The 141,867-nt window shown below is 48.8% G+C and overlaps 3 protein-coding genes, 1 long non-coding RNA gene and 1 other non-coding gene across 16 annotated transcripts; 3 read left to right on the top strand and 2 right to left on the bottom strand.

Annotated features, from left to right (window-relative positions):
* Positions 1-39,289: 39,289 nt before the first annotated feature.
* Positions 39,290-49,071, top strand: CE2H19orf12 (chromosome E2 C19orf12 homolog). Of its 7 annotated transcripts, none has more exons than XM_027044573.2 (4): positions 39,290-39,385; positions 41,027-41,283; positions 44,464-44,633; positions 48,008-49,071. In XM_027044573.2, the coding sequence occupies exons 3-4, from the start codon at positions 44,474-44,476 to the stop codon at positions 48,271-48,273; spliced, it is 426 nt and encodes a 141-aa protein (XP_026900374.1). In that variant the 5' UTR covers positions 39,290-39,385; positions 41,027-41,283; positions 44,464-44,473; the 3' UTR covers positions 48,274-49,071. The 7 variants fall into 7 exon arrangements, with proteins under 7 accessions (XP_026900374.1, XP_026900370.2, XP_026900375.1 ...); XM_027044574.2 differs by lacking the exon at positions 39,290-39,385 and adding an exon at positions 39,435-39,711 and having other exon boundaries at positions 41,027-41,173; XM_027044572.2 differs by lacking the exon at positions 39,290-39,385 and adding an exon at positions 39,435-39,711.
* A 1,268-nt stretch (positions 49,072-50,339) lies between these two features.
* PLEKHF1 (pleckstrin homology and FYVE domain containing 1) lies at positions 50,340-88,773 on the bottom strand. 5 transcript variants are annotated; one of them, XR_003415771.2, is made up of 3 exons: positions 76,120-76,273; positions 67,737-68,807; positions 50,340-53,743 (listed from the first exon to the last, which is right to left on the bottom strand). XR_003415771.2 is itself a non-coding variant. In XM_027044536.2 (2 exons), exon 2 carries the CDS (start codon positions 68,788-68,790, stop codon positions 67,951-67,953), a length of 840 nt encoding a protein of 279 aa, XP_026900337.1. In that variant the 5' UTR covers positions 68,791-68,807; positions 88,536-88,773; the 3' UTR covers positions 67,164-67,950. The 5 variants fall into 5 exon arrangements, 4 of the variants coding, with proteins under 4 accessions (XP_026900337.1, XP_026900339.1, XP_026900338.1 ...); XM_027044536.2 differs by lacking the exons at positions 50,340-53,743; positions 76,120-76,273 and adding an exon at positions 88,536-88,773 and having other exon boundaries at positions 67,164-68,807; XM_027044538.2 differs by lacking the exons at positions 50,340-53,743; positions 76,120-76,273 and adding an exon at positions 76,784-77,010 and having other exon boundaries at positions 67,164-68,807.
* A 20,930-nt stretch (positions 88,774-109,703) lies between these two features.
* POP4 (POP4 homolog, ribonuclease P/MRP subunit) lies at positions 109,704-119,168 on the bottom strand. 2 transcript variants are annotated; one of them, XM_015073100.3, is made up of 7 exons: positions 118,937-119,168; positions 116,893-116,945; positions 114,832-115,055; positions 113,330-113,407; positions 113,102-113,163; positions 111,395-111,496; positions 109,704-110,231 (listed from the first exon to the last, which is right to left on the bottom strand). In XM_015073100.3, exons 1-7 carry the CDS (start codon positions 118,941-118,943, stop codon positions 110,095-110,097), a joined length of 663 nt encoding a protein of 220 aa, XP_014928586.3. In that variant the 5' UTR covers positions 118,944-119,168; the 3' UTR covers positions 109,704-110,094. The 2 variants fall into 2 exon arrangements, with proteins under 2 accessions (XP_014928586.3, XP_026900402.2); XM_027044601.2 differs by lacking the exon at positions 116,893-116,945 and having other exon boundaries at positions 118,937-119,130.
* A 15-nt stretch (positions 119,169-119,183) lies between these two features.
* LOC128313193 (uncharacterized) lies at positions 119,184-123,621 on the top strand. Its single transcript, XR_008293511.1, has 2 exons — positions 119,184-119,446; positions 123,303-123,621. It is a non-coding gene; the product is annotated as an uncharacterized LOC128313193 (long non-coding RNA).
* TRNAQ-UUG (transfer RNA glutamine (anticodon UUG)) lies at positions 120,477-120,561 on the top strand. The gene is given in 2 exon segments: positions 120,477-120,513; positions 120,525-120,561. It is a non-coding gene; the product is annotated as a tRNA-Gln (tRNA).
* Positions 123,622-141,867: the final 18,246 nt, after the last annotated feature.

The following is a 141,867-nucleotide window of genomic DNA, read 5'->3' as shown; positions in this document are numbered from 1 at the left end:
GCTGTGTGCCTGAAGCAGAGCAGAATGAGGCCGAGAGCACAGAGAAGCAGCAGGCCTAGTCCTTACCCCCATTTCCCTCACCCCAGGTCGGCCACCCCTGGGGAGGCAGGGTGGGAGCCCCTGCCCTGTCTGCCTTCACCTCCCTTGAAGCTTCAACTGCCTGTTTCCAGGTTGGAATCTGGCTTCGGGTTGCCAGAGTTTCTGAATGCGATTATCAAGACAACAAACACTCTGGATCTTTAAGTGAAAACTCTGGTTTTTATACATGGCCTCAAAACTTTTTTAAAACACCAGATAAACGATCGTGGACCAGCTCTGTCTCCATGGCCAGTTTGCCCTCTCTGTTCTTGATGGACCATTACATGGCAGTCCTTGCCCACTGGCTCCGGGCGGGCTCACCCCACACCGTGCCACGTTGAGAACTTTCTCCTCATCTCAGTTAGACCTCAACTCCTGTGGGAAGTTCTTATTCTCCTCTGAGACTAAGCAGTGAATGCTTAGAGGTGAGGTCACCTGTCCAAGGTCAGATTGGGTGGAGCTGGAATTTGAACTCTGGCTGCTTGCTTCCTGAGCTGGTGGGTTTAAGAGCAAACATCACAAGGCAGTTGAGAATTCCTTAGAACTTCCTTGCTGGATTATGGGCTCCGTCTGCAACCCTGATCCATTTCCTGGAGGCATTTTGATCTTGGCGGTCTGGTCTCCGTATCTGAACCTCAGTTCTCTCATCTGCCATGTGGAGCTAATGCTCCCCACCCTGATTACCTCATAGGACTCCTTGGGGGCGCCCGGCGAAACCGGGCCTGAGAAAGCACCTTGAGAAACAACCAGCGCTGTGCACAGGGAGGGAGGCACCATTAACTATAGGGTAATTCTGTTCCCGAGTCTCCTGTTGCTAATCCAGACCTCTGAGGGCCACAGCGCTGATCTTTTCTCATCCTCCTTGGCTAATTTTCCCAAACATCAGGCAGCTAGGCGAAAAGCTGCATTTTCAGATATAAATTTTTCTCTGAACCACGGAAGCTTTAAAACCACCAGATGAAGTATAGAAAGTGCCTGACAATTTCTTGAAGCATCTCTCGTTCTCTGGGTTAGAATATCACGCATGAGTATATGTGTGTGTTGTGTGTTTTTTTTAATCCCGCTATCATGAGCAGCAGGTAGCAAAATGTTGATCTTTAATGTGTTAGTAAAACAGCATACATTTGAATATTGGCTTTTTCTGCCATCTGTACCAGTTGACACTGTTTCTCATACCAGCTTATTACATTTCTTGTACAAACATAACTTTTGGGTGTCTCTGTTGATTTATGCTATAGTTGCTCTGGTATTTGTGTTAAAATAGCATTTTAAAACTTATAAAATATTGCTATTTATTCCGTCCTTGATTCTTTGCCATTTGACAAGCTCTGGAACAGCGTATGCTTCCCGAGGACTACATTTTCGGCTGTGGTTGTGTTGGAGGGGCAGCGGGCGGGGTGGGGGGGGGGGGGCAGGCAAGCCCATGGCTATGCAGGTTCAGGGTCCAGCTGGGCCCTCCTATGGTGCTGAGCTCACAAACGCCCCTAGGCAGATTCTCCAGGGTTATTTTTAACTCCAAATGAGACAAATAAAAACACCAAAGGGGGGGGGGGTGGTGAGGGGAGGGAGTCTTCATAAAGCTGGATTTGCTCAGTTTGAAGAACTTTTTATTCTTTAATTCTGTCCTCTTTCCCTTCCTCATGTCAAAATGTCCTTTCTTAGGTGAATCGAAGAAGATTTTGGATGACAGCTTTTGGGTTGTTGTTGTTTTTTTTCCCTCTCCAATAGCTTTCCTTGGCAAAATCATGAGTTCTCTAGTTGGTTTGGGGGAGTAGCTTTAGCGGTCTGCCAAGTCGACAACTCTGGGGTCCACTTGTGCAAAGCTGGGTGGGGGCTGAGCCCTCTGCCAGATTCTATCGCCGCAGAGGCGGTGGATGGGGCTGGGGCTGGGGCTGGGCTAGGCTGGGTGTCCTCACCTTCCAGGGGGGAGGCTCTGTCGCAGCGGAGGGAGCCTGCAGCCGGCTGGCGCATAGATGAGGCATTCTGCCACTCTAAAAAAAAAAATCTGTGCAAACTGCCACAGATGGAGGAAGAGCCAGTATCCAAATTGGAGGCTGTTTCGCTAACACGTTAAAGATTAACGTGTTTTTACTGGCTGCCGCATGCTATAGCAAGATGAGTTTTCTTTTTAAAAAGGAAGGAGAAGAAAAAGAAATAGGAAGAAAAGAAGAAGCAGGAGGAGCAGCAGCCTGTTTAGAACCAGTGCTGGGGTGGGGGTGCGGGGCAGCCCCTCCTGCCTTCTTTGGTGCCCTCTGCCTGAGGGAGCCCAGGGTTTGGAACACAGCCCCCATCTCCAGCTTGAATGCCCTTGCCCCTTTGTGCAGAGATATTCAGCCCACCTCTGTGCCCCTTATATAGGCTGTGCATCCTTCCTTCTGGCTGGCAGATTCCAGTTCCCTTTTGTTAAGGCTCAAGTTTTGAAGGCATGTTGAACCCAGTTTGGGGTGGTATAATGATATACCACCCAAGTATAATGACAACTAAAGTTTCTTGCGGTCTTGACATCCGTGCTCAGCACTCCCCTATGATGTCCTGCGGGATACCCGTGAGAGGCACTCCAATTGCCCTCATTTTATACAACGGGAAATTGAGGCATAGACAGGTTAAGTGACTTGCCCAGGGCCACACAGCTGAAAAGTGAGGTTTGAGTCCAGGCAGAGGGGTCCAGAGTCAGTCTCTGACTCTTGCAGCAAAGGTTAGCTGCTCCCTCCTACCTCTCGCTCCTGGCCAACCAGACCGCCCTCTTCCCTGGGCTTCACACCCAGTTCACATTCTTATCCCAGGGGCAGAAGGGTGCAACTCTTATTTCTTCCTTAATTCCCAGCCTGGCCTTAAGGACAGAGCAGAGGTTCTGTGGGTCTTCATGGGTTGAAGTGGGGCTTAATTTTAACTTTTGCAACAAGGGACACAAGGTGGGGAACTGGTCAGGGAGATCTAACATGTAATAGGTGTAATGGCAGAAAGCCTGATAAACAGAACTGACAGCTCCCATCAGGCCAGTGTGTGTGTGTGTGTGTGTGTGTGTGTGTGTGCGTGTAGGTGGAGGCTGTCCAGAGGCCTGGGGTCCAGTCCCAGTTGTTTTCTTCTTACAGATGCTTTGGGCTGACTCCCCAGCATAAGGACACTCCTGAGCCATCTCCTGATAGGTGCCCTCCGTAGGAGCCTCTGGGCCTGGCACCTTCCCATGATCAGTGGTAGTAATTCAGCTGACTTTACCCTGGGGCAGAAGGGTCCAGGAAAACTGGGATCCGGGGCTTGCAACGGCAAAGAAGTGCCTTCCAGTTGGGAGAGGAAGGTGGGGTGGCGAGGTGGGGGACACCTCCTTACTCATCGTCACCCTGGGGATGCCACTGAGGAGTAAGGCCCTTGACAAGCTCATCTCTGTGGGTTAGGGCCATCAATGGATGGGGGACAGTGGTGGCTCATCACACAGGCCAGGCTAGGACAGGGGGGAACACTAATGGTTGCTCTTTAGTCTAGTGAAACAGAGTCAGGATCAGCCCTCAAAGATTCAAGAACACTGGTATTTGTGAAAGCTCTCTCCACCCAACCCCCAGGGGCAGCCCGGGTGGGAAGATTTCTGACAGGCGGCCCCAAGACAGGCAGCAAGAATGCTATGGAAACTGGCTAATCTGGCTAAGCCAGGCCCTTGCCACTCCCTCTGTGCATGGCCTTGTACAACCTGGAGCCTTGGTTTCTTTATCTCTTTAATGGGCACACTGGTGATCCCAGAGATTACTGCTTCATGTGTCTGGACTCAGATTCCACTGAACACTTCTCCCTAGAGTGGTCCTGGCAGTGCCCAAGGATGGTTTGAAAAGGAGACACTCCAGCTATGGACACAAGAGGGTCATAGGAGGTAAGGACTCAGCAGGAGGAGCGTGGAAGCCCACTGTGCAGTTGCCCTAGAGCCTGGGCTCTCCAAGTGCCCCACTGTCTCCTTCACATACCCCATGATGAACATGGCCTCTTTATGAACATTGGCCTCTTGTCCTAGACTATAATCATCCCCTGCACCCAGCAGGTTTCCTGCACACAGCTGAGGTTGAATAAGTGCTTGCTGAATGAGCAATGGCTCTCAAGAGTCATGCCAACTGAGCCCCTGCACACAGGATCCCTGGGACCCCCATACAGTCCACACCTCACTTGTCCCCAAGTCCCTGACCAAAAGGAGTCTGTGAACAAATACTTCCTGGGCCTGACCAGGAGCAAGAGAACAAGCAGAGGTTACATACCATGTGCCTAAGTGTTTGGTTTAGACCAAGCTTAGAATATACCATCATAAAGACCTGGAAAGCTAGGTTCCATTGCTGAAATCTCATACTCTTTGGAGCTCTGTGCTGGATCATGGCAGCTGGGGGACCCACTCTGGCCCTACCTCCCACCCACACTCCTCCTCTTCCTACCCTGTGCTCTGTGTTGTGCTTGTCCCACTATGCACAGGGACACCGCAGCCCGCACTGTCCCAGTGCTGACTCTCTTTCCCACAAACACTGCCCCTCAGCTGTCCCCCGGGGGCCTAGGGCAGACCTTCTCAATCTGGACACTATCGACACTTTGCGCCCAATAATTCTCTGTTGTGGGGCCACCCCGTGCATTGCACAATGTAAACAGCCTACACCCTCAGCCTTTACCCACCAGATGCCAGGAGCACCCCTCCTCCAGTTGTGAAAACCAAAAGGTCTCTAGACATTGCTAAATGTCCCCCAGGAAACAAAGTCACTCTCAGCATCCCCTTAAGAACTACTGGCCTAGAGGTACACAGTCCTGAGTGCTGCTCAGGCCCCAGAAATAGGCCTAGGGCTGTTTGGGCAGGGCATTCCAGGTTGCTAGGCACCCAGAGTGTGGTCAGGAAGGGGGCCCAGTCTTGGTGTGGGTGCATTCCCTTGGCCAGGTGGAATTCTCACCTGGTGTGGAGGGACTGGCCAGATGTAGGCTGTCTAAGGGCAGTGCCATCTGCTTGCACACCCCCAGTGACATGGAGCCCACGGAGGCAGCTGGTTCTCTCGTGCCCAGCTCTGACTGGTTCAACATGCCTTCAAAATAAAGCCGAAACCCTTCCCCTTTCCCCCAGCCCCCAGCAGCCAGCCCTGATCCTGGAGGATAAGTGGCTCTCTCCTCCCTGACTGCCTGTAGTCTTTGGGGCTCTGTGGCCCCTAGGTGACCCCTCGAGTAGGCTCCTTGTCCTCACTGAAGGCCCTGATTCCTTCAGTGTGCAGCCACTCCAGGTGCCCAGAATAAGTCTTGGCAGTGCATCGGTGAATGATACTTATTTGAATAGTTCCAAGCGCCTTACATTATGTACTTAGAAAAAATAGCACATCAGGCCTAGGATGTCACTGGTGTCTTAAGGAAGGGTGGGAGTTTAGGGGCGCCTGGGTGGCTCAATCAGTTAAGCATTTAACTCTTGATTTTGGCTTAGGTCATGATCTCAGCATTGTGGGACTGAGCCCCACATCAGGCTCTGCACTGCTTGGGATTCTCTCTCTCTCTCTCTCTCTCTCTCTCTCTCTCTCTCTCTCTGCCTCTCCCCCACCCCCAATAAATAAATAAACATTTTTTAAAGAAAGGAAGGATGGGAACTTAGAAGCGTTGCCTTCCTACTGGCCAAAGATAGCACAATTTGAGTATCAGGAATGATGGCTGCAGTGGATAGAAATGAATGAACAATGCTTAAATCTGTGACTTTATAATGACACTTAAAACAAAAGGAAACCTCACAGGTCCCCTTTGGAGAGGACGAGTGTGCATTAGGTTTGCCTTGAGTGTCCTAGTTTATGCCTGTTGCCCTTTCACTCAAAGAACTGTTCTACTTTTCATGATATGTTCACAATGAATTATATCCTCACCCGTGCCTCTGCAGGATGCAGGCTAACTAAATTGTTATTTTGAAAACTGGTAAATAAAGCAAATGAATGCAGCATTATCCTACCTTTATTCTCCAAACTAGACCTCAGGGGGACCAAATAATTTTTGACGTAACAGGAGCAAGTCCAGCTTCACAGAGCAGATAAGCTCATGAGGAGAGAACCCAGTGGTGAGGACACATCAGGGGGCTGGCCCCACATGGGGGTTGCTGGGGTTGAACAAGAGACCCTTGCTGAGACGGCAGATGCCAACCACGTTGTCAGAGACATGAGCTCAGGGCCTCCTAGTACCCATCACCCTATGCTGGAGCTTACAGCTGTGTTCACTCTTGAATGTAAGATCCCATGAACAGGCATAAAAAGGACAGATGTAAAGCCCAACATCTGGGCCCCATCCAGTGTATGATGCAGAGGGGGAACTTGCTCAATAAGGAGTTATGTGTAAAACTGAGTGCTGGGTTTTCAGCCACAGGCAGCCAACGTGGGTCTACAGAACAAGAACTGACAAGAGAGCCAGTGCTCAATTTGGTTGCATGAACAGAAGCACGGTGTCTGAGACAAGGGAGGTGAAAGCTTTCTTCCTGCTGGCTCCCCAAAGCACAGCTGAAGTCCTGGCCCTGTCTATGGAAGGATGCACAAAAGGTATCAAGGTTCTGATAGTGTTCAAATGACTTCAGGGACAAGGACTGAGGAAGCTAGAAGCCCACCCTGTCCACTGCCCAGAGGGGAGCAGAGTAAGTCAGATATGAGAAGCTTCTTCGCTGTTAGCTGAAACAGCCTGGGGCCCCTCACAGGGGGCACTCTGGCCTTGCTGCCAGGGACTGGGGGGAGGGGTGGGCAAGAGAAGGGAAGTGGGTGGGGAGGGACTGCATCCCTCCAGGCCTCCTTGGTGATATGAGTCTCTCTGAATTCATTTTCTAGGGCTGACATGATGAAGCGCCACAGGCTGGGTGACTTACACAACAGAAATTTATTTGCTCACGCTTCGGCAGGAGAAAAGTCCAAGACTGGGTGTTGGCAGCCTTGGTTTCTACTAAGGTCTCTCTCCTTGGCGTGGAGATGACTAGTGTCTTCATACAGTCATCCCCTTGTCTGTGCCTGTGTCCTGATCTCTTCTCGTAAGGATGCTGGTCATACTGCATTCTGGCCCCGCAATGACCCCATTTACATGTAATTAGCTCTTACAAGACTCTATCCCCCGATGCAGTCACGTTCTGAGGTCCTGGGGGCTAGGACTCCAGCACATGAATTTTGGAGGGGGTGCAACTCAGCCCATAGCGCTCCCTAAGCCGGTCCAGGGTATGGACTTGTCCAGAGAGGGTGGTCCCTGCCACCAGGAACGCCCAGCCTGTGCGGTTAGTGTTCTTGTACAACCTCAGCCCGCTCTCAGCCATGTTACCCCATGCAGCTGCTCCCTCAACGTGTCCTCGTCAGTTGGAGGGACTGGGTCCTCTCCTAGTGAATCTGCAGTGCTCGTGTTTCTGTCCCCAGAGCACCAGGCAGCATCCTTGACTCCACCCTCTTCCCCACTCCCAGTCAGCCTCTGTGTCTGTGACGCTGCCTTCTCTGTCCCATCAGGATCTGTCCTGGGCCCCTGACAGGCACCGCTCACTGCCAGCCCCGCCCTCTCTGCTGTTCAGTCCAGCACTGGGCACCCGGACTCGGGCTTCTACCGGGCATTGTCTTCTCCCCTGACTGTCTCCTCCTCTGCCTGCCAGCCCAGGATGCCCTGCTTCCAGGACCCCTGTGAGCCAGGACCCCCTGTCAGGACCACAGCCCCAGGTCCACCTGGGGCGGGTGAGGGCCAGGTATCGGATCCCCAGGACAAAGGCCCCCACAGTCCCCACCAGTGACCGAGGGAGTCCCCACACTGAGCACTGTGGAAGGAGGGCTCTGCTTTGATGCAACATTTGTTGGCTTTTTAATTTTTTTTTTTTTTTTTTTTTTTAGTGTTCAAGCTGTCAAAAAAGTATGTTTGCCGAGTCTGCATGTTTGTTTTGGATTGTTGTTCCCTAGAGCAACATGGAAGGGGGTGGAAGTGCCTGTTCTGCACAAGCAGGAGGGTGGGCAGGGACGACTGCCCTGGCTGTGTTCCTGGAGGCAAGCACCTGGGCTTGAGGGACCGGGCAGCCCAAAGCTCGCCCCCCCAGCCCTGCTGTCTGGGCCTCACGACCAGGGTGTGATGCGTGGGGGCAGAGTGGAGCCTGGCAGTGTCCCCCCTGAAACCCACCGAGCCTCCCGCAGGCAGAGCTGGGTCTTGGTGGTGGCGCCTTCCCACTGCTCTTGCTTTCTGGCTGTTCTGCTTGCACCTACTCCCCTACTCTCTGTGGCAGCTGCGCTTAAGTGACACATTGCGTCATCAGTTGTAAAACAGACCATTGCCGATACCAGATTTGAGAGAATAAAAGAAAGAAAACCAGGTGCACGTTGATCCTAAGATGCACTGTGATTCCGGCATGTTTGAGGGTGGGAGAAAGAAATCTGGTAACCATCTCTTTGCTCAACACACACGGGCTGCCGAGGGTCTTGTGGTCTCACCCACCCCCAGAAGCCCAGGAGGGGAACGAGAGGCAGACGGATAGTCCCAAACTGGGGAAACGGCCAGACCTGCAGAGGCCACAGCCCCCAGGCCCTGTGCCCATGCTGGAGGGGACTGAGCTGCTGGGAGGAGGGCAGGCCTTCTGGGATAGTGGCTCCACGCTGGGTCCTTCAGCTCCTGTGAGGTGCAGCAGCCCCAGGGTCCATGAGGTCCCTGCCTTCCGTTCCTGATCCTTTTGAATGGGAGGGGATTTTAACGTCGGGTTCCTGCAGCAGGACAGCTACGCTAGTGGGTGTGAGGATGGCCAGGCAAACAGAGGAAAGCCAGGACATGTGGGAAACATGGTGACAGGGTGGAGCTCTTGCCCCAGGCCTGCCTGAAGCCAGTACTTCCCCCTGAGCTTTTTATTAACAGGAGCTAATATGTTTCTTTTATTGCTTTAATGTCAGTTTCACTTGGGCTTTCTAACTTGTAACAGAAAGCAATCCCACCCATGTACTGGAGTTGGATTCCCTTCTACCTTCCAGATGCCCTTCCTGAGTTTTACTGCAATCTTCTGCCTCAGTTTCCCCATCTGCGAAATGGGGATGACGGCAGTGCGTCTGCCATAAGGTTGTTGTGGTAATTTCATGAGTTAATACTTGGGAAGGGTCTGGAAGAGTGCCAGGGCATAGTAATTGCTGCATAAATGGGTGTGATTACTGCTGCTGGTATGATCATTTCAGTGCCTCCAGGCTGCCTGTGACTCAGCCCCAGACAGCCTACGTCTGCTGACGTCTGCCGCGGGCCACACCTCCGGAACCACGATATAGAGAAACCTCTGAACTAGTGCTGGTTTAAATTCCCAATAACTTATCAAGAATCGAGAGCCAGATTTCCTCTGGGAAATATTGGTTCTTAGGTTTACAAAGTGTCTTGGTTGTAAATACCCATAAAAATGACACTTTGTTGGGCCATATTTATTCCTAAGCTGGTCAAAAGATATTAGCACATCTGACTGTGTAAATCTGCCAGCCCCTGAATTCCTGCATGGCTCTCAGCATGCCCTCCAATCTGGGCACGAGAGAGCAGGACGTCCCAGCCAGGGCTGAGGACCCTGTGTAATGGGGGGGAGGGGCACTTACCTGGTGGCTGAGTCACGCAGGCAGAAATAGGGTAAGCTATGGCCTGGTCAGGCAGACCTTTGCATGGAGTGGTTCCTGGGGCCAGGAGAGCCACAGTGAGAGAGGCCAGCTGGGTCTGACTGCCTGAGGGGGACTGGAATCGGCTGGAAGGAGCCAGGCTTCTGATTGTAGCTGAGAATGAGCCCATGCGAACAGTTATAGGAGCACCTTTTGAGAAGCAGCCCAGAAGGTCCTAGTGTTCTGACCGTGACTGCCTTTCATTCCCCCACATGTTTTACCTCTAAAGACACTCTTTCTGTCTCTCAGATGCTGCCTCCATGGACAGTGCCCCTCCAGGCCTTTGCCTAGGCTGTGCCCAGTGCCTCGAATGCCCCCTCTCCCCACCTATCCTGACTGTATTTACAGGTGGGATTCAACCCACGCCCTCCTCTCTGATCTGCTGTAGCAATAGTGATGCCACCCAGCGATTTCTTCTTTCTTGTACACAAGAACAAACACAGTCTCCTCCGAGGCAGAGCCTGGGCTGGAAATCTCTTGGCCCTCTGAGCACCTAGGACAGAGCTGGCACACAGCCTGTCACCTGGTCAGCGTGTCCCTGATGGTGAAAACCAACACGACAGTAATTGTCACTATTTTCTGCCTGCCCCACATTGAACTGTTGCTGGCTACGGGGTGGTTATACTCATTTTGGAGATGCAGAAACTGAGGCTCAGAGAGACTAAGTGGCCAGCTAGCGACTAGCAGAGCTGGGACTGAAATGTGGGCCACAGTCCCGTCCAGCTGGTATCTTCCTCTGTGGCTGTGTGCAAAGAGAGAAAACAGAGGAAATCGTTCCCGAAGTGACTCGGGTAATTCAGAGAGGGAGGGCTGCTGTTTAGGAAAACGGGGTTCGGCTGCTAACTTCAATCCTCTGTTTGAGTGTAGACATGGCTCCTGACATTGTGGCCAATTTCTAGATATTGATTTCTGCCTTGGGAAATACTGCGTTGTATGAAATGCAGAAATCTTAAAGGCATCTGTAAGCAGCAACTGACACAGGTGAATGTACACAGTTGGCATTCAATAAAGACTTGTACATGGTATCGATTAGCGAATGACACCAAGGCCCACCACTCCACGTGGCCTGCGTGAAAACAATTCTCAGCCTCATATAAAGTGCCCTATAAGGGCATCCGTCTCTGGGAGGGCAGCAGGGTTTTTAAGTGCAAGAAAGAGATCAAAACAAGAACGGTGTTAAAGGCAGCGTTTGGGTGGCCTGGGGATAGGGCAGGGCTACTTGGACACCAGGTTTCATAGATAAGGAGCCCAGCGGGAGCCATCGGAAGAGCCTGGCCCTGCCCATTTCTGTGAAAGCCTCACCTTCCCAGGTAAGCACTGCCCACTCTCGTTTGCCAGATTGCTGATAAATCATGAGTTCTTCCTCACACATAGACACTCTCTGCGTTTTTATTCCAAACATTTAACTTGCAGAGTTGACAGAAAGGCTATAGATTTCCCCCCAAATATCCATTTGCCTTGCCATTTATCTACTTCGATCTGAAATACAGAACATGATGGGTGCCCTAGGTAAATCAAGCATTTCCTGTCTTCCGAAATGGGTTTGCAAACGCTTATTTCATGCCATTACCATTTTTCTGTTTCTAACAGTAAATCAAAAAAGTATCGCCCATTCATCCACTTTAAAAGTAATGCCTTTCTTATGCGTGATTACACATACCCAGTGGAGAGCTGTGTGTGTGCACTGTAAATCTACTCCTTTAAAAGGTTTCCCTGTAAGTACACTAGTGACATAAATTGGTGTAGAGCAAATTTATTTATTTAATGGGTTTATTCTTTTAACTGGTCTGATAACCATTACTGTTCACTGTTTGGTTTGGGGGGAGGAGGGAGTTCTTATTAATGTATCTGATTTATTTCCATGGCGGGTATTTATGGAAAAGGGCTCCCCTGGAAATGAGGGTGAGTGTAATTTATTGGTTTAGGAGGGTTATTCTTAACTGGCCCTCAGGCAACCCACATGGTGTTCATAGAAATCAGGAGAGTCTCTTAAAGTAATTGAAGAAGGAGATGCTGCAGACCACTGGGAGAGAATTTCGGAAGGCTGTTTTCGGACAAAAGTTTTCCTAAATGCTAAAATAAAGGAGCACAAGTCATAAAACCTGAGATGATTAAAAAAAAAGAAAAAGGAAGGAAGAAAAGAAGAGGAGAGAGAAAAACAGAGAGAGAGAGAGAAAAGAGAAGTGTCTCAATAATAACATCCCCAAAATGTTTTGGCAAATTGAAGAGAAAAGAGAATCTGCTAATCAGGCCCGTGTAAACTTGCTCGCTTTTGTAAATCTTGTTTGTAGCTCCTGATGGTGTTGGAGTGAAAGCAGACAGGCCCAGCTGGTGGAGGCGAGGGAGAGAAAAGCTGAATTTTTAGCAGATCAGGTTTATTTTTAGGCATTTAAGAGTATCTTTAGCTTCCCAATAAATGAGTCCATCAGAAGGCCGTATATGAAATAATCAAAATGTAAAAGTATGGAACAAAAATCTGAGGGCCCCCTGACTACGGTGTGTACTGCAGGACCTCTCCGGCCCGGCAGGGATGAGGACAGCCAGCTTCCTGCCCCTAGCCAGGCTGCCCAACCTTGCCTGCAGGTGGCTTCAGGGGCTCACGGGCCCTAGGCATGCTGTCCTCTAACACCTGCTCTTTCTTGCGTCCTTGCTCAAGGGCCAGTGAGCCTGGACAGAAGGCCGGAGAGCAGTGACCTTCTAGGAACCGAGAGCCTGGTTCGTGGGGGACGGGGCTGTGAGCTGCATGAGTGACCGTGGTCTAGAGCTTGCCTGGGAGGGAGCGGACAAGGCTGGGCCATCAGGAATGAGCCTTTCTGGATAGGGAAGAGGGGCGAGTCTCAGAGAATCTTTGGAATCCGAAAAGAATCTGAGGTCCTGAGGTCCTGCCCAGCAGAGGCCCTGAGGCTGATGATCAGAGGTAACCCATTTGCTGGGCCCACATATTGAGTCAGCCCATCTGTTCATGCAGAACTGGGAGGCATATCAGAGCCTCCATTTCTTCTGGAACCTCCTAGGAACACAGCACGGTGCCAGACGCTGGGCAAAGCAAGCTGGCCTGGTCCTCACAGCTTTTTATTTGGTAACACTGACAATCCTTTATACGAGAAATCAATATGTAAGCACATGATGGGCCCTGTGCTGGCTTTGGCAGCAACACCTTTTTCAAACCACGCTTCGCTCCTGCCCCCAAAGTGGGCTCCATGTCTGGGGTAGACGAACAGCCCGACGGTGGCAAGGTGGGAACGTCTGTGACACAAGCCAGCCTCTGTCAAGTGCTGGGGAGGCCAGAACACTTCTTGGCAACATTCATCCAAACTTTTCTCTGTGACCTTGGGGCCGGGCACATGGTAGGTGTTTTTGTGACAGGCAGACCCAGTGAGGCGGGCAGGGCGCCGGGTGCCGAGGGTCATCCCTGCCCCACAGATGTGCAAAAAGGGACATGCTGAGAGCTATGTGTGTCCTCCTGCAGAGCGGCCTCGGCCCAGCCGTCCAGCCTCGCCCCGGGGACCACAGCCACTGCTGGTGAGGCCAGGCTTCCAGGTGGCCCTGGAGGAGACGTGGTGCCCTCATCCATGCAGTTTGGGCCCTGGGTGTGCACTGCTGCTGAGCGAGTTACGTTCCATAAATGTGTGCATCAAAACACCAGATGGGTTACAATTACCAGTAATAAAAAGGGAGACATTGTTAGGGTCCCCGTTCCTTCCCAGGGCCTGACCAGAAACTGCTTTCAAGCCTGCCGGCAAGCCCGGGATGGTCAGATTCTTTCCTAAAGTCAGAGACTTAACGAGATTCCCAGGGTCCTGCCCTGTCCTGCTGAGGATTTAAAGGGGATGTTCTGGGTAAGAAGTAACAAACTACCAACTGGATGACTCTGCAGTGGTTTATTGTTTGTTTGCTTTAAATTATCTACTTTCTTGTATGAGCAACAATGTTGAAAATGAGTGGTATTTGCTCTTTGGACAGTCTCAGAGGCGCCCTGCCCAGCTTCTGCCTCTGGTTCCCCACGGGTGACAGGTCTGGGCGCCCTGTCTGCTCCAGGAGCCCTCGTCAGGGGATCAGCAGAGGACCAGAGAGCCCTGCAAGAGAGACCCAGCGGAGGTCCCAGGCCGCCCCAGAATGCCCCAGAAGCTCCTCCATGCTCTGTGCCTTTACTCTGGATGTTCCCTCTGCCCAGCCCTCTTCCCCAGTCCTTGCATGTCTCCTTGTCACAGATGTCACCTCTTCAGGGAGGTCTTGGACCACCTGCTCCAAAGTGCCCTGCTTTCCAACCTCTCACCTTGCTTTATTTTTCTTCTGCCTGTGTTGTTATCTGAATTGTCCTCTTTGTCATCCACCTCTGTCAATGCGAACGTGGGCTCTGTGACAGCAGTGACCTCTCTCTGTGTCTACTGCTCAGATCAATGGCGAGAACAGGGCCCGACGCCCACAGCAGGAGCCCTGGTAGGTGTCTGCAGAACGAGAAGAATGAAGGAAAGACTTGCTGCAGACATCGGCCTTGCCGAGCACATGGGTGAGACAGGGAGCTGGGGCTCCTGGCCGCAGGACCCTGGACAGTTATGCAGCTGACCGCCCATATCTTGTCCTCACCCCTGCAGATGCTGATCTAGTTCACTGAGGTATAAGTGTTGGCTGGAGCGTGAGTTTTAAAACTTAGTGTTTTCATTGTGCTTGGCTTCATTCTCCAGTTTTCTGGGTCTCAGAGGCCAGGCCAGAGCTGTGCAGATCTCTCTCCTGCTCCGAGTCTTGGCGGTGGCTGCCAGCCCCTGCTTTCCTGGCCAGCCGCTGCTCGTCTTTCTTCTCTATCCCTTCCCCTAAGGGAGCGTGTTCCCTGCCCGGCACGGCTCGTTCGAGTACCCCAGTTTTCCTTTCCATCTTTCTCCACTCTCAGCCCCTGCCTCTTGTGTGCAGCCCACCCCCGGCCACAGTGGAGGCTTGGAGGGGGCAGGGGTCCCATCCACGAGAGGGGAGGACCCCATGATTTGAGCCGCAGCTGAGGCACCACGAGAACAGCTTCAGGGCAGAAGTGAGGCCCTGGATCAGGCTGGCCCTGCAACAAGCCTCCGCCATGGGCTGGCTTTTTGATTATCCTGGACGGGAATTTCCTTCCACGCTGACGGACGTGTGCCTCCCCGCAGCCTGTGTTCTGTGCAGACATCTTTACCTGTGGACACAGAGCTCGGGTGGTCTTTGGCCATTCCTCAGGGAAGAGGAGCCCCTCCTCCACAGACGTGTGGAGTCATTCAGTGACCGAGAATTCTGGTGGCCTTGGTCACCCACTTTGGCCGATGGCCTTGATCACATACCCTCGGGGCCTCGCCACACTGTGTGCATGGCAGTAATGATGTCCATGAGAACCATGTGGGCAGCCAAGGAAAGAGGGTCCAGGGACCCCATGACAACAGAAGGGTGTGTGTGGGCCGGTGTGAGGAGGAGTTAGGGCCCACTGAGCCCTCTGGTCTGGGAGCCTTCCCGTGCTGCACCCCACTGCATTTGTCAGCCGGGTTATCAAAGTGGCCCTGGGGGAGGCAAATGTGACAGAGATGCCAACAATTAGGTTTGTAAGCTCCCTGTGTCAATTTGCTCTGAAAGCAGTGAGTACATCTTTGTCAGGGTAGGCCTCATCTTCACACTCCGAAGCTGTGGAGGGTAAGCATTTTAAGCCGCAAATATCGTTATTCATAATAGGTTGGCAAATATTTTCAGATTAAGCTAAGTGCCAAACTCTGGAATTATGACAGTGAATCCTTCAGCTTTCCGTGATCATTCTTCTTGCCCTGGTCTTAGGCTGGGAGGCCCCCAGAGCAGGCGCTGTCCTTAGGGGCTGTGTAGTCTGACCTCCCCACCCCCGTAGCAGGAATCTCCTCACCCTCTTCCTCCCCCAGACGGCGTCTGTGTGTGCTCTTGGACACCTCTCGGGAAGGGCCATTCATACCTTCAAAGGCAGAATGCATTCCACAGCTGGCCTGTTCTAACTCTCAGAAGATGCTTCAGGTTACGTAACCCAACCTACAGATCTTGTGTTTAACTATACCGATGGCATGCGTCTGTGTGTCACCAAAACCCCTCCTCACGTGTTTGCCAGGATTCAGAAGAGAAGAAAGGGTGACCCCTGCTCATGAGAAGCTCATCTCCATTGTTGTGGAAGTAGACAGAGCACACACGGCTCTCGGGTCACACAAAAGCGGGGAACAGAAGGGCTGAGCGAGTTCGGGGGAAAGAAGCGGGGACGCTGAGGCTGGCCACGAAGGATGGACACAGCATGAATCTGCAGAGTCGGGGGGATGGGGGGTGGCTTGCAACCACAGGACCCTCCCCACAGAGGAGGACAGCCAGGGCGGAATGTGCTTGCGCGGCAACATACGTTGTGGGGAGACGGTTGGGGTAAACGTATTGAACTAAGAGCCCGTGAAGGCAAGGCCTTACCACAGTAATCCACTGCTGCTCTCTTCTGGGGGTGCCTCTGCGCAGCTCCCCGCCGTCCCGCTGCCTTCCACCTCTTGGGCCTCTCCCTGACCAGACCCTAGGGCATGCTCCAGGGCGGGAGCCTCCACAACAGAAGGCCACCCCCACCTGCTACCCTCCATGGACCCCCAGCCCAGAGCAGACTCTGTCTTCCCTAGGGCTCCAGCTGAGACCTGGGAGACATTCCTGATGCCCCTTCTCTTCTGTCCCCGCATGCAAACTGTCATCAAGTGGGTCCATCGGTACAGCATGTGCCCCATACCCTGTCTGCCCCCCTCCCCACCTGGCTGTCACTCTGTTCCATCGTTCATGGAGTTGGAACCCCAGTTAGCTTCCTGTCTTAGCTCAGGCTGCCATGCAAACAGACCACAGAGTGGCCGGCTTAAGCAACAGGCATGTATTTTCTCACAGTTCTGGAGGCTGGAAGCTGCAGACGAGGGTGCTAGCATGGTTGGGTTCTGGTGAGAGCTCTCTTCCTGGCTCACACTCTGCCTTCTCCCTGTCCTCAGATGGCAGAGGGAGGCAGAGGGAGGCAGAGGGAGGGCCAGCACAGTGGCGTCTCTTCTGATAAGGGCACTAATCCCATCATGAGGGGCCCAACCTTGTGACCTCATCGAATCCCAATCACCTCCCAAGGGTCCCACCTCCTAATACCATCACATTGGGCATTAGGGCTTCAACATATGAATTGGGGTGAGGGGAGGTACAATCATTCAGGCCCTGACACCTCCCCCCAGCCTCCTTTACTCCCCTAGTCCCTGCTCCTCACATGGGGCCCTGTTTCAAAGTCAATCTGATCAGCTTTCTTGCAGGCCCCAACCTGCACCCACAACCCGCCTAGTGGCCTGCTGTAGCATCTAGAACAAAGCCCCATGACCTAGTGGGCCCAGAAGGCCCTGCAGGCCCAGCCTGCCCCCTGCCCCACCCCAGCTGTTCCCGTCTCCCCTTTACCCTGAGGACATGGAGGCACAGAGTGTTTAAGGGACTTGCCATAGTCATGCAGCTGCAGTAACAGAAATGCTGAAAACATGAATGTTGGGGCCCTGATTTTTCCTGCCCTCCCTTGTTCCCCAGTCCCTGACTCCCAAGCCATGACAGCCAGCCCTTGACCCCATTACTCACGCATGGCCTCTGCAGGCTTACTGCCCTGCCTCCCCAGCCAGCTTCTACTTCTTCTGGGCACTTCCCCTACCTCTTTCCCCACCATCGAAAGCTCTCTCCTGTGTCCACTTCCTTTAGGACCATATGACACAGGCACCTAATCAAATAAATAAACACTCTGGGCTAATGGGCTGTTAGGAGCGAGTGGGTGACTGGGCTACCCCACCAGGTCACTCTTGTCTTTAACTGGGACTGTGGGGGTTACTTGGTCTCAGTGAAGGACTAGAACAATGGTGGGGTTTGGGGTAATTCATCAGACCCAACTGAGTGGTGGTATGTGATCAAAGGGTATTCCGCTGGCAAACCCTTGTAGTCTAAAGTCGATCTTGGTTACTTAAAGCAAAATAATGAAAGGAGACCTTCTTTGCCCTTAAATGAAAGTATATACTAGGAAAGATGGTCTAATGAGAGGGCTGGGCTTTGTCTCAATACACCCAAGTCCCCAGTGAGGCTCTGAGAGGCAGGGCCGAGCAGCAGAGCAGCCCCTCTGGCGGGACACCTTGAAGTCTAGACCTGGAGGGAATTGACTGCGTTGCAGGCAGGCACCTGTCGGGAGGGAACGGGTGGGGAAAACCAGGCAGGTGGGGGTAAAACTGGCCTAGTTAATGACTCAGCGCAACAACTAGCTGTGTGACTGTGGGAAGTCGTCTCCCCATCTCAGCTTCATTTTCACCTCTGACAAAGAGTGAGGGGTGGCTGGCAGAGGAGACTTCCTGTCCATGCTCAAGGACTCCCGAAGAGCGATCCCCCAGATCTTACAAACTAGCTAAGTAAGCCTGCCCTTGAGGGTGTTCTGTAACAGGTGCACAGTGGAACAGGAACTGCAGGGCTCTGGGTGAAAGGACTTTTCAGCCACCTGTTTGGCAGCACAGCATAAAAATGAAAGGGGAGGCCAGTTGGGAGGGGCATGGCTAGCCCTGGGGCACAGAGGAGGGCAGCCCAGAGCCCATGTGGCTCTGTAAAGTCTGCAGTCGCCTTAGCTCTCATGCCCAGGACTATTTCCAGTATCAGTGATGCCCATGGATGTGCATCAGAAGCAGTTAAACGTCCTGTTACCTGGAAGTCTCCTTGCTCGAAAAGCAAGGACAAAGGTCTGGCTTCTCAGGCAAGTCTGTGTCCAGAAGAAAGGATACTGGCCACACAGAGGAGAGGATCCTAGTTTGTGAGATGGTTATTTTCTTGCTACCCAAGGGGAACTTAACCCTGTGCAAACAAACCCTGGGCTCACGTGTGGGGTGCTGAGTATGAGGGGGCTAGTCACATGGAATGACTGGGGTGCCTGCAGGAGGAGGAGCAAGCACCCCAATCCCACCTAGGTGCGCTGAGCTCAGAACCTGCAGGCGCAGCAGAGGAAGCCACCCGGGGAGGAGCCAAGAGGACACAGCCATGGGTGCAATCTTGGGTCAAAAGGTGGAAGACACCAGAGTGTCCTGAGCACAGAAGCTGGCAGGGACTGCCATGGAGTGTGTGTGGGAAGAAAGATGGGGGCCTGTGACTACCTCAGTTCCCCGCAGTCCTCTCAGAGTGACGACCTTAGCAGGTGGCTAGGCTCCAGGAAAAGGAACATGGAGGATGGGGAGGGGCAGGGGGCCTGGGATGGAGGTGTAGATAAGAAGGCAGCCATTGGTGGGGCTGAAGGGACCCTGGATTGCCCCGCAGAGGGGGTCTGTAGGTCCCCTACAGTGGGCCAAGGTGATGCCAACATACTATCCCCTATAAAGAACCCCCAGCAGGTGGGAAAGGGAAGTTCAGCATCAAGGGGCTGAAGGCCGTACTTGGTAAAATGCAGTCATTTTACTTCTTCCATCAGTGAAATGCAGTGCCACAGAGAAGTGCCCATAGACATAAAGCTCACAGCCCAGAGCTGGCAAAATCACAGGAAATGGTGGCCATGATTACCGTCTCCAATTTCAAGTACTAATTCAGCTTAAAAAGAAATATTCCATTTTCTTAAGACTTATTTTTTTTTTAAGTTTACTTATTTTGAGACAGAGAGAGTGCACATGTGCAGGCACACACAAACAAGGGAGGGGCAGAGAGAGGGGAAGAGAGAGAATCCCAAGCAGGCTCCATGCTGTCAGCACAGAGCCAGACACGGGGCTCAAACTCACAAGCAGTAGATCATGACCTGAGCCGAGATCGAGAGTCAGACGCTCAACCGACTGAGCCACCGAAGCGCCCTGAGACTTATTTGTTTAGAGCAGTTTTAGGTTTACGACAAAAGTGAATGAAGGTGCAGAGGTTTCCCATTTACCCCACCCCCACCCCCCCATCCCAACACTTGCACAGCCTCCCTCCTTATCAACACCCCCCACCAGAGTGGTGCATTTGTTACTAATAATGAACCTGCACTGACACATCATCATAGTTTCTGGCTCACTCTGGGTGCTGCACACTCAGTAGGTTCTGACAAGTGTATAAGGACCTGCCTCTATTATTATGGTGTCACACAAGGCATGTCTACTGTCCTCAAAATCCCCTGTGCTCCATGTAGTAATCCCTCCTTTACCTCCCTTTTAAAAATCACTTTTTGAAAGACCCCAACCTTCACTTAACACTCATGTTTTTAAATGTTTAATTACTTGAGAGACAGAGAAGAGAGAGAGGGAGAGAGAAAATGAGTGGGGGAGGGGCAGAGAGAGAGAGAGAGAGAAAGAGAGAGGGAGAGAGAGAATCACAAGCAGAATCACGTGGGGCTCAAACTCATGACCTGTGAGATCATAACCAGAGCCGAGATCAAGAGTAGGACGCTTAACCAACTGAGACACCCAGGTGCTCCTTAACATGCATTGTTTTGACTGTTAAGGATTGAGGAACTACCAGGAACCAGGTAGGAGGATTTTGAGTACATGGTTAGAACCATTTAATCAGAGAAGCTGCTGGTCTTTCACAAATGTCTCTCTCTCCCTCTCTCTCTCCTCCAGCAGACCTCACAGGGTCCCTGATTGCATAGAACTAGGAAACCTGGTGAATGGCAAGCTTCGTAGAAATTCCTCAGAAGAAAAGTCTCTGCTGCTCCACAACCCCGTGGCTCAGGCAGCTCGGAGAGTGTGCAGGGGCCTCCTTAGCCCCGTAGCCACAGTGACACAGTGCAAGGGAAGCAGAAACCCTCGGAGTCCACATACACACAAATCACTCAAACTTCGTTTTCTTGCCGACACCAGAATTTCTCCCTGCCCAGCGTGGCAGCATCTTGGTCTGACTCTAGCATGTTTTAAACTTCCATCAATAAAACGGAGATGGGATGCAAATTGTCTATGAAATGGGGTTGAAAATCCTGACAGAGACCAAGGATTTCATGAAATTGATGAAAATAGTGTTGGAGAGTTTCTGGGATCATGTGGAAAGCCCTGCGCCTCTGGCCAAGTTAGATCAGATAAGGATCAAAAGAAAGAAAATCGACAAAAATGTTGACGTGATAGGAGTTCAAAGGAGGATGATTCGAATATCAAATACTTGGAGCCTCACATGGTTTTAGAAGAATGATATTTTTGTGATCACCCTGTGGAAGTTGTAAGTAAAGGATGCCAGAGCATGTCATGTACTTTTGGCAGAAAACCACTCTCTCCCTAAAAATAAGACAGTCATAAATAATATAAAAGTTATAAATGAAATGTTATGAAATAAATAAAATATAATATAAAAGCTATAAATAAAAAAATAGTCGATCCATCCTTTGTCCTAAGATTTAGAGCATAGTGGTCATAATAACCTAGAATTTAGTTTAGTAAAATATTGAAAACAAACTTCTTGTCAATAGTTGATAGGTTCAATTTTGTAGACAATAACCAAATCATATTTGTACCCATTTTAAGTGGATTCTGTTTGGGGCTTTTTGTTCTAAGAGCACAAAGATGTCCTAAGGAGTCGAATGTATTGTTTGTTTTAGTTTTTGATTTTAATGAAACTGATAATTCATGACTGATAAGATTGGTAATTATAATTATTAATGTATTTATTTCTAACTTTTATTTTGAGATGATCTCAACCTTACATAAAAGTTGCAGAAATAGAAAGAAGATTCCTGTATATCTATCCCTCAGATTCTCCAAATGTTTCATGTTACTATACTTTGTCTTATCATTTTCTTAATTGACAGGTAGAAATATAGATGTATAATTTCTTTCCTGAAACACTTGGGAATAAGTTGCAGATGCACTTCCCTTTTTTTCTTAAGTATTTCTGTGTATATTTTCTAAAAACAAAAACATTGTTTTATATAACCACAGTTCAATTATCAAAATCAGGAAATAACCACTGATATAATAGTGTTGTCTAATCTACAGATATTGTTCAAATTTCACCATAAGTTGCTCTTTTGACCCTGTGAGAACCTACTTCACACAGGCAACTTGGCTGATGTCTTGGGAGAAGTTCCAAGGAGATGGAAATCCATTCATTTATTCTCCCATCCAACCAACCAACCAACCAACCAACCAACCAACATTTACTGACCCCTTGCCATGTGCCAGGGACTATGCAGGGGCTGGAAACCAGAAAGAAATCCTACATAGATGCTTAAAAATGACTTTATTAAACTAAGAATCTAAATGTCATGAATAAGATAGCACCTCAGTACCCTCTGTCACAATACAGTCTGAAAAGTACAATGGTGCTCCGTTATAACATTAGGCCAAATGCACCTGGTAAACAGCAAGTGGCAAGCATTGGATGCCCTAGTAAGAAAACACTTGCATGCCAAGGGTAGAAAGGGAACCCTAGAAATAATCAGGGTATGCCATGTTGATGAGGTTTTTAGAGGTCTCACTGGCCTGGGACATGGCAGGATTGTTGTATCATCTCCTACTAAGAAAGAAGCACAGTACTTGGTTTACCCCTGGGACTCTAGGAACAGCACACTTGGTAATATTTCTCCAGATTCATTACTCAGATGACTTGGAAGACTACCAGTTTTGAGGGAGTCCAGAGCAAGAGAGGGCTCTACAGCAATCTGCTCTTCTGCTCAGGTTGTATGACTGGAGGAACCAATGGTGATAGACTCAGCATCCTCTATGATGGAGAAGGGTTCCATGTTGAGTCTCTGGCAAGCCCCAGTGGGAGAGTGACAGTGTAGACCTTCAGCATTCTGGAGTAAGACCATTCCTTCTGCTGCAGAGAACTACTCATACTTTAAGAACCAGCTCCTGTTGTGCAACTGGGTCTGGTAGAGACTTAGTGCCTACTAATCAGAGAGCAGTGACTGTGCTGTTGGACTAACCATAATGAGTTGGGCATTGTCAGACTCAACAAGTCATTGATTGGAAGGGCACAATAGTGATCCATCATGCAATGAAAATTGTGTATTCAGGATCAGGTCCACTCAAGGAAGTCCAATAGAAACATGTAAATTATGTGAACAGGTGGCTTAGACCCTTAGATCATCTGTCTCTGATGCAATGACACTTCTCCTTTAGCTCACACTTAGAGCCAGTTATGGTCTGAATGCTTGTGTTCCCCCCAAGTTCATACACTGAATTCCTAACACTAAACGTGGTGGTATTAGTAATGGGGACTTTGGGAGGCCATGAGGATACAGCCCTCATAAGTGGGACTAGTCCTCTTATAAAAGAGACCCCAGAGAGCTCCCTAGCCCTTTCTACCACATAAGGACACAGGGAGAAGTTGGCACTCTGCAACCCAGAAGAAGACGGTCACAGGACACCGAACCTGCTGGTGCCATGATCTTGGACTTCCCAGACTCCAGAACTGTGAGAAATAGATGTTTATTGTTTATAAGCTACCTGGTTCCTTATGTTCTGTTATAGCAGCCCAAAAGGACTAAGATATGACCTTCTGGGCTTATGGTGGGGTGGTAAGAAGCCTTACGAATGACATATATAGTCGATTAACACATAATTTGTATGTTATATATATTATATACTATGTTCTTACAATAAAGTAAGAACATATGTGCCTATGTCCCCCTGACTCAGGAGGAGAAAACTTGGATCTGGCTTACAGACAGACTGGTTCAACATGTGGATGTTAAGTAAAAAATTATTGCCCTCAGGCTGGGACAAGGATAGCCCTCACTTTGTGTGAAAAATGTATTGATAGTGAAGAAAAATGTTAACTATAATATTTAAAGGGTCAAAATTAATGTAAAAAAATCCATGATGAGTAAAATACCAAAAACCTTTTTTTTTTGGGGGGGGGGGAGACAGAGGGAGAGAAAGAGCACATACGCTTGAGCGAGCACAGGAGGAACAGAGGGAGAGGATGAGAGAGAAAATCTTAAGCAAGATCCATACCCAGGGCAGAGCCCAATGAGGGGCTCGATCTCATGACTATAAGATCATGACCTGAGCTGAAACTGAGAGTGGGACACTTAACTGACTGAGCCACCTAGGCGCCTCCCAAAATACCAAAATTTGAAATAAACAGAGGATCAGTAACAGTACTGTGCTGGGCTATATTGGAGCTTGAGGCAAAAGGAAAAATCAGCGATACTAATCTATGGAAATGGGCACCAGTGTACCAATCTTTGGCCTTATTTTAAGGCTCCACCCATCCCAGAGAGCATCTTGTACAGAGGAAGCACTCAGCATCTAGGTAGATAAGGTGATTCACTCTATGGATCCATTATCAGCCAACCCACTGTTTGGACAATAAATAATTTCATGAATGGCATGGCAATGGTGGCAAAGATCAGGCTATATGTGGGCCCAACATCATGTGTTTCCTTTTATTAAGGGTGATCTGGCTACTGCCACTGCTGACTCTTACCTGTCAGCAACATAAACCAATACTGGGTGCTCAATATGACACGATTTGTTAAGGAGACCAGGACACTGGTAAGAAGTTAATTATGTCAGATTCTTTCTGCCCTAGGGGAGACAGTGATTAGTCCTTGCCAGAGTCAACACTTATTCTAGATATGGGTTTCCTTCCCTGCCATAGTGCCTTCACCAGCATAACCATCCAAGGACTTACAGATGCCTGGTTTATTGGCATGGGATTCAAACATTGCCTCAAGCCTAGGGATCTGTTTTACAGTAAAGGGAGTAGACAATGGACTCATGACCAAAAGATTCATCCAGAAACAGTTGGCCTAATAGAAAGTCAGAATGGCCTATTGCAAGGCTGTGAAGGGGAAAACCTGGGACAGCACCCTGTGTAGGTGGGGTGCTATCCTTTAGCATATGTGCTAAACTCCATGTTGGTCCTATGTTCCCAATAGCTGAAATCCATGAGTCGGGAACCAAGGGGTGGGGGTTAGAGTGGCTTCTCTTACCATCACTCTCAGTGACTTGAGAAATCTGTGCTTCTTGTCCCCACAACCTTGGGTTGTGCTCTGGCAAATAAGCAGTCTTGGTTCTTGGTGAGGGAAGAGGGAGTGGAGGGCAGTCTCTCCCACTAGGGGACATTGCAAATGTCACTGAATTTAAAGCATAACTACCACCTGGTCACCCTGGGTTTCTCATGTAAGTGGGCCAGAGGCAAAAACAAAAGGGGTGGGCAGGGAGAAGCTAGGACAACTAGATTTCCACATGCAAAAAACTGAAGAGGGACCCTCTACCTCACACCATTCATAAAAATCAACTCAAAATTGATCAATGACCTGCATGTAAGAGCTAAAACCATAAATGTCTCAAAAGAAAACATAGGGGTAAATCTTCATGACCTTGGATATGGCAATGGGTTCTTAGATTATGACACCAAAGCCATGAGCAGCACAAGGAAAAATAAATCGGACTTCATCAAAATTTAAAACGTGTGCATCAAAGGACATTCTCAAGAAAGTGAAAAAATAATCTAGGGAATGGAAAAGATATTTGCAAATCATACATCTAATAAGAGTTTAATATCCAGAATATAGTTGACTCTTGAACAATGCAGGACTTGGGGCGCTGACCTCCACACAGTGGAAAATGCATGTATAATTTGTGACTCCCCCAGAACTTAACTACTAGTAGCCTACTGTTGACGGGAAGCCTTACAAATGACATATACAGTCAATTAACCCATAAATTGTATGTTATATATATTATATACTATGTTCTTACAATAAAGTAGGCTAGAGAAAAGAAAACAATATTAAGAAAGTTATAAGGAAGAGAAACTACATTCATAGTACTGTACTGTATTTATCAAAAACAAAAAAATCCACATGGAAGTGGACCCACACAGTTCAAAAGTGTGTTTTCTTTGCTTTTTTTTCAAGTTTATTTATTTTCAGGGAAAGCGTGTATACATGAGTGGGGGGAGGGGCAGAGAGAGGGAGAGTGAGGATCCCAACAGGCTCTGCACTGTCAGTGCAGAGCCCAACACAGGGCTTGACCTCACAAACAGTGAGATCATGACCTGAGCCAAAACCAAGACTCCGGCGCTTAATGGACTTAGCTACCCAGGAAGCCCCAAAACTGTGTTCTCAAGGGTCAACTGTATATAAAGAACCCCTACAACTCAACAACAGAAAGACAAACAACTCAGTTGAAAAACAGGCAAAGAACTTAATAGATATGTCTCTAAATGAGACCTACAAATGACCAAAAACACACGAAAGTTGTCCAACACCACCAGTCATGAAAGAAATGCAAACCATAACAAGATACTGCTTGACACCCGTTGAAAATGCTACTAGAAAAGAAAAGAACAAGTGTTGGTGAGGATGTGGAGACATTAGACCCCTTGTGGTGGGAATGTAGAATGACACAGCGGCTGTGGGAAACAGCAGTATGGTGGTTCCTCAAAAAATTAAAATTAGAGTCACCAGCGATTTCATTCCCAGGTATATATCCAAAAGAACTGAAAACAGGGACTCAAACAAATACTTGGAAGCCAATGTTCTCTGCAGCACAATTCACAATGGCCAAAAGGTGGGAACAACAGAAGGGTCCCTCAACAGATACATGAATAAACAAAATGTAGGGCAGACATACAATGGGATATTATTCAACCATAAAAGGGAATGAAATTCTAATACATGCTACCACACAGATGAACCTTGAAAGCACTATGCTGAGTAAAGTAAGCCAGGAAGTAGATTAGGCCAACAGGGGCTGGGAGAGGGGGAATAAGGAATTATTGCTTAATGGGTACAGGGTTTCTGTTTGGGCGATAAAAAAAAAAAAAAAAAAAAAAGTTCTGGAAATAGAGAGTAGTGATGGTTGTACAATATTGTGAACATAATACCACTGAATTGTATATTTAAAAATAAGTTTGGGGGGCACCTGGGTGGCTCGGTTCAGCATCTGACTCTTGATTATGGCTCAGGTCATGATACCAGGGTCGTGGGATCCAGCCCCGTGTAGGGCTTCTCGCTGGGAGTGGAACCTGCTTAAGAGTCTCTTTGTCCTTCTGTCCCTGTTGTGCATGTGCACTCTCTCTCTCAAAAAAAGCAAATGTTGTGCTGTATTTACCACCACAACAATAAAAGGTAGTGATTATGATGGATGGGAAGTCAAGTCCTGATTATTATGAAGGACAGAGGTGTTGCTTCACAGTGAGGGAGGGCCAGGTATGTCTCATCTCAGGGGATTCACATAGGCACCTCTTGGTGAATGTGTGTCCCGCAGTAAAGATAAATGGGCAATTGTAGCAACCATGGGCTAAAAAGCGCAACTAAGGATTTAGGATGCTCCGGGGTGGAGGTCTGGTCACCTCGCCTGGCATATAATTTAGACAAGTTCAAGTGCTGGCCAAGAGAGCGGAAATCTAGAATGGTTGGTATTAGTATGCGAGATGATGAATATCAACTGTGGCTCCAGGGCCATCTACAGGAAGGATTTCGGCTGGTCTCTGCCTTGAGGATGTGGCGACAGATTGGATTTAATGCGGGTGTGCGTGGACCTGAGGGGGACAAGGGTGGACTGTATCAGACATGCCTTATGCACTGCCTGTCCCATATCCCCTTGGCCTCAACTCTGCAGCCAGCTGTGGTTGTGGTGAACGATTTCACGCAAGCCTCAGCTTACCTTGCCCTGATTGCACCTTGCCTTAAGTGTGTTTTTTGCTTGTGGCCCCAGGGTTTCTCTAATGCCGTGGCATGGGATGGCAGAAAGAGCCCTTTCAGCATGCACCATACACGATACACATGCAGCCTGGAAGTGCAGGAGATTAACATTCATGGGAACCCTGGGCGGGGGATGGGGTCTGGGAGGTGGGGGGAGGCAGAGAATTCTGGGAGGCCTGCTCAGAAGTCTGCACAGGGCTGAGCCCTGGCTGCCTACAGCAATGACCCGCCAGCCTTGATAATGCATCCTTGCATCCACTTTCTCTCCTCCCCTTTTGCCATTTTCTCCCCTTCCTTCTCCCCATTCCTGGGATAGCTTCTCAAAGAAGCCATCCTTGTTTCAGGACTTTTCTCAGGCTCTGCTTTTAGGGAAGGACCTAGGTTAAGACAGTGTCTCCCAATTCCAACTTCCCCTGGAAAAGCACTAAAGTAGACAAGTGGAATTTCTGTCTGTGTCAGGCTAAAAAGGATATGAACACAAAGTACTTAAGATGCTTGTTTATCACACAGACCTGGGTTCTGTAGCCTGCAGCCAGTCAGGAAATTCTATGTAATCACAGGGTGTGCAAATTTATCAAAATGGGCATATAGAGAATAACTCCATCGTAGCAAAATGGTGAAGATATAAGTCGTTGTTGCTGTCACAGTTCCCACAAGTGAAAGGCTTCGTCCGTTGGATTAAAGTCCAGAGCTTCTTGAGCGGTCTGCAGCGCCAATGGTTTCTGGATTTCCTGATCTCTAGCTCCCCCTCGTGGTATCTTCAATTCATGTTCTGAGCTTAGTTGCCTTCCACAAAAACTATGATTAGTGGAAATTTGTTGCAGGAGAGACTTCTTTTATTGCTGTTTCTCCAAGGAGTTTGTTCCTCCAGCAAATAACTGTTGCGTGTCCATGTGGTCTGTAGAGCATGAGATATCCGTTGAAAATGTACCACCTTTCCACAGATGAACAGTGAAGGAGGGTGTTAAACCCGTGTCCAAACAGGTGTGTGCAGGGGAGACAGATGCCACTGTTTGCTTCAATCCCAAATCAGAATTCATCATCCAACCTGGCTCCAGAACAGATATGGGGAGCATATGCTCTCTTTATAGTTTGCCCACAATCTATTTTAGTGCATCAGTGCAGGGTGATGTGAACTGTCCTAAATGTCTTATAAAATAAAAAGACAACTTTGCCTTAATCGAGGCTTAGCAGCTTTAAATTTAGTTGGGTTAAGACTTCAGCACACTCCAGTGGGGCTGATTCTCATACACTTTGGGTAATTCGTATGCATGAGAAGACATTATCATTTTTGGTGCAGTTCTGAAAGGAAGTATTAAGGGCGAGAATTTGATTTTAAGTGATGGGAAGAAAAAAAAAGGTGTGAATTTAGCTCCAGACTCTGCAGAGGATGAAAGATGTTATATTTCTGTTTGAGACGTTGCAAATCATTCCAGAATGCCCTCTGAACTTCTCGCTCAGTCCACCTGTCCACAAAATGGCTGGGATTCATTCAATTGTGCTACCTCTCTGATAAAGTCTTTTGATAATAGACAATCTTAAAAAAAAAACCCTAAATTAACTGCATGGACAGCAAATTGTTCTGCAAAGTGATGGTGTTTATATAATACACCAAAAGACCTTTTTAAAAAGTACTCAAGATTTGTCAGTTTTCTCAAGATGATATTTTCTTTGTTTTAATCAGATCAGGGGTCTTGTGGGCATGTATGCATATTTATGTATAGCTAGAATTAAAAAATTGCCATTTAAAAACCCATAAAAATTGACTAGGACACTTGTGACTTGTAAGAGGAAGGGGGTGTTGCATATTTCATTATGGGAATACAATAAACTGTTACGTATAACAGCTGTGCTTCACTTAGAAGAAAGGTAGGCAGCAATACTAAAAATGTGACCATGTGAAAGGCAAGGTGTTAGTTTGGAGCTTTAGACCCCCAACTGCTGATACATGGCATGGATCTACATGGCTATGGACAGGGTAGTCCAGGAAGAGAGTGGGAATACACTGAGGTCGGTCCATCGGGAAGAGGGCAGCAAGATGGGGAGAGCCTGGCTGGGCCCCAGAAACTTTCAAGAACCGGGGTGTCTCGGTATTCTCTCTCAGGCTATTTGATGGCTGATGCTGTCACATCTATCCCTCTCTGGTTACTATAAACCTTAAAGTCTGGGACACCAACATTTTGTGTTGGAGATGCTTTGAGAAGGTCCTGGGAAGATCTGAAGTTCCCGTTCATTCAGGCCAGGCAGGCTGAGTAGAGAGAGTCTTCTGAAGCAGAAGCTGAGACAGAGGGCTGAAAGAGGAACCAGGAAGACACAGGCTCCTGGGGCTTCCCCTCTGTTTTCCCCACCCCTCTCTGGCAATCTTTAGGATTCTGTGTTGACATTCCACTGTAAGTGGACTGAGAACTTCAATAACTTTTGTTTATTAACATGAATAATGACTTCCATTAAACCTGAAACACTTGGAGACACCAAGAAGGCTATTAAATAATAATTATTTTAAAAAATTTTCTTTAATGTTTATTTTTGAGAGAGTGAGACAGAGTATGAGTGAGGGAGGGGCAGAGACACAAAATCCGAAGCAGGCTCCAGGCTCTGAACTGTCAGCACAGAGCCTGATGAGGGGCTTGAACTCACAGACCGCAAGACCATGACTTGAGCTTAACTGACTAAGCCACCCAGGCGCCCCTAAACAATAATTATTAGTGATAATCACTAGTGAATGCCAAGTACATACTAGTCATCTTTTAGGTGGCGAAGAAACAGGGGTAAATAAGGCCTAGTAAGTTCCTCTCCTGTGGATCTCACATTCCAGGAGGGAGAGCGTCGGGCAAATGAGGGGTGCCCCATGCTCTCAAGAGTCTATCTTATCCAGGCTGTTTTTCTACTGAAAGGTTTGGCTTGCAGCCACCTCATTCCAAAGCATGGGTCATTGCAGATTTCTGATTCCCGACCAAGGTGGACAGACTCCCCTAGCTCAGGCCTTGGTGTCCTTCCTGGATCCCCTAACTGACAGCACTACCTACAGTCCCCTCTATAGTATCGCAACACTAAGTGCCATCCATTTGTCTCCTTGTGTCTTCCCTCTCCAGGACCTCAGGGACCCATGATGAAGAATCGCATCTCTCTCGACTACTGCTCTATTCCCCCATCTGGAAAGGGGGCTGGCACCGACAGAGCGCTGAGTCCATGTTGGCAGATGGTTGGTTTGGCTGCAACATGGGATACCATTAACAGTAACTGGCCACTGAATTTGCATTGACTAGAAAGAACATAAGAAATGGTGGCTTTAGCCATGTGGTACGCTCCTCCGGACCTTAAAAAAAAACCCTGCCAAATAATATTAATGGTAACCATTTGTGATAACCGGTCTCCAAGACAGTTCTCAATGACCCTCATGTATTGTAGTCACACCTTTGCGGAGCTCCCTGCTGTGCTGACAAATGCTGGGCTGCACCCAAGCACAGGAAATTGAGGAAGTGACCAAAGCTAGATCATAAAGATAGGTGGCTCCTGCTTCATGTCTTGGATCATTTGCTCTGGAAGAAGTCCACTGCTTAGCGGTGAGGATGCTCAGGCAGCCCTGTGGAGCAGCGGAGGTGTCAAGGAACTGAGGCCCCCTTGCCGAGAGCCATGTAAGTGTGTTCTGGTGGAAGCCCATCCTCCAGCCCCAGTCAAGCCTTCAAATGACTGCAGTCTCAGGACAGAGCCCAGGCTAGAACTGCCCAATTAAAGCATGTCCAAATTCTTGACCCACAGAAACCGTGAGATGTATTAGACCTTCACTGTTGTCTGAGGCCACTAAGTTTTGAAGTAACCTGTTATGCAGCAATAATCACAGACAAGGCGAAGTTGGAGCTGTTCCTTAATCCAACTACTGACATTTCCTTGGTCTGATACACATTTTAGAAAAGGAGCTTCAGAAAATGTTACATTGTTAAAAGTTGCAACCTTAGGGGTGTGCTTACTTTGCAAATGCAACTTGAGAGATGCCCCTTAACCTCCAGCTCCTTGCCAGGACATTGCTACCCCTGAGCCCCTCCTACATAGATTCTGGAGCTTTCACTGCAAGAAAAGCAGGCTAACAAAGTGAGAGCCTTGGCCATCTAGTTTATTCCCACAACCAAGGTGGACAGCAAGAGTTGGCTATCTGGCTCAGAGGAAGCGAAGGTGGGATCTGGCTGGGAGGAGACCTTTCCTTTGCATACTGTGCGTCCTGCTCAGGGCTGAATTATCTCAATAATAAAGGAAAGGAAGACTTCATGCTATGTAAATAAACCCCAAATTCGGCCATTATTCATTTTTATTGAAATGGCATGCAAATTACTGAAACTTAGCAGAAAGCAGCCCGGTGAAAACAAGGGGCATCGGGGGCCGGTCACATTCTTGCAAATCCACACACGACGTTCCACTAGCCCTTAATTACTTGCCCGTGCACACCGGCGGGGCTGCGCCCTTTGTCTCGCTGGCGGTGCTAGCGACTGGGACTCCCTCCCCCGCCCGGAGCAGATGGGCCCAGGGCCTTTGTTTTCCGGGTGAAGCAACGCGGCCGCCGCGCAAGCCTGGCCTCCGGGGCTGCCCGAGCAGGGGTCCCCGCTGAGGTCTCTGCGCTCTCTGCGCTCCCTGCGCCGTGGCCTTCCCCTGATTGCCGCATTATTGGAAGCCTCTTTGCTCCCATTGTGTGGGCGCTGTAATCTCTGAGGTTCCTGGAGTTATTTTGAGGAGCTTACTTGAGAGCAATCCCTTGGCTCGCTCAGATCACTCTCCACGCTGCCGGCTCTGGCAGAGCGGCCACCATGAGCGGGCCTCTGATCCCCAGGACTGGCCTGGTGTGCCGCAGGCCCTGCTGCCCACCGACCTGGGCTGGCTCCTGCCTGGGGCTCCGCTAGCAAAGCTGATGGCGACTGAAAAAATCCTGCAGTGAGGATTTCGACCAAGGGAGGGGCAGCAAGTACTTAAGCCCAGACACCTGCTGGAAGCTGGGAGGTGGCCGAAGGAGGGGGCCCCTGGTAGAAAGGGCTATTGGGGGGGTACTGGGTGTCCTCTCCGCATCACTGAATTCCTGACCCACGGAAATTGCCAGAGATGATACAGGTTTATCTCCCCCGACCTTCACCCAGAAGTCCCCGTTATCAGGGCCTGAGTACTGAGGTGAACAGAACATCATTAACTGCGCTCCTCCTCCCTCACCCCCCTCCAGTGGATAAGCATCCATGGGATCAGAGGGTATCTGCTTTCATAGCAGAGAAGCGGCTTGCGGAAAGGAATGTATGCCAATGGGATCCCTTTTTCCACTGGTTTCCATCCTGAAGTGAGGCACATGCTCCCCCAAGGCAACTGAAATTTTGCAGTGGATGGCCAGCTGTGGGTTAGGAATGGGGATAGGGAGAAGCTGAGACCCCAGGTAGTGCCAATGCTGCTGTGAATTCCAAGGCACCCCTCTTTTGGGAGCTCCAGCTATGGGATTATTTTCGTGTTGGAGAATTCCAGGGCCATTCTCCTCTCTTTCTCCATATTCATAACTTCTCTGTTTTACCCCCCTCAGCCTCTCCCTGCCTTCCAAGGCACTCAGCACCTTCCACAGCAGTAGCCTCCATCCTGTCCCTGCCATGAGAACAGAGGCCTAGAGGCCAGGAAGTTTGGGGTTTTGTGCTGATTCTGTGACTAACAGTGTAACCATGGCGGGTCCTTTCCCCTCTCTATTTCTTGGGGAGCCTAAGAAATCATCTGGAGACCAGGGTGCCTAGAAGCTTTGAACTCTCTCTAAAGGCTGTGACTGGGGGGCCTCCACTTTTCCCAGGGCCCAGGAGATGTCCCCCACATCAGTAGTTCTGGACTCTAAGCTGAGAGTGTGTTTCACCAGGGACGTGTGGAAATGGTGGCTAGTCTCAGAGCTGGTTCTCATAGGGCTGGAGTGCTGTGGGTAGGTATTTGGGAACTTTTCACGGTCCTTAAATCCTTTCATTGTGGAGAGGTCCACTGGGCTTAAAGTTAGATTTAATGTCCAAGATTTGAGGACCATCCTTTTCCTGGAGGCTGTGACTTCCTGGCAGCTAAGATCATTGTGGTGGAATCAATGAACATGCTTCCGGATCCCGGCCTGGCCTCCAACAGCTGGGGGTCTGAGGCCAGTGAAGTAACCAGGAAAAAGTCCTGCCTCCCCCTCCCCTCCGGTCTTCTCCCCTCTGGGCTGCCATCCGAAATAGGATATTACTTAACTGAACTGTGCTTGAAGCTTCAAGGTCTCTATTGTATTCTAACATTATTTACTCCTTCTCAAACTATTGTTTATTGGGTTCATTTAATTCAAGGGCTCTAGGTATTTCTTCAGCAGTAATAAAAAAAAAAATCAGTGCTAGGCACTGAATGGTGTGCCTACCCCCGCCCCCGCCCCGCCCCCAATTCGTGTTGAAGCCTGAAACCCCAGTGTGACTGTCTTTGGGGAGAAGCCTATAAGGAGGTAATTAAGGTTCAGTGAGGTCTTAAGGGTGGAGCCCTGATGTGATAGGACTAGTGTTCTCATAAGAAGAGACACCAGAGACTTGGATCCCCGCTCCCTACCACAAACACAAAGAAGAGGCCATCGCCAAGGTGGAAGGCCTGCAAACCAAAAGATCTCTGAATGAAACCTGCCTTCCCAGCACCCTGATCTTGGGCTCACAGGCTCCAGAACTGTGGGGCATGTCGTGTAAGTCCCCCAGTCTTCGGTGACTTGTTACGGCAGTCTGAGCAGACTAAAGCATGTGTGGATACGACAATGTATCTGACGTGTTGAAGAAACTCTGTGTACCAGAAACTGACAACAGACACACAAACGCCAGGGGTCACTTAGTCACAGTCTGTACTGCAGCAAAACAACCTCCCCAAACCCTCCAAACCATCCACATTCTGCCACGGAACAAAAGCCCAAACACATCAACCTTTAAAACAAAACCCAAAAAACAACTAAAGCGGCATTAAAGTAAAAACTACTTGGGAGAAAGAATTTCCATCCTATGAGCAATTTGAAATAAAAACTTCAGACTCATAATAGTGACTCTACCATCATTTTCTGTAATAAAACATCTATTATAACAGATATGGCAATACAATAAAAGTCCTATTGTTCCGGAAACTGTATTATAACTGAAACAGGATAATTATAGAAATACTTGCATGAGAATTGCATGTTCAACAGAACCATTGAAAATCACTCTTCTCACACTGAAAATAAGTCTTCCAGGTACAGAGAACTCTTCAGTGAGATCTGAAATAGAAGGCAACGTGGCCTTTTTTTTTTTTTTTCAAATCTTTTATAGCAGCATAACCTTCCAAAGCCCCCTCAGGGCCATCTGTAACATGACTCCAAGGGCTCACCCGGCTCTGAGTTCCACACTTTATTTGGAAAACTAAAATCCGATGGTAGATTTTGAAGTAGGGTATCTCTCTATTCTTTCCACAGACAGATTTTAGGGTGAATCTCAGTTCTATCAAGTTCATTTTGTAAATTCTAACTTTGAATTTCTAGCTTCTAAAGCAGCGGACCCCTGGAGCATTCTGCAGAGATCCAATCGTTTTTTGAAGGCATTGCTGGCACTGCATCTCTCCCAGCCTTGTGGTTGACACGGGGGCTCTTGGCTCTGTTCCTCCTGAAGTCCTCACAGCAGCCCTTCGGTGTTGAGAGCAAGAATTCTTCTCATTTAGTAGCTGAGGAACCTGGGAACTGTCTGGATGGGAGCAGGGGCAGGGGATTTGTCTGGAAACTGCATTTGCACCGTAAGCACACTGTTTTTCCTTAGCTTGCCTATTTATTTGATGTGGCTTTGGGGAAACTGACAAAAATTACAGAGGAGTAGGAGGCCAGAGGGCCTGTGAGCCATCCCTTGTCACCTGACTACTTACTTCTGATGCTCCCTCCCCGTAACCTGGCACTTGCAGGGCTGGAAACTGGAGGAAATTCACAGAACCATGATGGTGGCTGAGGGACCAAGGGAGTGTGCAGGGAGGAAATAACAACAACAACAACAACAACAACAACAACAACAACACCACCACATACTCAGCACCATGGCGAATAAGTAGACAGGTGCTGAGTGATGACTGAAGGGACATGATAGCCATCTACAGATATCTGAAGGATGTAAACACCAAGGAAGAAGATGAATTAATTATTTAGAGGCACAGTGATGAAGCTCTGGACCAGCTCCGTTACCAGCCCCCAAACCACCTTGCCCACAACAGTCCTTTCAGAATTAAGCTCCCCCAAGACCAAAGACAGGCAGCTTGATGGTCCCTCTGCACACAACAACTGTGATACAAGGCATGGGCCGAGGCTCCTACTTTCATTGTGCCAGCATGTACCATGTGTGTACTCAGATGCTTATCATCACGGCTGCCATTTGTTGAATACCTGGTGTTTTGCGTTGAATTGTGTCACCCCGAAGAGTTTGTAGTCCTACCCCCGAAACTTGTAAATGTGACCTTATTTGAAAATAGAGTCTTTGAAGATGTCATCAAGTTCAGATGAGATCTTTAGGGTGGGCCTTTAATCCAATATGAAGAGGGAAGTTGGGGCACAGGCACAGACACACAGGGAGAATGCCACGTGATGACAGATGCAGGGCACAGCTGCAAACCCACGAATGCCGAGGGCTGACAGCCACACCAGAAGCTGGGAAGAGGCCAGGAGTGATGTCCCCCACAGACTTCAGAGGGAGCTTGGACCTGCCCACACGTTGGACTGCTCTCTGAAACGGAGACAATAAATTTGTTTTAAGACACCCACTTTGTGGTGCTTTGTTATAGGGCCCTACCTGCTACAGCAGTGTGATGAATATTTCCCATATGAAAGGAATGGCTTGCATCTTAGGGAGAAGGCTGGGGGCAAGGGATACCCCCTCCATCCCAAGGGCCAAGGAAGGAAGTGTGTCCTAGGCCCACCATATGGGGTTGGAATCCCTCCTATGGTTGCAAGTCTGGATCAAGATCCCTGGGAATCCCTAAGCACAAGACTATGGCACCTCCTTAGAGGTAATCTAAAATAGAAAGAAGGCTCGGTTGGTGGAACATGTGACTCTTGATCTCGGGGTTGAGTTCAAGCTCCATGTTGGGTGTAGAGATCACTTAAAAAACATGAGAAATAAAAATCAAAAATGAATAAAAAACAAAAAGAACACTGTAAGATTTTAGTGTTCAAAATGACATCGTTTACTCATATGCTTTGATTAAGAGGTTGCAGGGGTTTATGTGTGTGTGACCTGTATATGGAATTGTCCAGCTCTGGGTCTGGGTTTTTTTTTTTTTTTTTTTTATCCTGCAAAAGCCATAAAAGGTAGGAGCTAGCTAACTCGAACTCTAGAAAAGTTGGGGTGGGGGGAAAGGTGCTGACTTCAGGGGGCCCCATGGCCCTCAGGCTGCACTCCTTCACACCCATCCCTTGCCCTCTACCCCATTTTAGATGGACCTTGCACCTTGCACCTTCCTCAAGCCCAGAGAGTCCTCCTGGGGATCGTGTCTCCCTTTGGCCCCTGATTCAGGATCTCTGACTCTCTGGCCTAGGGACATTTCTCCCTCCCCTCAGTGGTCATGGAGATAGCCCAGCAACCTTGGGGAGCCAAAGATGCTAAGTTAACATTTGGTGAATGTGTGGATCATAGTCTGAAGCCGGCTTTATGAATGCAGACCAGCATGCTTTGGGATTCTTGCACCCTTCTGGAAAACGGTGAATTGCGAAGGCATGGGGTGGAATCAGATTTCCTGCCTCTCTGGGCACATGAAGCTCACATTTGGGACTCTGGAGATGTTTTTCACGAGAATAATCTTGATCCCTATACATTTCCTCCTTTACTCTTCAGTAGTATCCTATGGGACAGGGACTATCATTGTTGTCATTTCCCAAACGAGGAAACTGAGGCATAGAGAAGTTGAATGACTTTCCCAAGGTCATCCAGCCAGATCTCAGGACTGTAAGCATTATGAGAGCACTATCTGTATGCTGGGCCAGGGCACAGTCACCATGATGGCGACCCTGCTGTGCACCTCCTTCACAGGACCGACTCTACAGGAGGCCCCGATGACCCTATGAGACTGTGGAATCATCTGTTACATGTATGGGCTTCTGTGTGTGCACCCACTCATATCAGAATGAAGATGCCAGGTTGCTGATAGGTGCAAAGTTTGCAGGACTTCTTACAGTTCACCTTCTCTTCTCAGGAGGGTCCTGACCTTGAAGTTTCTTTCCCTTCCAGCATCTTTCCTGCCTACCAGTACTCCCCTTACCACCTCTGGGGAAGGAGTCAGCAGCCCAATTCTTTAATGAGCCACCAGAGGGAGCTGCCTGCAGAGAAACTAGAGAATCTCCCCCAGGTCCGGGCCTGGAGATGATTGAGCTATTCTTAGCCTCAGTTAACTTTCATTGTTGAATGTCACCCAAACTCAACAAAAGCTCCTACTCAGAAATGGATGGGGTTATTTCACTGTGGCCAGGGAACCCTGGTTAATGCTCAAGGCCCTTTCTCACAAGAGGACAGAAGGGAAACGGAAGTAACAAAAATGATGATAGTTATAGAGTACAAAGTTTCAATTCTGCAAGATAAATACATGCTAGGAACCCATGCAGCATACTGCCTACAGCTGATAATATTGTATCATACACTAAATGTATACTAAAGAGGGTAAATCTTACGTTAAGTGTTCTCAACACTCTCTCTCTCTCTCTCTCTCTCTCTCTCTCTCTCTTTCTCTCTCTCTCTCTCTCTCTCTCTCTCACACACACACACACACACACACACACACACGATAATAGTAATAATAAAGAGAGTGGGAAAAAACTTCTGAAGTGATTGATATGTTTATGGTATAGATTGTGATGATGGTCTCACAGGTATATGCTTATCCCCCAACTCATTGGCTTATATACCTTAATACGTACAGCTTTTTTAAGTCAGCAAATATATATACCTTTTTTTTTAAAACACCTTATTGGGGCATGTATATATTATAGTATATATGTCTGTTTAAATATATGGTATATATATATATATATATATATATATATATGCATATGTGTTTATATCTGTGTGTGTACATACATGGTATTTATATGTGTATATATGCGTGTATATATGTGGTATATACATATGTGTGTACTTTCCCACTCAAAAGAGGAAAAAGAAGAAAAGGAAACAAGATGACTGGTGGTGTAAAAGAGGCCCATCCTCCAGGTGTCTACAGTACCCTGGAAAGCCAGGCTAAGTGCTGGGTTCAGCAAGGTCTTCGAGCCAGGTGGACCCAGGTTAGAGTCTGAACCCTGACACACCCTACCTGGGTGGCCTTGGGCAGACCGACCTCTCCATACCCGGCTTCTCCTATCTGTAATATAGCAGTGACAACCATGCCTAGGTGACAGGACTACTGCCAGGATTAAGTGGTATACTCCACGGAAAGCCACCAGAGCCTTTTTCAGATTTGAAATGGTTCAAGGCCAGCCCTTGTGAGCCCGTGTGTAGGAGGACGGGGGTGGGGGGAATCTCCTGGATACTCTCTCGAAAGTATCCCCTGCACCCCCTCCCCACCTCTGCCCCCTCCCAACAGTCTCCCCAACCTCAGCTTTGTCCTGGAAGCTGGACGTCCCCCTTCCCTTGGAACCCTGGGAGTAAAGCCAGCGCTTAGCCTTTCAACCCCCCAGACCCAGAGGCGTCTGGTGCCAGCACCGGCCTCCAGCTTATGTTGGACTTTGGCCCATACATTCACCGAACATTAATTTAGTACCTTTGGCTTCCCGTGGTTGCTGGGCTTCCCGTGGTTCCCATGATCGCTGAGGGGAGGGAGGATAGTCCCTAGGCCTGAGGGTCAGAGATCCTGAATCAAAGGTCAAAGGGAAAGAGGATCCCAGGAGGCCTTTCCGGGCTTGAGGGAGTTGCAAGGTGCCAAGCGCATCTAAAACGTGTGCGGGCTGGGGTAGAGGACAGGGGATGGACGCGCTGGAGCGCAGCTTGGGGACCACGGTGACTTCAGCCTGCACGGCCCAGCCTGACGGAGGCCTGGGCCCGGAGGAGGAGGAGGAGGAGGAGGAGGAGGAGGAGGGGCGCCGTCTGCTCCCTCGGGCTCCGCGGCGAGCCTGGGCCCGGCCGGCTGCGGGAGCGCGGAGCTACGCGGCGCCGGGGTGAGTGGCGGCCGGAAGGCCCCCGGTGCGGGCGAGCCGGAAGGCGGGAGGGCGGAGCCGGGGCCGCCGCGGGTGCCGGGGGACGCTCGGCGGCGCGGGACTCGGGTCGCGCGGGTCTGGGGCTCCCGGCGGCGACGCGGGCGGCGGGCCGCCTCCCAGCGGGGGGAAGGGCCTCCGTGCGCCGGCGTCGCGCGGGGTGAGGCCGGGCGCCCAGGAGGTGGGGCCGGGAGGCCTGCGGGCTGCCGGGCCTAGCCTGTCACGTTGCTAGGGTATTCATTTTCCGTATGAAGACACTGAGGCACGGAGAGGCTGACGTCACATCAGAAGTAAGCAGTAGCAGCAGAGCTGGGTTTAGAACCCAGGCTGCCAGACTGGGGCGGGGGTGGGGGAGGGGGTTTCGTAGGCAGCGGTGTGCCACGCAGTGACCCGGGTTTGTGTGTGTGTGTGACCTCCTCAGTTACCCACGTGTATGTGTCCTCCTCAGTAACCCGGTGGGTGGGTATCACCCTCCTCAGTGTCCCAGGTGCGGGGGCGGGGGGGGGGGGGGGTCAGGACGGAGTCCTAGTTAGGATACCGGGTGAGTCAGCACGCCTGGACTCGCCCTATGGGGACCGTTTAGAGATGACCCGAATGGATGTCAATGATTTAGGAGGGGCGAATTAGTTTGGTGAGGACAGGTGGCTTCTTTAGCCTTGAAAAAAGGAAACAGACTTTGAGAGGCTGCACAGCGGCCTGTTCATGGGCCAGGTAGGTAGGTAGGTAAGGTCACTCTGCCCGGGCCTGTGACAGAGAGAAGGCAGTACCTGCTTTGCTCTGACCTCCGTGGTACAAGAAGATAGGCCAGGGCGGCTTGCTCTTTTGATGTTTGTTTTTCTTTTTCTTTTTTTTTTTTAAGTTTATTTATTTATTTTGAGAGAGAAAGAGCATGAGCAGTAGAGGGGAAGAGGGAAAGGGCGCGTCAGAGAATCCCAAGCAGGCTCCGCACTGACAGTGTGAAGCCCCATTGGGGGCTGGAACTCAGGAACCGCCAGATCATGACTCGAGCCGAAGTCAAGAGCTGGACGCTTGCCCACCGAGCCACCCAGGCACCCTGCTCTTTCGATTTTTTTACGAGAAATCTGAAATCAGATGTATGTGAAATCAGATCTCTTAAAACTGGCAACCAGCTGAGTTTTTAAAAAATCTATGGGCGGAGTGCCTGGGTGGCTCAGTCGGTTAAGCGGCTGACTTCGGCTCAGGTCATGATCTCGCGGTTCGTGGGTTCAAGCCCCACGTCAGGCTCTGTGCTGACAGCTCAGAGCCTGGAGCCTGTTTCGGATTCTGTGTCTCCCTCTCTCTGACCCTCCCCCGTTCATGCTCTCTCTCTCTCTGTCTCAAAAATAAATAAACGTTAAAAAAAAAAATTAAAAAAAAAAAAGTCTATGAGCTAATCTGACAATGCTGGTGGGATCCAGGAGTAACCCTGGCCCCAGGGCATACAGAGGTGGGAAGACCAGGTTTACAGGAGCCAGTGCATACAGTGCAAGTTGATGACTTCCAACAGACAAGTAGAAAGTACTGAAGATTGCAGGTGAGCAAGATCTCTGTTTGAGTCCTTAGGGGCTTGCTTTTCTAATTTTTTGTTTTTTGTTTTTTAAACAGGGTGCATGGAGGTCTGTGTTAGCGCTGAAGCCCTCCTCTCTCTCCTGTCTCACAATCTGGTCCGTCTCAAAAAGCCGCGCTGCAGTCTCAGGGATGGGCTCATCTCCCTCTTTCCCAGAACCTTGCTGTAATCAGCAGACCAGCCTGGTGCGTGGAGAAAACCAGGGCTGCAAGTTGGCATTTGCCTTCCCTGTGGCTGGCAGATGGGCTTTCTGTGACCAGAACCTGTTTTGTGGACAAATCTGATTCTGAAATAGGTGTGATATGGGAGGGGAGGCCCCATTCCTAGCCTCTGAGGTCTGTCCCCATCAGAGTACTCTTCCTCCCTCCTCCCTCCTTCCTCGCCTCCCTGTTGCTTACAGACAAAGGCAAGCTTGGAGTGGGAGAAGGAGCAAGACTGCTTCCTCCCTCAATCTGGCAAGCCTGGAGAAGTCAGGAGGCTGAGCTTTTTAGCAAGGACTCAGGAGATGGGGTTACAAACCTTTCTTCCACAAGAGTCTATTGATGGTCTAGCTTCTAAAATGATTCCTGCAAGGAAATTAAGCCAGCTTTCTCTTGGATTGAGGCAGCCACAGTGCTACTGCTTTCTGTGGTGTAGAGCTATTGAGCCCAGCCAGAGTTGGGCCACTTCTTCCCCTGCCCTCCCACACACCGTGACACCTGCTGGTCCTCCAGTTCTGCAGAGCCCTGGGCCTGTGCCTTGTGCTGGTCTGCCTGGGCAAAGTGGAGGTTGAGAACAGCACTTGCACAATGATGCCTTATGAGCCCCTGTGGGTTTACATAAAGTCAATCAGAGCAGGTCGGAAGCTAGGGTTTTTTTGATGGACAATAGAGCGTGATGTGGCTGTTTCCTGCCTCATTTACATGCGTTTTCTTGCTGTGCAGAAACGGTTTCGAGAGTGCAGATCATAATGCTGCAGAAAACCTGTTTTAGGAGTGGTGTCTGGGCAGAGTGCACTGGCCAGGAGGCCAGCCTTGCAGACCACCCTTGGGGTCTTCATGTGCCCGGAAATGGGAAGCTCACTGCAGCTTCCAGAGGGGCTTTCCTAGGACGGGAGCTTTGTCTCCCTTTCCCCAGCATAATTGACTGATAAAAAGCTAGATATAAACCAGATATAAAGTATACAATGATTAGACGTTCTACAGGAGAGTTTTTAGCTTTTTGAAAGGCTTGACCATGAAATTAAATGCCTTTGGTTATCAATATTTGAAATAAATGAGCATTTGAAATAAAACTCATTTTGTTTTCATAGCTTCACAGGACCATGGCTACTGGGTGAATCAAGTCCCACCCTCCATCCCCTCATGTTTTAGTGACTTCTGCTGTGTGCAGTCCCTTAGCTCTTGTGATGCTATTTTACTCTTGTGACACTTGTGAGTGGACAAGTCTTGACCCTCAAGTGGGCTGCCTTCCAGGGAGGAGAAGGCAGCATGTACTCTGTGAGAGGCTGCCAGTAGTGAGCAAAGGTGCCTGGAAGCTGGGAGGTGCCTTGATGGGTCCAGGACACATGCAGCCAAAGCAGGAACGGGCATCCTGACTTCTCCTCCAGTCCCTCGGGCGGCCCTTCAGGGCCTGCCCCTCATTGCCTCTATACCCCACTTGGTCAAACAGACCCATTCGGGGGATGCTTGTTTGCAGTTTCTGAACTTGAGGACTAATTAAGAGATGTCAGATGTCCCAGGTCACGCTCTCTTAGGGTCTTGCTGTCCAAAGTGGGGTTAGAAGGCCAGCTGGAGGCTTGTTCGAAATGCACAATCTCAGCCCACTCCTGCTGGCTGTACTTAGCAAGGTCGTCAGTGGTTCCCGTGCACTGAGGAGAATCACTGATCTCAACAATACTGCAGGGACCAGAGCACAGGAGACTTCTTACCTCTCTGGGGACTGCACAGAAGTTCTGAAACCTGACTGTGGTGATCCAGTAGGCCCACAGACTTCGTTCTAAGGGCTCAAATTGCTCTCCCAGGGTTGGGAGGGTAATTTTACACTAGAGGCTGGTTCTGGATTATCCTTGGGTCAAAAAGAAGATGTAACCAAAAGATATTGAGCAACAGGGTCTGCCCCAAACTTTGCAAGTTCCTTTAGCAACATTCCTTTAGCAAATGTGTCAGCCCTGAGTGAAAACAGGAGTGATGGAAAGGAAGTACCCACTGAGTCTTGCGTACAGCTGAAGCAGGAAGGAGAAGCACCAGCTCGGGCCGCTTTGATTTTAGCCCCCAGCCCAGGCGGGTGGCCCATCACTGTAGTGGCTCTCCATTCATGCCCACCCTGGGTCAGAGCCCACCCTGCCCTTGCCCTGCCTGCCTGCCAGTTTCCCCCAGTATGGCAAACAATTTCCTGACCTCAGAGAAGTTTTCTAAGGTCATTGTTCCAAAGGCCCATCTGTCTCTGTCCAAACATATGCAACCCCCTGGAATTCTTTGGTTTATTTTATTCTCTGATTGTTTCATATTACCATGTCATCCTGTCTCTGTCTTTGATACCCCACATGCAGAACCGGATTGGGTTTAGGAGTGGTGTGTGTCAGTAACAGAATGTCCATTTGTTTATTTATTTTTTACATTTTATTTATTTTTAAGGGGGGGGGGGCACAGCACAAGTGGGGGAGGGGCAGAGAGAGAGGGAGACACAGAATGGGAAGCAGGCTCCAGGCTCTGAGCAAGCGGTCAGCACAGAGCCCGATGCGGGGCTCGAACTCACAAACCATGAGATCATGACCTGAGCCCAAGTCAGACGCTTAACCAACTGAGCCACCCAGGCACCCCCAGAATGTCCATTTAGAGCCATCATGTCTGAGGGCCTGCAGTATTCCAGACTCACACTGGCCACTTTGCATCCATTCTACTTATACCTTTCAAGAATCCAGCTTGTAGGTGGTTTGTCTCCATATTACAGGTGAGGAATGTGATGGTCTGCTCAGGGTCATGCAGCGGGCAAGTGCGGGCACAAGGCCGGTGTGGTCTCACAGCCCAACACTTTCCCCTTTACTGGCTTGGCATGATCTCAGTTGCACTGTCACACAAAAGAGGACTTGAGGCCAGGACTTTCTGCACCCTGCCAGGCTTTGCACACTGGGGATGCCTGAGCCAGCAGGACGGTCGCTGATGCAAGAGAGGTCAGTCTTGCCTCACTTGTGGTGAACTGGTAGAGCCTGCAGTTGGGGTTGCTCCTTAATCTGTCCTAAGTCAGAAGTTAAGCAGAGAGAAAAGAAGACCTTTCACCCATTCTGCTGATTCTGTTTGCTTGTTAACTAAATGCTACCCTGCTTTGTCTGTGACAACTTTTCACGTGACGGAGTGCTGTCGGTCGTGCGTATGGTGGAGCTACTGTTCTCTGCTGAAAAATGAGGACTCTTCCTCAAAACTCTAGGGAGAGTAACATTTGGGTGGAAATACACTGACACCCATTGAAAGTCTCCCTCTGAAATGCTTCCTTTGAGGCTTGCCGAGATGCCCGTCGTGGTAGGAGACATCATGAAGCTGCTCTGCTCCATTTCCGAGGAGAGGAAAATGAAGGCGGCCGTCAAGCACTCTGGGAGGGGAGCACTGGTCACAGGGGCCGTGGCCTTCGTCGGGGGCCTGGTTGGAGGCCCACCTGGGCTAGCTGTTGGTAAGCGTGAATCCCTTGCAGGGGCAGCCAGCCTGGTGGGTGTTGTGAAAAAGGCCTTTGAGACCACAGAGACCTCATAAAGGTCTCTGTCCTGTGTGAGATGTTCAGTCAAGTTGCTTCTGTGAAATGATCTCTGTGTACATAATGTATCCTATTGAAAACGCAGCTTCTGAGTGTGAATGTGTCAGAAGTGCAGGGTGTTCTTGGAAATGGCATGTGTCATGCAGACCTGGGGGATGCCTCTCCCCGCAGGGGTGTGTCCTAGAGTCCGAGGATATCGGGGTGTCCTGGGTCCCTTGGATAGTCTCCTAACCCCGTCACCATTGCATATCACTGCAGAAGGGAACCAGGGAGGAGGCTGGGATTTGCTGAGCACCTGCTAGGAGCACATGCTGTCTGGCCATTTTACATAAGCCCATTCAGAGAGACTGCCCCATTCTGAAAGCAAACAATCTAATGCAGAAACAGCAATAAACTATGCTAGAGTGGCCATCCCTGCCCCTTTCTTTTGCCACCTGCTTCTATTTGAGAGCCAGTTTCTGGCAATGAATGGAGGTTTGGCTGATTTTCCCATCATTCCTTGGAGATAGGATGAGGTTGCTTCCTTTGGCTTAGGAATAGGAAGGAAGAATTCCTGTGTGGCCTGAACCGTGGGCTAGGGTGGCATTAGTGAGCTGGCTGCTGTGTGGGCCTGACTTGAGGAGGGGCTGGATTATGCCTCCCTTGAGGTGCCTCAGATGGACCCTGAAACATAGGGGCATTGGCTAAAGACATGGTCTGCTGCATTGGGCTCAGTGAATACTTAACTGAATGCCTGCCTTGTGCTGGGGAGGCTGTGCTGGGGACATCGGAGAGCTCAGAGTCTGGTGGAAATCCTGTCTGTACACGAGTATAGGCTGGAGAGGTGACTGTGTGTCTGCCAGGTTGGCTTCTGTTTCCCAGCTCCCCAGCATGGCTTCCTGCTCTCTTCTGCCTTTCTATAGCAGGATGGGCATATCCGAGGACATTTCATGAAGCTGAGATCACGCTGGGGAGTAAATCAGCATGTGGGTGGCCCCAGACCTTCCACATGTACATTTCCCTTTCCAAACTGTGAATTAGTGAGTCCTGACTTCAGCTTCTCACCATCCAAGAAGCAGCCAGTGAGGGCGGAGACCAGGCCATTGCCTCTTTCCTCAGCGACATTCTGTATCTTTGTCCACCCCATCTAGTGCACTCAGGGGCGGTCTTGATAGGATCGTTTATCATATAGCTGTTCTCAGATGCCATTGTGGGAGCATATATTTTATTCGGATTATGTAAAAGCTGGTGGAGAACAGGATGTCTGCAAAGAGAACCCGGGGGATTCGCTATTTGCAGCCCCTGCTCGTGGGCGGGAGTATCATTTTACCCAGAAAACAAAGGAATTTTCTCTTCTCCAAAGAGTTAGTAATTTGCTGGTCGATATTCCTGGCGACTTTTTGCATTAAGTGCTGCTCTAAATCAAATATTGATGTTCTCATAAAGGTTTAGTGCAGATGTGTGCAACTCTTGTCGACTCTAAGCACTTCACGGGTGTCATGGGGAAAAGTTCAGTAAAACTTGTAAATTACTAATTTTCCCTCCCCAGAATCCTCCCTGCCTTAGGAGCGGAAGGGGAGCCTGCCCAGGGGCAGTGCTGAGGCTCCAGGACTCGATGTTGGCCTGGTCTCTGTCTCAGGGGAGGGTGTGCTTCTTGAGAGGGTGCAGGTTTACGGCGTGTGTGTAGGGTCCAGCCTACATATGGGTCCTCCCTGGCCCGGGGCTGTATTCTTTCAGATAAACCTCTTATTTGGGAGCAGTAGTAGATGTACAGAGAAGTTGGCAGGACCATGCAGAGAATTCCTGTATATCCCTCACCCAGTTTCTGTTCCCCTAACATTAATGTCTTGTATTACAATGATACGTTTGTCAAAACTAAGAAGCCAACACTGATACCTGACTATTAGCTGTTCTCCAGACTTTATTTGGATTTTGGCAGTTTTTGCATTAATGAACTTTTCCTGTCCCCAAATCCAGCTCAAGATATCACACTGCATTTAATCCTCACGTCTCCTTAGTCTCCCCTGGTCTGTGACGGTTTCTCAGACTTTGCTTGTCTTTCACAGCCTGGGTAGCTTTGAGGAATATTGGTCAGGTATTTGTAGAATGCCTCTCTGTTTGGGTCTGCCTGATGACTTTCTCGTGATTAGCCTGGGGTTATGGACCATGGAAGGAGGTGGTGTGCCTATTTCATAGTGTCATTTCAGGGACACGTGACACCCACAGGGCCTCCCTGGTGACACCCACCTTGCTCACCTGGTTAAGGTGGTATTTGCCAGGTTTCTCCACTGTGAAGTTACCGTTTCCCATTTCCATGCTCTGCTCTACTCGTTGGAAGAGAGTTGTCATGTCCAGCTAGCTGGGCTGCATATTTTAAATACCTGATCATTGATATTTGAAAATCATGGGACCTTTTGAAGATACAAATCTAGCATTCTGTGCAGTACCAATGGGTTGGCAAGGGGTGGCCACGGCCCATTTAGATAGGGAAACAGCTCCCTGTCACCCACAGGCTCACCCAGCCTTCCTCATTCCTCTCAGCCCCCTGCCTGGCCCCTGAAGGCACTAGGGTTTGAGACCTCTGCCCCAGGGTGCCTTTCTGTAACAAACCTGCATCCCACTTGATTAGACAGGACTTTCCATTGACATAAGGACATCAAGTCCCCAAATCATGCACCTTAAATTTGATCATAAATTTACATTTAAAAACACTGATTATGCCCTTTTGGGGCCGCTGAAAAAGAAATAGTTGAGTAAGTTAAATCTGATATTTATCATCATACAACTCTGGAGGGGTTGCATTAAAAATAGTTGTTTCAAGAGTAAAGGTCTCCTTATCTGTCCCCAGGGTCCTTTAAGCACATGATTTCACTAGAAATTTCCAAAGTTCAGGGGCAAAGAGCATATTAGACACTCAATGGAGAAAACTCTGCCTCACCACTGAGATAATTCTCCTTAAAAATGCACTTGATCCCAGCTCTCTCCTTTCAGATGAGAGAGATTTTTGTGGGAAGCATGGGAGCCTTCGGCCCCTGGAAAAGATTGTAGTTAGCACAGCTATGAGGTGGGAGACGCTTCGTGCAGAGCTTAAGGAAGGGCATGCTTGGGTGTCAATTATACAGACCCAAATGGACTAAAGACCACATAAACCTCTGCCCCTCGCACTGTGGGGTAGAGCGGGCACAGAGCCGAGCCCGTTCTGGCCCTCCCTGAATGTGCCTACTCGTCATGGTGGTGGACGTGCTCTCTGCAAGAACCTGAGACCGTCATTTATGATTACGGCCCAACTAATTAAGCCTTCCCTTGTTTTCTAGGGGGGGCCGTCGGGGGTCTATTAGGTGCATGGATGACAAGCGGACAGTTTAAGCCAATTCCTCAGATCCTAATGGAGCTGCCACCCGCTGAGCAGCAAAAGCTCTTTAATCAAGCCACCGCCATCGTCAGGCACCTGGAGTGGATGGACGCCGTGCAGCTGACCACGCTGGTCATGGGCAGTGAGGCCCTGCAGCAGCAGCTGCTGGCGATGCTGGTGAACTATGTCACCAAGGAGCTCCAGGCCGAAGTTCAGTACGATGACTAGGTCGTTCCTCCTGGGACACAGGGGTCTCGTGTACGTGATTCAGACCCACAGAAGGGGACAGGGGGTTTGGGAAAGCCCCACATCATCAGTGTGTTACCTTGCGTGGAATGAAAGCTGCTGGAGAGGTTACTGCGGCGCGGTTTCATGCTCTGGAGATTATTTATGAAGACGTCGTGTTTTGGGGTCGTGTGCACTAATATGCACTGACCACCCTGTGGCTGGAGGGCTGGTGAAGAGCGACATCAGTGACAGCTTTCCGGGTCCACTGTTACTCACAAGGCAGTGTGGCGGAAGGCCCCTGTGTTCCACCTCCCCACCTGTGAAGGAGTCCTGTCCTAAGCACCTGTTAGAGGACGCCTGTCCTAAGCACCTGTTACGGGACCTGTTTCTCCCCTGGGGCCCTGGGTCTCAGGACCTGGGAGCTGGCCCATGAGGGAATCACATTTCCCTCATGTGCCCCTTCCCTGGCCAGTGACTTCCAAGTGTCCCTTCCATGGAGGGGCGGTCGGCATGTTGAGTGAAGCCACAACATCAAGGCCCCCAGCCCTTCTCCCACGTGGCATACCTGGGCTCTCACTGTCCCAGGGGCTTACTCTCCCCATCTGAAAAGTCGTGGTAGTTCTTGAGGTTTGCTTTTCAAATTAAGTACTTTCAGTAAAAAGTGTTGCTCTTTCTGAATTGATAGAATCTAGGAAATGCGTCCACCCTAAATTCTCCCTTAATACTATATTCACTTTGTTTTCGGAACCGTAACTTGACTAGGTGTTATCAAATTGCAATAAATGTTTTCTGAGCAGGCCTCTTCTCACATATTTTGTGTAAAGCATTTGTAACACCCAGAGTCGTACACCTGGAGTGCAAGGGAATGCTGGATTTGTGGCTCTAAAGGATGACAGAAGCCTCCCAAGTCCAGTGCCTGAGACCCAGTTTTCCAGGTTTCCTGCTTCAGCCTCCCTGTGCTGCCATGTGTGCACCCTGCCCTGAGCCTCCCCTACTCCCCTGGCACCTGCAGAATGCCCCTTAGGTCTCCAGGCCCTGGGCAGGACAGCAACTTGGGGCTCTCTCTGAAGGGAAATGGCATGGGCCTCCCTGGGGGTATGGAGGAGGCCCTCCTGCTAAGGAGAACCAGTGTTCCAGCTCTTCCATTGGTGTAAAGGAAACTTCAGGGTGAATTAGAACCCACGCTGATTAAGGAAGGATTGAGCCTTTATCTCACAGAAAAGGTGCTCTTTAGCTGGCCTCAGCTAATACAAGTTAGGTGCCCTGGCACAGGCCACACCCCTGGAACTGATTAAGCCACTGGTCATTGATGTGCTGTTTGAGTTAATGGAGTGCAGGTAGGGGGCCATTTGGATGGTTCTTCTAACTCATAGAGGGTGATTGGGAAGTTGGGGGAAGCCTCACCCATGCATTACTTATGTGTTGGGTGGGCCTGACTCTCCCAGGCCCAGGGGACACAGGGGTCCTAGGTAAGAAGCCCTATACTGATGTCCACTGAAGTGCCCCTCTGGCCTGCCTGCCTTGATTCCTTGGAAAAACACTGGCCCAAGTGTTGGGTGACCAATTATGGGTCAGGTGGAGCAGGCCTTGCTGAATGAAGTCACCCTTGACTAGCCGGGTCCTGGAGTGACCCATACTGGACTTTGGGCCCAAGAGGGCAGACCAGACCTTGAGTCCTGTCTTCCATAGGAAGTAAAAGCACTTTCCCTTCAGGATTTCCTTTCGGCTCCTATGGTGTTAGTATTCTTATTTCTGTGTCTTCTATGAAAAAATCTTCATTTATTTATTTTTCAATAGGTAACACCAGCCTGGTACAAAACTTAGAAGACGTCAGACAGTACAAATGTAAAAGCAAGCCTTCCTCTTGCAGGGACCCCTGTACCAGTCCTCTCCCCAGAGTATTCCTTAACTCTGTTTTTAAACAGTCTTTGAAAACCATTCATTTCCTTTTATTTGTTAGTGTTTGCTGATGAAAGCTTAGAAAAATCCAGAAAAGGATGATGTTTTACTGCCTAGATTATCACTCTTTGTTTTCTAATGTTTGTTTATTTTGAGAGAGAAAGAGAGAGAGAGAGAGAGAGAGAGAATCCCAAGCAGGCTCTGAGGTGTCAGCACAGAGCCTGATATGGGGCTCAATCGCAGGAACCCATGAGATCATGACCTGAGCTAAAATTAAGAGTCAGATGCTCATGGGGCGCCTGGGTGGCCAGTTAGTTAAGCGTTCGACTTCAGCTCAGGTCATGATCTCACAGCCTGTGAGTTTGAGCCTCGTGTTGGGCTCTGTGCTGATGGTTCAGAGCCTGGAGCTGCTTCAGATTCTGTGTCTCCCTCTCTCTCTGACCCTCCCCTGCTCACGCTCTGTCTCTCTCTCCTGCAAAAATAAATAAACATTAAAAAAAAAATTCAGACACTCAACTGACTGAGCCACCCAGGCACCCCTCAGAATATCACCCTTAGCAAATTTGGTGTGTTTCATGCAAACCTTTTAATGCTGTCTGTGCATATTTCCACCATATTTGTGTTCTTACTGTTTAGGCCTCTTTGAACACTTTTACCAATTAACATTAAGTAACATTTGTGATATAATTTAAAATTCCTTGTAAATATGTAATGGCTGTATAACATTCCATCACACTTAACCATATCCCTGGTATGGTTTCCATTGCTGCAGTGAACATTTTTGTGTTAACATTCGTTCCATATTTTACATTACGATAGTCTTTCAGATATATTCCTCAAAGTGAAATTAGTGTATTAAAAAGTATGCAATAGGGGCGCCTAAGTGGCTCTGGCAGTTGAGTGTCCAACTCTTGATTTTGGCTCAGGTTGTGATCCTAGGGTTGTGGGACTGAGCTCTGCATCTGGCTCTGCGCGGAGCGTGGAGCCTGCTTGGGATTCTCTCTCTCTCTCTCTCTCTCTCTCTCTCTCTCTCTCTCTGCCCCTCCCCTGCTTGTTCATCCACACTCTCTGTCTCTCTCTCCAAAAAAACAATTTTAAGTATGCAATATATTTTTTTACGTTTTAAATTTTATTTATTTTTGAGACAGAGAGACGGAGACAGAGTACTAGCAGGGGAGGGGCAGAGAGAGAGGGAGACACAGAATCCGAAGCAGGCTCCAGGCTCCGAGCTTTCAGCACACAGCCCGATGCGGGGCTTGAACTCATGGACCATGATATCATGACCTGAGCCAAAGTCAGACACTCAACAGACTAAACCACCCAGGCACCCCAGTATACAATATTTTTTAAAGCTGTTATATTCTGTCAAAATTCTTTCTAGATAGTCAGTGTTAATAATCTGCTTTCCCCACAACAGGGTTTGGGGGTGCACATCTCACTGTATCCTCACCCAGAAATAGGATGATAAGTGTCTTAAACTTCATTTGTTGAGTGATTACTGACATTTTGGCTTGATTAGTTTTTCTTTGATAGTGGGGTTGACAAGGCTGGGGTGGTGACCTCCTGATAGCCGTCTTCCCAGGTGGTGTTGAAAGCCCCCGGGTCCTACGGCCTGAGCAGAGGGCTGGCAATGGGCTGGCCCCCTGTGGCTGGCAGGGCAGTAGCTGGCTGGGCGGTGGCAGCGGGGTGGCCAGGAAACACTAGGGGGCTGCCAGCAGGGTAAGGAGGCAGCTGAGGAAGAAGCCTTGCTGGTGGTGGGGGGGGACCCAGTAATTATAAAAAGAAACCATCTGTTCTGGGCCGGTTATTAACCTGCTTTGGGTGTTGACATGACAGCGCCGGGCAAGATTTTTCACAGGCAGATGGTGTATTTTTAGCTAGAATGAACTTTTTTATTTTTCTGTTTTTTTATTTTATTTATTTATTTTTTTTGAGATGTCTGGCTTGGAAGTAAACACGACTGGGGTGTGTTGCAATGCATGGTGGGGAGGCTGTCAGGAATGGGGCTGGAGGTTTGGAAGGAAGCAATTCTCTCCCCATTAGTTATTGAGAGGTGCCATCTAGTGGTCAAGTATGCACATCCTCTGTCAGTTTCCCTCCCAGCCTTCTTGGGTTACCTGAGGGGCCAGGACGTGGCTCCACCAGGATGCCTGTTATTGAGTTCCCCTTGGGAGGGCGGCTAGGGTCTTCCTGAGGTTTTAATAAGCCATGAACAGAACATCAGCCATGTCTCCTGCAATCTTTTTGCATAGAAACCAGAATGTGTCTCAATCTTGAACAATCAACATATGGCAATTAAGAAATGCCAGGATTCATCTAAACCACACAGGGAAAGGGGGCTGACTGATGCGTTTTCAGTTTGTTGGAAGGAGGTAAATGGCTTTATTAACCGGAGGAGGCTTCTTGGACTATTTGATAACGGTGGGTCAGGAGGTGAAGCTCGAGCTGGCCAGCTGGATTGTAGCCTCAGGGCAGCTGTGGGTATCCCAAGTGCTGGCACACAGAAGGAGCCGAAAAGTGTTTCTTTAAACTACAGAAGTGATGGCTACTTACTTAATTTGTATGAGTTTTAAGGGAAGGACTTCACTCATTCTCATTTGCAAAGCAAATGCCAGGATAATAGCTTCTGTTACATAACAATTAATTGGTAAAAATAAATACAAGTGATCAAACCCAGAACTGGCAGGGCTGCAGGAAGACACACACACACACACACACACACACACACACACACACACAGAGTGCTGGAGGAAATACTTGGTGATACAGTCTTTTGGGAGAGTGATTTGAAGAAAAAAAGTCACAGGAACCATAAAATTGTGTACACTTTCCAGCCAACAAATTTCACTTCAGGGAAAACATTACAATAAAATAATTCAAATGGAAAAAGGATAAAGATATTCATAGCACTGCTGTTTATGGCAGCAGGAGAAAAGGGAACCAGCCCCAGTGCTGAGCAACAGGGACATAGTCAAACTGCATATGTGGGCAATATAATGGAATACTAATAGCCAATTTTAATAAGTAGTAAATGGGGATGGGCATATGAAATTCGCTAGAACTTCTCCATACACATTGTTTACCTTACAGCTGTTTCACCCTTCCATGCTTGGGGGGAATAAAGAAAAAGACAAATTCTAACGGGTGCTGGTGACCTTCCAGGCTTCCAAAGCGGTGAGGGCATGGTTCAGAAGAAGCAGTGTGCAGCAGACAAGAGGCCCTGCGTTGTGGGCATCTTGTGCCCACGGGCGTTCTAGTGTTACAAAGTGTGAGTGCTTTACCTGTCCCTAAACCACACAAGGACCAGCCTGGTCCCCAGCTCCCTGGGGCTGCCTCCTGGGCTGGACTCGAGGCTGAGTTTTCACGAGCGTGCTCCGGGGGCCCTACCTCCTCAGAGGCATGGCCCCACTGTAACATGAACTCCTTGAGCTCCACCCCAGGCACGTGGGACTTGTACCCACGGACTCTGGCAGGAAGGTCAGCCATGCCGGGAACCATTTTGGATGTGGGGTCTTCTCTCTAGTGTCTCGCCAACAGAATCTAACACAAGCCACAAATGTGAGCCACATTTCTAAAAAGCAAGAAGAAACAGATGAAATTCATTTAATAATGTAACTTAACCAAATAGACCAAATATTATCAACTTGTAATTGATATAAATGATTATTAAGATATTTTCCTTCCTTTAAAATATTAAGTCTTTGAAACCTGGTGTATAGTTTTTATACTTATAGCACATTTCCTTTCTGACTAGCCACATGTCAAGCCACATGTGGCCAGTGGCTACTGTATCAGGCATCACAACTCTCTAAAATACATAATAGAAAATGTAAAGACGAAAGATTTTTCTTTTCCACTTGGATTGCCAGTGACATGGACATCTCCCTGCAAAGGGCCAGGAACCTCTTTCTGTTCCTTCTCTGTTCTGAAGTTCAGGATCTGGGCTTGTTTGAGGTCCTTGTTAGAGGTCAAGAGCAGGTTGGATGGTGTTGTGGGCTGAATTGTGTGCTCCCCAAATTCATAGGCTGGAGCCCTAACCCCCAACATGATAGCATTTAGAGGTGGGGCCTTTGGGAGGTAATCAGGGTTAGATGAGACCATGGCCGGGACACCCATGATGGGATTAGTGCCCTTATGAGAAGAGACATCAGAGACCTCACTCACTATCTCTCTGTGAAGACACAGTGGAAAGACAGCTGTCTGCAAGCCAAGAGTTCTCACCAGAATGCAGCCACACTGGCACTGTCATCTTGGGCTTCCAGCTCTGGACAGTGAGCAATAAATGTTCATTGTTTACATTAAGTACAAGCCCATTGTTGATGAGTACCCAGTCTTTGCTACTTTGTTGTGGCAGCCCAAGGCCACTGAGACAGATGGGGCACTGGAAGGTTGAGGACTTGCTGGTAACTCCCTCCTCACCCTCTCTAATTAGTTTTAGGGGCAAGGGCATTTTCTGTCTGTATCTTGGGATAACAAGCTGGTCTTGTGTGTGGCTAAAGACCTTCTCCCTGGATGAACCTGACCATCCTCAGCAAGAGGGCTGCTTGCTGCAGCCACTAACAACCAGCCTTGTCCAGGGGCACCTGGGTGGCTCAGTCACTTAAGCGTGCAATTCTCAATGTTGGCTCAGATCATGATCTCATGGGTGTGGGATCAAGCCCCACATCAGGCTCTGCACTGCTTCGGATTCTCTTTGGATTCTCTCTCTTGCCCTCTGCCGTCTGCTCACTCTCTCTCAAAATAAATAAATAAAACTTAAAAAAAAAAAAAAAAAAGAACCAGACTTGTCCTTCCACCCTGGTACAGGCAGCCCTCAGAGGCCTTGGATCCCTCCACTCTTCCCACACCCCTCCCAACCCCTGCCCCCGCACCTGCCTAAAGAACACCTGAACACAGACTGGTCTTACTTTTGGTTCATCATCGCTAAGCTCAGGGAGGTGGCCCACTTCCGCTCCTGCTAACCTCTTCTCCCAGCTCCCACCCCTCCCCCTCTGCCTTCTCTGCAGTGTGACATGGTGCCTGTTTCACTACAGAAAGGGAAGTGTTGGGGAGAGAACGTTCATTGCCCACACATCTCCTTGCCCTTGACTTGCACCAGCCCCTCCTCTGGGCACCCCTCTCCCTCTGGAGGCTGCTGCTCCAGTCTTTCTTCTCCTTCCCCTTCATCACCATTTCCCACTCTGTGCAGGGTTTTGCCCATAAGCATGTACACATGCATTTCTTCCATACTAAAAAACAACAAAAATTTCAACAAGGGTACCAGGACAATTCCATGGGGAATAACTGTCTTTTCAACAGATGGTTGTGGGACAACTGTATAAAAAATGAAGGTGGGCAGTCCCCCATCTGATACCATATAAAAAATTAACTCAAAATAGATCATTTCTTAAATAAAAACATGGGAATAACTCTTTATGATCTTGTATGAGTCAATGGTTTCTTAGACATGACACAAAAACAACAAATGACAAAAAGAAATTGATAAATGGGACTTCATCAAGATTAAAAACTTTTGTATTTCAAAGGACACCATCAAGAAAGTGAAAAAAAATAACACAGGATGGGAGAAAATAATTACAAATCATGTATCTGATAAGGGACTAGTATCTAGAATATATAAAGAGCTCTTGGAACTCGAAAACAAAGAGACAAACAACCCAATTAAAAAATGTGCAAAGGATTTGAATAGACATTTCTCCAAAAAAGATATCCAGATGGCCAATAAGCACATGAGAAGGTGCTCAACATCATTAGTCATCAAAACAACAATGAGATGCCACTTCTCCCCTACTCTGATGGCTAAAATAAAAAAGGCAATAACAAGTGTTGATGAGATCGGGAAGAAATTGGAACATTTATATATTGCAGGTGGGAACATAAAATGGTGCAGCCACTTTGGACAACAGTTTGGCAGTTCCCCAAAATATTAAACATAGAGTTACCATATGACCCAGCAATTCTACTCCTAGGTATATACCCCAGAGAACTGAAAACATGTCCACACAAAAACCTGTATGTGAATGTCCATTAGCAGCATTATTCATAAGAATCAAAAAGGGTTAACAACCTAGGTGTCTGTCAGCTGATGAATGGATACACAAAATGCGGTATGTACATTGTCTGAAACATGCGATGGGATGTTATTCAGCAATAAAAAGGAATTATATACCGATACGTGCTACAACAGGGATGAACGTGGGAAGATGCAAAGTGGGAGAGGCCAGTTGCAAAAGACCACATATTGTACGATTCCACTTGTGTGGAATGTCCAGAATAGAGACTGAAGGCAAATGGGTGGTTGTTAGGGGCCGGGGGAGGGGGGAACGGGCAGTGAACACTCGTGGGTGTGGGGTTCCACTCTGGCGTGGTGAAAATCTCCTGGAATTAGATAGTGGGAACGGGTGCACAATCTTGTGAATATACTAGCAATCACTGAACGGCAAACTTTAAAGGGCAGAGAGATTTTATGGGATGTGAATTATATCCCAATAAAGCTGTTTAAAAAGCACCTCTGGGAGCGGCTGGGTGGCTCTTTGGCTCAGGTCATGATCTCACGGTTTGTGGGTTCGAGCCCCGCGTTGGGCCCTGTGCCGACAGCTCGGAGCCTGGAGCCTGCTTCTGATTCTGTGTCTCCCCCCCTCTCTCTCTCTGCCCCTCCCACTTGCACTCTATCTCTCAACAATGAATAAACATGAACATATATATATATATGCACATACATAAAGCACCTCTTCCATCTCTAGCCACTGCGGCGTTTCTCTTCCCCTTTGCAATGGAATTCTTCAGATGACTTCACCAGTTTGGCTCTGTTCTCCGGGTGCTTTCCAGCGGGCCTCTGCTCCTACCACCCCACTAAATGTTCTCCTGTCACAGCAGCCACATTGTAGGCGACCACTTCACGTGACATCCACGTTACTGAACACAGGCTGGCTCTTGGTCCTCATGCCACCCGATGACCCCCGTGGGCAGCGTCTGGCACGGCTGGGCCCCCTGCCGGCTGCCGCGCTCTCCAGGCCCTCCTCCGGCCTGGCCGGCTGCTCCCCAATCTCCACCTCCACCTCCGCGGCTCTAGCCTCCGGTCTGTCCTGTGGGGTTGTCCACGTGTGCAACAGCGTTTGTCAGCCCGGACTCTTGCCTGCGCTCTAGTCCTTCCCGTACAACTTTGCATTCAGTCTCCAACTTTACGTGCCGAAACTGAGCTCCGGATACCCACACTCTCCGCTCAGAAACCACGACAGACAACCACCACTGGTTGGTGGCTGGCCCCAGCCTTCTCTGTCTCACAAACCAGGAGCTTCACGCTTGCAGCTGCACTGACCTCTTTCTCTCACACCCTGTATCCAGTGCACTGGCAGATTCTGTTGGTCCCACCTGCAAATATATCAGTATTTAATGTCTTAGCACCTCTGCACGGAGCCTGGTGCCAGCCATCATCACCTCCCACCTCCTTAGCGGCTCCCAGGTTGCCCTCCCGGCCCCCATGAGTCCAGTCCGTGGCAGCCAGTGGTCCTGCTGAAAGGTGAGTCAGGTGTGCTTCTCTGCTGAAACACCTCCCATGACTCCTGTTATGTCGCTCCACGCAAAGCCAAAGTCCTTACGATGCCTCCAGGGCCCTGCTCCGTCTCCCCAGCTTTGGACATCTCCAGCAGCTCTCCCCTTCTCTCGCTCTGCCAGCCACACCGGCCTCCTCCGTGCTCCTCCACCAGCCTGGGGACATCTCCACCCCAGGGCGTTTGCACTTGTTGCTTCCTCTGCCCGGGATGTTCTTCTCCCAAATATCTGCCTCACTTCCTTCAGGTCTTGACCCAAGTACACCTTTTCAGTGACGCCTTGTCTGGGCACTCGATCTGAAATTGTAGCCACCCAGCTCTCACCGCCCCCCTCTCTGTGTTGTTATCTGTACACTCAATCCTTCTCAGATACTCCATTATTACAGGATCTACATCAAGGAGAAGGGTGTTGAGATTATCTCTTCAGAAACCAAATGAAAAAAGGCTCGTCAACAGAGCTGAACTAACAAGGGGCACGCCGAGTGCCTCCATAGTGCACCCCTCTTGGTTGGGAATATTCCTAGTGCTGGAAAAGACCCCAGAGGTATGAAAGAGTATAATATATTTTCCAGTTGTGCTTGTGGTCTGTCTCTCTACACGAGTGTGAGCTCTGCGAGCGGAAGGATACAGCTCCACAGCTGTATCCCCAGTGCTATAGGTACTCAAGGGGCTCTTGTTGAATGAATGAATAAAAATCACACCAATGGGCTTCCTTGGGGTTTCATTTTCCATCTCACATGCAGGCCCAACACCAGCACCACCTCAGTCTCCCACACCGGCTTCTCCTGAGCACAAGGAAAGGCCACATCCCACGAGCCCGCTGAGGTGAGCTCCGGAGTCAGGCTGCATTCCAGGTGACTCCCCAGAGTCGCTGCAGTGAGAGAGCCCTACAGAACGCAGTGCTGGTGAGGCTGGTGAGGTGTGGAGCGTCTGCAGCCCACATCTGCTGGGGGGTGCAAACCGGCTCAACCACTGCAGGGGACAGCCGGGCAGCATGTGCTAAAGCTGCACGTATGTATGTCCCGTGGCCCAGCACTGCCACCCCAACCATACCCTTGACAGAAATGAGAGCTTCGTCCACCAAAGACGTCTACGGAATGGTCATGGCCCCTTTTTTCGTGACGACCTGGAACTGTAAACAACCCAAATGCCCATCCACAGTAGAGAGGACATACGGTTGTGGAGGGCCCACCAAATAGAATATTCCACCACAATGCAAAACACCAAGTACAGACAGATGCTTACAACAACATGGAGAGTCCTACAGACAGAATTTGAGCAAAGAAGTCTGAACAACAACAACAAAAACTTAGACTATGATTCTATCTATATGAAGTTAAAAAAAAAAACAGGGGAAAACTTACGTGAACACCAGTCCCTCAGAGGCAGAGACCCTTGGAAGAATCTGAGGGAGGCTTCTGGGTGCTGGAGATGCTCTGTATCTTGACCTTGGTGCTGCTCGTGTGGGCCACCCTTGTGTGTGTGTGTGTGTGGAGTCTGAGCTGAACATTTAAGATCTGCGCACTTTACTGGATGTAGCTTAGACTTCGATAAAAAACCCAAAGGTCCCAGCGGGTACCCCAGGTGGCCAACTGCCCCCACTTCTGAACTTCATGTCCCGCCCCATGCTAATTTCCTCCTTGTACTGCTCTGAAGACATATTGATTTTCCTAACTGCTTACTCCTTGACCTTTGGAGAGGAGATCGATGTTCAACATACCCTGGACTGAACAGTGGAGGACATGGTACTCTCAGAAAGTACATCCTTGCTGAGCTCAGTGTCTCTGCGTCATTGTTGTCCTAACTTGACGGGGACTGGACGGGCTTTGTTTCCCCAAATCAGGTTTGCATCTGAATTATGGTTGTTCCTCAGAGTTTTGACTCATGTGATAATCAGCTTGTGAGACATTGAGGCTGCCTGAGTGAGATGTCGCTTTGTCTGTGACTTGAATAAAGGAAACAATCACTGTGTCCATTGTGCTTTTGAATGCTCTGTTTTCATATCTCGGAGCTGTTCATCATTGGGTGGGTTTCTCCCTAATTGAATTGAAATCTGCACACTGTCTTTGCCACAGCCTCATTGTGGGATGAATATGGGCCCCATTCCCTTTCCCTGGGCCCTCCTGAGAGCCGGGCTGCCACTCCCTGCCACGTGACTCAGGGCCACTCCTCTCTGTGCAGGTGGGAGACATGGATATGGACCCTCACAGCCCTCAGTATGTCCCCTCAGGCCTCCCAATTGTGCTGGTTGTCCAGACCCGGGTCCTGTGCCCACTCCTAGAGCCAGGACGTGGATGGCTCAGCTGTACTAAAGCCCGTGGCCAAAAGTAAGGAAGAGGGCTTCCCCAGGGGTGTGTGAGAAACACGCCTGTGACCGCCTTTATTCTCATGGCCCTATCACACTCACAACACTTCTGACAGCACATGTGGGGATTCTCCCCCACACCGAGAGATTCCCCACAACCACCTGGGTGTCCTACAATTCAATTCAGTTCTGACCTTGTCCCCCTGGAGTTAGTGCAAATGCCATGGACAAGACTGCCCCCACTTCCGACGCCGATCACAAGTCCCAGGGTGTCACCTGGGTCAGGGTTCCCATGACCCCCCTCCTTGGGTTTGATAATTTGCCAAAACAGCTCACAGGACTCGGTGAAAAACATTTACTGGCTTACTATAAAGGATATGATAAAGGACACAGATGACCAGCCAGGTGAAGAGATGTGTAGGGCAAGTACGTGGTAAGGGGTGTGGACCTTCCCCCTTCCCCAGCACACCTCCCTTCCAGCAGTTCTACGTGTTCACCAGCCCAGAGTCTCTCTGAACCCATACTTCCGGGTGTTTTATGGAACCATCATCGTGACTGATCATTAACTCAGTTTCTGGTCCTTCTCCCCTTCCTGGAGAATGAGGCGTGGGACCGAAAGTTCCAAGCTTCTAATCATGGCTTGGTCTTGTCCACTAAGTACTGCATTAGGACATAAGGCACTCCTGTCACCTGGGAAATTCCAAGGTATTCAGGAGCTCTGTGCCAGGAATTGGGAGTAGAGACCAATATATACAATTGTATTACTTCACCCCAGGAAACACCAGAGTGTGAGCACCCGAAGGAGAAACGTGTGCACAGGTGAGCCATGGGCGCCCACCACCCCATGAACCCACTGCAGCAGCAGGGGGCAAGGAGCTGTGAGCAGGCCAGTGTTTCAAGGTGAGGACACAAGTGCAGAACAGAAGATGTGGGGAGCCTGGGCCTGTCTTGGGGGTGATGACTGCATCCCAGCCCCCGCCCAGACTCCCTCTCACTGAGCTCCTTTGCCTTGACTCCACTCTTTTAGGCCAGCTCCAGCCCAAGCCTGGGGAAAGAGATTAGCAAGTGGCTGGCTTGGGCCAAGGCTGAGAGGGTTCATCTACTTCCTGGGTGGGGGTGGGGACCCCAGGAGGCTTGGTTGGAATACAAAGGAAGGCATTTTGGCATTTTAAGAATGTTGGCAATTTGCAAACCGCATAAAGTTTCCTTTTGTACACACAAAGGAAAACTTGTGGGGGGTGTGTGTGTGTGTGGTTCCAGAATCCTGGAACCCTGGGTTTCTAAAGCCCTGGGTGTTGCTGTGGGCACCCAGGGGTCCTGTTAAACCCAGCTATGCAGAGAAAGAATGGGCAGCACCAGCACTGGCTTCAGGCACCCGACTCCTCTCCCTCCCAACTTGGAGCCACAGTGGGCAGAAACCGTTCTCCGGAAAGTCTGTTCTTTGGGGTCAAAACATTTGGCCGGACCCCCTGAAGTGACACTCCAGGGATTGAAATTTCCCCTTGTTTTTGCCCAGAAATATCTGGCTTGGTCTTCGCCCACCCCTCTTCTCTCCCTCCCTGCCTGCCCGCCTGCCTTTCTGTTTTCTGCATTGGAACATTTCAGTCAGAGCTGGGCTCTGTGGTGGTGAAGGGAGCTGGCAGGAGACAGGACTCTGGGAGGGACATGGGACAATGCTCTGGCCACAGCCTCTCATCTGGCACTGACTCTGACTCATGTCAGGGGTGCACCTTCCCCTGGGGCCTCAGATTCCCTGCCCAAACAGTGAAGGAAACATGAGCTGCTCCTGAGAGCCTCCCTGGGTTTTCACTCTCCTTGTGTGACACCCTCCCCGCAACCGTCCTTACTCCCTATTCCTCCCTTGCACACTGCTCCAAAGCTAGTCTGAGGCTTTGACATGGGGAGTTTGGGAAACTAGGAGGGAGGCTGAGAGGGGTGGAAGGTGTGTGTGTGCACGTGTGTGCACAGGGCTCCCTCTCTGCTGGGATAAAGACTATCTTGTGGGGTCTGGCCCATGCCCCTCTGTGGTCTTGCCTGAACTACTCCCCCAGGGCCCTAAAGGAGCTCCTTCGGTGCCCCCCGTGCACCACAGGCTCCCTCAGTTTGGGCCCGGCTTGCCTGGAAAGGTACAAGAGTGGGGGGACAGGAAAGGGAAGGGTCAGGAGACCCCCCAGTGTCTGTCTCAAAGGCCTGGGTACGGGCACCAGTGGAGACAGGATTAGCTGGTTAGGGGAAGCCGGTGGAGTCAGTTTCAGACACAGGGGCTCTGAGGCCCCAGTGACCCCATTATCTTGCCATCATCCTCCATGAGCTAGGGGAAGTCACAAGGCCACCTTCAAAGAAAGGCATCTGCAGAACTCTGCCGAGAATGTGAGGGCTGTAGGTGAATGGTGAATGAGTGGTCCCCCTGCCCTCAAGCAGCCTGGACTCCAAGGCCAGCTTTGGTGGGCACAGGCCTACTCAGACACCTCGTGACAGGTGGAGGGTGGGAGCCACAGCAGAGGCTGCAGGTGCTCTGGGAGCGTGGATGGGACAGTCAATGCTGCCCTGGGACAACCAGGAAGGCTGCAGAGCAGAGGTGGCAGCAGCACTGGGGTCCACAGGGAGGCCCAAATTCACGGACAAAGGCAGATGCTGGGTTCAGAGTCGGCAAAGTCAGAGAAGAGAAGCCTGGGGTCTGGTTCTGTTGGGTTTGGTGACGCAGAATTCCTCCTGTGGCTCGTGGACCCAGCCCCAACATCTGAAATCCCGGCACAGGTCTCTGAACCTGCTCAGGGCTAAGGCAGAGCATACGCGTCGAGGGGGTGGGCCCCTTCGTGGGCTACCTCCCCTCGGACATGGGAGCCTGGGTGCAGAGACAGGCAGGAAGACAGCCCAGAGCATGCTGGTGCCAGGTGTGAAAAGCCCGACTCAGAGGCGGCCTCTCCCCTGCCCACAGCCCTCAGGAGGGTTACTTCCTGCAAGGCTGGGTCAGAGGCAGGCCAGCAGAAGTGGCTGCCTCAGTTTGCAAGAATGGCCTACGAGCTCCAGGATCCTGGCTGAGAACTGGGTCAGCCTTGCAGTCACTCCTAGTCGGCCCGGTAGCTGAGTCCAGCAGTGGCCCTGATGTCCCCTGCATCCTCTTTCTAGCTGAGTCCTCAAGAACAGGCTGAAGCAGGGGAGAGGCCCGGCCAGCTGAAATCCTCTGATGCCAGCCTGAATGATGTCCCCCTGCAAACTGGTCTTAACATCACATCTCCAGAAAGCTCTGCCTGGAAGGGGGAGGAACTTCCTGCCCCTGCTGATAGGGCAGAGGTCAGTGTTTGGGGGGAAGTGCTGGTCCCCAACCCTCCAGAAAGAGGCCAGGGCCAACAATTCTCATCCAGCACCTTGACTGGAGGCTCCAGAGGTGAGGTTCAATGACCATTTCATTATTATCCCTTCTGCCCTGCCTTCAACCCCATTTCTTATTTGATTCATTTATTTAACCAACAAATGTTCAGTGCCAGGGACAGGAGGGCAGTTAATAAAACGACCCAGAGTTCCAGTCCTAATGGAGATTACCATCTTTTCTGATAAAGTCATGACTTCCTTGAGGCTCAACCGAACACCACCTTCTCCAGGAAGCCCTCCCTGATCACACAGCTGTTCTGGGAGCTCTGGCTCCTGGCTTTGTCTATCCTTCTCTCAGGACTCAGGCCACATCCCCTTCAGACTCAGGATGGCCTTATGTAACCTGGCTCTGCCTTCCTGAGACTGATGCTGATAGATGGCTTACTGAGAGACGGCTCTCAGAAAGTGGCACGTGCTGTCACCACCAGCACCAGTACCACTGCCCCCACCATCATCAAGGAGGGATAAGATTCCTCCGGTCCTGTCAACCCCCTGCCTGACTCCCTGCTTCTGGCAATTGTGCCCAGTACCCATGCAGGTGGGCCCTATTTAAGAAGACTCAGCACCTAAAAATCCCAATAGTCAAAACTTCCAGGGAGGGGTCACTGGCTTACTGCCCGCAGAGGCCTCCCTCAGTATCCTCAGAGTCCTTCAGGAGCACCGCATCCCTGCCCAGGGGCAGGTCAAACTCTAAAGGGCCTGCCTGTCAGTCAGTCCCCAAATGCCATGAGGTCACTGCTGAGACTCCACTTTCCACCTGGAGCGACTTCTGTCAGGGCTGATGCCACAAGGGCGCTTCAGGCAATGCTGAGGTGGTGGGGGGCTCCAGTGCCCCTCATAGGCATGGGCCTGGTCCTCAGAACCTCCCCTGGCCCATCTCCATCTTCCAGGAGGAGGGGCAAGAGAGGCCCCTCCCCGGGCTGAACGATCAGCCTCTGGCAGGCACTCCGAGTCCACGCGAAGCTGGGAGGAAGGATTCCCAGGCAGTAGACGGGAGCACTTGGCTGGCAGGACAGCCGGTTCCCGTGCCCTTGCCAGGCCTTGTAAGCGAAGCCCCAGGAGAGAGGGAAGGCTGGGACGTAGGCCCAGCAGACCCAGTCCTGCAGCCAGACCTCAAGCTTCATTCTGGGGAAAGGGAACATTGTGAAGAGCAGAGGCATCGATTCAGCCTGAGGACTCCTGACCTCCTGCATGTGTGGGGGTGGAGTGGTAGCCAAGGGCGAGGGTCAGTTGTGTGGCCTTAGCTTGGGGCAACTCCAGAGCTTTTCAGGACCACACCTGTTGGGGAGGCAGGTGAGAGAACGCAGAACCCAGCAGCCTGGTGGACAGCAAGCCTCTTTTCAGAACAGCCTGGGGCGGGGGTGGCTGGAAGCAGGGCCTGGCCTGACCCTTGACCCAAGCCAGGCTGACAAGGTTGTCTCTGGAGGGGAGCAGACGTAAAAGAGTGAGAGATGGGGTCTCTTGAAGCATCCCCTTCTCTTCTTGGGCCCAGATCTTCTTTTCTGAGAGGCCCTGCTTCCTCCCAACACATTCCCCTTTGTGCTTTAGTGGCCAGGGGCACTGGTCATCACTCGACCTCACTGGCCCAGGGCAAAGTTCAGCCCATGGCATTTATTTAGCTTCCTGATGCACCATCTGCAGTCATCCAGAACATCCTGTAGAACAGGGGAGGGGCCGGCTCTTTAGGAAGAGATGGAGACAGCCAAGGCCAGCTGTCTGCCACCCACCACCACAGGCAGATGAGGCCTCAGTGGAACCTAGTTCCTTGTCTCAGGGATCCTAGGGGTCTGGGGGGCTGTACAGCCCCTCTCTCTGCCTCAGCCATCTGCACACAGCTGTCAGGGCAAGCTCTTGAAAGCTGAGAGCAGACGTGCTGCCCTGCTGAAGGTTCCAGTGGCTCTCGGCACATCCGAGCTGGTCCTGCCACCTCTCTGCCCTCAATCCAGCCATGCTGATCCAGAACACATGGACTCCTCTCCTCCTCAGGGCCTTTGCACTTGTCATTCCCTCTGACTGGAACACCATCTCCCCAGATGGCATTGCTGACACTCTCACCAATCACAGGGAGCTTGCCTCTGTGGCGTGCTGCCCTCCACCTGCCCACTATGTCATACCTCAGTCCCTGTCCCATCACAGCACATACTAGGACCTACAGCACCAGCTTCTGTGCCTGTCTCCTCCGCCAGAGGAGAAACCTTAAGAGTGGGGACCTTGTGTTACTCACAGCTGTGTCCTCAGCACCTGGCATGGCACAGAGCAATGAATCTGCATGAATGAAAGCCCTCCAAAGGTTGCTGGCCACTCGAGCCCTTGGGTCCTTACAGGCTGTACCTAACACCTTGGGGCTCAAGGAAGCAGCCACCCTCTCCCAGTCCTGGGTGGGGGGAGGTACAAGGAGAGCAGGTCTAAGGGTCCCAGGTTGAGGGACAAGGCACCACTTGCCCAGCCCTGGTGAGGAAGGCATGGACCTTGGTTACCTGCCCTGCATGCCTGGGTCTTGTGCTCTGTGCCCCCGTGTCAGGCACCTGTAGAGAAGGCTGGCAGTGCCCAGGATCCATTGCAGGCATCCTTCCTGTCCAAGTGAATGCTGCCCCTGCTGCTTCTACTCCCCTCTACCAGGCAAGGGAGGCTCCAGGAGAGTGCAGCTGTGATCGAGAGGCCAGTGGCTGGAGCTGGGCATTCCCCGCCCTAGCACCAGCTCTGGGGTGAAGAGATGGGGCTGCCTGGCCTGGCTGTGAGAGGGTATCTGATCTGTCTTTAGGAAGTTGTCTCTCATCCTGTGATGTGTCCTGCCTTGAGCCCTCCGCCCAGGCAGAACCAACCTGGACCAGTTTGTGTGGCTCAGGGAGACCAAGGGCTTGAAAACCAACACGTTCTCGGAAGTACCTCTGACCCTCTCCCACCTGCTCCCTCTGCCTGCACAGAAAGGCCATAGGCAGGCCCCGGTGCCTCACACTTTACCTCTTCTATCCTCCCTCACTGGGCTGGAGGCTTGCCGTCCCTGGGATCCAGCGACCTGCCAAATCAGAGGTGGCATTCTAACCAGACCCTCAGGATTCTATTTGCACGTGAGGATTTGAGAACTGGCAGAGGGCAATTCTTCACCTAGGGCCTGGAGCCCAGATAATGGGGTTGAGACCTCCGATCCTGGCCAGAGACCACTGTGCCATGAGGGCTAGGGGATGCTTTCCTTCCCCCAGAGTCACTACTTCTAGCTGACAGTGATCTTCCCCTCTTCTGCCACAGGGCAGAAGCAAATGCAGGAGACCATCAAAGGACCCATGACCCTATGGCCAGCTGCAGGCCAGGCATCAGGAGGCTGGCCTTCAAGCTCCAGTCCCAACACACTCGCTCTGAGCAAGGCCAGTCGCTGCACTTGGGGCTCTCCCACTCAGTGACACGACCCCCAGGAGCAGGCCAGGCAGGAGGCCACATGGGAGAGCTTTGAGCCTGGAAGGCCCAGGCAGAGCTGGACAAGTGGCTCCGTGTTTACTCGCTGTCCATCCACTTAGATGACTCACACCAAGTGAGCAGGGCTACAGGTGCTGGGCCATGGTTAGAGTACCCAGATGGATGGCGAGGTTTCCTTGGGAACCAGCCAAGAACACATCCACGTGGTGTGAATGTCTGACCCCACTATGCTGCCAGTGTTCCCAGGAACACCCAGCGTGGTACACAATTGTTGACATTTGCCACCAGCATGGTTTCAGCCCCTCACGAGCCATGTCTGAGCAAAATCCTCCTGAACTTTTTGACCACACAAGTCCATAAACGTTCTTTTTATTGTTAAATCAGTCTGGGTAGGGTTTCTGTCACTTGCAGTGAAGAGTCCTAACAGAAAACGCTGCCTTCCCCAGCCACAGGGAGAGAGGAGGGCTAGACTGAGAGGCATCAGACTCTTGGACAGCTGGACAGAGGTGAGATGGGGCCAGAGGCCTGGGCAGACTGCCCTGGACCCCCAGGAGTCAGGCTGCACCAAGCCTGGTGGGTACTCGGAGCATGGCTCTCTTGCCTGGCTCAAGGTGAGCCCACATGCCTGGCCTGACAAGGCCCAGCCACCCAGGCCGGTGGGCCTCAGCAAGGTGCACGGGCAGACCGTGGTTTCTAGGGCTCCCAGTCTTCCCTGGGGGTGTGCTTGTCCCAGGGCCAGGTGCTGTGGTGCACGTCCTCAGAGAACAGGGGACCTCACTCCAGTCCTACCTTCCCTCTGGTCCTGACAGGTACCCGGGGTTGTCTAGTTCAAGGGGTCATCTGGGGCTACAGCTCATAGGGCTGAGAAATAAATTTGTTCCCAAGAGGCCGAAGTGTTTGAGTTTGCTAACTGGAAAGAGAATTACCTGAAGTGGAGCAGAAGGCTGCCAACGTCCAGCCCAAAGGCACTGGGGGCCGAGAGAGAAAGAGCCATTCCCACTGCGCCTGCCACCCACGGGGCAGGGTCCTGGGGGCTGCTGGGCAGTCTGGGAACTCTGTTCTCTCAGGAGCACGGGCAATGGAGTCTGACTGGATGCAGAAGGGACCCGGGAGGCCCTCCCGCACAGCTGCAGATTCGGGTCAGCTGTGGAAGGACGACCAGGAGACGCCGGAGGCGTAGAACTCCACGTGGCTGGGCCAGTCGCCGTCCCCACTGCCCTCCTTGTCCTCGTCAGAGTCATCATCGTCCCCGCTGGATGCTCCGCAGATGGCCCCGGCCAGGTAGGCCGGCTGCCGGGGGGACCCCACGCTCTGCTCCTCCTCCTCCTCCTTCCGCTTCTGGGCGGCCAGCTCGCGGTAGCAGAGGCTGCAGACGCGCAGGGGCTTGGGCGACAGGCGCGGCAGGAGGAAGCGCTCTCGGGAGCACTCGGCACAGACCACGAAGCCGCACTTGCGGCAGTGGTGGCGCCGCGTGAGGGCCGAGAAGCGCGTCTGCGTGCAGCGCATGCAGATGTCTGTGGCCTTGTCGGGGATCCAGGGCGCCGCGTGCTCCGTGCTGGGCTGGCGGCCCGTGGCCAGCAGCTGCCGCCGCACGCACTCCTCGATGTGGCTGATCCACTCCTGGCGCTCCGTGGTGGAGGCGGCCGACACCACGAAGGACTTCTTGGCCGTCTTGATCATCCAGCGGTTCTTGGCCTGCAGGGTCTCGGGCAGCGGCTCCAGCGTCACCTCCTCCAGCGGAATGATATGCTGGCTGCGGTACTTGCGCTTGTTGAGCACGATGCTGCCGTACACCAGGATGTCATTGAAGAGGAAGAAGATGCGCGGTTTGGCCTTCTTGCGGCACTCCTTGGTCAGCACGCCCTCGCCCAGCAGCACCCGGCCTGGCAGGGCCAGGGGCTGCCCGGATGCCCCGAAGCAGCTCTCGACCGCGGCGATGCGCTGGCTGTTGATCTCCGTGTTGGCCAGGTAATCCACCATCTTCTCTGGCAGCCTGGCTGTGGGAGGAGCAGCAGGTGAGGGAGGCATCAGTTTGCCTGGCACAGCCGGGGGTAAGCAGGGAGCGGGAGGTCGGGGGGGGGGGGGGGGGGGGGAGTGGTGGTGGGACCACACTGCCCACCCCGCCAACTCACTGAACCCACCCACCCAGACAAGCCACTCATTACCCTACTGCGACCCAGAGGGCCTAGACAGCCACCCAACCAACCAAACTCGGTGTCCCAGAAGCCAACTCTTAGCTATGGAGAGATGAAGGGGGATTCCCCCGTGAGGGGCATGAGGAAGTCGGCTGGGGATGGGACGTGTGGCTGCACCAGGCTACCACTGTGGGCAGTAGGGGCTCGATTCCCTGGGGAGCCTTGGGATACAGGGTAGAACGCGTCTCAGTGCTGACTGCCCCGGTTGAGCCCCAACTCCCATCAGGGGCTTCCAGGGGCACCGAGGACCTGGCACGTTGGGCCTGCCCCAGGTGGAAGGGCACAGGTGCATGTACCAGGACACCAAGTGCCAGGCCATGGGGGTCTGCATACCTAACCCACCACTGACTCCCCCATCCATCAAGCCAAACCATCACAGACCTGCAACCCACTCACACAGCCTGTGAGCTCAGTGGTCACCACTGCCATCATCACAGGTACCATGTGCTGAGTGCTTTCTGCACGTCAAGCATGAACATCTTATTTAATCCTCACACCAATCCTAGGAGGTAGAATCCCGCATTGACAGGAGGGAAAGTGAGGCTCTGTGAGTAAGTAGGGGGCCCAGAGCTTGTACCCCGGGAGACAGTGCCTTCCTCCGTGGAGTATGAGGCCCACTCTGTCCTCCCCTGCCAAGCACAAAATGTCAGTGGCCCAGATCTCATGCAGGCCCCCTGTGCTCTGTCCACACGTATTCCCCTGATCCTCCAGACTCATGGCTTTGAAGACCACCCAAACACTACTGACTCCCCAGGTCAAGCCTCCGGTCCTGCTTTCTCTCTGAGCTGTGGGTGTCCACCTGCTCACGTGATTTCTCACCCGCTCATCTAAGAAAAGGTCCTCGAATTCAACATGCCCAACACAAACCCAGCTTTTTCCTCCAGCTTTTCTTCTTTTCCATAAACAGAACCATTCACCCAAATCTAGGACTCATCCTTGAATTTCCTCTTTCCTGTACCTCCAACATTCAGCCCATAAGCAAGCTCCGCCATTTTTCTCTCTCACACTGAGCCAGAGGCTGCCTGCTTCTCACTACACAGCTACCCCGTTGAATCTGCAGCAAGGCGCTATCATGCCTGCCTGAGATAGGCTCTCCCATGCTGGCTCCCTCCTGTGACTCCCTCCTGAGACCTCTCAGCTCTTATCTCCCTTCAGAAAGGGTCTCTGACAACCCCAGCTCAGGTAGCTTCTCCCCAGACCCAGGACAAGGTTGGCAAACTATGGCCTGAGGGCCAAGTCTGGCCCATGGCCTGTTTTTGTACATAAAGTTTTATTGGAACATGGTCACTCTCATTCATTTACAATTGTCTGTGGCTGCTTTCATTCTGCAAAGGCAGGGATGACTAGTGGTGACAGAGACTATAGGCCGTAAAGCCTAAAATATTTACTCTCTGGCCCTTTACAGAAAAAGTTTGCTGACCCTTTTTCGAAGATGTTACCCTGTTTTGGTTTTTTTTTACAGGACTTATTAGGACTTTATATTTTCTTGTCTATCTATCACTTGCTTATGTGTTTTCTATTTTCCTCACTCAGTTGTAAGCTGCATGAGAGTAGGAGCCTTTTCTTGTTTGCTACAGTATCCCCAGTGCTTGGAACAGTGCTAAGTGTTTTGTAAGTCGCTAGTGAAAGAAGGGACCTTTCCGAAGCTCCCAGACACCCACCGTGCATGAGTTAGCTCTTACTTCTGAAGAGGAAGCAGGTAACAGCTGATGTCACTGCCAGCACCATGTGTACAGGCACACACAGCATGACCCTGGCCAAGCTGATCACACATGTGGTATTTCTGGGTCACCACGGTGCAGTTCTGTATGTCAGACCACTTGTGGGAAGCTAGAGCAGGGCCCTGTATGGGGGTCGGACACACTGCACAAGAGGGGTGCTCGGCCCCCTGAGTCACATACCACGTGCCCCCTTCAGACCACAAGGCATCCTGAGAAGCGCTGCCCACACCACCTTACGAAAGAACAACTATTTTTAGGTTGCTAATCTTGGCTGTGTGTTGCAAACCTAGCTGATTATTGGTGACAGCCTGGGGCTCTCCTGCCAGGACTGATTACTGGGTCCCTGCTGTGGATAGCCTGGCAAAATTCCAGAGGCCACCCTCCAGCTCTTGGGCTGCATGCTGGGACCCTGGGATGGGCTGGATGATGGCTGCACCGGAAGAGCTCAGAGCTCAGTAGAAAGAGACCACCAAATGCAGTGAATGTAGTGCCTGCAGTAGAGACAAGAGAGATGTCTAGCAGCAGGGGAACAGCAGCAGGGGAAGAGGTCCAATAGCCAGGTCCACTCGTACAAGGGAATACTGTCAGCTGTAACTGTGACTCAGCCAATCTATGTGGGTCAACATCAAACGGTGAGTGGAAAAAGCAACCTGCTGACTGGTGTGTGACACTATATATGCAGACATCACACAGCATTTCAAAAGTGTTCAAGATCTAGATCTCTGAATAAAGAGGGACAGGATGGAACTTCACACTCATGAGGGTGGCTTCTATTTAAAAAAAAAAAAAGCCCCGAAACCCCAGGCAATAACAAGTGTTGGCAAGGATGCAGAGAAGTTGAAACCCTGGCACACTGTTGCTGGAAATATAAGTTGGTGGAGCACTAAGGAAAAGAGGATGGAGGTTCTTCGAGAAATTAAAAATAGAAATACCATATGATCCAGGAATCCCATTCCTGGGTGTATAGCAGAACAACTGAAAGCAGGGTCTCCAAGTGGTATTCACAATAGTCAAGAGGTAGAAGTGTCCATCGATGGGTGGACAAAATGTGCAACAGAAGACTGTTCTGCCACAGAAAGGAAGGAAATCCTGCTATAACATGGATGAACCTTGGAGACATTTATGCTCAGTGAAATAAGCCAGTCACAAATATACAGCATGGCTCCACTTACACGAGGCACTTCCAAGTAGTAAAATTCATAGAGACAGAAAGTAGAAAAGTGGTTGCCCAGAGTTGTTATTTAATGGGTGTAGAGTTTGTTTTGCAAGATGAAAAGAATCCTGGAGATGTTTCACAACAATGGAAATACACTTAATTCCACTGAACTGTACACTTAAAAATGTCGAGGTTTAAAAAAAAAAAAAAAAATGATAAACCCAAACCAAAGTCAGCAGAAAGTGGCCTGGGGAAGGGTGACCTGGATGTGACCAGGAATGGGGGGGATCAAGTCGGACTGCACCTTTATCTATGATATTTTCTTTCTTTTATTTAGAAAAAGCAGCAGCAATGTGATAAAATCACAATACCAGCCAGTTCTGAGAAGTGGGAAAATGAGCTTCTTTTTCTTTCTCTAAATGTAAGGTCCTCAAAAAGAAAAGAGGTCAGGACAGTGTCTGCTTCAGGAGCTCTGAGCTTACTGGCTGGGAGCTCTGGCCTGCAGCGCATGCAGTGGGTCACCAGGCGGGGCCTTCCCTGACCACACAGCGTCAGGGTCCAGGGACACAGGAGATGCCAGGAGCCCTGAGCAAAGAGTGCTACCTGTTTCCTCCAAGCACACCTGTGTGTCAGGCTGCCTGGCAGAACTGGATGAAAACCCAATCTTACCACCACAGACTGAGGCTTAACACGTTTGGCAGCTGAAGCAGACAGACTTTGTGCCGGGACAGAAGACAGCAGATGGCCCCCACCTGGCTCTGTGGGGTTTGGTGAGCTCTAAGGGGCCAGCCTGCCCAGGTCCCCACTCTGACCTGGTGCTACCCAGGTGGGAGGCATGGAGAAAGTGAAGGGCAGCACCCAGGGAGGGGAGAGGTTCAGGCAGGGGAGGGCCTACAACTCTGTCTCCTTGTCCCTTGTAGGGGCACCAGGATGCCCCATGCAAGACTCCCATACTGCTCGTCCCCAGCCGTTGATCTATAGACCCTCTCCAGGCCCTCGTGGCCCCTGTTCAGCTGCTGGCAGCAAAATGTGGCCCAGGAAGTGTGGGGGTGTTTGTGAAAGGAATTTGGGCCCTGAGCTGATCCCACACACTGACTGGGGCATCCAGAAGGCTCACATGCCCTTCTCCTCCATGAGCCTATAGTGGGTCCCAGGTTGGGTGAGGGGCTGGGCAGACAACATTCTCCTGGGGTTCTCTCCATATCTGCCCTCCCTTCCCACAACCATAATGTCACACCCTGGTTTGACAGGGCCTGGACATTTTTCTTGGTAAATATGGCAGCCCTTCACCCAAGCAGATGGGGAATCCTTCTTTTTACCGTTCTCACCAAAGAAGTAAATCTCTCTCCTTTAGGACAGGGGAGGGGAGAGCTGACCCCATTCCTCTTGGGACTAGCCTGCCTCTGGACAGCCTCTGGCACTGGGATAGTTAGTGCCTGTGCGGCCTCCGCTGTGGTACCCAGCACCCAGGGTGCTGACAGAGGGGGGACATTCCTGGAGGGTTGGTCAGTATCTGACAGCAAGGAAATTAATAGTCCTGGTTTTGTTGTTGTTGTTTGCTTGTTTGTTTGTTTGTTTGTTTGTTTTTGGAAGGTTTGGGAGGGTACCAGGCTCCTGGGCTGGCCCTCTTGAACACAAGTGATCCCACCACCTGAGCTGGGCTGAAGGTGCTCAGTGAGCACTGGGGTCTGGGGAACCATGCTCCAAGTGTTGCTGGATGGCCAGGGTTCTGTGCATGACGGACGAGGTGTCTGTCAAACCTACCTCAAGTCTGACCCATTGCCGGCTTTTCTAAATAAAAGTCATTGGAACATGACAACAGAGGCTGGTTGCAAAGCCTAAAATATTTACATTTGGCCCTTTATAGAAAAAGTTTGCAGACCCCGGATCTATACTACCCCATACTGTCAAATGCATAATACAACTCCTCCAGGGATGCACCTGACACGGGGCTGTGTCCTGAGGGAACTTGTTCTCTCCTCTCTTCCACTCAGAAACAGCCTTTGTGTTTTGAGAGAGATGTCTGGGGCCCCACCCTGGGAACCCTGGAAAACAGGACCTAGGAGGGACACCAGCTCCATCCTTCTGTTAGAGTTACAGTTGGGGACACTGCTTATAAGAGAGGGAGGAACCTGGCCAAGATCACAGAGAGGGGGAATAAGGATACTGGCCCCTTGGACTATCCTTTGGCTTCTGACTGGGGCCAGGCTGATTCATCACCAGCCCCTCTTCCCGCCAGCCCCAACCAGGCCCATTGGGCTTCCACACCTGCTTGATTTCACCTTCCAAATATTTACTATAAGTCTGACCATGTGCCAGACACAGTCCTACTGTGTTTTGCACCAGGTTACAGCAAGGAACTAGGGACAGGCCCTTCAGTAACAGACTTCCTGGTGGGGCAGCCAGACTAGTAAGTAAATCAACAGGTAATTTCTGACTATGAGTGCTAAGTGCCATGAAGAAAAAGACAGAGGATCTGCCTGGCACAGCAGGGGTGGGGGTGGGGGTGAGGCAAGGTCTGGTGAGGAAGTAACCTGGCACCAACCTTAATACTGTGAAAGAGTCAGTCATGCAAAGGCTAAGGAAAGAATGTTCTGGGCCTTGGGAATAGCTCAAGAATCTGACCCATGGAGGCTGTAGAGGAAGGAGAGAGAGGTAAGACGTAAGGTCAAAGGGACCAGCAGAGGCCAGTCCTGAAGGTCCAGAGGCCAAAATGAGGGTCTGAGTTTTTCTCCAAGTACACTGAGGAGAGTGCCATGATCCAAATGTCCTCTCCTTCCAGAGGGGGCCACCCCTCAGCCTTGTCCAGTCCTGTGCTTCCTCGAGGCCCTTCTCCATGAAAAAAATAGTAATAAGGAAAATAAACCAGAGGCACCATTAACTAAGAGCTTACAGCTCACCACGTACAACAGTAAGCACATTACAAGTATTATCTCACTTAATCCTCATAAAAGCCCCACTGGGGAAAGTATCACCTCCATCATCAAAATTACTGCCCAACGGCTCAGCTCCAAAAATAACTCTGAGCTGCCGAAGGCTGTTGTTGTTGACCGAAGACAGAACCAGAAATCCTGAAGTCCAGAGCGCAGGGCTCCTCTCCAAATGCCTGATCCCCTGTGTACACTCCAGCTCCAACCCAGGGATCCCTTGGGGTGGTGTAGGCAGGTCCCTTAAGCTCAGCTGGGCTGCCTCACCTCCTGTCTTGGGGCTGACGGGTGCAGGGACACAGGCTGAAGTTAGCGTCATCACTTGGCCAGCACAGACTCCAGTGGAAATTATGTGCCCAGGAACACCCCAGTACTAAGTGGAACCTGTGTGCCAAGAATGACCCCAGCAAGGATCGTCCCCTCCTTGCTGGCTTTTGACCCTCTGGGGTGAGATAACAGCTTTGCTCAAATTGCAAATGATATTTTCCTTGGACTGTGGAGATAAAGTTTCAGAGTGACTCTGAACCTTGGAACCTTTAGAACCTTCATTTTCACACCTGCAAAGAGGGCTGATGACACCACTCCCCTGCCTAACTCTTCCGTGTTCGGGGAGAGAGAGAGGGAAAGAGATTCCAGTTCATTCCAGGTTGGCACTATCTCTATGGGCCTGCCTCGGTGACTTCCTCTGTGAAATGGGAGATTAAGCCCAGCCATTTCCTTTGACAACTCCTGCCAAAAGTCACAAATTCCAACGCTTCGGGGTTCAGATTGTTCCTCAGTGAGAGGCCAGAGAGGACCTAGGCCACTTGGAAAACACTGCCACCGCCCCCACCCCCACCTCCCAGTCCACTGGGGCAGTTGTCTTGGTCCACTTGTGCAGACCCCGAAAACCGGGACCAAGGAGTGAGACCACGACGATGGCGTCAGGCCAGGTCTCTCAGAACCATCACGGGAAAACTGGCGTGCAGAGATCCCTGTCGCCCAGGGGGCAGATCCGGGGGCGCCTCCGGATCTCCTCCGCTCACCCGTCGTGCATTCCCGGGGATCTTGCTTTGACTGCCCAGCTCTCTTACCTGCGCTCACCCCTCTCTCCCTGGAGCCCCTGGAGGCTCCACCCCGCGTCCAGCACCCCCAACCAGCAGTAAGCGCCCTTCTCCGCGCCTCTGCTCGGGTCAGAGTCCGAGATGGCCCTGGCTGCGCTCCCGCCCAGAGCCCCGCAGCCACCTGGACAGGGCGGCCCGGGGAGACTGGAGACGGCGGGCACATTGCTCGCCTGCTCCGCGCGCCCCGGCCAGCCCGGGGGCACTTACCTCCTCCGTCTGGTCCCCGCGCGCCTGCACCCTGCCCAGCGCCCGTCTGCGAGCCCGCTCTCCCGCGCTGCTTTCCGCTCCGGGTCTGGGTGCCCCTGCCCCTCCTGTGGCCTGCGCTGCGGCCGGCCCACTCCAATCAGACACGCCCCCACCGCGGTTCCGCCAATCGGAGCCCGGGCGCGCGGGCGGGGGCGGAGCCTGGACGCCCCAAGCTCAGAGCCCAAGTGCGGAGGAAGTGTGCGCGGGCGGGGTGTCCCAAGTTAGAATCGGCCGGACCTGCATGAAATTACTTTTCGGAATCTCTCAGGGCTGGTTCTCCAGTCTAAATCCCCCAGTCTCCTGCCACCAGTTTCCCCTGCCGAACGCAACACCGCAGCTCCGCACCCTAGCTGCTCGCATCCCGCTGTGGACGCGTCTTCGCTGCGGGCCCCCGAACAATGGGAAGAGGAAGGGAGGCGGTGGAATTATTGTGCCGTGTGCTGCCTCTGGCTGGCTTCCCTGCTGCTAGCTGACACAGTCATCTGCTCTCAGCCACCGGAAATTAATAATCATAATATTAAAAATCAGCAGCATTTAATCTATTTTAAATTTTAAACTTTTTTTATAGTGGAAACTTGCAAACATACATTGATTGAGTCCAGCTTAATGGGATCCAGGTACTCACCACCCGCTCCAACATTTCCAGCAGGGACCTCCCCACCCAGACCATCGCGTGCCTTCTGGGACCCTGGACTGAAATTCCCAGCCTCACCACTCCAGGAGGTCCGTCTCAGACTTCCTCTGGTACCCTCCCTGCACTTCCATCTCACACTGGCTTCTTCCTGTTCCTCAAAACCCCAAGACTGTTCCCACCGCCAAGGCTGTTAGACCACTTCTGGGCCTTTGCGCTTCCCTTGCCTCCAGATCTTCCCATGGCTGCATTTTTGGCATTCAAGTCTCAGCTCAAACTGCCATGTCCTCAGAGGCTTCCCTGGCCACCCAGAGCAGCTTCCTGCCTCCACTCCATCACCCTCAACTACCTCACCCGGTTTTATTACTTTGTAAAGTATTTCTCCAGCCCGAAGGCATCTTATTAGATCACTTGTTTACGTGTTCATGGCTGGTCTCCCTCACCTAGGCTGAGCCTCATGGGCTGGACTATACTCCTCTCATTCATTCCTTTGTCTCCAGAGCTGAGATCAGAATTCAGCACTTAGTAGAAACACAGTAAATGTCTGTGGGTCAGATGCAGTTTGTCTTGCCAAATAGGGCAGACCCTGGGCACTTGGGAGAGGAGCTGGCTCAGGCCCATGCAGGATCTGCGGGCCAGGACGGAGGCAAGAGACAGCAGCAGGAGCCAGAGTGGATCTCTGCCTGGAGGCTGGAGCTCGGAGGCAGGAGCTGAGTGGCGGTGACCTGGTGACCTGCTCTCCTGGGTGGTGTGGGCGGAGCCTGTGAGGTGAGAATGTGCCTCTCCAAGCCCAAGAGGAGTGAGGCCAGGACTTGGACTAAGAAAGGAAGGGGATGAGGCAGGGGAGGAGAAGGGACGGAGAGGCCTGGAGAAAGAAGAGGGTGGAGGTGGTAGACAAGTGAGGGGGCCACCGATTGTGGCCTTGGAGAGCCCACATCCCCACCTCTATCACCTTCTCTGCTATTACCTCCTCAGCAAGGACAGTGTTTACTGAGCATCTGACAGAAGCTATGGCCTCATAAACGCACTTAAACATTATAAAATGCATTGCCAACATTTCATATTGAGAGATTTCATATAAAAATCAGGATTTTGACCTTCTAAATCAGAGGATTTGAAAACACTGGTCCCCCATCTCACTGTGGAACATGACCCCATTCACTACAGTCCCCACCTGTCTCTGTGGTTCCCCTCTTGCCCTACTTTACCCATTTATGTGCCTCCGGTTGAATAAGCACTTGAATTGATGAGTCCTGGCCTCCATACTGTACAGAGGAGGAGAAAGGCCCACCCACCAGAGGCTGACTTATAACCAGAGAGGTCGGTTGGGACTTTGAGACACTGGAAAATGCCATCCCAAATGTATGCACTGCTGGTTGCCAGGGGGTAGTGGTGCTGGAGGGGGACTTCGAGCAGAACCTTCAAGGCCAGGTTCCATGGGTGCTTCAGCACCAGGTCCCCCACATCCTAGCAAGAGGGGCCTCTTGGGGAAGATAGGCCCTGCCTGGCGTGAGGTAGCCATGGGAAGGGAGCTGGATAGCCTTTGAAGGCAGGGCTTTCTGGTTTGAGACAGCGCCCTGGCACCCGGCACTGCGCCTGGCATGGAGCACATGTCCAGGAAGGGACGCCTTTCCCTGGTTCTACAAAACCAGAGGGAGGAGGCACACCCTGTAGGTCCTGCGGCTGGGAGACCCCAGCTAGCCTTGCCACAGTGCTGGTCCAGGGCCCACTGGGGCCTCAGTCTCCTGGTCTGTCCTTCCTTCCAGCATTGACATTGTGTGGATTTGGGTGGAGCCCTGGGAAATCCCCTGGAGGTGGCACAGACTCTGACCAGCTAGTTGTCCACCCCTTCCCAACTGGGACCAGCTGTGGGTGGAGAGGACCTGGGTGGAGGGCTGTGCTCCTCCAAATACGAGGAAAAACTCGTGACTCAGGGAAAGGCAGAAGTTGACTCAGCCAAGCCACAAGCTGTGGAAAAAATGAGGTCTCCCTGAGGCTTTTTTGCTCCTCGGGTAAGAAGCCCTTTCTGAGGGAAAGCTGGCTTCCAGACTTCAGGAACCAGGCTTTCAGGAAACTGCCAAGGCTTATGATTTTCAAGTTAGCAGTTCCGGCAATCACCTCAGTGGAAAACACCAGGCATTTATCTTGGATCTTCTTCTCAAATTTGTCTAAGTGCCAAGCACTGTGTGCTAAATACTTCATATTATCTTATCTGTCCTTAGGCTGGACCTGTCATTCCCCACTTTGAGCCTAAGAAAGTGAGGCAGACACAAAGCATTTAGGGCAAAGTATCAAGACCAACAGAAATGTTGCAGCAAGAGAGGAAAGCAAATGGGGCTAAGTATTAACAGGTGAGGCCTCTAAGTCAGAGGTCGGCAGGCTTTTTCTGTACAGTCAAATAGTAAATATTTTAGTCTCTGTGAGCCAGGATCCCTGGCTGCCGTTCAGCTCTGCTGTTGCACAGTGAGAGCAGCCCTGGACGGTGCTCAGGCCCGTGGGCAAACTTGACCTAGGGACCCTAACGTTTGCTGTCCTATCAGGTTATGAAACATTATTCTCCTTTTGATTTTCTTTAAAAAAACTTTTTTAATGTTTATTTTTGAGAGAGAGAGTGCTAGCAAGCACAAGCTGGAGAGGGGCAGAGAGAGAGAGGGAGACAGAGGATCTGAAGCGGGTGCTGTGCTGAGAGTAGAGAGCCCATGTGGGGCTCGAACTCAAGAACTGGAGATCATGACCCGAGCTGAGGTGGATGCTCAAGCTACTGAGCCATGCAGGTGCCCTTCTCTTTTTGATTTTCTTTTTAGCTACTTAAAAATATAAAGCTCACAGGTCATGCAAAAACAGGCCACAGATTGGAGTTTGCTGACCCCTGACTTACAGATGTTCATCATACCTTTCTTCTTATGGTTTGAAAATATTCAAACCAGTGGGGCACCTGGGTGGCTCAGTCTGTTCAGCTCAGGTCATAATCTCACAGTTCGTGGGTTTGAGCCTCACATTGGGCTCTGGGCTGACAGCTGGGAACCTGGAGCCTGCTTAGGGTTCTGTGTCTCCCTCTCACTCTCCCTCTCTCTCTCTCTCTCTCAATCTCTGCCCCTCCCAACTTGTGCTCTCCTCCTGTCTCAAAAATAAAGAAAGAAACATTAAAAAAAAAAGAAAGAAAATATTCAAAACCAAAAGTTGAGAAAACAAGAAGAAAAAGGAAACAGTGGTTGTCCTACTTACAATGGGCAGGTCATGAACTCGACTTCAAATTGGTTTGATTCCCATGATTCTGCATGCTGCTTTCTTTATCACCCAAGGCAGAGTCTCAAAGCCGTGGAAATGTGGGACATTTGGGAAAGATTTCTATTTGAATGGTTATGGAGATTGATTTTAAAGGAGGTGATCTTGAGAGGTTTGGAAACTGATTTCACAAGAAAATCTCTCCAGATTGCTGGATTTAGGATTGCTGAAGTACTGGATTTGAAACCACAAAAGAGCGGTGGCTTCCTCTCCCCCACACCCCTGCCTCTGCAGCATCAATATTTATCCCTTTCTGTGTGTGTGTGTTTGCCCAGGTTTGACAAGTCTGCACGTCCTTATGTTTGCGGGCATTATTGTACCTGCTTCCCATCCTGCGTGTCCCCATGAGGCTCTGACCAGGCCAAAGGCGAAAATGAGAAAAATGAGAAGAGAAACATAATCCCTTGAAAAATGCTTCAGGTGGATAAAATAAACGCTGCATCTAAAGACAACATTCAGAATGATCTAGACACACCTAGTTTCTAGAATAGGGTAAAGCAAGAGGCCTCTGACAGCACTAGTTTGACAAAGTTACCTCTGGGTCATTTATTCATTCAGCAAACAGTCATTGGACACTGTGCCACTGCCAAGCAGTGGAGCCAGAGATGGACACAGCACTGCCTTTGCCCTTGGGAGACTCAGAGCTGAGCAGGGGGCAGACCTGTGAAAACATCTATCCATGAGGAGCGAGAACCGTTCACCCAGTGCAGAGGACAGAGGTCATTGCAGGTGAGAACTGTCGTAGTTGGATAACACAGCTTGGAGCACAGTTTTGGCACCAAAAAGTCAGCCTTTGGGGCCTGAAAGGCAAAGAACTCTTCATCTGCTGCATTTAAGGCAAGAATGGGAATTTTAGGGAAGGAACTTGCAAGCTAGAGAGAGACAAAGGCCCAGCATGTGGTGTGGGGGAGGGCCAGGGGAGGCTTTCCAGCTGAGAAATGGGGCTGGGGCAGCCAGGAAAGGCTTCAAAGGATGGGGATGGCTGATATTGCACTTGAATTACTTGCTGAGCTGCCTGAGATGCCCCACATTTTTGGCCATTCCCCTTTAAAGCTTCATGAAATCCATAACTTTGCTGCCGGGAATGCAAATCGTTATATCCAACTTGCATGGTGGGCAATGTGGCAACATCTATCACACTGAGAAAGGCACAGATCCTTTTGTCCAGCTGATCCACTCCCAGAAATTTATTCTTACACATTATTGTATGTTTGCAGAAGGATATATGCTCATATTTATTCATAGCAGCTTTGCTTATGGTGGGGAAATAATGGGCCGGCCCAAATATCCATCAACAGGGGGCTAGTTAAGTAAATTATGGCACATCCATACAATGGCAGGGCTTACCACAGGCAAAGGGAAGAAGGCAGGTCCGTATGTCCTGATGTGGAAGAATTTCCAAGATCTGTTGAGCAAAAAAAGTAAGGTGCAAAAAAGTGTGTGTGTGTGTGTGTGTATGTGTGTGTGTGTGTGTGTGTGTGAGACCTCCTGCGTGTGTGTGAAAATTATTGCTGGCAGAATTCACGAGAAACTGGTCAGAGTCGTTGTCTCTGGAAGGGCAAATGGGTGGCATGGACCCATGGGAGGGGGACTCACATTTTATACCCTCATTTGGTTCCCTCCCACATTGGAAAGATGCACCTGTGTAACCAGCAGATATTGTGGAAATGACAGTGTGTGACTTGCTCTCTTGGATCACTCGCTCTCCCTAGTCATGAGGATGGCCAAGCAGCCATGTGGAGAAGCCGTGCCATGAGAGACTGAGGCCCTCCTGCCAACACCAGCACCAGTTTGCCAGCCACGTGAGAGATTGTCCAGTCCCTGGGAAGCCCTGAGGTGGCTGCAGCCTAGAATGACACTTTAACTGCAACCTTCTGAATGACCTTGAGGCATAACCATCCAGGGAAGCCCCTCCCCAACTCCTGACCCGCAGAAACTACATGAGATACTAAACGTTTATTATTTCAAGCCACCCAATTTTGAGATAATTTGTTATGCAGCAACAGATCACTTATACATCTTTTTATTTCTTCTAGACTTTGTACCTTTTGCATTTGCACATATCCAAATAGTGGTGATCGATGATGATAATCATAATCATAACCTAGTACACACCATGGACTGTGCATGCAATAATTCAGGAATATTACCACTGGTGGATATGGGGTGAAGCGGTGGAAAGCAGTGCAGGGCAATGATCCCTGGACTAAGTAGGGCTCCCCATGAGTGGTCAAAGAAGAAGACGAGGAGCCTGACTTCCACGTGTGTGTGGGGGGGGGGTGGGGGGGGAGGGTGGTACCTGTGCAGGGCACGAACAGCCCTTAGGTGCAAAGGTTTCATACTAGCTGCCTGCAGGTTCACAGGCCCTTTCTGTTTGGTCAGCACACTGAATGTTAAAATCTGAATTTGATACCCACCAGAATTGCTAAAATTATAGACGGTGACGATGTCAAGTGTCGGCAAAGATATAGAGCAAGTATGTTCTGGAGGGAGTATAAATTGATATAACCACTTTGGAAAACCATCTGGCAGAGTCTACTGAGCTCAACATAGGCCGTCCCATGGCCTAGAAATGCTGCTTCTAAGTGTATATCCAAGAGAAATGAGGGCATGTGTCCACCAAAGTAAATGTGTAAGAATGTTAGAAAAAATGTTATTTATAATAGCAAATTAAACGAAGCCAAGGAGGGGTTCATTGAAACCTCTGATCTCTAACCAATCAGCCAGGAGCACAGGGGACAGCCTGTACTTGTGCCTGATGTCTGCAGTGGGAGGGGTGGTCTTGCGGGACTGAGCTCTCACACTGTGGGATCTGATGCTGAGAGGTCATGGTGGACTGCTTTTCTCAATTCACTCCTTCCATGCCAAGGCCCTACTTCCTGTGGGCTGTTCCCAGCCAATGTCTGTGTGTGCAGGGTGCTCGTACTGGTCCGTGCCTGTGAGATGTGGGACCCTGGGCAATGTCTTAGTTGGGGCTGACATAATGGGTTATAGACAGGGGAGCTTAAACAGTAAAAATTGATTTCTGACCCTCCTGGAGGCTGGAAGTCTGAGATTGGGCACCAGCACAGTTAGCCTCTGGTGAGGCTTCTAAGTTGTAGACAGTCTTTTCCTTGTGTCCTCACACGAGAGAGAGAGAAAGCTCGCTCGCTTTCTGGCCTCTTCTCATAAGGGCCGGAAGCCCATTCCTGAGGGCCCCGCCCTTGTGGCCTGTGTACCTCCCGGAGGGCCAAATCCCATCCCACTGGGATTAGGTGGCCACATAGGAATTTTAGAGGGGACACACTCATTTCCCCACAGGCGGCCTTGGCTCAGAGATTCCCCACTGGCCTGGCCCACGCTCTCCTGGAACTGCTCTGCGGTTTGACACTCTCTACCTAGCTCTTCCCACTCCCTCTCTTTCCAGGTGTCCTAGGGCAGAGTAGCCCACAGGCTCTCCCCACCTTTTCTGGAAACCTCTTCTTTATCCTTCACCGGTCTTCTCTCTAGTTCATGTGCTTGCATGTCTGCTCTTGCCCCCCTGTCTGCTTCCTGGAAGGATGTACGGGTGGTACTCCCAGCACCTGAGACCCCAGCCTCCAGAGGTCCTGCCTCTGCTCTGCCCTCCCTTTACCCCCTGTTTCCCAAACCCTCAGCTCTCTCCTCCTTTCCTGCTGAGGTGACTGAAGAGCTTTGATTCATCCACTCTTCACATCTTAGGGAAGTTTTCTATTTCTTGTTTTAATTAAAAACTAAGAAAAAAATATTTTTTAGTTTTTAATTAATTTATTTCTTAATGTTTATTTTTGAGAGAGAGAGAGAGAGAGAGGCAGAAAGAGAGGGAGACACAGAATCCGAATCAGGCTCCAGGCTCTGAGCTGTCAGCCTAGAGCCCAATGCAGGGCTTGAGCCCACGAGCCGTGAGATCATGACCTGAGCTGAAGTTGGACACTCAACCAACTGAGCCACCCAGGTGCCTCTTTATTTATTTACTTTTTAATTTTAATATTATTTTTAATTGAGATATTGTTGACATTGAACATTAGTTTAATTTCAGGTATACAATAGAGTGATTCCATATTTGTATATATTGTGATCGCCACAATAAGTCCTGCTTGTTTATTTTTGCTTTTGTTGCCTTTGCTTTTCGTGTCAGAAACAAAAAATCATCAGTAAGACCGATGTCAAGGAACTTAGCGCCTGTGTCCTTCTAGGACTTTGGTGGTTTTAGGTCTCATGTTCAAGTCCTTAAGGCATTTTGAGTTAATTTTTATACATAGTGTAAGGTAGTGGTCCAGCTTCATTCTTTTGCATGTGGCTGTCTGGTTTGCCTACGTCATTTATTAAAGAGACTGTCTTTTCCTCGTTGCATGTTCGCAGCTCCTTTGTTGTAAATTAATTGGTCATATACGTGTGGGTTTATTGCTGCACTCTCGATTCTGTTCCACCTACCTATGTGTCTGTTTTTATGCCAATACCATACTCCTTTGATGACTATAGTTTTGTATAGTTTGTGATGCGGGAGTGTGATGCCCAGGCTTTGTTCTTCTTTCTCGAGATTGCGTTGGCCAATGGAAGTTTTCTTGAAACAGAAAACTCATCATCTCTTCCATGATGCATTCTACTCCTGTTTCTTGAGACAAACTTCAGCAGCATCTTCAAAAATGCTTCATCAAACCTCCCTGCTTAGACTCCATAAAGAGGATGAGGAAGGACAGTGTTTTTAACAAATGGTGCTGGAATAACTAGATGTCCATATGTAAAAAAATGAACCTCCAGGTAGATCTCATGTTTTATACAAAAATGTACTAATGATGGATTGGTGACCTAAATGTAAGACGTCCAAGTATAATAGTTTTAGAAGAAAACATTGGGAAAAACCTTTGGGCTTGGGTCAAGCAAAGAGTCCTTAGATAGACACCAAAAGCATGATCCAGAAAGGAAAAAAAAGGAAAAATTGGACTTTATCAAAATTAAGCTTTTGTTCTGTGAGATACACTTTTAAAAGAAAAAGAAAAGCCACAGGCTAGGGGCATATATTTGCAAATCACATACCTGACAAACAGATATTTATTCAGAATATGTAAAGAATTCCCAAAACTGAACAAAAAGGAAATAAACTGTTCAATTTAAAAATGGTCAAAATATTCCAGTAGGTGATTTACCAAAGAAGATATATGGATGGCAAGTAAGCACGTAGGAAACGATCAGTATCATTAGACATTAGGGAAATGCAAATTAAAATTATAATGAGATACCACTGCACACCTATTTGAATGGCTATAGAAACCAAACCAAAACAAAAAGTGATAATACCAGGTGCTGGTGAGGATGTAGATCAACTGAGACTCTCACACACTGCAAAATGGTACAACCATTTGAGAAATGGTTGGACAATGTCTGAAGAAGCTGAACATACTCTCACCATATGGCTCAGAAACCTCACTTGTACTTACTCAGGGGAAATAAAGACTTTTGTTCACACCAAACCTGTTCACAAATGCATATAACAGCTTTATTCATAAAAACCAAAAATTGGAAACGGTCCAAATGTCCTTCAAGCGCTGAATGGATGAACAAAGTGCGGTATATTCATACAGCGAAATGAAAAGGAACTCAGTCCTAATAAGGAACAAACCACTACAGACCCAGTAACAAGGATGGAGCTCAAATGCGTTAAGTTAGAAGAATCCCAGACTCAGAAGTTCCATACTGCATGTTCCAATTTAAATGGCATTCTGAAAAGGCGAAACTGTAAGATGGAAAACATACCAGCATCGTTTCAGGTCAAGTGTGGGGTTACTACACAGGAGCAAAATGAGGGTAATTTTGGGGTGATGGAAATGCTGGTGTATTCTGCTCGTGCTAATGGTTCCACAGCACACATTCGCCAAAACACGTGGAACTGTACACTAAAAGAATGTGGATTTTACAAGTGAAAACAAATACATAGTTACATAGTCTGTAATTTAGAATTTCCTAGCACGTAGAGTATTTCCTACATTTGTTCTCCACATGGTTGCCAATTACACTGGAATTTCTGTGTGTTTCAAAAGCTTAATGTATTAGATTTAAGATAAATGGCAAAGTCTGGGAGTTGGGGTTTGGTCGCCATCTAGGTAGGAAAGAAAATCATGCTGAATAGACACTTGTCCAAAGAAGACATCCAGATGGCTAACAGACACGTGAAAAAATGCTCCACATCATGCATCATCAGGGACATAAATATTAAAACCACAATGAGATACCACCTCACGCCTGTCAGAATGGCTAACATTAACAACTCAGGCAACAACAGATATTGGTAAGGATGTGGAGAAAGAGGAACCCTTTTGCGCTGCTGGTGGGAATGCAAACTGGTGCAGCCACTCTGGAAAACAGTACGGAGTTTCCTCAAAAAATTAAAAATACAACTACCCTATGACCCAGCAACTGTACTACTAGGTATTTATCCAAGGGATACAGGTATGCTGTTTCAAAGGGGCACATGCACCCCAATGTTTATAGCAGCACTATCAACACTAACCAAAGTATGGAAAGAACCCCAATGTCCACCGATGGATGAATGGATAAAGAAGATGTGGCGTATATATATACAATGGGGTATTACTCAGCAATAAAAAAGAATGAGATCTTGCCATTTGCAACTACGTGGATGGAACTAGAGAGTATTAGGCTAAGTGAAATTAGAGAAAGACAAATATATGACTTCACTCATATGTAGAATTTAAGATACAAAACAGATGAACATAGGGAAGGGAAGCAAAAATAATATAAAAACAGGGAGGGGGACAAAACAGAAGAAGCTCTTAAATATAGAGAACAAACTGAGGGGTGCTGGAGGGGTTGTGGGTGGACAGATGAGCTAAATGGGCAAGAGGCATTAAGGAAGACACTTGTTCGGATGAGCCCTGGGTGTTATATGTAGAGATGAATCACTGCTTTCTATTCTGAAATCATTATTGCACTGTATGCTGACTAACTTGGAAGTAGATTTAAAAAATAAAATAAAAAATAATTAAACTAAAAAAAAAGAAGAAAATCATGCTGGAAAACTTGCAAGTTACCTATTGTTAGAGAGCAGTAAAAAAAAAAATAAGAAAGCACGCTCAATTTTCCATTGTCAGGAACTCTTTCCCTAAATGCATTAGGTAAAGGTCTTTCTTGCATTCTGCTAGGAATTCTTTAGCTATTTCCTGACTGGGAGGCCAAGGTCAGAACTTCCCCTCCCCTTTCCAAAGCCAACAAGAGGGAATTTCCCAAGAGTCCCAGTTTCCCTCACCCACACCTTAATAAGCAGAGCTCTGAATAAATACAATAAATCAGCAAAATCAAAGACATAACAACAATAACAACAACAAAACGCAAGACCTCTCACACCAAATGAAATAAAATACAGCTAGAGAGAAACAAACAAAACAAAACCAATCTAGGCATCAAAACAGCCTTACAAAGGCCCTGGGGAAAATATCACACCAAAAATCTTTCTAAAGGGGCAACTGGAGTTAAGAGAAACAATATTTCTGAAATGAGCCTAGTTCTTACTGTTGCCCTGACCCCTGACTCCACCCCTGACGCTGCAGGGGGCAGAAAGGGGAGAAGACAGAATCCTACGGGGACAGCTCAGTAACACCTTCCAATCAGAGACAAATAGACGGAGGTCAGGAGTGGCCTTGGGAAGAGACGTGGAAATTATTAGTGGTTTCCATGTCCCCATGGTCTCCAGGGTCTTATGGAGGCAGGTCAAACCACCTGGCCTTTATTTTGATTTTTGCTGGCTGGGGAGCACAGCTAGACACAGGAGACAGAACAATCATGTCACTATTTCTCTAATTTGTCGAACCACAAATTCCAAAGGGATTCAGGAAATGGATGGCTTCTTCTGGGTTTGACAAAATGTAGGAATGTCTTCTCACCTAGAGTCGAACTGTTTTTTGAATTCCTTTGATTGCGATGAAAAAAACAACTCTAGACCCCAGAGGCAAAAACCGTTCCTATTTCCCATCAAAGTCACTACTAAGCTGTACCTGGGACCCACGTGCCCTTCTCCTGCCCGTGTATTGATGGGGGGGTATCTCATCATCCCAACTGCTTTGTGATCCAGAGTAGGCATTGTCTATTTGGTACCCAGGGGGTTTGTCTGGAGCCCATGGCCAGGTGCCTGCAGGAACTATGGGGCAACCAAATGTCTACTGAGCCCTCCCCTAAGCCCCCTCTCGCCAGGCTGTCAGCTCACAGGGCTGTCCTGGAAGTCTGGTATTAATAGAAGAAAGTACAGAGAACTTGAAACAGCCAGCACGTAAGGGCCCTTTAAAGAGTATATGTGAGTGTACGTGTGTGTTAACAAAACTTTAAAATACTTACTGTAAAACAAACAACAGCTCCTCCCCCCCCCCCAAATTGCAACAAAAACTCCCAAATGCTTCATCAAATTAAGTCTCAAGGTTTAAAAAAGCAAACAAAACAGCACTCAAAGGCTTACCTTGAATCCCTCCCTCCTCCTATCCTCCTCCAGCCAGCCACTTTGATCTCTTTTGGCTGATTTGTCTCCACCACGCAGGCTTATCAAAGCGTTATAGTTAGTCTCAGCTGGGGGGCTGGGGGTTCCTCAGCACCTTGAGCCCAGGGCACTGTGTGTGTGAGGTCAAAGACTGAATCTGCAGCTTCTCCGTGGGAGAGAACAGCCAGCTCAGAGCATGTGGATTAGTGCATCAGAGGCGTTCCAAGGCAAGCACATAGCAGCTCTCTGTGCTGTGACCAGGGAGTGGTTTTGGAGTATCTATTTCCTGTTTAAGAAAGTGGGTCCCTTCTGGTTTTCATTCTCTGGTATTAAGACTGCCCTGAACCCCCTGTACCCTTCCCCCACCCCTCCCTGAAAGGAGCACTGGTCACATGGGCCTCTGGCTACCGTCAGTGTCAATTAGGGACAGGGTTTCACCTGGCCAGAGTGTTTGTCTGGAGTCCAAACTTTCTTGCTCAATTTACATTTTTTCCTGAATTCATCATGTAAAGCATAGAGCAGACTTTCCCAATGGGCAGTACTGCATCTAACTAAAACCCAGAATGTATTTATTTGCCTTTGGTTTGGAATATTTCCCAGTTCTGAGCCCAGAAGGCAGTTTTCCTTACAAGGTCATTGCATACAGTTGAGCAGGTTGTACACTGCACAAAGTGCTCAGCAGAGATGAAAGAGAGGCAAAATCTAACCTTCACTCCACTTGCCAAGCTGTGCCCAGTCCAGAGGGGGCACCTTCTTTAAGTTGTCAGTCTAGAAAGGGAACTTGGAGATGATGGAGATTCTTTTTCGATCCACTAACGACAATACAACCCCCATTGAATTATTATAGGATCTCTCATCACATAAAGCAACCCTTGATGCTTCTGTGGGAAGGTCAGTTTCCTGGGTCTCTTGGAGAACTGGGAGATGTTCTCCATGAGATTCATGCTTAAAATCCATGGTTCTCAATTGTGGGCAATTTTGCTCCCCAGGGAGATTGCACAATGTCTGGAGACATTTTTGGTTCCACAACTTGGGGTACTCCTGGCTTCTAGTGGGTGGTGACCAGGGATGTTGCTAAATGGCCTACAATGCACAGGACAGCCCCCATAACAAAAAATCCTACAGCCCAAACGTCAACAGTGCCACTGTTGAGAAACTCTATCCGAAATGAACATAGCAAAACCACCAACTCAAGCAGATTGTCCCGTTGCAGTTCTGTCGAGTGCCTGGCTCATTACCATTGACACGATGGCAACCTGGCAACCATCATGATGACTGCGTCTATGTTTCTTGTTTGTTCCTGCCCAGCTCTTGGGAAGGCCTCACCTCACTGTCGGGGCCTTGGGCTGCGTCCTTTCTCAGGTTAGAGTACAGAGGATGAGTCTGGGCCTTCCTTACTTCCATCCCCGCAGGGGTCAGTGAGGCCCTCCAGGGAAGGGGAGCCCCGGGGCAGGGGCTGCAGGGTTCAGGGGCCTCCGCCCTGCTGGGCTCCTCCCCCTGTATCCAGATTTGGGCAGTCAGGGAAAGCTGTGGTTTCTACACATACTTGTGGCCCCCAAAGCTGCTCCTCCCTGAGCCCTCAGAGGCTTTGAAGCTCAAAGGTCGGATTCTGGATTGGGGAGTGGTTCTTTGCCATTAGCGTCAGCATCCGTTCTTTCTCAATGCGCAGGCTTCCGGCTTCCTGCCTACAGGTGGTCTGTCTTTCGTGTCTGCATTTTTGCTGTTTCCTGGAACACTCTTCCCTGTGACTTTCACCTGGGAAATCCAGTCTTCAGGCCTCAGGCTGAGTGTCCCCCCAACTGCAAGGCGCCCCTGGCCCCCAGATTGAGGTGGAGGAATGGCTACTCTTCTTTTACACCCCACAGCGCCCCCTGCTGGGCCCTGTTCCTGCTCTGTCGCTCAGCATCCTGAGTCCTTCTGTGACTCTGCCTCCCTAGAGACTAAGGGCCTGAGGACAAGGGCCTTGGGCTCAGTGCCCATGTGCACACGCACAGTGGTTGCTCAATACTTGTTTTGTTGATTTGAGTTTCCCCTTAGAAGCACAGCTAGAGTTAGGTTCTGAGGCCAACTGCCTCCGGTTTCAGCCACACTTGCTACATGCCGAAGCTGTTCTCTCTAAGAGGAGTCTCTTTGGACTCTGGCATCACAGTTTCATTTGTAAGAGCTTGTGTGTGTCTGCTGTTTATGGGGCCGGTTTCCCTTTAGGTTTTCTGATGGAGAAAGAAACCTAACATCCATACCTCAGTTCATTACACGTGCAGGGGGTCCTTGTTAACTGAGGACAATGACTCTCAAAAATCCCTGAAAGCGAATCAACTCACAATCAGAAAATAAAAAAGGAAAAAAAAAGTGACTTGACCTTCAAAAATGAAATAAAGTTGTGAGAGTGTTTATCTTCCATTTAACAAAACGTAGGATACCCTTGCAACTGCCTGAACATTCTCAGAGTGAACAAAGCTTGAATCATGTTGGTTTGGAGAAGCATATGCTTTCAGACAAAATGTCTGATCGCTCAGTAAGATATCCTTCACTTAATGTTTGACTCTTCCTTCTTGGTCATAAGAGTCAGTTCTGCGAAAACATTTAATTATTTTATCAATTTTCTTAACCCATCGAAATTCAAATCATTCTCTTTTGAAGCACCTGTCATTAGCCTAACTGATGTTCTCCAAATGTTATCTATTATGTTTTTTCTTGACGAATTGTTCATTTTATCAAAATGAGAAGTTAAAAAAATTTTTTAAATGCTTGTTTACTTATTTTGAGAAAGAGAGATCACCAGCATTGGAGGGCAGAGAGAGGGAGAGAGAATCCCAAGCAGGTTCTGAGCTGTCAGCACAGAGCCTGATGTGAGGCTCTAACTCATGAACTGTGAGATCATAACCTGAGCTGAGATCAAAGGTCAGGTGCTTAACCGACTGAGCCACCAGGTGCCTCAAGACATTTTTTAAAAAAGAATTTTGCCTTGAATTTTATTTTTTTAACTTTATTTATTTATTTTGAGAAAGAGAGAGAGAACAGTGAGGGGAAGAGAGAGAGAGGGAGAGAGAGAATCCCAAGGAGGCTCAGTACTGACAGCGCAGAGCCTGATTCGGGGCTCAAACTCACAAACCATGGGATCATGACTGAACTGAAATCAAGATTCAGATGTTTAATCTACTGAGCCACTCAGGTGCCCCTTGAATTCTGTTTTTTAATGATAATATCATTACATCCACCCCTCATATCATTAGTGTTTGCTACACAATCTTTAGGCACACAAATATTGCCAAAACAATCTTTTTCCATTGCTTTAATTTAATATTTTTTCCTAGCATGAAAAGATACGGTGAATTTCTCATCTAAAATCCACCTTCTTTGTCCCCAGTCTCTGCCCTGGTACCACAGCGCACAGTATCAAGGAGAAAAGACTCTTCCTAAATCCATCCATCTTCAGGGGAGTCCTGAACAGATCTTGTGGTCTTAGAGGTCACGTAAGTGACCTCTGACTTGCACGTCTGAGTTTGGGGCTCCTTAAAAATGCTATTTCAGTGGGATCATCGTAAGGCATGGGCAGCTTTCAGTTAACAATAGTAATACCTTTGAACACTTGCTGGGCATTTTCTATGTGTTCAGCAGTGTGCTCAGTGCTCTTGTCCATAGTTCACTCGAGCCTGGAAATATCCCAAGAAAGTTAGTTCCACTATCAACTTCATATTCAGTCTCATTTTGCACATGAGATAAGTGAGGCTCAGAGAGTTCAAAGGACTTTCCCAAGCCACCCTCCTGGAAAGTGGCAGAACTGACACTCTAATCCAGGGCTGTCTGGCTCCAAAGCTCTTGCTCTTGGCTATTTATGTGTATGAATGAGCCCTTGCCTTACCTGGGTCTGCCTCTGCTTCCTTCTGGCTGCGTCCTGTATTAGCATTCATGTCCCTTTGTACAGAAGCTGGTCCTAGGGATTTCTGTGTTTGACTCTCTAATCCCTAGGTCTTCCAATTTTGCCTTCAACCTTGTTAGTGTAACCCAGATGTAACTGGGGTCCCACGTGGCTCAGTCTGTGTGTGTGTGTGTGTGTGTGTGTGTGTGTGTGTGTGTGGCAGTCAAAGAAAGATGGAACCACATTCACAAAGTACTTTAGAGAACTTCTAAATCTAGGGTCAGACTCTTGAGGACATGTCGCAAGAGAAAACACATTCTTACGGTTCAGCAAATGTTCAAAACTCCTCTCCATCACCGCTCATTTCCACCTCCTAGTAGACAGTGGCACCTCTCCAAGATTCCTTTCCTTCCCCACTCTGGTCTCCCGGCCCTCCCAATTCTCCCTGACACGCAGCCAGGCAGCTGTCTGTTCCTTTTCTTCCTCATCTTTTCCCATCTCAGCTTTTTATTATGTGGACCAGCTTCACTTCTCTGGTGTCTTTAGTTTTCTGTTTTCCTTTGTCTATTGTCCAGGTCCAGCACACCCAGTCGTAGGTCAGCGTATGACTCAGAAAGTGAGAATCCTTTCCCCTGGGAAGTTACAGAGAGAGAGAAAGGGGAGAAAGAGAGAGAGAGATTTAGGAGGCCGAAAATGTGTTTAGTCTCTGTAGCATGCGTGAGATGCATTGAGCTGCCCTGGGGGTGAGGACGATGGCATGTAGCTTCTGGCAGGAGAAGAGAAAGTATCTCAAAACCACATTTCCTTGCATCTTGCCCCCTGGCTTCTCCATTGAAACATTCTCTTCCCTGTGCACAGGGACCCATTTATTTTGAAAGATGCTAGCGTCCGCCCTGCCTGGTGGGCCAGCCAGGGCCTCTACCGTTGGAGCAGGTGTGTGTGGGGGACGGGCGCTCAGCCCCGATGGCTGCTCTGACAGCTAGAATCGGCGTTTTCATCTTCTCCAAGCAGCAAAGCTCCCCTCCTGCCTGCAGACTTTTTATAATGGCAATAAGACAACTCTGGGGAAGATCATCTTGTACTAACTCCGGGGAGTAATCATCTAATCACATTCCAGGCTGATTTGAGGCACTCATCTGGACCAAATGCCTCCCCACACCCCGGGAGCGGCTTTATGAGGCAGCAGCCAGGCCCCATCGAGCCTTATTGCTTAATTAAAAACAAATTCCTGAGTAATTTATTTTTTTGTTTTTTATTATTTTTTTATTTTTTGTCTTCCCATAAAACCGTCAGCCACACAAAGGGTGAGGGAGAAGCCCAGGAGTTGGGAGAGGAAACTGAGATTTATGGCTTGGCTGCTGTGCTGGCCACCTTGCCACTTGCTCGGGGTTGACATTAAGTGAGAAACCATCTTGTGTGGCTGGACGCTGCCAGGTTCTTAGAGAGTGAGGGGGTAGAGCACACAGGCCCACGGGCAGGACACCTGGGGTTTTTAAGTGATGTCAACCCTCAACCCCCAACCTGGGGTGTTGGTACAGCTTCTCTGGGCTGTGCCAGACCCTCCAAAAGGCCACCACCTAATTGGGGCCTTAATCTACCTGCCTAGGGCTGTTGGGGAGGCCAAGTAGTGCCACCCAGCCCCTGCTTTGGACCCTGTGAAGAAACGTACAATCTGCACCCTAGGATTCCCACTATTCCCAAGAGGAGTGTGGTCTTGGTTTCCTCGCCTGAACTTGAGGGACAGATCTCCCCTGCATCACAAGGTGATGAGGGGATCAGAGCAGATAGTGGCATCAGAGAAGATGACAGTTCCCTCTCGCTTGCAGGGGATGGGAACGTGGTATTGGTGCACTTTCGGCTTCAGACCAGGAGACAAGAGTCCCAGCTTCCCAGGAGAGGCTGCAAGAAGGGAGGCATCCTCTGCCCCTTTGTATCAGGATTCACAGCGGGGGCAGAGCCTCGGGGAGAGCCAGCAAAAAGGAATGTGTGTGCTCGTGTGTGAGAGAGTGCAGTTGGCAGGTGTGTGTGTGGGGGGGGGGGGGGGACGGCGTCAGTGTGTGTCTACAGAGGCCCAAGGGTCTCCTGTGCCAGCGTATTTGTCACATACTCTGGGGCCAAGCTACGGTTCAAATCCCAGCTTCACTCGGGCAAGTGGCTTAACCTCTCTTGGCCTCAATTTTCTTATCTGCAGCATGGAATGATAGCATTGATCTAATCAGGTTGTTGTGAGGATGAAATTACTTAATATGTGCAAAGCGCTCAAAATAGTGCCTGGCAAGGGCTTCCTAAGCATTCGTACACCTGTGAGCACGTGCACGTGACTTCTTAAAAATTTCATACATATAAACTTCTTCAACTCAGTTCACGTTTTCCCATAGACTTTAACTTCAAAAATTAGGGGTGAGCCTTCTAGAAATAATTTTGTGCCTATGATAAACCCAAATCACCAAGAAACAGTGGCCAATCTTTACATGACAAGTCATGATTTCAGCAGGAATGGGTGTGGCTTATATTAGGGTACAAACCGGGGGTAAATTGGGCTTAGAACTGAAAAGAAAACAGAGTTATTTTGCCTATTACAATTCTGATCACCTAAACACTGCCTCTGGAGTCACAGCTTCTACAGGGGAGCTGAGCCTCAAATGCGCTTCTTCTCACTTTCCTCTCCTCCCACATCCATCAACACCTCAGAAATAAGAGCCAAGTGGCCAAAATGAGCTCTGGGAAGATTGCAATTAGGAGTGGAGATCTTGAGCCACTTCAAATGAGGGAGGCTTTCCTGGGAAATGTAAGGGTCATCCATTAGCATCTGCAGAAAAACATTCCTGAGAAGACAGTCTGCAAGAAGCTGCTGCCTCAGAAGGGAAGGCATGCCTGTTGACCACAGTGGGCACCCAAGGGGCCCACAATGGGGGCCCCAGAGAGTGACTATCACCAAAGGCGGGCCGCTGGAGGCTCTCCAAAGTGGCCTCTTGCTTTCCTTCTCTGAGAAGCTGCAGGGCTCGGCGGTGGCCTAGAATACCCTGATGGATTTGTGGGGGTTTGTGGGGAAAGCAGTGGCCCCAGAGCCAGTCTTCTGGGGTCCAAACCCCTGCCCTTTCATCTTGCCGGCTGTAGGCCTCTTCTCAGAGCTCCTTGGTGAATTTGGAGGTTGAGCGTTGCCTCAAGGGGGTTTTGCTAGGATTCGAGGTTACTTGTAGAGCACGTGGTAGAGGCCTAATCATGTGCGTTCCGCAGCAGACGCCGTTGATACGCTGACCACATCGGGCAGGTCAAAGCCCAACAGCCAGCCTCTGCATCTGTTTACCTGGGGGCTTTCTCCAAAGCTCCAGAACTCACCTGTGTCCACCAACAGAGCTGTCCAGCCATGCCAGAGAATCAACCTGCTGGGATGGGCCCTCACCTGCCGGCCTTGGTGGATAAATGCCCCCACTTCCTCTCCCTTCAGTGGGCTACTCTGAGATGGGCTCCCCTCTCTTCCTCTGGTGAGAGATCCAGCTCAGTGCCCTGCAGCTGCAGCTTGCCTGACAGCACACCCTTTGTTGGCTCCCTTCCCTTTTGTCTCACCCCCATTTCGCCCCCTCGCCCCCATCCTACCCCATTGTCAGTGTTTATCTTCACCTCCCAAAGAAACTACTTGCATTGTTTCTGGCCTTTACCTGGATGAACCCAAATGCAGACAGTTCCTCCCCCTGGCCTTACCCCTCTCCTCCTAGCTGCTGGACTGGCAAAGACTTGACATAGCAGTCATGTTGTCACCCCAAGCCCAGCCTTCTCACTGAAGCCAAGTACACCAGACTGCCTATGTTTACACAGCTTTATCTATGATTTTTGCTGCCTGGAAACCTTTTTCTCTTCTGGCAGAAATACCTGTTTTCTTGGGGAACTATACCCTTCTCTCTCTCCATCCCTTTGATTCAGGGGGTACTGAGCCCAGTCTTGGCTCCCAAGATAGACATGAGATGGGAGTCTGGCCGGTCAGAGCACAATGTTCTCTAGTCATAGTGGTTTGGGGATGTACGCACGATCCAGGCTAGGCCAATGAGAACCCAACTCATGTCCTTTGCTTTGCTAATGGGAAAGAGATATCCTCACGCTGGGAAGTTCAGGCTGGTCACACGTGAACCAAATACTTCCCACCATCAGTTGGCAGGAGGCTGAGTGACAGCAAGGCTGACACAGAAGAGAATATAACTGAGGAGGAGAAAGGTCAGATTTCTGACAATGCCTTTTGGATCCTTGAAACCAGCCATGTCTGAAGTTACAATTGCCCCCATCCTTTCCAGTCATATTCCAGGGTATTGGGCACAAACCAATACCTGCCCCCACCCCCACACACCATTTTTTATTAGGCCAATTTTGAGTTTGGTTTCTGCACTTCCAACTGATTAATACAGTTGACACTTGAGCAATGCAGAAATTAGGGGCACTGACCACATGCAGTTGAAAATCTGTATGTAGCTTTTGATTTCTCCAAAACTTAACTACCAATAGCCTGTTGACTGAAAGTCTTATAGATAACATAGTTGATTGACACCTATTTTGCATGGTATATGTATGATACACTGTAGTCTGACAATAAAGTAAGCTAGGGAAAAGTACATGTTATTAAGAAAACATGAGGAAGAGAAAATACATTTATAGCACAATGCCATATTTATGGAAAAAAAATCCAAATGTAAATGGATCCATACTGGTCAAACCCATGTTGGTCAAGGGTCAATCGTACAGAATTCAATCCTGCTTAGCTTTCTGATTGGGAGGAGAGAATGTGACACCTTGACTGAGACTGTGTATCTATATCTGTGGGATGTAGGTTCTTCATGGGCAAAGTTGGTTTAAAACCATCCAAGGGTTGCCTGAGGAAGAAGTGTGTCCACAACATTTATCAGTTAAGATGTTTTCAGCCCTAAGTAGCAGAAACTCAAACCTAAATTGACTTACCAAGAAGGAATTTTATCTCATATAGCAGGAAGTCAAGAAGTAAAAAAATTAGCAGGGTTCTTCACTCAAGAATTTGGCCATACCCTCAAGGATCCTGGTTATCTCCATTCCTCTGCCATGGGTTCTTCAGGGTGGGATCTTTCCCTCAGACTGGCTTCTGGTCTCAAGATGGCAGCTGAGTTCCAGGCTTCCTAACTCCGAATAGCACCATCTAGAGAAAGAAAAGGGATTTATGGACTTTCTATCCTTGCCTAGAAACAAAGAAACTGCTCCCTTACCACCAGTAAAATTGTGTAACAGGATAAATTAGATCACACCACTGTAAGAAGAAGATCTCAATGTCTCTCAGTGACTTTTTAAAAAAATGTTTATTTATTTTTTAGAGAGAGACAGAGTGTGAGCAGGGGAGGGCACAGAGAGAGAGAGGGAGACACAGAATCCAAAGCAGGCTTCAGGCTCTGGGCTGTCAGCACAGAGCCTGATGTGGGGTTTGAACCCACAGGCCATGAGATCATGACCTAAGCCAAAGTCAGATGCTTAACTGACTGAGCCACCCAGGCACCCCTTTATATCTCAGTGACTTTACAGGACAGAAGTTTATTTTTCATGTATGCTACATGCTTTAGCAGGTCAGTAAAGGGGCTCTTGCTAAACTCACTTGGGAACCCAGGCTGAGGCATCAGCTGCCATCTTGGATGTTGTAGGTGATTGTGCCAAAGGGAAGGAGGTCTGGAGGGTCTCATACCCGCAGGTAAACACTCTAGCTTCGAGGTGACACACATGACTTCCGCTTATAACTCATCGGCTAGGGTTGGTTTTATGGCCTCACTTGACAACAAGGAGACCAGGAAATAAATATTTCCCTGTCCAAAGTGGGGAGAACTGGAAATACTGGGCAGACAGCTCTAATAATCACAACAACTGCTCTCATGGGCTAGGATGAGACCACATGCCCATTTCTACACCAATGCCTGGCCAGCAGAGCAGGATGACCATGGTTGGCTTAAACCAGTTGTTTAGGTGGGTCATGGATGCTGGCCAGTCAACACAAAGGCCTCTACAACCTGTGACTGCTGCTGTAACTAGTGAGATACACATTGTGAGAATATTTTCATTGGCATAAGATGGGGGAAGGGGCTGTAGGGAAGATGGCTGTAGTCCACATGATCTGTGTCCTGATGGGGCTGAGTCTAGTCCAGGCTTTCTACGAGGGCTAAAGCTACTTCCAAAAGGCACTTGGGTGCCTGGCTTCAGTTTCCCGCTGATGGTGCCTGGGGTGACTGTGGGAGTCCCCACCGGCAGGGGGTACAAGGCTGTTCCTGACACAGGTCCTAAGTGTCATGCCTGAGTTCACCAGGATGTTCCAGAGCAGGCAGCTCAGGGGTCGCTTCTGTCAGGGATCCATCGGGGGAGCAGAGCCACTAGGAGATTATATGTCTTAAAGGATTTGTTACAGGGAACAAATCCTTTCCTGACCTTATCCCATCGTGGGAGCCAGTTAAACAGTCTACATGAAGCTATTACTTCTGTGTCTGGTCCTGGGACCCACAGCCTGAGGGGCAGGTGATTGGGAAGGGAATGGATGTGACGGGGAGGACACGAGGACAACCTGGCTCTGTGTGAGCCTCTCCCTGCCTCCCAGCCTTTGATTTCATCCATGAGAAGGGACCGACACCCTTCGTCATGGCCCAGAGCCAGAAAAGCTGAAGGAGGACCCAGCAGGGGCTGGAGGTGCTGTGGGCCTGGCTGCTTGGCTGCTGCCCACACCAGTCAGATGAGCCAGAAGGTCTGCTCAATGTGAGCAGCAACCACACCCTAAACCCTGCCTGACCTCCAGAGCCCCGAGAAGGAGCCAGCCACCACTGCACTTCCACCTCCCAAATCTCAGGCAGTGTCCGTAGGGCCCACCCTTGCTAACTGGGAACTGTGCATGGAAGGGAATGCTGGGAAGTGTAGTTCCAGCTCATGCAAGTTGCCATGACACCAATCCATCCTAAGAACCCTTTGGTACCTTGCAACTCTTCCCTCCTTCAAGAGCTCAATGAAGTGGACATTTATTATTATTATTATTATCATTATTATTGCCACTAACATTCATCCTCCCTTCTTTTATTTTTATTTTTTATTTATTTTTGAGGGAGAGAGAGAGGGAAAGAAAGAGAGAGAGAGAGACAAAGGGAGAGAGAGAAAGAATCCCAAGTAGGCTCCATGCTGGGCTTCATTTCACAAACCGAGAGATCATGACATGACCTGAAATCAAGAGTCAGGTGCTTAACTGACTAAGCCATCCGGGCGCCCCCATCCATCCTCCTTCTTTTAAAAGTAACACCTTGGTGTCTTTGGAGGAACAATCTCTTTCCCACAGTCCATCCACGTGTTTCTAGGACAGGAGTATTTGACCCAGGCTTGGCCAATCAGCCCCTTGGATGCTTTAGCCACAGTCTGATCAAATGGACAATTGAGGGTGAAGGAATTCTAGGTGCAGAAAGAAACATTTCTTTCTTTCCAGATAGACATCAGTTCTACTGAGAGAGTATGAGGCTTGTGCAACCACCTTCTTGCTGTAACAGGGAAGCCTGTCTGAGCAAGGAGGCAACACAGAGCAAAGATATAACAAGAGAAAAGGGGTCCTGAAGACATTGTTTCATCCTCTAGATCAAGCCATTCCTGAAGACAGTTCTACTCTGACCCTTCAATTATGAGGGCCAATAAATCCACCCCTGCTTTAACCAGTTTGCTTTGGGTTTTCCATTATTTATAACAAAAATAGTCTCAACTGATATACTTAATAGCCATAAGCAAAATCAGTGTCTCTTGGAGTGACAGCTCAGAGCCTTGTCTACATGGGACCACAATGGAGAAGAAATACCCACCACAGTGCTCCTGAGCCAGAGAAGATCATGGGCTTCTGCAGAGGGGTGGATGAAGCAGGGTAATGGAGCAAGAAACTAGGCTGGAGTCCAGCTCCAAGCCTGACACTCTGTGGCACCTGGGGCATGCCCCCTCACTCCCCTGAGCATCATTTCCTTACTTATACCCTTGTCATCATGTCTTATGTCAGGTGTTCATACAGAGCTCTGTAGAATAGACCCAATCTCATGCTCCATGCATCTATACAGCCCCATTTTTACAGATAGCTGAAAAAAAAAACCCACAAGGAAATAAAATGACCTGACATATGTGTGATTTCCTTTGGTATTTTATTTTATTGGTTTTTTGACATCATTTTTTTTTAAAAAAAATGATGATCACCACCTGCTATATTGACTGCAAGACTCATTAAAGTTGTTTGCAAATGACTTTTTGAAAATAGTCCCATGCACCTTTGGCAAGGCATGTTGAGACATGCTCCAGGCTGCAGATGGGTGACCAGTTAGGGATGTCAAGAGAAACCTCTTAGAAGCTCAGTCCACAGAGGTGGCCCCGAAATGACCACACCAGCCATGGGCACATTCACTGATTCACTTACTCATTCTCTAGGCACCTACATTGAGCTGGCCTTTGTGCTGAGCCTGGGACTCAGGGGGATTTCTCTGAGTTCACGGTCAAGGAGACAGGTGTGTGTTTATAACACAGTATAGAAGGGGTGTGACAAACCTCGGCACCCAGTATCTGGGCTCTGGGCTGAGGGGCACCTGGCCCAGCCTTAGAGACAGGGTCCACGTGTTTGGGATGGCTGGGCACTGTGTTGGCAAAGCCCAAGCTCTCAGACTGGTTTGGAGCTAATGAACTATCCATTCTGTAACAGAAAGAGTCAGGACAGAGCACATCTTAAATGAGACTTACTGTGTGCCTGGCCCTCTACATTTCTTACAACATGGCATAGATATTCCTGTTTTACAGAAAGGAAGCTCAGACTCCCAGAGGCCAACCGACTTGCCCAGGGCCATGCAGCTTGGAAGTGTCTGAGCTGGGATTTGAACCCAGATTTTCCTACCACTGATTAAACATATACAGATACCTGGGTCCTATCCCCAGGGATTCTGGTGTAATTTTAGGAGGTGAAGTCTGGGCTTTGGTACTATTTGGAAAGTGCACTATGTGGTTCTACTATGCAACCAGGATTGAGCAGCAAGAAGGGGGACCAACTGAGATAGGGTGGTCTGGGAAGGCCTCTCTGAGAAGGTGGTGTTTGGTTTGCTCCTCACCTCTGCAGGAGCTAAAAGAGCTGGGTATTAGACAAGAAAGACTGACCTGGTTTACCTGGGACTGTGCTAAAACCTGACGGCCCCAGGGAAACCCCACCTGGAGCTCTAGGACAGGAGGGAGCTTGGAGGTGGGCTGGAGGGAGGGCTCTGCGGGCCTCATAGGATTTTATAATGTGCAGGAGGCTGGGAGAAATGTTCCTTGGTCTCCCTGAGGGAAGGCCTGGGATATGTCACCCACTTGAGTTTCAGGGAGCAGTTGAGCCTTTGGGTCTGAGAAAAGAAGCTTCAAGAGAATGCCTCTGATTCGGGGACTGGAGTCTGAGCTGCCTGACTTCTGGGGGCCCATTAGCACTCTGTCTTCATTATTTAGGGCCATGACTTACCTGTTACTCAACCAAGCCAGAATGGGGCTGCCACCATAAACACCCCTGGAATGGGGCCCGGGCGGCTGGCAGGGCCTCCTCCGAGAAGCATCAGCCTCGGTGAGCGGACGGTAACTATCATTTACATTAATTAGGCATCCAGATAATAGGGTGTTCAATAGTTATTGCAGTGTTTAAATTCTGCAGCAAACGCCGCTAGGAGCCAGGAGCTGGCAGGGGTTCCTGCCTTGCAAAAGAGAGACCTGTCCTCATCCTGGCAGACAATGGGGCTTGAAATTCAGGGGGAAAGGGAGCCTCCCTCAATCCTGATTTGGGGAGAGGGGCCCAGCCACAAGATCCAGCCCCAGCTGTGTGACCCGGGGTGAGTTGATCTCAGTGTCCTCGGCCAGCAAACTAGGGCTGACTTCTTGGGGATAGTCCAAGGTTCTACCAAGACTGTGGCCATGGAAGGGATAGCTTTGACAAGTGACAGGTCCCATGTGTTTGGAAGATGAGACCATACACCACTGGAACTCTGAGTTTTCTGGTGATAGCACACAGTAAACCTTGTCCATTGTGCTTTGTTCAGGACAGTTATTTACAGATGAGGACACTGAGGCACCGCGAGGTGGCTTGCCTAAGGTCACAGAGCCAAGCCAGGTAAGGACATCGGAGATGTGCCCACACCACTCTCCATCCCTGGCCTAGCTTTGCCATCTTCCTCCTCATTTCTGACCACTCCAGGCTTCCTTCTTCCTCCCTCACCTGCCTGTTTGCCCACCTGCCCCCTCTGCTTTTCTCTGAGAAGACCTCAGCTGTTGCGCCCACCACCTTGGCCCTGTCAGCCTTTCCCCCAGCCCCGCCCTTTAAGAGGTGGGCCAAGCTTCACTCATCCAGCTGAGCTTCAACCTTACGGGCCACTTGGCTGTAAGTGTAAGCTCTGGCGGAGACCTGGGGGTCGGCTTGTGAACCCAAGATCTTGTTGATGGGGTGGCATGTGCACCCCTCAAACCTGTTCCCGTGTATTCCTGAGGCCAACACCCTGGTCCAGGCCACAGATGTTCCTCATGGGCCACGGCCTCCTTGCTGGTCTCCAGCCCTCACTCTGGCCCCTCCCTGGGCTGGCTTCCCATTGCCCTGCCCAGTGCCTCAGGTGCTAGCTGCTCATCCCTACTCTCCCCTCCCAGCCCTACTTCCCACCTCCAGTTCCCCTGCAGGAGGTCCCTTCCTGCCTAAAGCCAGCTCAGCTCTCTGGCCTCGCCTTAAGGTCAGGTCCCAAGAGAAGCCTGTTCCATCTCCAGACCTCTCAGGTGTCCCTGGCATGGACCCTGTGTCCCTACCCCGCCCCCCCCCCGCCCCTGCACTTGTGAGGCAGCCCTCAGCCCATGGGCACCCAAGGCGTTGGGCCCAGGTGGCATGTTTTGTCTCCCATGGGAGGGAGCTGCGAGGACAGACCCTGCCCTCTCTGGAGGCCCAACTCACTGGGCTTGATGGTGCTCATTGCCTCTCCTGAACAGGGGGAGCTGGTTTGAGTTCAGGGTGGTGGTGTGCTAGTAACTGTCGGACGAGCCCTGATTCGTAGCGTGGTGTGAACACTCCCACAATGGCCTGTTTCGAGCTGCCAGCATGAGCGGAGAGGAAGGCAGAGATACACACACTGGCTCTCCTGAGCCCCTCCAGCACACCACTGGTTTAGGTCCTGTGTTACTAGGAACACCATCGTGGTCACACACGTTTTGGGGAGACGAAGAGCGACTAAGGACGCTTTTCCACCTCAGCCACTGCAAGGCAAATGTCCACCGAACGGAGGGGCGGGGCACTGGGAGCTCTATCCCTGCCCCTCCCCCTGGCTTCTGGCAGGGGGTACAGCTTAATTCACATAGATTAAATGAATCTACCATAAGCACCACACTCCCTTATTCATGTCATTTGTGTTTGTAAATGAAGGTCAAGAGTAAGTTGGGTCTTGAACTTGGGTTTTCTGACTTTACGCCAGGCTCTCCGGGCCGGGTTGCCCAGCACCAGCCACACCTGCCTCTACCTACACCCTAGGTCCAATGGGCACAGCTGGAAATGACAGAGAAAGTGCCTGCCCCACACAACGCATGTCACGGCTGTTCAGGGAGCGAAAGCCCATCTGGCTGGGCAGCTGGGAAGGGCAGGGCTGCGTGGCACCTGGGCATGGCCGCTGTCTGGGTGCCTGCTGGCACAAACTGGTGGGGTGGCCTCTGGGTCTCAGGACGCAATGCCACTCTGCTGTGGAAAGCCACAGAGGAGGAGGCATCCGTCTGGGCCAGATGGAGGTGTGGGGAGGCCTTCTGACACAGAAGGGCTGCCGTGTGCACCAGCCCTTATCCACCATTAGGGCCCCACCCTTGGCTCACTGTGTGTGTTTGGCCAGACAAGTATTTAACTGAACACTAATTATGAGGAAGGCAGCATTCTAGATTGCACACAGGTTACAATGGATATAATGGTGTACCAGACAGGCCAAGTCCTAGTGCTCATGGAGCTTACATTCTAGTGGAAGAAAACGACAATAAACAAGCAGGCAGGAAAGGTTACTGGGAAGTGCTGCATGCAGTGGGAGATGAGGTCACACTGCTAAGCGACCGGTGTGGGGGCCTCTGAGAGGGAGGCCAGCCGTTGTGGAGAGCTGAATGTGGAGGAGGGAGATGCCTTGTGGTTGCGGGCCCAGGGGAGGAGTCCCAGGCAGGAGGTACCAACGCTCTGAGTGGGACAGAGGTAGGTAGAAAAGGCACAGGGGCGGGGCACTGTGGAGGTGGGAGAGGCAGCCTGGCTTAGGTCTTGGGGGGCCCCTCGACGACCCTGGTCAGAAGCTGGCTTTAACGCTAAGTGTACTGGGAAGTCACTTGAGGGCTTTGAGCAGAAGAGGCGGCCCCACTTCACAAAGGGCGCCTGGACTGTGGTGGGGCCACACGTGGAGGCAGGGAGGCCGCGAGGGGCTGTGGCTGTGAAGTGGTGGGTGGGTGGCTGAGAGCAGGAGCAGGTGGAGGGAGAGCCATCAGGACATCACGACAGATCAGAGAGGGGGCAGGTGTGAACACAAGGGAGGGGTCAAGGAGAGCTCCTGGGTTTCTGGCAGAGCTCCTGGGTTAACTGGAGACAGAGCCCATTCACCGAGGTGGGACTGAAGGGGGAGTGCACTCGGAGAAAGTCGATAATTCTTGTGCAGCCACGTCAGGTCAGGATGCCATTGCATATCCAGGTCATTGAGCGGTGGCTTCCGTTCCCTCAACAACTGTTCACTGAGTACCCGTTCCAGGTCAGCGAGTGCTCCTAGATCACTGGGGATACACCAGCCATCAAAGCAGTCATTGTGAGTTCAAAGGAGCTCACACTCAAATTAGAGGAGGCAGACTATAAAGTTCTGGATTCCGGTCGAGAGTTGGGGGAAGCTAGGCTGCTGATAGGATCTTCTAAGCCGAGTGTGTTGGGAGATGTGGGTGAGACCGGCTATGGGGAAAGGTGGGAGGGAGTCCAAGGATGGAGTTCAGGGCGTTCCAACATTTAGAAGCTTGGAAGAGGAGGAGGATCCATGAAAGGGCAGAGAGGGAGTGGCCAGGAGGCAGGGGACCAGGGAGTGTGGGGACACAGAAGGGCTTCAGGAGGGAGGGACTGGTTAACCCAGTCAGGTGCCCTGAGAGGCCACGTGAGATGTGGAGAGGGGGACCGCACTCTGAACAATGTAGTTCACCTGAGTGAGACTGCTCAGTGGAGAAGTGGGGGCACAATGGGCACGCTCCCCGTTTCATCCTGTCTCACCCCACTCTACCCACCCAGCACAGCCTGTTGTACCCTGCCCTCGGCTGTCTGTCCCCTCTCATGTGACCCATGCAGTTACCTGGCATTTAGGTCCATCTTCCTCCCTGCCTCGTGCCCCCCAATCCCGTCCAGGACTCACTCTAAAGGACCAGGCCAGCAAGCTTTGCCTGTGGAAGGTGCATGAAGGGCAGGCCAGGACACAGAATGATTGATTCCCACCTGGGGCCTTGCAGGTTCTGGGCCCCTGCTGGGGACGCCAGCTTTGCCACTCCTCTGTGCCGCCCGTCTCTGTGTCTGTCTACTTAGCAATGCTCGTCCTTCACAGCTCAGGAAAAATTACCAAGAATGTTATTGACTCTAATTTTAATTTGTCTAGCACTCTCGTTAATGATGTCTATTTAAGACATCCATTAAAGGCCCATGAGGTTAATTAAATGGACAATTCCAATACAGTTCTATTAGAACCCCCCCTATTAAATTAATATTATAGGCATTTAACAGATGTCTTAATTAGGCATTATAGCTAAGAAATGCAAACTAAATTAAAATGAAAGCCATTGTCCAGAAAGAAAGCTTTTTACCATAATTTATGGCTTTTTTGGGGAATGTTCATGTTTACTCTTCAGAACCTGAGAGATCAGTCATTTGACAATCTTTTCCAGCATCCAGGAAACACCATCCTGAGAGTCCCAAATCTTAAATCACAGTCCAGACGCCAGAACTGGAAGAGACTTTAGACACCATCTGGAGTCCACGATCCTCAAACTTCAATGACTAGAGGAGCCGGCTGCGGTGTGGGGGAAACACGAAGCTGGAGTCTGCAGCCCAGGGGCTGGCTGCTTTAACATGTGTCCTGCTGACCCTCACGCAGAAGTTCTAGGACCCCACCTCAGGAAATGCTGGTCCAGTCTCATGGCCCCATTTGCCAGGGGCTGACAGGGAGGCCCCCAGAGACTTCTGGACTGGGCGCATGGGTCAGTGGGATTCCACACCTTGCCCTGTGGATTAGAACTTCCCTAGTATCTCTCTCCTCCACTGAATTGGACAGAACCTGAGGCACCTCCTAGGGTTTGGGGCTGGTAGCCATAGCCCCGTGACCCCTTCCCCCCTTTCTTCCTGCTGGCCCGGAGCCTTGTGGGGAGGTGATTTCCTCGGTCCTCCATGACTCTCTGCAGGCCTGTGTTCCCACTCTCCACATCCCACAGCTGCCTGGATCAAGCCTCCCCCTCCAGGGGTCCTCCCTGTCCACCCTGCCACCTGTGTACATATGTCCTCCCCCACCAGACTGTGCCTGGCCCTGGTGGCAGGGTGAGGGAATCTGGCAACGGAGAGGCAGCTGGACCTAAGTTCCTGTATGAGCCAGTCATGGGACCCAGTGGTGATGGACTGGCTGGACGAGCTAGTGGTGCAAGTACCCCGAACAGGGGTGTGGCAGGCCGGGCCAGTGTGGGGGTTGGAGCCTGAGGGACTCCAGCTGGGGCCTCCTGTTCTGGTTGGGACAGCTCCGTGGCTATTATGTACTGAAGTACATCCCCACAAATTCCTGTCAAAGCCCTAACCCCCAATGTGACTGTACTTGGAAATAGAGCCTTAACTAAGGTGAAATGAGGTCATAAAGGTGGAGCCCTAACCCATAGGACTGGTGTCTAAGAAGAGGAAGACACCAGATTGCTCTCTCTCTTTTCCCGCAGGTATGCACAGAGGAAGGCCATGTGAGGACACAAGACGGTGGCCAAGGAGAAAGCTATCACCAGACATCAACTTGGACAGCAACTTATCTTGGACTTTCAGCCCCGAGAAAAGAATTTTTTGTTGTTTGAAACTGTCCACCTGCAGTATTTTGTTAGGACGGCCCAAGCTAACACAGTGGCCATGACCCAGGCCACCCCTCACTTTCCCCTCCAGGTGTTTTGTCCCTTTCTTCCCCTGGAGAGGCTTTGGCCTGTCCTCTGTAGGCCTGTGCTATGGCCCCATCCTCCACAGAGTCGGCCCTGGGGAATATAAAGGGCCCTAGGGTCTGCTCACTTTTTGGAGAATAGTGGGTCCCTGGGCTGATGTCTCCTGGCCCTGAAGCCCCCTGAGACCCAGGGAAGCACAAGTCTCTCCAGCACATGAAGGTTTATGCGTGAGGTGGGTTTAGCTGTGTCTCACACTGGCCTACACATTCAAGGCCTCAGCTTCACCAGGATCCTGCCCCCTGCACAGGGGAGATGGGAGGCTTGACCACAAAGTACCACACTGGCCTCCATGACAAACCTTGTGCCACAGCTGTGGGAGCATGGCCAGCCCTGGTCCACTTCCCTGGGCTTCAGGCCTTGTTCTGGGGAGCAGTTAGTGCAGCCTCATCAGGATGCTCACTTAGAGCCAGTGTCCTGCCGGGCCTGGGCCCTTCTCTGCCTAGGAGGATGTAATGGGCCTTAGGGCACAGGACCCAATGGCCCCCAGGTGGGCTGTGGGGACCACAGGGCATCCTAGAAACAGGCATGCACAGCAGTGGCTTCATGGCAGGTGAGTGTTCTTGTCAAGTGTCCTTGGGAAGAGGGGGAGAGAAGTCTACCAATTACACAGCCACTCACATGAGAACTTGAGTCTGCGCCAAATGAAAAACAGATTTCATGTGGCAAGTGGCACCAACAACTTTTCTAGAAAGCAACTGTGTATTTACACGTTGGCTGCCTTTTACGTTACAGAGCAATGTGCTTTAGGGGGTTATAGCACCTATGCTGTGACCAGAGTGGCACTTTCAGATGGTCAGAAGGACGAGCCACTTCATATGGGAAGCAGCCATTCCCTCAGTGGGAGCCCGGGCAATAAAGGGACCACGTACATGCTCAGAGCAGCGTCTTTTCATCCCTGTGGTCAGAAGCATGGCTGTGCAGCCAGACCACGGGGTTCACACCAGCTCTGCTCTCTCAGGTGGTAAGGCCCTGGGCAGGCGAGCATGGAGTCTGAGTCTTTTGTGGCAAAACAAGGCTGTTAGCGCACAGGGCTCAGTCGCCGGGCCAGGCCGCCCGTCGGAAGTGGTGCTGGGGCCTGAAACCTGCCCCACAGGCAGCGATGGCCGCAAGGGGAGAGCATCCACACCACCTCAGGACTATCCTGATGAGCAAGGACACCACACAGACGGAAGCAGGCACCCTCTGAGCCTTTGGGGGGGCGGGGCGGGCGTGTAGTGGCACTGAGCAAGGTCTTCCTGCTCTCCTGTCATAAAATCGGTGTTTACCTCTCCCTGGGGTGTCTCTCCTCCAGTGTGGAGGCCAAGTGGGACATATGACAAAGCTGCTTCTCCTGGAGTAAAGGAAGAGAAAGCTCATGGATTTGCTGCCAGTTTGTCACTAGGCATGTTTCTGGTTGGTCGGCAAAAGCCCACTTCTCAAAAGGAAAGGGGCCGTGGGTCCTTCTGAACTCTGTGACGTTCCTAATACCGAACACTGGATGCTGGTCCACGCCCTGTCCTTGCTCATGCCTGCCTAGAAGGACGTCAGCTAGCAGCCTAGAAGCACACCGCCACACAGGGCTGGTCAGACAGAACAGCCAAGGCTTCAGGTAGCAGAATGGAACCAGGGGCTCAGCTGAGGTGGCACAGCTGGGGACTCAGGCTTGCCTGGTAGATCAGAGCTGCAGTCTTATTTCCCTTCAGCCTACCTTCCCTGGAGCCTAAGAGCCACAGGAATACAATGTTCTGTATACAGGTCCGAGCTCCCAGTACTGAAGAGCCATTAAAGCACACCCTGACGCGGCATGCTGCCTCCGTGTCCCATCCCAGTTCTAATCCCTAGAGTGAAATGAGTCCAAAGCCCCTCTGCGACGTCACCCCTCACTCTTCTGCTTCCCTGGAAAAGCAAGGGGAACTCCAGTTAGGTCAAGGAGTTCGACAGTGGGTGTGATGTAAAACAACATGTCAGATACACCGTCTGACCCTGGGAATTGGGTGCCTGATGGCAGCTGTCTACAGGGTGAAAGTGAAGCCGCCACCCAGGCACAGCCTCTGGCTCACTTCCCTTCCAAACCAGCTGCGTTGGAGGGACTGTTTCTTCCCAACAAGAGCCTATTAGTGCCTACTAATATTTTATTATTACATAAACAACGGATTCATCGCAGACCATTCAGGAAACACAGAAAAGTATGAAGGAGAAATAAAAATCTAATAATGCCACTAGTCAAGTCAACCCGTGGTAATCCTGGTGTTTTCTGCCAGTCTTTGTTCTCATGGGAGCAATACAAGTTCAAAATCACCTAGACATGGACATCCCTACATTCCCTGACTTCTTCGTTCATTGTGGTATGTTTTTTCCTGGATGATGATTGTTCTTAACTCCAGTGTTAATGGGGTAGAGGTGGTCTATAACTAGAACCGGCCTGGCCATCTTTTCACCGAAAGGCGGGCACTCAGGTGTTTCCAGTCCTTGGGGTCACAAACAATTGCCTCCATAGCAAAGAGCTCACAGGTCAAATGTTCCCTTTGCTTTGAATTTCTTTGCAGATCGCTCACTTGACCGAAGCTGGAATTTGCTTCCATAAATGTAGGAAATAAAGCCATCAATTTCCACTGTGAACACACAGTTTAGCTTGGGGATAACTGGAAAACAAAGGAGGAAAAAGGATGAGAAAAAAAAAAAAATCCTGACAGTAAGTTCACGTTTATGCAGAAACTATTCCTAAAATGTCTGTATTAGAAAGTAAGCTAAGGGGTGCCTGGGTGGCTTAGTCGGTTGAGGTCTGACTTCAGCTCAGGTCACGATCTCACGGTCTGTGAGTTCGAGCCCCGCGTCGGGCTCTGTGCTGACAGTTCGGAGCCTGGAGCCTGCTTTGGATTCTGTGTCTCCCTCTCTCTCTGCTCCTCCCCTGATCGCGATCTGTCTCTCTCTCTCAAAAATAATGAATAAACATTAAAAAAATAAAAAAAAAGTAAGCTAATAAGAAATGGGAAACCCACAAAGGTTAGCAGTACCAGGATCACAGGGCATTATTCGGTCATGTGGCCAGTTTACTCAGACCGTAGATATAACTCAACACCCAATTTTCAGTGTCAAAGGCTCAAGCCAAATTCCCAGAAAAAGTGCTACAAATAGGTCTTCCCACATCACCTTAAGATGGACTCATGGCCTGTGCTCACTGGGGACACCTGTGCACCATTTTCTGAGGTTTAGAGTGAGAATACAAGGAAATGGAAGGCAGCAACAAGAAAAACCAAGCTCCAAAATTTAAGGAACCAAAACCTCCCACTGTGGTTCTGAAATCTCAGATTTGCGGGCAAGGAGTATGGAAATCTCGACAGACCAGTGGTGCACACCCATCTCTGCTACAACAGTGAGCTCTAGCACATCAAGTGGATGACCCAAAGGGTCACCAGAAAGGGAAAGATCTTGGAACACTCCAGGGACAGGCACCACCTTAGCTCCCCCCATTGTCTGCTTAGCCCCCTTCCTCTGAGAGGCAGCAGCCTTTGGGCAGGGTGGGGGGGGGGGTGTCCATCATAGAAGTAGACTCAGGTGTCTGCAGGCAGACCCTACAGCCCTTCCTTCCATCATATCAGGCCGAGGCTGCTGACTGGGTGCAGGGATGCCTCAGGGAGAGCCACGGGCGCAAGGATGCCCTCTGAAGGTGTGGACTGCATGGTCAGCAGGTATCTGTAATCTGTGCTGACGTGAGAGACCAAACTGACCCACTGAAGCCACTAGTAAAGGGCTGATGAAGCTGGGGAGGCCACAAACCACAACGCCCTGAGACACAGTTACGTACCTTTTAGGCGGTCTTCTTTGGTGATAATTTTGAAAACGTGCTTTGTTTCCTGTAGAAGGATTCCTGTAACACCCACATAGGAGGGGCATTTGGATTTTGTGACTGCAAAAGAAAAGGGCATTTGAAGCCTTGGCCTCTGTGGTGCTGGGGGAGCCACAACCAGCTAGGCAGGGGGAAGTTCCTCAGCTCGACAGGGACCAAGCTGGATGAGAAGTCAAAGTCCCAATCCCTTGCCTGTGGCTTTGTAGCCTCTGGGTTGCTTTGCCAAGGTGTCCTTTGGAGGGCCTGCAGCCATGGGGGTCATGGGAAGGACTCTGGAGCCAAGAGGTCACGGGTATGTCCGGCACCACCAAGACCCACAGGCTGCTGGGAAGGGGCCAAGTGTCACTGATGGAATCTGAAGGGACACCTGTCCATCATGGTCTTCCCACGACCTCCCAAACTCTGGCCAGAATGGAATCTTGCTTCCGGCCATCGAGCAACGAGTAGGGTGAACTGCCCCAACAGGGAGCCAGCCCCTCACCTCTCCTGACCCATGCCCCAGTGTAGGCAGCGGACTGAGTGCTTGCTATGTGCCTGGCACTGTTTGAGGTAGATGCTAGGCACAGCAGTGAATAAGACTGTCCTAGGTTCTGTTCTCAGGGAGCTGATGTTCCAATGGTAGGAGGGGAATGTGTACCAAACCACAAAACTGTGTTTTGACAGCGGTAATTGCTATGAACAAAAAAAGAACAAGGTAATGGGGAGGAGGGTTTTAGTGATGGTAGACCCTCGGGGGAAGTGACATCTGAGTAGGGGCCTGAATAATGAGAAGCAGTCAGTCTGTGAACACACAGAATTCTGGGCAGGGAGAAGGGACAAATGCAAAGGCCCTGAGGCATGGCCAAGCTTGGTGTGGGAGAAGCAGAAATCAGGCCACTGTGGTTAGACCTGTGTTCAATAAAGTCACAGGGGCCTTTCAGACCACAGTAAGGAAGTAGAAGAGAAACATGGTCTGATTTCTGGTATAAAACCTTCCCTCTGGCTGCCTGGTTGGGGGAGAAGTGTGTCAGCAGCTTCTACAGGAATCCAGGGGATATGGTGGAGGCTTATATTTGGGGACTAGGACATGCTGATGGATGGAGGTGAGGGATTAAGAAAGAAGAAATGTGATCTTTCCCAGGCTTTTGGCCTGAACAGCCAGGGTAAACACTGGTACCATGAACAGAGATGGGGAACCCCAGGGAAAGGGCTGATTTATGGAGAGGCCTGGAGCTGTTTTGGATATGTGTAGCTTATGACACCCATGGACATGTGGGTGGCTACATCCAGTGGACAGGACAGCAGGATGAACAAAGATGTTCAGGGGAAGGTCTGCATTGGAGAGGACAACCTGGGAGCTGTAAGTCCATAGCTGACATTTAAAACCATGGGGAAGTGGATGAAAGGGACTTTCTGTTCAAGGCTGTGGGCAAGTGCCAGCAGCTGCTGTGCCCTCTGGGATAGTAGGTGGGGTCCTTGAGTGGAAAGGTACACAAAGACCATTTAGAGTGTGTCCAAAAAGTGGCCATAACTAGCTTAGGTATCTAGTTGTCTCCCACTCTCAGTGTTGGTGGTCTGGAAATATCCACATGGCAAGGAGTGTGTCTAACCCTGTAGCACAGAGTTATGGTGCCACTGAGTGATGCCTTGGGCATTGGGGTGACCATATGATCTTAGGTAAGTTACCTGAAACAAGAGCCCCATGAAGATCTGCCTTTAACAGCTTGGCCTGAATCATCTGTGGCTGCCTAGGAGGTAAACAGAAGCCCTTAACATACACCATGATCAAAAGTTCTGAAAGGATCAAACAGGTCTACAAACATCTGTGGCCAACTGGCTCCTAAGGTTGCATTTATAGTGATCATAAGACTTGGGTTTTGCCCCAAAGGGCAAGGCTTCAGAAATGCAACTCACGTGTCTGGCTTGAGACCACCGCACAGGTCCCGGATGTACTGTTTCCAGAGTTCATGTAGAGGGAGAAAAAGATTGTAACTGTGGAACCAAAGTCAGAAAGAAGTAAAAAGTTAGGTGACATGAGCTGGGCAATATAACATCGAGAGAACACAGAGCATGGCCTGATGCCAAGGATCCTGACCTGGGTCACTGGGGGCTGGGTGCAGATCCTAGTTCTACAGCAGATAATCTGACTAAAATCAAGTACCTTCACCTTTTGAACTTCAGTTTCCTCACTGCTAGAACCCTCTTGAGGCTAAGTGAGAAGAAGGTGTTGCCCTCCTTTGCCCCTCCACCCTTCTTGCTGGCTAGATACAGCCTTGACAGCTGGGGCTCAGACACCTTAGACCATGAGGCAACATCCAGAGATAACAGAGCAGCCACGATGCACCTGGGGAGGCACTGCCTGGGTTTCTGCCACACCAGCTCAGGGTGGTGCTCACGCAGACTTCTTTTCATGAGAGAAACAAACTTTGATCTTGCTTAAGCCACTGCTACTTGAGGTCTTCTGTTACAAGAGCAGAACCCGGTAAGCCAGGAGTAAACAGGAGTTGCTGGCTGTCATGTACACCCCCATGGAAGGTAACAGGTGTCTGGAAGGTGACTGAGCAGGTGGAGGGACCAAAGGGAGGGAACAGGTAAGAGGACCTCAAAGGCTGTCCTCTGGGGTCATCAGTACTGGTCCTGTTACCTCATGGGGAGTCTGTTTACATGACACTATTGGTTAGAAAAGTGAGAACCTCAGGCTCACACTTGAAGTGGGCTCTATGGGTGCAGAAGCCAGCGAGGAAAACTGGGCAGGCAGCGGCCCCTTCCTCCACCCAAAGGCCAGCTCTTTTTGCAACAGGGGCCACGGACAAAGTGAATGACTTTGTTTTGTGGGATGTGGGAGGCTATCTGGCTACCGGTCTTGGTGTGAGAGTCTAAAACCAGTCCTAAGACGCACATATGCAGAACCGTGGCCAAGGAGAGATGCAGTGTCGGCTGGAGGGAGGAACACATCCTCCCACGGAGTGATGCGTCCCTTTCAGAAACTTCTACAACATGTGGGCAGCACATTCTTTGGCAATAAAACCCCAGTGGATGATTCTGTCTAGTACTATTAAAAGCTATAAAGAGTATATATTAAGAAATATCAGTTCCTCTTTTTCTAGGAAAGCTGAAAGACAAACAGCCTGTTGCCATGGGTAACAGACTCACTTATGGCACGAGTCTCATTAGTTAAGGCTAGGATGGAAGCCAAACACTAAAACAGCAAGAGCCTCACCGCGTCTCACTTTAAAAGCCAAGCCCAAACACGGTCTGAATTGGTAAAGGAACGCTGCCCCCTTGTGGCAGAAGTGGGAGAAGCTCCTACAGCTTAAGAGGAAAGGGGCTGCCAAAGGCGCTGGGCTTCCCAAGTCCAGCCGAGACAGGGAAGATTAAGCTGCCCTACGTAGAAAGGCAGGAAAGATTTGGCGTACCTCTGCTGCTCTGGCTTAATGTCAAAGAGCCTCAGCTCCCTCCTCTGCCTGGCAGAGAGGCCTTTGGATTTTTTTTTCTTCTCTTTTCGCTTCCGGCGAGCGGAGTACTCCAGAACGACAGCCTTGCGTTGCAGGTGGTCCTCCCGGGCTTGCTGGCTCATGTGGGGCAAGCTGCGCTTCAGGAAGGCCTTCACGAAGGCCTCGGCCTGCTGGGCTCCCGGAAGCTGCACAGGGACAAGGTGGCACGGTGCCCACTGCTCTGGTTGGGACAGCCCTGGAACCCACGCCCTCTTACACAGCACTGCAACCGCAGACGGGACGCCATCGCGGACCCATCTATCTGCCCACTGAGCCTCACACAGCCACTCATGTGCTGGATGTTAGCTCCCACAGCTGTTCAGATGCGAAAGTCACACTCAAATGCCAATTTGTGACTGCCACACAAAACAGCCACGTCAAAATTCGACTTCCTGCCCTACTTCTTAGAGGTTATTTTGAGGATAAAAAAACCAAAACCCCTTTATATGTGGAAGAAAAGACTTCTCTGACCCTTGGCAAGGAGGAAAGCTTGGGAAACGTATGACAACACTTAATCAGTCATGACCAGAGGAAGGCGAGTTCAGAGAACCACGCTATGGCCTCAAAGGAAGTGATCTGACGCTTGGGAAGCTGGCACCACCTGCTGCTCCAGGGTGGGCCATGCCTTGGGGGGTAGGAATTTTGACACTGTACCCACGATGCAATCCTCTTTCCTTGGGTTTGGCCCCGTGGACACGTCATGGCTACTCACTAAGTCTGCTCCTGTACCACTTGGGGAAAGGAAGAGCCAATGCATCTCAGCCTCCTGTGCTCAACTTCTCCCACATAGAGCAGAACATCAATTCACTGTACTTAGCACAGGCTCTTAGGACCTCTGGGCAAAATAACTGTCATAACTACACGTAATTCTTGAAGGAACTCCAAACACCTCTGCCTCTTAAGCTGGGAGCTCCACCAATCTACTCCTCATTCAGGTGCCTCTGTCCTAGGTCTGCCACAGCCCCAGCGAGCACTGTCTACTGAGGCCCTGCCTCTTCGCTGGGCCATCTCCTGAACCCTATTGCACTAACTGGGCTGCGAACACCCTGAAGCTCATGTGTCAATAATAAGCTCTCTCTTATGGAGGAGAAGAGGGGGCAAGGGGGGGCATGAAGATGTGATTCACCTCGTCCTCAAGGTAGCTCATAGTAAAAATGGCAGTTGGCTTCAGCTTTGCACCTTTAGATACTAACTAAAGACTCATGATCATCATCATTAGTACTGTGAGAGGACAATTATTTGCTTCTTTTAAATACCTAAGTAGTCCCTCTTCATGGAGAAGCCAGATAAAGGGATATCAATCTTTTAAAATCTTGGTTTCATGTTAACTCCCTCAAGAGGAGTCACCAGTGGAGCTTCTGCCAAACTGACAAAGCATGTGTGCAGCATCCAAATATAATCCATATATTCCACTTATGAAACGTGATTTGCCTGCCCTCTTCAAGAATAAAGGGGGCACATCAGGGCACCTGGGTGGCTCAGTCAGTTGGGCGGCCGACTTCGGCTCAGGTCATGATCTCACGGTCCGTGGGTTCGAGCCCCGCGTTGGGCTCTGTGCTGACAGCTCAGAGCCTGGAGCCTGTTTCGGATTCTGTGTCTCCCTCTCTCTGACCCTCCCCCGTTCGTGCTCTGTCTCTCTCTGTCTCAAAAATAAATAAACGTTAAAAAAAAAAAGTAAAGGGGGCACAGTGACAAAGTCAAATGATAGTGCTCACTTCGCCAAGTTTCAGGTGGGCATAGTCCAGTGACCTTGGCACAGTGAAAGATGACACAAGATTAAGAAGTCTTCGTTTACCAAACAAGATAAGAAGAGGCCAGCATATGGAAACAGGCCATCAGAACAACAGATCTTGGCTGAGCCTAACACATCTACTAGAAAGACCAGGAGTAAGATGTGGGAAAGGACATCTAAAGCAAGACTGGAGTACTAAGCCATTCTGTCATCACCTCTGTTGTTCCCAGACTTCCTGCCATGCACAGTACCTGAACATCGAACTCTTTTGCCTCTTTCTGAGAAAAGGCGTGGTAGATCACACCTGGGGGATTAAAGCAAACAAACAAATAAGAAATGATAATTCCTATTGGGTATGGCTATAAAGCAAAGACTTTTCTAACTATGAAAATAACTATGCTTACTTAGAGATAGAAGAAGATTGGGTGCTATAAAGAGCACAGCTTCAAAGCTTTCTTGGATGCCTCTTATTCCCCCCCACCCCCGACCACCCATCTGAGAAGTTCCAAAGGTGTGCTTTAGAACAGTGCTTCTCAACTGTTAATTTACGTAAGCATCTCTAGGATCTCATTAAAATGTAGACACTTGGGCCCCAATCCCAGATTCTGCATTTGTAACAAGTTTCAGATGCTACTGCAGTTCAGCAGATCACACTAGGAGCTTGGTTAGGAGCTTGGTTAGGAGCTTGAACAGTTGCTCTAGAAGTCTAATGAAGCAACTCATTTAAAAGTTATATGATAGAGGGGTGTCTGTGTGGCTCACTGGTTAAGCATCTGACTCTTGGTCTTGGTTTCAGCTCAGCTCATGGCCTCATGGTTCTTGAATTTGAGCCCCACGTTGGGTTCTGTAATGGCAGCGCAGAGCTTGCTTGGGATTCTCTCTCTCTCTCCCTCTGCTCCTCCCCTGCTCTCTCTCTCAAAATAAATAAATAAACTTAAAAAAAAAAGTTATACACTAGAGAGTCCCAGGATGCAGATGGTAGGAAATATTACACTTTGTTGACTGTAAGATGTTAAAAAAAAGATTTTTCACATTTTAACATCTATGAAATTGGGATGTATCATACAATAGATGGTGTCCTAAACTGATAAAATACAGTAGGTCTTTATTCAAGCTCAAAATAGATATTGATCAATGTGGTTTTGACCTCTAAAAACTTCCACATTTCCTAATTTGCCTGAAGAATAAAAAGATGGCTGTAGGGACAGAGTACGGGTGTGAATGGAATAAGAATAAGACAAAGGCCTGGTTTAAGGGTCAAAAGACTAGAAAATATGGTTTACACAATGCTCTATCAATCTCACTCCAGGTCCCTTATGCTTCCTTGAGTACATATGAAAAAGCAAACCAATGTGTTATATATTATGTTATGTTATATTATATTATATTATATTATATTATATTATATTATATTATATTATATTCAGAGTCTGGCTCTCCCTCAGATGGAAGAATGGGAGTAAAACTTATTTCTAAAGAGCACCCCAGGAACGACTTTGCTTCAACTGCCACAGTTGTTTAGACATGAAAGTCTTTTCTGAAGCAATATACATAACGACTATCCAGCATTCATTACTTGCCATGTACCTGGTTAAAAGTTACACATATTTTCCCAACAATCCTTTAAAGTGGTTATTATTCCTATTATGCACATGAGAAAATTGCAGCTCATATAAGCTGAGACACGTAACTTGGTAACAGAGATAGGGAGTGGCACAGATCGAAATGAAAATACTGAGCCAAAGACCAGCTTTAACGGTGTCTACACTCCCCTGGGTGCTTGCTCCCCTCCTTGGCATTGCTATCCTTTGCTCAACTCCCCAGTCCTGGGTTAGCGGTACCATTCCCCAGCATGCTCCCAACGCTTTCCACCTGACAAGGGTCGTTCACAGAACATCAGGAAGGCTGGGCAGATACCACTACCAGTACCTTACAGAAGGGGAAACCAGGTCGTAAAGAGTATCAGGGCCTTAACCACCGTCACCAAGTGGGAGGCAGTGGACAGAGAGGCGGTGGCCCAGTCGGCGGTAAGGTCTTGGGCCTTCCTTTAACACCACACACCATTGAGCAGGCCCCTGTGGGGGACCTGCCGCCAGCTCTGACATCAATACCTGGCTCAGACACCGAGCCAGGCCAACCGGGACTCTGGGCCTCAGTTTCACTTATGTAAGGCAGGACAATTCCCACACCAGTTCCGTGAGGACTTCGCAGTGACCCTGTTCACCCACTAGCACCAACTCCCCGACCACTTACATCCTACCCCACCCCAGTTTCGAGGCCCTGCACCCCGCTTACTCTTCATCCTCGGGCCGCTTCCGGTGCGCTCTGATGACGTTTCCTGCGGGCGTCGCTCACTCTTCTTCACTTTCTTCAGCAGCCCTCGGCCATCAGAACTTCTCTCGCCAAAGTTTGTGGTGGAGAGACTTCTTGTGCCCAAACTCGCAAGGCACGCTAAATCGCCGGACGGACACGCTCCAACTCTGCTGGGATCGCAGGCGCGCAGGGCTGCTGTCAGATGGCGGCGCCGCCCGTGACGTCACGGACGCGCGTCGACCTAAGCTAGCGCATGCGCCTGGAAACGGGCCCCGCTGCGGCGAGAGGTGCTGCTGGTCCTAAGGGTGTATCTCCTGTATGGAGGTTTTTCAGCTTGCGTATCCTATAGACGGAGGAAGGTCAGAAGCCGTGGGGTTGCGGTTAGGACTTGTGGACTCCTTGTGAAGAGCTGGAGTAGAGCGAGGCGAGCCAACTTGAAGAGGACCGCGGGGACGTTGGGGACCAGGGGAGGACGGCAATGGTGGGAATGAGGTCCGTCGGAGTCTTTAATCAGCGTTCTCTACAGATTAACCGAGGCGCTGAAGTTGGGATAGAAGGCTTAGGTTATAGTTTTGTCCTGCTGTGTGATCTCGCTTTAAGTCGCTTCCCATTTCCTTTTCCCCAACACTTGTGAGTGGGCTGGGCTTGATAGTCTGAACGTTTTCTTGAGACGCTAGTGTCTGTCAGGAAGTTAAAAGGCAAGGAAGGATTCTTACTGCCTGGAGAAGGGTCCAAGAATTGTGGCTTGGAAGGCCTGATGCAGACCTCTCAGAAGTGACCTGGTGTGCAGGATGAATTTCTGCTGAGTGCTGGGCCTGAGCAATATGGTCCCTGTACTTTAAGTCCGTGAATTTCAACTTCGGGTGAGGTATAAAGTCCTTTTAAAAGAAAAGAAATTCTCAGGGAACCCGGAGAATTTATGTACACAGATCCTAGTTTGAGAAACATTGATTTGTTTTTGGATGGTTACCTTGTGCCATTTTGATCTTAAACCTAAAACTGCAGGCCCTGAAATTCAGTGGCTTGTACTGGTGAGCCTGAACCTTATATATGTATATTACCATCAAAATGGAAACACAGCATTTAAACGTATTGCACTTGAAGATGCCTGAGAATAGTTAGGAGTTTATGGGACTAACTTTAAGAAACTATTCTTGGGGATCCATACCATATGAACTACTAAATGTGAATTTTAAAATAGTATCATGAGACACTCGAAGATAGTAAGAGCCAATTTCTGTGCTGTAGACTCAAGGGGGCCCTTTTGAGCAGGACCTTTGTGATTATGGAGATAAGGGAGAAGGCAGACTTCTGTCTTTGAGAGCTTCTTTTTAGGGGTGTTAGGATTATTTAGCTCCCAGTTGACCTATTCTCAAGTAGTCCAGTCATCCTTGGATGACTGCCAGTCTTCCATGGAATTCTGTGCTTGTGTTGGGATGAGCACTCTCAGAACTGCAGTTACTTCATAATTTCCTGATCACTAAATCTTTTTTAAAACAAACAAACAAAAACAAACAAGGTTGCCTGGGTGGCTCAGTCGGTTAAGCGTCTGACTTTGGCTCAGGTCATGATCTGACGGTTTGTGGGTTCAAGCCCCACTTCGGGCTCTGTGCTGACAGCTCAGAGCCTGGAGCCTGCTTCAGATTCTGTGTCTCCCTCTCTCTCTCTGCCCCTCCCCTGCTTGTGCTCTGTCTCTCAAAAATAAATAAACGTTAACAATTTTTTTTTAAAACCCACTTTATTATCCTCAGGAAATAATTGTTTATGTATGTAGAGTGACACCTGTCTGTACAGATATTTATATTATTATGATTGTTGTTTATAATAGCAAAACCTCAGAAACAACTCAATATTCAACAGTAGTGGATTAAATAAATGAAGCATGTGCTAACTAAGTAGATTAATTAAATGCTTTATAATCACAGGGTAAGCTTCAAAAATTCAGATTCCTTAGTACCTCTAGAGATTCTTATTTAGTAGATGGGTCCCAAGAATCTGTATTAAAAAAATATTCCCAGGTGATTTTGTTGAGTAATTAGGTTTGGGAACTACAGTATGGTACGTTTATAGAACTTAATAATTAGAATACCACACGGCCATTAAACAGATTCCAATTTTAAAAAGGTTACAAAATATTAACACAAAACTAAATGTGTACACAAAAAGGATTGGAAAGACATACTGCTATACAGGAAGGTTTTTGTTTGTTTTTAAACATTTATTTAGAGGAGAGAGCGTGAGCAGGGGGAGAGTCAGGGAAAGAGAGAGAGGGAGAGAGAGAGAGAGAGAGAGAGAGAGAGAGAAAGAGAGAGAGAGAATCCCAAGCAGGCTCCCTGCTTTTAGTGCAGACCCTGACACGGGGCTTGCACCCAAGAACTGTGAGATCATGACCTGAGCTGAAATGAAGAGTCAGACGCTTAACCGACTGAGCCACCCAGGTGCCCCTATACAGGAAGTTTTTCATGGCTGTATAAGTGAAAGTGAGCTTATGAGAGATTCTTGTCTATTTTCTAAATTTTATTCAAAGAAAATAAGACTTAATTTTTTCTTTTTATAGCTATAAATGATAAACTCTCAAGCATGGCTACACTTGTGTTTTCCCACTGGTGGCTTTGTGAAGGTTCCATAGGAAGTCAATGAGAGCATCATTGCAAGTGATCTTTCGTGCCCCACCCCCCCCAAACAACTTGTGAAAGACTTCAAATATGCAGAAAAATGGAAAGAAGTCTACAATGAACATCCGTGTGCTTTTAAGTTCTACAGTTAGTATTTTGCTCTATTTATGCAGGTTTCTTTTGATTGCTGCTTTAAGACATTCAAACTGTTAGGCTGAGCATTCAAGAAAAGTTTCATATTTAAGCTCAAAAGATTAAGCCTCAACTACCATTAAATAAGTGCATATCTATGAAAATTAGGACCTGCCTTATAAACAAACACCAATAAGGCATAGAGTGAGGTGATGCCTGTTAAAGCAGCTCCTGGCACAGACCACACAGTTTGAGATGACAGCCGTCATGATCTGCATTCTCATAAACCTGCATCAGCTGCAGGCACAGTCCCTGAAGCTCAAGATTAAGAACTTCTCTGACCCTGCTTTGCCTTTGATTTGTATGCTAGCCCAAACGTGGCATATTGATTGATAAGGGGAGCTGGGAGTGTTGGTGGTGGGGGACCTGGACACAGTGGCACCAGCAATCATTCCTCAGGCTTAATAGTGCTGCAGGAGACTAGGCAGTAAGGTTCCACTGCTAACACTGGACATTCCTGCTAGGCAAGCCCTTTTCTGCTGGCAATTGGGTGCTCTGGCTACAAGAATCAAAGAGCTAATGCTTACAGGAGGATGATATATCAGTCCCTCTGGTCAAGAGATAGCACTGTGCTCCCAGTCAATTTAAGGCCAACCATTTAGAAATCTGAGCAGCAGGGACTATGACACTTAGTATGTGTGGCCAAATAACAGTTTCTGAAATCCAGGTTTCTCAACTTTTTCAAAATCCGAAAGTTATTCTTCAAGGCTACCTTGATCCTAGATCTCTGAAATGTAACATTATAGATTCTCCCAGTTCCCTGAAGAAGTTGCATTCTCAGCTGAACGACTGAGGAAAGCTTGGTTTGGGTTCTCATAATGGAGTGTCTGAGTGAAGAGGAGGGTCTTTGGAGGTCCTAAGAGATCTCCTTCACTGTATTTAAGGGGCAATTCCTGAGGCATTGGAAAGATTTGCGGGGAAATCACTGCAAGCTGCATGGAGCATGTGTGCATGCAGCCCACGCTTCCCCTCCCGTGTTCTCACCTGTGCTCGGTGTTGGGGAAGCAGCTCCAGGCCTAAGAGCTATGTGTTTACATGTGTATGAGTCCATTCTGGTATAAAATAAGGGAAAGTGGATGGGAGAAAGGAGCTGATGCAAAATCACCTCAAACTGGAATTGGGGTAGGGTTAGAAAGCAAAGAGACCTGGTTTTTGTGGTATTTCAATCCCAAAGCCCTGCTGGATTTAGGGGACAGACTTCCCCTTTCAAAATATTTGAAGCCAGAGGGGGACCTGAAACTGTTTAAAAATCTGACTTAGTGAAGAGGTCAGGCCCTCAGCACAGCTGCCTGACAGGAAAAGGTCAGAGAGAGATGGAAACACCTCTTAGTTTTCTTCAGTCTCCTCTGTTCTTTAATATGCAATGTACAGCTTAAAATTTGGAAAGCAATATATCTGCCATGCAAAGAAGTAGGAACTGTCACCCGTAATCAAGAGAACAGTCACCAGAACAGAGCCATAGATGACGCAGATGTTTGAATTGGAAGACAACTCTTTAAAATACTTTTATAATACTTTAAAACCTTTAAATGCTATTATAGGAGGAAGAGTCTGAGGTGGTAGCATAGGACGACCCTGAACTCACCTTTTCCATGGGCACACTGTATCTGTACCTATACAGAGAAGAATTCTTCCTGAAGAGGTACTGAGGGCTGATTGAACAGCTGCTGCACAACAAAGGATGACACAGCAAATGGAGACACAGTAATGATGGGAAACCCACCCCTGAGGCTATGAACTATGATAGTGAGAGATAGCATGGAGGGACCCATGTGTAGATTTGCCTGATCTGGGGCATAGCAAAAAAAAAAAAAAAAAAAAAAAAAGGGCAACTAGACTGTAAGTAAGGAAACCCATTTACTAACACTAGAGGGGCCACCAATGGTGGGGAGAACTACTGGAACTCTCTCTGGGGTTGGAGGCACAGGCAAGCACCATTGTTTATGTTTCCTCTCCATCTTGATAGCATGAATGGGAGCAGAGCCCAGGCATTCAGGCTGGCCTGCCACCTCAGTGAACCCTGACCCCTAGTCCACACTAGCTGCAGCCATTCCACCCAAAAGGCCTCCTGCCTGTGCTCTCCCCAGCTCTGGCTATCACACCAGGCTGGCTGTGGCCTGAAGCACCCTGAGGCTTGCTGACCCATGCCTGCTTCAGCTGCAGCTGTCCCATCAGGGCACCCTCTGCATGGAGGGCCTCAGCCTGTGCCCACCTCAGCTCCAGCCATGCCACCAGGGTGGTCCCAACCTGGAGCACCCCAGGACCACCTGGGCCATGCTTGTTTCAGTTTCAGTTGTTCTGCCAAGGTAGTCCCAGTATGGACCACCTTGAAACTCCCCAGCCCACATACTAGCTCCAGATTTTCTGCCAGGATGGCCCCATGCAGCATCACAGGACTACCGGACCTATGTCCACTCCCATCTCCAGCTGTCCTGCCAGGGGACTCTGGTTCAGAGCACTCTGGGATCTGTAGGCCCATGCCCACCACAGCTCCAGCCATCTCACCAGGATGACCCTGGCACAAAGTGCTGTGGGACCTCCTAGCTTCTGCCTGCTCCAGCCCCAGCCAGCCAGCCAGCCAGTCAAAGTTGCCAGGCACATGCAACCTATACGGGGGACATTCCTACTCAAGGTTACTCCTTCAAAACTAGGAGAGGTAGTTGTTTTTCTTAATTCACAGAAGCAAACACAAAAAATCAAACAAAATGAGAAGACAGAGGAATATGCTCCAAATGAAAGAAAAAGACAAAACTTTAGAAAAAGAACTAAATGGCATGGAGATAAGCAATATACCTGATAAAGAGTTTAAAGTGATGGTCATAATGATGCTTACCAGACTGGAGAAGAGTGCATGAATTTAGTGAGGACTTCAACAAAGAGATAGACAATACAAAAAGAATCAGAGTTGAAGAATACAATAATTGAAATGAAAAACACACTAGAGGAAATCAATAGTAAATTAAGGGATATAAAGAATGGATCAGTGATCTGGAAGACAGGATAGAGTACCCAAACAGCAGAAAGAAAAAAGAATTTTAAAAATGAAGATAGGTTAAGGGACTTCTGGGACAACATCAAGCATCCTAACATTCACATTACAAGGGTACCAGAAGGAGAAAAGAGAGAGAGAGAAAGGGACAGAATACTTATTTGAAGATTTAATAGTTGAAAACTTCTCTAACCTGGGGAATGAAACAGATATCTAGGTCCAGGAATCATAGCTTCAAACAGAATGAACATAAGGAGGGTTTCACCATGACACATAATAATTAAAATGGCAAGAAGGAACAATAAAGAGAGAATCTTAAAAGCAGCAAGAGGAAAGCAAACAGTTATGTACAAGAGAAGCCCCATAAGGCTATCAGCTGACTTTTCAGCAGAAACTTGCAGGCCAGAAAGGAGTGGCATGATATATTCAACGCGCTGATAGGAAAAAACCCTGCAACCAAGAATATTCTACCCAGTAAAGTTATCATTTGGAATTAAAGGCGAGATACAGAGTTTCCCAAACAGAAGCTAAAAGAGTTTATCACCACTAAACTAGTCTTGCAGAAATGTTAAAGAGACTTCTTTATGCAAAAAAAGGCCAGGAGTGCCTGGGTGGTTCAGTCGGTTAAGTGTCTGACTTCAGCTCAGATCATGATCTCATGATTCATGAGTTCGAGTCCCATGTTGGGCTCTGTGCTGACATCTCAGAGCCTGGAGCCTGGTTTGGATTCTGTGTCTCCCTCTCTCTGCCCCTCTCTGCCTCTTTCTCAAGAATAAAGAAACATTAAAAAATTAAAAAAAAAGAAAAGATCATATGTAGAAATAAGAAAATTATGAAAGAAAAAACTTCACTGGTAAAAGCAAACACATAGTAAAGGTAGTAGATCAATCACTTATAAAGCTAGTATGAAGGTTAAAAGACAAAGGTAATAAAATCAATTATATATTAAAAAATTAACTAAGAAATTCACAAAATAAAATGATGTAAAGTATGATATCATAACCTAAATAGTGGAGGGGGCAATAAAACTGTAGTGCTTTTAGAATACATTTGAACTTAAGTGAGTGTCAGCTTATTACAGGCTGCTATATACTTATGATGTTATATATGAACCCATGGTAACCACAAACCAAAAACCTATAATAGATATGCAAAAAAGGAAGAGGAAACAAATCCAAACATAACACTAAAGTCATCAAACCACAAGAGAAAAGAGCAAGAAAAGAAAGGAACTAAGAAGAACTATAAAAACAACTACAAAACAATTAGCAAAATGGTAATAAGTACATGCCAATCAATAATTAAATGGAATAGATGCTCCAATCAAAAGACATAGGGTAATTGAATGGAGAGAGAAAGAAAAAAGAAAGAAAAGAAAAGAAAGAAAGAAAGAAAGAAAGAAAGAAAGAAAGAAAGAAAGAAAGAAAGAAAACCAAGATCTATCTGTGTGCTGCCTACAAGAGACTCACTTCAGAACTAAAGACACAGATTGAAAGTGAAGGGATGGAAAAATACAGTCCATGAAAATGGAAATGAAAAAAAGATGGGGGTAGCAATACTTATATCAGACTAAATAGACTTTAATAAAAACATTGCAACAAAAGACAAAAGGGCATTACATAATGATAAAGGGTCCAATCTAACAAGAGGATATAACAATTGTAAATATCTATGTACCCAACAGGGAAGTACCTAAGTACATAAAGCAAATATTAATAGAAATAAAGAGAAAAATTGACAGTTATACAATACTAGTAAAGGACTTCAACACCACCCCACTTACATCAATGGATAGATTATCCAGACTGAAAATCAATAAGGAAGGAAACAGTGGCTTTGGGCAACACATTAGGTCAGATGAACTTAACAGATACATATAGAATATTTCATCCCAAAGCAGCAGCATACACATTCTTTTCAAGTGCACATGGAATGTTCTGTAGGATAGATCACATGTTAGCCCACAAAATAAGTCTCAATAAATTTAAGTAGATTAAAATCATATTAACTATATTTTCTGACCACAATGGCATAAAACTAGAGATCTATTATAAGGGGAAAAAAAAACCCCGGAAGAACATAATCACGGGGAGGCTCAACAGCATGCTACTAAGCAACCAACGGGTCAGTGAAGAAATCAAAGAGAAAATAAAAAAAAAAAAAAATACCTGAGACAAATGAAAATGGAAACACAATAGTTCAAAAATCTTTGGTATACAGCAAAAGCAATTCTAAGAGGGAAGTTTATAGCAATATAGGCCTACCTCAAGAAACAAGAAAAATCTCAAACAATCTAACGTTACACCTAAAGGAACTAGAAAAAGAAGAACAAATAAAGGCAAAAGTCAGCAGAAGGAAGGCAAGAATAAAGATCAGAATGGAAATAAATGAAAAAATAACTGAAAAGATCAATAAAACTAAGAGCTAATTCTTTACATAGATAAACAAAATTGATAAACCTTTAGCCAGACTCAAGAAAGAAAAAAGAGAGAGGACTCAAATAAATAAAATCCTAAATGAAAGAGGAAAAGTTACAATTGACACCACAGAAATACAAAGACTTATGACACTGCTTTGAAAAATTATATGTCAACAAATTGGACAACCTAGAAGTAATGGGTAACTAAAAACATACACTCTTTCAAGACTGAATCAAGAAGAAATAGAAATTCTGAACAGATCCATCACCAGTACCAAGACTGAATTGATAATAAAAAAAAAATCTTCCAGCAAACAAAAGTCCAGGACCAGATGACTTCATAGGTGAATTCTACCAAATATTTAAAGAGTTAATAGCTATTTTTCTCAAACTATTCCAAAAAGTAGAAGAGGAAATAAAACTACCAAACTGATTCTAGGAGGCCAGAATTACCCTGATATCAAACCCAGATAAAGACACCACACACACACACACACACACACACACACACACACACACCCACACACACTATAGGTCAATATCCCTGATGAACATAGATGCAAAAATCCTCAACAAAATATTAGCACACTGAATTCAACAATACATTAAGAAGATCATCCATCACAAATAAGTGGGATTTATTCCAGAGATGCAAAAATGGTTCAACATCCACAACTCAATCACTGTGTGTGATACACCACATTAACAAAATGAAGGATAAAAATCATATGAACATCTCAATAGATGCAGAGAAAGCATTTGACAAAATTCAACACTTATTAGTGATAAAAACTTTCAACAAAGTGAATTTAGGGGGAACATACCTCAACATAATAAAGGCCACATATGACAAAGTAACAGCTAACATACTCAATGGTGAAAAGCTGAAAGATCTTCATCTAAGATCAGGAACAAGACAAGAATGTCCAGTCTTGCCACTTTTATCCAATATAGTACTGGAAGACTTAGCCATAACAATCAGACAACAAAAAGAAATAAAAGGAATCCAATTTGATAAGGAAGAAGTAAAATTATCACTATTTGCAGATGACATGATACTATATATAGGAAACTCTAAAGACTCCACCAAAAAACTATTAGATATAATAAATGATTTCAGTAAAGTTGCAGGATATAAAATTAATATACAGAAATCCGTGGCATTTCTATACACCAATAAACCAGCAAAAAGAGAAAATTAAAAAAGCCTATTTATAATTGTATAAAAAAGAATAAAATATACCTAGGAATAAATTTAACTAAGGAGGTGAAAGGCCTTTGCTCTGAAAACTATAAGACTTTGAAAAAAGAAATTGAAGATGACACAAACAAATGGAAAGATATACCACACTCATGGATTGGAAGAATTACTATTGTTCAAATGTCCATACTACCCAAAGCAACCTAGAAATTTGATGTGATACTTATGAAAGTACCAGTAATATTTTTCACAGAACCAAAACAAATAATCTTAAAGTTTGTATGGAACCACAAAAGACTGTAAATACAGTCTTGACACTGTAATCTTGAGAAAGAAGAACAGAGCTGAAGATGTCACAATCCCAGATTTCAACCTATATTACAAATCTACAGTAATGGAAACAATATGATACTGGTACAAAAATAGACCTACAAATCAATGGAACAGAATAGAGAGCCCAGAAATAAATCCACAGTTATATAGTCAATTAATGTACAACAAAGGAAACAAGAATATACAATGGAGGAAAGATAGTTCTTTTCAATAAATAGTGCTGGAAAAAGTGGATAGCTACATGCAAAAGAATGAAACCAGACCATTTTCTTATACCATAAACAAAAATAAACTCCAAATAGATTCAAGATCTAAATGTAAGACCTGAAACCTTAAAGGTCCTGAAAGAAAACATAGGCTGTAATCTTTTGGATATCAGCCATTGCAATATTTTTCTGGATCTATCTCTTTCAGGCAAGGGAAACAAAAACAAAAATAAACTATTGGGACTACATCAAACTAAAAAGCTTTTGCATAGCAAAGGAAACCATTAACAAAATGGAAAGACAACTTATTGAATGGGAGATGTTTGCAAATGACGTATCTGATAAGGGATTAATACCCAAAATATATAAAGAACTCATACAACTCAACATCCAAAAAACAAATAATCCAATTAAAAATGGGAAGAGGACCTTACTAGGCATTTTTCCAAAGAATACATAAGGTAGCAAAAAGATGAGAAGATTCTCAACATCATTAATCATCAGACAAATGCAAATCAAAACCACAATGCAATGTCACCTCACACTAGTCAGAATGGCTAGAATCAAAAGGACAAGAAATGACAAGTGGAGAAAACAGAACCTTCATGCATCGCTGGTGGGAATGAAAATTTTTGCACCCTTTATGGAAAACCAGTATGGGGTTTCCTCAAAAAATTAAAAATAGAGACACTATATGACACAGTAATTCTACTTCTGAGTGTTTACCTAAAGAAAATAAAAACACTAATTCCAAAAAATATATACACATCCCTCTGCTTATTGCAGCATTATTTACAATAGCTAAGATATGGAAGCAACCTAAGTATCCATCAGTAGATGAATGGATAAAGATGTTCAAGTTGACCTTTGAACAATGCAGGGGTTAGAGATGCTGACCCCCTCCACAGTAAAAAAAAAAAAAAAAAAAAAAAAAAAAAAATCTGTACATAAGTCTTCCCAACCCCAAAACCTGAATACTCAAGCCTTACTGATAACACAAACTGTCAATTAACACATATTTTATGTTACATGCATTATATACTATATTCTTTTTTTAAAATTTTATTTTCTGTTTTATTCCAATTTTTAAAAATGCTGGTTGCAGCCCACTAAATTGATCTCATAACCTACTAATACATCTTAATCCAGAGGATGAAAAACACTGGTCTAGAAACTGAAGAGCTCACAAGGAGACTCTCCTTTTTCTAAGCCTCTCAACTGACTCTGAGACTGGATCTCACTTCCTAGTCCTGAGGGTCACTTATCAACCAATTGACAAAAACTGACTAAGCAGTCACATATCTCTCACCTCCTGGAATTTCATCCATCTGCCTCCTTTTCTGGCTACTTAGAATTCAGAATAACCAGTCTTTTTTTTTTTCCTTTTTTTTAAACATGAAATTTATTGTTAAATTGGTTTCCATAAAACACCCAGTGCTCATTCCAACAGGTGCCCTCCTCAATACCCATCACCCACCCTCCCCTCCCTCTCACCCCCCATCAACCCTCAGTTTGTAACTGTATGCTTATCATAAATTAAGCTAGAGAAAAGAAAATGTCATTTAAAAGTGTAAGGAATAGAAAATACATTTACAGTACTCTATTGTATTTATTGAAAAAAATCCATGTATAAAGGAATCCACACAGCTCAAATCTTATTATTCAAGGTTAACTATGTATACAATGGAATAGTAATCAGCTAATAATTAAATCTTATCATCCTCAACAACATGGATGGACCTAGAGGTTATTAGGGTAAGTGAAATAGTCAAACAGAAAAAGGCAAATACCATATGATTTCACTTATATGTGGAATCTAAAAAGCAAAGAAAACAAAGAAAAAAAATAGAAACAAATTCACTAATACAGAGAACAAACTGATAGTTGCCAGAGAGGGTAGGTTGGGAGGATGGGCAAAATAGTGAAGGAATTAAAAGGTACAAACTTCCAGTTATAAAATAAATCACGAGGATGGAAAGTAGAGAGTAGGAAATACAGCTAATAATGTAATAACTTTGTATGGTTACAGATAGTGACTGCACTTATCATGGTGAATATTTTGTAACATATAGAATTGCTGAATCACCATGTTGTACACCCAAAATTAATATCATATTGTATGTCAACTATACTTCAGTAAAAAATACTATTATAAATACATCGAATAACGTACAGGAGAAAAGGGCCAAAATGGGTGAAAAGAGGAGGAATTTCAGCAGAGAAATGCTATAGCTGAAACTGCTTTCAGTGCTTCCTTGTTATGGCAATGGCCTACCTGTGCAAACTTAACCTTTTCATAACTACCGAGAGTATATCCCCAGACCACACTTCCTTTTTAATCATCTATAAACAAATATTTATCTCCTGAGGGCTCTCTGGGCCCCTGCATTTTGCTTTTTAAATGAAAGTTACCATGGGGACTTTACCCGCCCCTCCCCTCCCCAAAAGCCCCTGCTGCCCTGCTGGAGAGGAGCCAGGTCTAGGGAAGGGTTCTCTGTGTACTCTGGGCTGTGAGGGCCACATCCCAGAGCCTCAGACATCTGGAGAGCTAGGACGTGGAGCTTGCCAGCTGGAGAATGGCTCCAGGTCGAGGCCGGACTCTGAGTCATTGTCCATCTTCCTGGAAGCCAAAGTCAGACCTCAGTAATGAGGCTCCATTCCTGCTTGTCAGTGAAGAAACAGGGAGAACGGGCTCCATCTTATCCCCAGCACTGGCCTGGGTGGGGACAGTAGCCTTCTTTGTGAGCTTGGAGGGGCCCCTATGTGTCACAGATCTCTGGAATCGACGGGGACACCCGGGAGCTATGAGGGTATCAATGGCAGATCCATCTCTAACACAGTCCTGGAGGCCTATCTGTCTTTGCTTTTGGAGCACTGATGGCTGTGAGGGAAGCCCCCACATCTGGCTCAGAGGCCAAGAGGAGGGAGGAGCCCATCTGCCACAGAATTGGGCGGTGGGAGACAGGAGGCGGAGGTGGTCTGACGGGCCAATGACAGGGCATACTTCAGATTTTTGACAAAGGTTGAGTCAGCTGTGAAATCTGTTTTCCTATATAATGAGGTTCCTTGATGCCTGAAGATGAACTGGCTTTAATATTAATTCAGCCATTTGGGCTATGTCAGGTTATATTGACATTTATTATTTATTGGTTTACATTGGAGGTGTGTGGGGGGGAAGGTTTTAGGATGTTAGACATAAAAGCTGTCTTCGGCCCTCAGCTGGATATCCCAGGGTGTCACAAGATGGCAGCCTAACACAAGGATTGAATCCATGGCTGGCAGCCTCCTCCCATGCCTTGGAGTTATTTTTCCTCGCAGCCTGTCAAAAACCTGGTTTACCATCTACTTCAAAGAATTGCAGCCCTGGGTACTGAAAACCATGACCATCCAGGAGATGGGGTTATTTCTCTCTAAACAATGTAACTTGATCAACACTTTCCCTGCCAGAACGGATGGTTACCGAGTTAAGTGGTTTCAACAAGATAGAGGTTAAAAGGAGAGGGAAATGATGAGACCCTGGGGAAGGAGGCGTGATCGTGGCTGACATTCAGAAATTGATGGCGCATCAATGAGGTGGAGGGAGAGGAGGCGAGGAGCAGAGCTGCCGGCTGGATCGTGGCTAGATTGCAGCCGGTTCCGGATGGGGCTGCTTGGAGGAAGGTGAGGGAATTTCCACTGCGGTGGGGTTTGTTTTTGGAGGTGCCCTTTTTCCCTTTTGCTATGAAATGATTTTCTGTCCAGTGACTTTGTTATTACCAGGGAGAGAGACACTCATAGCCACAGAGTAAATAATACAACATCGGGCAGTGATGGATAGACATGAGCTCATGAATTTCATGTAACAAGTGTCCTTTTCTGTGTTTATGGAGGTAGAAATCAAGACAAAGGGAGCTGAGGCTACTTAGCAAAATTGCTACCAATTAAGCTTTATTTATTTTTTGACATTGGACTCTCTCTGGTGACATTTATTTGTGACATCTGGGTGAGGAAGCTCTTGATGGTAGTTTTCCCTCCTCCTTATCAAGGGACAGCAAGTGCTTGTGGAGAGAGGAGGGAGGCGGAGAGGGCAGTGGAACCAGGCACTACTCCTTATTACAGGCTGCATGTGGGAATCGCTCGCACCCACTGCGCGGGGGGGGCACTTGTGTAAGAGAGCATCTGTGAAGGGACGCCCGAGTGACTGAGTGTCTGCAATTGACTGAAAAGCACAGAGAGGGGCTGCCTCAGCAGCAGAAGAGGTGGCTTCCTGAACAGTGCGAGTCCAGGGGCACCATAAAATAACCCTGTCCTCCACCCCCAAAGGTATAGTAACAGGCATGCTCCTGCTCAGGGAACCACGGTGCTTGCAATTCCAATGGAGAATCATTCTTTCATGGGGAGTGTTGCTGTCTCCGGAGTTTTATTTTGAAATACAAATACTAATTGAGGGTGATAAATAAGCTCTGCCATGTGAAAAGTGAGCCCCTCACCTGGCCCGCTGAGCCACAACTGAGTCAAGACAGGGGTGGGGGGATGGGGACAAGGGGAGGAGATAAAAAGCGACTTGGCTCATTTAACCCTTTTGCCCCCGCAATGAAAACCAGGACGTAGAATTTCATTTGACAGGGACAGAGTCCTGAGAGCTTGACTTACCTTGGTTGGGTATAACTGGGGAGAAGTGAAATGTTTTCCTTCTTTATTATTTTCTAGCCTTCCTTCCACTGAGGATGTTGATAAAACTGTATGCAAAGACCACTAGAGGGGCAGGTGTGGGGAGCACTCCTGTGTTTGCCTCTTGTGTAAAGTGGGCCACTTTGCTTCACCCAGCTATGGCAGGCAGTAAATTCTGCTTGCCCCGAGGCTGATTGCTTTACCAGGCAATTGCCCCTCCCTTCTGGAGCTACATACACATGCTTTCCTTGAAAGCACAGAGCACAAATTTCTCATTGTGCTTGAAAGGTTATCTGTTATTAATGCAGAATCCCAGAGAACCAGTCCTGAGGTATATGCATGCTGCATTGGAGGCATATAAATTCATTCAGATGCCAAGGTGGACCTTCCTTTATTTTTCTTTCATTAGGTAATTGATCACTAGCATCGATCAAAAAAAATTATGCCTTGTTGACCATATTCTCGGATAAAGATCAATGAAGTTAATTTTCAGTACATCAATTTCCACACCAAGCACTAATTGGAAGGGATAAAGCTGTGTGACGTGTCACTGGGTGTGACCCAGGACAGCCACACCCTCAAAGGGGGTCCAGGAAATTTGATTTTACCAACCTATAATAAAATGGGGAAATTGCACCTGGCAGATGGAGGTTTCAAGCTGTTCCAATCTTATAACATGAATACTATTTGATGCTCCCTGGGCATCCTTTCTGAGAAGGAAAAATGACAAAGCTGGTAGCAGCCCCTGTTCCTTGTACTGCAGATCTGAGCCTCTTCCTCCTTCCCCTCCAGCATACATCCCCCCCACCCAAGCCCATATCTTGCCACCCTTGTGGGAAAACTTTCTTTTGAGAGATGACAATTAACAATTGTGTCAGATGTATAGAAAGCCAGAAATCATCTACCAGCAAAGGCTTCTAGGGTCAGAGTATAACATATTGCCTTTTTGTAAATTGCCTTTTTAAAATGACATGTTTTTTTGTGTGTGTTTTGGTCTTCTGAAGGTGGGCCTGATTAATTGTCACCTTCATGGGAAATGTGGATGGTGTGAGAGAAGGTGCAGAGGTTTTGGACAGCTGGTCAGGAAGTGGATCAGAGAAGCATTGGCTCCAGGGTTCTGGGAATCTGGAGTGTCAGAGCCCCTGCTGCAGATGCCTGCATTGGCCTGTGATGGAGGAGGCAATGCAGAGGAGGAGCTGCCACAGAGGAAGGCCCAGTTGAGTCACAGACTCTAGTCTAGTCTGGATTCTTATGCACTAAGCAGGAGAGGTTCCTTACCTACAACATCTCCTTACCTGTGGCTTCTTTACGGCACTTGCCTGATGTTGAATTGTAATGGCAGAGTGTCTTATGACTCCTGGGCATGGGGCACCTGAACGTTTCCTTTTTCCAACTGCCCATTTGACTTTAAAACAATTCAGGTGGTTTTCAGCACAAATTATTGTTAAAATAACCAAGTGCCATTTTTAGTGGGACCAAAAGGTCAAGAAATTAGGTTTAAATGAAATACAAGGAGAGGTGCCTGGGTGGCTCAGTGAGTTAAGCATCCAAGTTCAGCTCAGGTCATGATCTCACGGTTCGTGAGTTCAAGCCCTGCATTGGGCTCTGTGCTCACAGCTCAGAGCCTGGAGCCTGCTTTGGAATCTGTCTTCCAAATCTCTCTCTGCCCCTCTCCCCTTCTCTCTCTCAAAAATAAATAAATATTTTTAAAAATCTTTAATGAAATACAAAGAGAATATAGTCAGATGATTTGACTGATTTGACCATCAGAGTACATTGGGTTGTTGAGAGGAGTAAGGAGGGTATCTGCTTCCTTAAGATTTTAAAAATGGAATAACCAGCCACCTACTCTATCTAGATAATGTTGCTATTCCTCATCCAGTGTCAAGAGGATGAACTAGTTGGTGTTCAAGGTTCTCTTGGCTTGAGGACTTGAGGAGTCCATGAGTGTTGCATGATAAATTAGTAGGTGCATGTATGTCTTGGGAGCTTTGGGGGGGCAGGGCCCCAGAGATCCTGCTATGGGCTAAATTATGTGCCCTCCCCCTGCCCCAATTCATATGTTGAAGCTATAATCCTCAATGTAATAATATATAGAAATGGCACTATAGTCATCAGGTTTGGGTGAGATCGTAAGTGTGAGGCTCTCATGATGGGATTAGCACCTTATAAGAAGAGACACAAGAGAGCTTGCTCCCTTTCTTTTCACCATGTGATGACACAGTGAAAAGGCAGACATGGTCAAGTCAGGAAGAAGGTCCTCAACAGAACCCACAATTCTGGCCCCCTGATCTTGGACTTCCAGCCTCCAGACTGTGAGAAGATGAATTTTGTTTGTATAAGCTGCCAAGTCTGTGGTAATTTATTATGGCAGCTAGAGCAGACTAAAACACTGCCCAAGGAGGTTCAGACTGCTGTGTCTGCAGAGGGGCATGATGATATGCATTAATAGGCTCTTTGTTACAGGTGGTGGGAAGTTTGTCTGCCCCCTCTGGGCAGTGGTCCTGAAGACTTCAGTGGACTGGCAGTCATAGGCTCTTCTCTAATTTTGGTGGGATGCTCCCAGTTTCTTCCCCCTTCTACTCTGTAGACTCTTACTTAACTCCTGCTAAGAAAAAAAAAAAGATCAGAGGAGTTTAACTTTTTCCTTAAGAGATTTCTGTGTAACTTGAAAAAACCCCCCACAAAACAACCCAATAAATGACCCTTTATCAAAACACCCTCCTATGCTCCCAGGAACATTCTTCTATGTCTAAAGACATATGTAATTTTACTGTGCAAAAACAAGCAGGACAAAACCTGGAATTCAAGGGCCTCCTGTCAGGAGGTGTACCCCATTTGTCAGTTCACAAGTTGGCCTGCCAGTGTCATAGATGCTGGGTCAGATGCCAAGGGCTCCATTCTCACAAGCAGTCATGGTAGCCCATAATCAGCATTTTCCTGTGCTGGTTCAACTCAGTGGGTTGTGTTACAGGAGGGGAATCTTTATGGTCTCTGAATTTTTGTATTGGGAAGTCAGCATTCCTGCCCTGCACTACAGAGGGAGAGCAAATCTATCTCTGTCTTTCAAGGCTATTCACTATATAAACATCCTTGAAAAGTAGTTCAGAACAAAGGCCACTGGTGCCTCTTTTCACAAGGTATGCAGAAATGTGAGACATCCATGAGGAACTGTCCCCCAACACCTCCATGACCCATGTCTGTCCTCACCCCTGCCTCACACTGCATGTCCAGTCATGACAAACCGCTTATCTCCTTGCTTCATGCGATGCTTGTTTGCAATGCTTTCTTCCTCCCCAGATGCTTCTTGCTCGTCCTTTAAGGAATGAATGCACTGTCCCTAGGCTCAGTTAGAAGGCCCACCCTGGCAAGCTTTGCATGCCAGACCATTAATTCCTTGACAAAGAGTATAGGGTGTGGCATGCTCTTCCAGAGTGAAGAGCCCTTCCTTGGTTTCCTAAGACCATCTACAGTCATTGCCATTCTAATGGATCCTGGGAAAATTCAGATGTGAGTGTCGCTCATCTTTGCATGTGAATCTTTCCTACCCTAGTTATCTGCAAGTCCCCTGAAGACAGAGCTCTTTGTTGGACACCTTGGCAGAGTAGCAGGCAGGTTTTTGGTACATGTTAAGTCCTCACTGATAAGTGGGCTCAGCAGGTGCAGTACTGGCCAAACACATGTGCTGCTGATCTGTGCTGCAGTGAGGTCCTTTTTGGGATACTGAGGTTGCCTGCTGGACACAATTCTCTGAAATTGTATTGACCTGCACACACTTTTGCAAGTAGCTATAGTCTTTGCAAGAAGCAGCCCTAAATCATACCAGATTTGTTGAGATCTGGGTTCAGATGTTTTCTGTTAATTAAAAGCTGCACTTTCTCATTTTGAACTATGGTAGAGAATTTCTTGGGGAAGGAAACATCTCTGTGTTCATGAGATTTCTCCCCTACAGAAGACAGAATCAAGTTAATCTTGATTTGCAAGTTAATGCAAATATTTATTGAGCATTTACAGTTTGTGGGGAAATTAGGAACATAGGAAGAGGGTGTTCATGACAATCTGGTCCATACTCTCTGGAAGTTTCTATCCAGCAGGATGAGATCATGGCATTGAATGAGAGCAAGTCTTGCAAATTTTAGACAAATAACCAGGAGACAAGGCTTATTTGCCTACATCTAGAAGTGGATCAATATTATTTATTTTATTGTATAACACATGACCCCAAAACTGATTGTCTTAAAAGAATATTTATTACTTCAGTGTCTGTGGGTCAGGAATTTGGGAGTGGGTTCACTGAGTTATGTCTTGGGGTTCCTCATCTTGCAGCCCGGATACCAGCCACAGATTCAGTCATCTGAAGGCCTGACTTGGGCTGGAAGGTCTGCTCCCAAGAATGGCTCATCCACATGGATGTGGGCAGGGGACCTTGGGTGTCTTTCCATTGGGCTGTTTGACTATCTTCACAAAATGGCAGCTGGCTTCCCCAGAGTCAATGACAAAGCAAGTGAAAAGCTGCAGTATCTTTTATGATCTACCCTCCAAAGACATCACCATGTCTGCAATATGCAATTAGTTGCAAAGGACAGTCCTCCTCAATGTGGGAGAGACAATACCAGGAGACAGGGGACCATTTTGGAGTCTGGCTACCAGGGTTGTCTCCTGCTAGCAAAGGGACCCAGGCGTAGAGAGCAAAGTGCCCAAATGTCTCTGTGTCTATTCTTACTCCTGAACAAACTGATAGCCTCTGTGGGGACTACTTTTGGAACCTCCGCCTCAGGCCCCAGGCAGCAGTGGTAGCTCTGAGTCTGCCCTGGGGATGTTGCTAGTGACTGCTTGTGATCATGGATGCCTTTGTTTCAGAGAATTTTCCTGGCAGGGCAGTGGGGAAGGAGCAGGTGGCTGTGCACTGTCTCTGCCCTCTGAACTGGCCCCCATGCGATTGCTCTTTTTTCTCCACTTTGCACCTTCAGTACAGAAGCTTTCTCAGTCCTTCATCCAAGGGATGGTGGTTTACCTATCTCAAAAAGAAGCTTTTGCACTGCTGACCTAGATTGGTCTCAGCGAGAGTAAGATGCATTTTCTCCCAGGACCCAGGCAGTCAGCCCCCAAATGAAGTTTATTTAATAAAGGAATTAGTTCCAGTTGAGTTCTTGAGATGAAATTATGGGTTCATTTGAAGCAAAATTGAAGGGACAGCAAACTCAAAGGTCAAGGAGAAGCTAATGAACGCTGTTTTCTAAGCATATTGTGACGCACCATCTGAAAGATGCAGTTTCCAGAATGACATTTTCATTTTCCAGGCTTATGGCTTACTGTCTTTCTCCTTCTCATACATACCTTATGTAGGACTAAATTCTATCACAAATACACACATAGGCCATGGCTCTTTGTGTCCTGTTTCCATTCCTGGAGCAGGGCCCCCAGAGCTGATGTCTTGGAATAAGCCCCTTCAGATTTCTTGTAGGGAACACTAGCTGTTTGTGTCTACTGGCACAAGTCCCACCCCCCGCCCTCCCATTCCCAAATAATTTGACTTCTTCTTCATTTTTAGCCCATGTGCATTCAGTGAAGGTGAGGCCATCCTGGGCTCAGTCAGCACATTGAGTTCCCTTGGCCCTGGAGATTGGTTCCAAATGAGCATATGATCCAGGCCAGGTGGGTCAGAACCAGTACTCAACTCTGGAACTTTTGTAGAGCTGGTGACAAAATGGTGCTGCCATTAGCTAACAACCATATGTAGCTACCCATATGTCAGGAAACCTGGGAGTGTTCTGGAATGAGCTGCATCCAAATCCAGCTCCATAAATTCTGTTTTGTCTTCAACCAGTTTGGATTACCATGTTCTGTCAATATGATATGCTTCTGCTTTGTGGAAGTCAGGTAGTTGTACCTCTCCTATGTGGAGTTTAATACTTCAGTACAGATACTATGGAGAGTGGATTTCCTTAGTGTCTTGTATATGTCACACAATTTGGGTGACCCGAAAGAGTCCTAAACTGTGGTTGTGAGCACTATGTACAGATGCCCACTACCTCATTGCATTTATGAGACCTTCTGCCATCACTCTGGGAGATAAGTCTCAGAGTTGCAGGCTTGGGCTGGTAGAAACAAATCTGAGGCTTGCTTTCCAGCTATCATAGGTTGACATGTGACCTGCCCATGTGTTGTCCATCTCTGGAGAGCAGTACATGGATTGCAGACTTTCTTTCTAATCTGCAGTCTTCATGCTTTGGCACCCATTCTTCCCTCATTGTGGGGCTAAACTCTTCCTACTCCTTTTTAAAAATTTTTTTAATTTTTATTTATTTTTGAGAGAGAGACAGAGACAGAGAGTGAGCAAAGGAGGGGCAGAGAGAGAGAGAGAGAGAGAGAGAGAGAGAGAGAGAGAGTGAGCCACAGAATCTGAAGCAGGCTCCAGGCTCTGAGCTGTCAGCACAGAGCCTGATGTGGGGCTTGAACTTATGAACCATGAAATCATGACCTGAGCTGAAGTTGGATGCTTAACTGACTGGGCCACCCAGGCGCCTCTACATCCTTCTCTCTGCTCATCTTCTAGGATCTTGCTGCATCAATTATTCTCCTTCCACATCTCAGCCTTTACCCGTCAACTGCCTTTTCTTCCTTAGACTATGCGCAGATTGAAGACTTGGACACTGAGCAGAAAGTGTCCCCTCCACCCTCAACACCTTGGTCTTGCCTTTCCTAGCTACTAATCTCCTTCCCTTCTCAGCCAAGCTTCTTGAAAGTATGGCCTGTACCACTTCCGCCCATCTCATTCACTTACTCTCAATTCAATTTTCTCTGGTAAAGGGGACCAGTTTTCCATATTGGCAAAACCAGTGAAACAAGCACATGCAAAGCCACTGCACAGGATGTACTCATAGCAGGGGTGGCATTGTGCCTGCATATGCCCTTCTGACATTGATGCCCAGGGCCTCTGGGACAAGGACTCTTAGAGTCCTGCAGTTTCTCAAAACTCTACAAGCCCTGGATTTTACAACTTAATTCTCTGATGAGCTTTCTTCCATTTATGTCTTTCTTCTACTCCTCTATCATGGTCTCTTTTGTACGTACCCCACCTCATGGGTTTTATATTTAGGATACTGTCCTTACTCCATTACAAGTTTCCTCCAGTTGCACTTATGGTTTTAGTTACTAGCTCTATGTACTGTGCCTAAATATTTACCTCTGGTCCTAACCTCTCCCATGAGTTGAGTGAGTTTCCAGGGAGAGGGAAGTCCATACAGAACCCAGTGGTTTCCTTAAGATAAGGACTCTGCGTGGAGGATCCAGGGAGGCCAAAGTAGCTAAAATTTGCAGGCAGATACCAAGGCAGGGGGTGAAGAGAAAAGGATAGGAATGGAGGGAGGGAGAGGGAAATGGAGAGGAGAGGAGAAGAGAGGAGAAGAGAGGAGAGGAGAAGAGAGGAGAGGAGAGGGGAGGGGAGGGGAGGGGAGGGGAGGGGAGGAGAGGAGAGGAGAGGAGAGGAGAGGAGAGGAGAGGAGAGGAGAGGAGAGGAGAGGAGAGAGGACTTTGGAGTTCTTCAGGTTCCACTCAAGTCTTCAGCTGAGTACCAATCAGTGCATGCCTGTAAGGAAACCACTTGGGGCAATTGAAAGGGACCATGGGAAAGACGTAGGTAGAACAATCCCTGGAACTCACACACAGCTGGGATAAATCTTGTTCTCAATAGCAAAAGTGGAAAAATTTTGTAATACCCAGGGCCCCAGGAAATATACTCTGTACTCCACAATTTACATGAAATGAACAAATTTCTTGAAAGACACAAATTACTAAAGCTTACTCAAGAAAAAAGTAGATAATCCAAATAGCCCAATATCTATTAAAGAAATTAGTACCTTCCTGGGGCACCTGGGTGGCTCTGTTAAGTGTCTGACTTCAGCTCAAATCTTGATCTCCTGGTTCATGGGTTCAAGGCCCATGTTGGGCTCTGTGCTGACAGCTCTGAACCTGGAGCCTGCTTTGGATTCTGTGTCTCTTTCTCTCATTGCCTCTCCCCTGCTCGTGTTCTGTCTCTCTCTCTCTTTCTCAAAAATAAAAATAAATAAAAATAAATACCTTCACAAAGGGGCACCAGGTTGGTTCATCAATAGAGCATGTGACTCTGATCTTGGGGTCATGAGTTCAAGCCCCACATTGGGTGGGGAGCATACTAAAACAAAAACAACAACAAAAAACAAACCAGCAAAAAACTTTCCTTAAAGTAAACTCCCCTGGTGGCTTTAGTGTAGAATTTCACCACTCATTTAGAGAAGAAATAATACCAATTCAATCCAAACCCTTCTAG

The sequence above is a fragment of the Acinonyx jubatus genome, chromosome E2 (assembly GCF_027475565.1).
Source record: "Acinonyx jubatus isolate Ajub_Pintada_27869175 chromosome E2, VMU_Ajub_asm_v1.0, whole genome shotgun sequence".
Classification (NCBI taxonomy): domain Eukaryota; kingdom Metazoa; phylum Chordata; class Mammalia; order Carnivora; family Felidae; genus Acinonyx; species Acinonyx jubatus.
The sequence above is the reverse complement of the archived record's forward strand: the minus strand, read 5'-3'. Positions and strand labels throughout refer to the sequence as shown.

Excerpts from the sequence above, each read along its gene's own strand:
- CE2H19orf12 (XM_053211311.1), top strand. The coding sequence starts at position 43,813 with ATGTCTGAGGGCCTGCAGTATTCCAGACTCACACTGGCCACTTTGCAT. Across the intron at positions 43,920-44,463 it reads GGTTTGTCTCCATATTACAG|GCTTGCCGAGATGCCCGTCG; the intron begins GTGAGGAATGTG and ends GCTTCCTTTGAG. Across the intron at positions 44,634-48,007 it reads CCCACCTGGGCTAGCTGTTG|GGGGGGCCGTCGGGGGTCTA; the intron begins GTAAGCGTGAAT and ends CTTGTTTTCTAG.
- PLEKHF1 (XM_027044536.2), bottom strand. The coding sequence starts at position 68,790 with ATGGTGGATTACCTGGCCAACACGGAGATCAACAGCCAGCGCATCGCC.
- POP4 (XM_015073100.3), bottom strand. Across the intron at positions 113,408-114,831 it reads ATTAAGCCAGAGCAGCAGAG|TTACAATCTTTTTCTCCCTC; the intron begins GTACGCCAAATC and ends TTGGTTCCACAG. Across the intron at positions 113,164-113,329 it reads GGTGGTCTCAAGCCAGACAC|GCAGCCACAGATGATTCAGG; the intron begins GTGAGTTGCATT and ends TTTACCTCCTAG.